The 119,162-nt window shown below is 53.7% G+C and overlaps 12 protein-coding genes across 36 annotated transcripts in view; 3 read left to right on the top strand and 9 right to left on the bottom strand.

The window, feature by feature from the left end:
* Window positions 1-2,964: 2,964 nt before the first annotated feature.
* P4HTM (prolyl 4-hydroxylase, transmembrane) lies at window positions 2,965-17,036 on the top strand. The gene is made up of 9 exons (XM_087824568.1): window positions 2,965-3,321; window positions 3,502-3,583; window positions 11,826-12,016; window positions 12,625-12,721; window positions 14,071-14,233; window positions 14,795-14,980; window positions 15,713-15,803; window positions 15,997-16,120; window positions 16,630-17,036. The coding sequence occupies exons 1-9, from the start codon at window positions 2,980-2,982 to the stop codon at window positions 16,848-16,850; spliced, it is 1,497 nt and encodes a 498-aa protein (XP_087680694.1). The 5' UTR covers window positions 2,965-2,979; the 3' UTR covers window positions 16,851-17,036.
* Window positions 7,522-9,546, bottom strand: LOC148091386 (uncharacterized). Its single transcript, XM_087824671.1, is given in 5 exon segments — window positions 7,522-7,832; window positions 8,325-8,414; window positions 8,781-8,833; window positions 9,274-9,354; window positions 9,356-9,546. Coding segments are annotated over 5 exon segments (726 nt in total).
* A 256-nt stretch (window positions 17,037-17,292) lies between the features above and the next one.
* WDR6 (WD repeat domain 6) lies at window positions 17,293-24,183 on the top strand. 2 transcript variants are annotated; one of them, XR_001602459.2, is made up of 7 exons: window positions 17,293-17,481; window positions 19,901-22,377; window positions 22,454-22,537; window positions 22,632-22,748; window positions 22,843-22,961; window positions 23,061-23,667; window positions 23,788-24,183. XR_001602459.2 is itself a non-coding variant. In XM_087824758.1 (6 exons), the coding sequence occupies exons 1-6, from the start codon at window positions 17,377-17,379 to the stop codon at window positions 23,519-23,521; spliced, it is 3,363 nt and encodes a 1,120-aa protein (XP_087680884.1). In that variant the 5' UTR covers window positions 17,293-17,376; the 3' UTR covers window positions 23,522-24,183. The 2 variants fall into 2 exon arrangements, 1 of the variants encoding a protein (XP_087680884.1); XM_087824758.1 differs by having other exon boundaries at window positions 23,061-24,183.
* DALRD3 (DALR anticodon binding domain containing 3) lies at window positions 23,637-26,742 on the bottom strand. 4 transcript variants are annotated; one of them, XM_087824759.1, is made up of 12 exons: window positions 26,563-26,742; window positions 26,183-26,478; window positions 25,800-26,056; window positions 25,635-25,714; window positions 25,422-25,550; window positions 25,010-25,080; window positions 24,861-24,922; window positions 24,672-24,754; window positions 24,400-24,579; window positions 24,207-24,326; window positions 24,036-24,104; window positions 23,637-23,952 (listed from the first exon to the last, which is right to left on the bottom strand). In XM_087824759.1, exons 1-12 carry the CDS (start codon window positions 26,725-26,727, stop codon window positions 23,833-23,835), a joined length of 1,632 nt encoding a protein of 543 aa, XP_087680885.1. In that variant the 5' UTR covers window positions 26,728-26,742; the 3' UTR covers window positions 23,637-23,832. The 4 variants fall into 4 exon arrangements, with proteins under 4 accessions (XP_087680885.1, XP_087680886.1, XP_087680888.1 ...); XM_087824760.1 differs by having other exon boundaries at window positions 23,865-23,952; window positions 24,207-24,300; XM_087824762.1 differs by lacking the exons at window positions 23,637-23,952; window positions 24,036-24,104 and having other exon boundaries at window positions 24,238-24,283.
* A 2,810-nt stretch (window positions 26,743-29,552) lies between these two features.
* Window positions 29,553-30,678, top strand: NDUFAF3 (NADH:ubiquinone oxidoreductase complex assembly factor 3). Its single transcript, XM_016202844.2, is given in 6 exon segments — window positions 29,553-29,635; window positions 29,723-29,915; window positions 30,069-30,135; window positions 30,234-30,334; window positions 30,414-30,524; window positions 30,527-30,678. Coding segments are annotated over 6 exon segments (573 nt in total). The 5' UTR covers window positions 29,553-29,558; the 3' UTR covers window positions 30,551-30,678.
* A 565-nt stretch (window positions 30,679-31,243) lies between these two features.
* IMPDH2 (inosine monophosphate dehydrogenase 2) lies at window positions 31,244-36,124 on the bottom strand. Of its 2 annotated transcripts, XM_016202841.2 has the most exons (15): window positions 35,938-36,124; window positions 35,452-35,500; window positions 35,137-35,238; window positions 34,950-35,024; window positions 34,414-34,620; window positions 33,790-33,877; window positions 33,517-33,716; window positions 33,349-33,439; window positions 33,158-33,253; window positions 32,845-32,916; window positions 32,059-32,202; window positions 31,829-31,973; window positions 31,591-31,734; window positions 31,427-31,510; window positions 31,244-31,332 (listed from the first exon to the last, which is right to left on the bottom strand). In XM_016202841.2, exons 1-15 carry the CDS (start codon window positions 36,033-36,035, stop codon window positions 31,311-31,313), a joined length of 1,617 nt encoding a protein of 538 aa, XP_016058327.1. In that variant the 5' UTR covers window positions 36,036-36,124; the 3' UTR covers window positions 31,244-31,310. The 2 variants fall into 2 exon arrangements, with proteins under 2 accessions (XP_016058327.1, XP_016058329.1); XM_016202843.2 differs by lacking the exon at window positions 32,845-32,916 and having other exon boundaries at window positions 35,938-36,122.
* A 296-nt stretch (window positions 36,125-36,420) lies between these two features.
* Window positions 36,421-67,213, bottom strand: QRICH1 (glutamine rich 1). Of its 6 annotated transcripts, none has more exons than XM_087824756.1 (12): window positions 67,139-67,165; window positions 65,648-65,707; window positions 63,311-63,432; window positions 57,481-57,810; window positions 53,772-54,809; window positions 47,075-47,252; window positions 46,320-46,474; window positions 44,677-44,791; window positions 39,550-39,658; window positions 39,040-39,191; window positions 38,638-38,728; window positions 36,421-37,296 (listed from the first exon to the last, which is right to left on the bottom strand). In XM_087824756.1, exons 4-12 carry the CDS (start codon window positions 57,787-57,789, stop codon window positions 37,104-37,106), a joined length of 2,340 nt encoding a protein of 779 aa, XP_087680882.1. In that variant the 5' UTR covers window positions 57,790-57,810; window positions 63,311-63,432; window positions 65,648-65,707; window positions 67,139-67,165; the 3' UTR covers window positions 36,421-37,103. The 6 variants fall into 6 exon arrangements, with proteins under 6 accessions (XP_087680882.1, XP_087680880.1, XP_087680881.1 ...); XM_087824754.1 differs by lacking the exon at window positions 67,139-67,165 and adding an exon at window positions 65,458-65,544 and having other exon boundaries at window positions 65,648-66,260; XM_087824755.1 differs by lacking the exon at window positions 63,311-63,432 and having other exon boundaries at window positions 67,139-67,174.
* Window positions 67,214-68,438: 1,225 nt separating this feature from the next.
* QARS1 (glutaminyl-tRNA synthetase 1) lies at window positions 68,439-75,121 on the bottom strand. 2 transcript variants are annotated; one of them, XM_016202860.2, is made up of 24 exons: window positions 74,956-75,121; window positions 74,678-74,825; window positions 74,210-74,319; window positions 73,995-74,070; window positions 73,710-73,774; window positions 73,070-73,123; window positions 72,869-72,929; window positions 72,467-72,538; window positions 72,260-72,345; window positions 71,997-72,083; window positions 71,485-71,584; window positions 71,304-71,382; window positions 71,114-71,222; window positions 70,885-71,015; window positions 70,706-70,798; window positions 70,463-70,600; window positions 70,294-70,381; window positions 70,063-70,206; window positions 69,834-69,938; window positions 69,572-69,664; window positions 69,326-69,453; window positions 69,168-69,234; window positions 68,971-69,093; window positions 68,439-68,572 (listed from the first exon to the last, which is right to left on the bottom strand). In XM_016202860.2, the coding sequence occupies exons 1-24, from the start codon at window positions 75,070-75,072 to the stop codon at window positions 68,522-68,524; spliced, it is 2,325 nt and encodes a 774-aa protein (XP_016058346.2). In that variant the 5' UTR covers window positions 75,073-75,121; the 3' UTR covers window positions 68,439-68,521. The 2 variants fall into 2 exon arrangements, with proteins under 2 accessions (XP_016058346.2, XP_016058348.2); XM_016202862.2 differs by having other exon boundaries at window positions 74,678-74,816.
* Window positions 75,122-78,058: 2,937 nt separating this feature from the next.
* Window positions 78,059-89,385, bottom strand: USP19 (ubiquitin specific peptidase 19). 13 transcript variants are annotated; one of them, XM_016202851.2, is made up of 27 exons: window positions 89,304-89,385; window positions 87,623-87,876; window positions 87,060-87,098; window positions 86,821-86,949; window positions 86,602-86,735; window positions 86,227-86,529; window positions 85,890-86,106; window positions 85,603-85,759; window positions 85,441-85,512; window positions 85,211-85,326; window positions 84,888-85,108; window positions 84,608-84,803; window positions 84,392-84,525; window positions 84,126-84,284; window positions 83,931-84,041; window positions 83,457-83,567; window positions 83,270-83,371; window positions 82,378-82,518; window positions 82,165-82,283; window positions 81,812-81,949; window positions 81,403-81,713; window positions 81,206-81,316; window positions 80,909-81,125; window positions 80,673-80,825; window positions 80,419-80,579; window positions 80,159-80,337; window positions 78,680-79,183 (listed from the first exon to the last, which is right to left on the bottom strand). In XM_016202851.2, exons 2-27 carry the CDS (start codon window positions 87,738-87,740, stop codon window positions 78,956-78,958), a joined length of 4,077 nt encoding a protein of 1,358 aa, XP_016058337.1. In that variant the 5' UTR covers window positions 87,741-87,876; window positions 89,304-89,385; the 3' UTR covers window positions 78,680-78,955. The 13 variants fall into 13 exon arrangements, 12 of the variants coding, with proteins under 12 accessions (XP_016058340.1, XP_016058342.1, XP_016058341.1 ...); XM_016202854.2 differs by lacking the exons at window positions 78,680-79,183; window positions 89,304-89,385 and adding an exon at window positions 78,059-78,535 and having other exon boundaries at window positions 87,623-87,830; XM_016202856.2 differs by lacking the exons at window positions 78,680-79,183; window positions 89,304-89,385 and adding an exon at window positions 78,059-78,535 and having other exon boundaries at window positions 84,888-85,102; window positions 87,623-87,830.
* Window positions 89,386-89,632: 247 nt separating this feature from the next.
* LOC107529446 (laminin subunit beta-2) lies at window positions 89,633-101,624 on the bottom strand. 2 transcript variants are annotated; one of them, XM_016202863.2, is made up of 33 exons: window positions 101,547-101,624; window positions 101,386-101,471; window positions 101,096-101,268; window positions 100,869-101,004; window positions 100,715-100,788; window positions 100,165-100,353; window positions 100,006-100,069; window positions 99,569-99,771; window positions 99,353-99,473; window positions 98,833-99,021; window positions 98,448-98,627; window positions 98,216-98,328; window positions 97,881-97,960; window positions 97,661-97,793; window positions 97,321-97,479; window positions 97,116-97,243; window positions 94,789-94,921; window positions 94,448-94,640; window positions 94,199-94,342; window positions 93,765-93,996; window positions 93,518-93,681; window positions 93,212-93,436; window positions 92,907-93,124; window positions 92,699-92,795; window positions 92,236-92,608; window positions 91,956-92,140; window positions 91,641-91,882; window positions 91,213-91,561; window positions 90,686-90,893; window positions 90,467-90,608; window positions 90,208-90,384; window positions 89,957-90,116; window positions 89,633-89,878 (listed from the first exon to the last, which is right to left on the bottom strand). In XM_016202863.2, the coding sequence occupies exons 2-33, from the start codon at window positions 101,468-101,470 to the stop codon at window positions 89,742-89,744; spliced, it is 5,406 nt and encodes a 1,801-aa protein (XP_016058349.2). In that variant the 5' UTR covers window position 101,471; window positions 101,547-101,624; the 3' UTR covers window positions 89,633-89,741. The 2 variants fall into 2 exon arrangements, with proteins under 2 accessions (XP_016058349.2, XP_087680871.1); XM_087824745.1 differs by having other exon boundaries at window positions 90,208-90,378; window positions 101,386-101,576.
* A 166-nt stretch (window positions 101,625-101,790) lies between these two features.
* On the bottom strand, window positions 101,791-117,445 carry LOC107529447 (laminin subunit beta-2-like). Its single transcript, XM_087824744.1, has 35 exons — window positions 116,332-117,445; window positions 116,154-116,248; window positions 115,845-116,026; window positions 115,558-115,672; window positions 115,409-115,482; window positions 115,117-115,305; window positions 114,969-115,032; window positions 113,427-113,626; window positions 113,217-113,337; window positions 112,946-113,134; window positions 112,676-112,855; window positions 112,438-112,550; window positions 111,787-111,866; window positions 111,546-111,702; window positions 111,113-111,280; window positions 110,806-110,964; window positions 110,601-110,722; window positions 110,191-110,311; window positions 109,623-109,815; window positions 109,387-109,530; window positions 109,064-109,295; window positions 108,822-108,985; window positions 108,281-108,520; window positions 107,969-108,189; window positions 107,034-107,130; window positions 106,136-106,517; window positions 105,792-105,955; window positions 105,369-105,625; window positions 105,071-105,235; window positions 104,822-104,960; window positions 104,239-104,428; window positions 104,017-104,158; window positions 103,655-103,828; window positions 103,305-103,461; window positions 101,791-103,034 (listed from the first exon to the last, which is right to left on the bottom strand). The coding sequence occupies exons 1-35, from the start codon at window positions 116,502-116,504 to the stop codon at window positions 102,901-102,903; spliced, it is 5,697 nt and encodes a 1,898-aa protein (XP_087680870.1). The 5' UTR covers window positions 116,505-117,445; the 3' UTR covers window positions 101,791-102,900.
* A 93-nt stretch (window positions 117,446-117,538) lies between these two features.
* The window catches only part of CCDC71 (coiled-coil domain containing 71), a 3,315-nt gene continuing 1,691 nt past the window's right edge, over window positions 117,539-119,162 (bottom strand). Inside the window, exon 1 of the mRNA XM_016202866.2 lies at window positions 117,539-119,162. This exon is cut by the window's right edge and continues 1,691 nt beyond it. Coding sequence (XP_016058352.2) covers window positions 117,804-119,162 — 1,359 coding nt within the window. The 3' untranslated portion in view covers window positions 117,539-117,803.

Below are 119,162 nucleotides of genomic sequence, written 5' to 3'. Positions count from 1 at the left end.
CACCACAGATGGATCCCTGGGTCCCTCCAGAATGGATGTGGGAGCACAGGGCTGTGATATTGGGTGGGGGGAGGGTTAGACGGGGTCCCTGGGTTATGGAGAGAAGACTCTAGATAGAAACTAGAAATGTTTGGAGTTTAATACCAAAGGTTGAGGACAGGAAATACGGAGTATGGGTTCCCATTGAAGATCTATTCGCAGTGTCAGGAGCGGCAGCAACTTCAGTGATAGCTCGGGGTGAAGGCTCCAGAGTTGTGGGCAGTGAAAGCCAGAGAGGCTGCAGACTCTGCCAATCTGAACCCAATTGCTCCTCTTTGGGCCTCAGGTGTACAAGCGATACACAGGCTCTACCCTCTAGGTGCCTCCAGAACATAGGGGACACGGAATTGGTCACTAGTGAGTGTTTTCCGTGAGGGAGCAAGCTCAGGGGCCACTCCTGTAGATCAGTGGACAGAGTAACGGCCTTGGTACCATCCCCTCAGTCTTAAAAAAGAACCAGAGGATAGCACGTTCTACCAAAGTCTAGAGGAAGGACTTTTCCACATGGCCCGGGGTTCATGCAACAATCAGCATTGCCTATGGACTGGGCTCTATTTTGGGCTCTGAAGACACAGCCATTGACCTTGGTTGATAAACCAATTCCTGTCCCCACAACAATTACACTAGTGGTGCACTGAGGACACACCTAGTTAGTCCTCACAGCAGCCCTGTGGGTAGGCAGATGCTGTCACAGTCACATTACACAGCTGTTCAAAATGAGTATCTGCCCAAGGTCACCACAACAAGGAAAATGGCACAACATCATGTTCAAACTTAGAAACTGGAAAGACCAATTTTTGTAATACAGATTAGAGCACAGCTCAGCACAGGCCCAGATCTGACTGCCTGTCAGTGATTGAAGTTGGGACTGCCACCCCGTGAGGTGAGCCAGCCTGACTGACAGGCATCAAAAGGTCGTAGGTTTAAAAGGCCAAGAAACTAGTTTATGATATGATTGTGAAAGTCCCACAGCCAACAGCAGGTAGAGCAGAAACGGGGTGAGGCAGCGCCCCCCCCTTGCCCTCTGTTGTCTGGTGCTGAGTTAGCAGGGAAGGAGCTGTGCATGGCAATAGGCGTTCAGGAGAATGGAGTTTGGAGAAGTAGTTTAAGGAATGTGAGGATTTCCTGGTGATCTAATTGTAGATTTTAAAAGGCTTAAGTAGAAATGGTCTCAACGTTCATGAGCATCAGAAAACCATGACATCCTTGGTAAAATTGCGGCTCTATTGGTTGGTATTTCATATTTAAGAAGTTAGGCAATTCATATGACTTTGGAAAATTTTGTTTCTATTGTATTGTGCTTGGAAATGGAGACTTCATGAAAAATAAAAATTAAAAAAGTTGAGAGATTTCTGCCTAACTAGAGTGGATTAAACATAAGCTGCAGGATATTTGAATGCTCCTAAATTGGTAATAGAATTTTCATCAATTTGAATCACAAACACTTGAGACCATCCCATTTCTTTTGGAATTCATTTCAAGTAGGCCAGATCCTCACTGCCTCTGTCTTTGCGTCCATGGAGGGGGGTCCAGGCTTGCCTGGTTGCCTGTGGAACTGCCTATCTGAAGTGGAATGCTGGGTGACTGGTGTTTGGTCAGCATCCCAGCTCTGGCTGAGTCACACAGCTCCCATTGCCACCTGTACTCCCCACCCCTTGGAAACATCCAGAGCCTCCTTTGGACAGTGTTTCTCTGTAGTAGTATAAAGAGATTGACGAGATGGCCCCGGAGGGTGGCTGGATGAGTGGATGCACCCATGTGCTCGGGCATTGGTGAAACCTGCCACTGTGTGTAAATCTCCAAGAGAGGGTGGGCCTACCCTTGGAGTCCCTGGCCTGTCCAGCTGAGGAGACCAGAAAATGCAGACTCCACTTTTATAGGAGGAAGCGGGAGGGAAAGGAGAAACCACCAGTGGGACCTGCCTCAATGGTGTTGCCCTGGGGCACGAGCATCTCTGCCTAAGGATAACCCAGCCGTAGAAGAGCAGGGAGCTTGAAAATGCCCAGGCTTTTTGGCTTGACCACTGGTATGTCCCTCCACCTCCAGATCTGGCAATAGGCTGAGTTAAATTTTCCTCAGAGGCGATGGTGTCTCAGTTATGGAAAAGCCCGTCTCTCCACCCTCCCAGGTGCCAGCTTTGAGGCACCGAATGTTTCTGTGCACCTGAGCACCTGCTGCGTTCCTGTATGTTACCATTTGGGATCTGACCTTCCTAGTGCCAGGGCTCCTCCAGGAAGCCCTCTCTGACCACACCAGGCTGGGTCGCACCGTCTATACGATCCCGCACATCCGGTAGCTTCTTCCTAAGGCCTGACCCCTGCAGTCCTTCCCGGGAGGTCCAGACCGGCCACAGAGCGAACCTCTAAGGCGCATTTGTTTGTTGTTGTTTTTTCTTTCCAAGGCGTTCTTGACCTCCTACACAGGCGAATGTCAGTGCCAAAAGCCATGGGTCCCATGCACAGTCATTGGCCTCCGCGGCACCCACAAACCGACGCAGTATTGAGTCATCTTTTGGCACTGCCCCCTCCTTGCTGCCACCCCACTCCTGGGAGCTAGAAAATGCAGACCATACTTTTCCGGGAGGAGAGAAGTGCGTCTTAAGCAACGGAGAGGCTCCCACTGGGGTTTCCTTGAATGGTGCTACTCTTGTTTGTATCTACATGGGGGGGGGGGGCAGGGCCGGCTTCTGCCCTGGAGGCTTGTGCACCCCCGCCTCGCGATTACCCAGCTCGGGGAGAGAAACTCCAATGCGGGCCCTGGGCCGCGGCGCAGAGAGGCTGAGCCCCGCGCGGGCGGCTCCAGCCGAGCGGGCGCAGCATCCCCAGGCGCCGTCTCCTAGTGACCGCGGCGCGCGCGGGCTCGGCGGCGGTCGTCCCGGCGACGGCGCGGCGCGGGCATCCCCGCGGCCCCTCCCCTGGGCGCGCGCGCGACCTGGGCGCCATGGCGGCGGCGGCGGGCCCGAGGCCTGAGGCCGCGAGTACGCAGTGGGCGCAGCCCGAGCACGACCCGGCGGGGCCGGCCGCGGGGCCGGCCGCGGGGCCGGGCGACTGCGAGGACGCGCCGGTGCGGCCGCTGTGCAAGCCCCGCGGCATCTGCTCGCGCGCCTATTTCCTGGTGCTGATGGTGTTCGTGCACCTGTACCTGGGCAACGTGCTGGCGCTGCTGCTCTTCGTGCACTACAGCAACGGCGACGAGAGCAGCGACCCCGGGCCCCAGCGCCCCGCCCCGGGCCCGGAGCCCGCGCCCACGCTGGCGCCGCTCCCCCGGCTCGAGGGCATCAAGGTGAGGCCCGCAACCTCGCCGTCTCCGCGCCGGGCGCCGAGCCCGGGCCTCCGCGCTTCTGCCCGCGCCGCTCCCCGCCTGCCCCGCGCGCACCCCTCTCGCGCCCGGGCCGGGGCACTTTTTCCCAGGGGCGACCTGGCCTGCGGCGCCCGCACTGCCCTCACTGCCCCTCTCCCGTAGGTGGGGCACGAGCAGAAGGTCCAGCTGGTCGCCGACCGGGATCACTTCATTCGAACCCTCAGCCTCAAGCCGCTGCTCTTTGGTAAGTCCGCTGGGCGCTCCCGGGAAGGGCCCGGGGCAGCGGTGCGGCGGCTGCCTTGACTCATTTTGACCACGTGATTTCTGTTTTGAAAATGGCTGTTTCCAGGTAGCCCCCCCCCCCCTTTTTCTTCCAGCTAGAGGTTTCCCAAAGTGCAGTACCCGCCCCCACCTCCGTAATAGGGTTACAGGGTGACCTTCCCACACTCCCCTCTCTGACCCCTATTCTCTGAAGCTGATCCTTCCATCACAGGGCTGGGCAATGTGACCCTGACGCTAGTGTCTAAACATTTCATTGAAACTGTCATGGGACACTCCTTGTCACCATAAATTCTGTCACATTTTATAATGGGGGAAGGGTGAGAAAGACTGATAAGCGGCCCCAGCTGATCTCAGGCCCTGTGGTCTGATGAGAAACAGGCTGTCCAACTGTGGAGAGACTGATGACCCCAAACGGGCCCCACCGAGGCATAAGCCTTTACTACCAGCGCTCAGATTCTTCTTAGGATGGAGTCTTGTGTTCAGCCATAGGAGGCAAATCCTTGCAAGGTGACCTCATTTGGAACCAGCATCTTAGTTCATTTTCTGAGCTCTTGTTATGTGCTAGGCTTGCTGTGACCATTTCAGTTAATTCTTACAACCCGTCTGTGACGTGGGTGTAGATACCCCCTTCTCAGGCTAGTGGGTGAGAAAGTGGGGCACAGAGAGCTGCAGTTGCTTGGCCAGGCTCACACAGCTAGTTCAGTGGTGAAACTAGGATTAGAATGCAGCAGCGTGCTACTAAAGCCAATGGGCTGGCTGTGAAGACTCTGAGGTCCTTCGAAGACCACCAGTCACCAAGGTGGGGGCCCCCAGACCCATGCCCTTGCCCAGGATGGGTTTGCCCAGCCCAGCACTGGGTACCCAGCCTCAGTGACCCATTCAGGTGCAGACCCGGGCTGTTCCTGGCTACTGCAGGATGGAATCAGTAGGAAAATTTGAGGGGACTGGGGACCAAAGCAGAACATCTGAGCAGAGGGCCCTGGTTGGGGATTATGCCCTGACCCATGAGAATGATTTCATTTGCATGCTGTTTGAGGGGAAATAGGTTATTGATGTCAGTCCTATGAGAGGGGCCCTAAAAGGTCGTTGTTATTATTATTATTACTATTGCATAATGTTAAAGTCTGTGCCAAGCACTATTTTAGGTACTGGGAACACAGCATTGAACAAAATAGGAAACAATCAAACAAAAACACCTGAAGCTGACATTCAGATGAGGAGACAGACAATAAATAAACTGATAAATACACATGGCGTGTCAGATGGTGATAAGCGATCAGACAGGTAAGGCAGAATTTCAAGTGGGGTTGAAACACTTAATAGGATGGACAGAGTGGGCCTCCCTGAGAAAGGTACTTGAGCAAAGACCTGTAGGAGCTGTGGGATAAAGCCAGGTGGCTGTCGGGAAAGGGTGACCCAGGCCAAGCAAACAACGCTCACCCCATTACCTCGACACTGCCATGACAAGACACATCTGAGGGAGTCGCGCTCCTTCTCCTCAGCCTTCTTGGGACCGGTGTATACTCAGTTCCGCTGTATGTTAGGTTAAGTGAGCATGAGGACTTAATTCCTAACCCTAACTCCAGCTTGCAGCTTGTTGCATCCAAGTCCTACAAAGCAAAGAATGAGAAACCCAGACCTGGAGTCACCAAGCGTAAGTTACAGGAAGCAGAAGAGATGTGACAAGAGGTAAACTGCTTCCGCAGATTACAAAGGGCACGATTAGAAGTGGGCAGCTGCAGGAAGAACTTCCTGCTTGTGCCAATCTCCAGGCTCTTACATTGCCTTTGAGTCTGTTGGTGGAAGATGTCCCAGGTTTCACCCAGAAAGCCCTGGGGCTTGCTGCTTGGTGGGATGAGGTGAGACTAATGAAGATGAGGTCAGTGGCTACAAGATGTCCAGTTGTGAGGGAAACCGCAGGGGGGGGAGTGTCCAGGGAGGGGCAGCTCCTGAAACCTGTGATGTTGGATGAACCCACAGAAGGAAGCCTGACCCAAGAAGGAGCAGTGTTCATCTGTCCTGTATGCCTGCCTGTCCATCCATCCACTGTCGCCCTAAAGAGGCAGGGAGGGCCCAAGGACAGTGGGCCTGCTGTGTGGGCTCTGCCTTGCTCCTCTTGGTTCCAAACCTGTGACCCACCAGCCTTGAGGGCCCAAGGTGCCAGGGCCCAAGGCGAGGGTGTTCGGAATATAAGCTGGGGTAAGGGGGCTCAGTTCTACCCAGGAAGGGAACCCCATCACGTCATAGGGAGGACCCCATGAAACCTCCCTTTGGGGAACATTTCCTGTTTCCCACCCTTGTTACTAGAGACATTTGGCAAGTGGGACCTGGGCCACAAAAGGTCCCACCCCAAGTTCCTGGAAAATACTGCTTGATTGGTAGGTGTTTCTGAAGGATTTGGACCTTTCAAATTCTGTTCAGTTCAGAAGGGAGATGCTGCAGTTCTAAGTCCTTGTCATCTCTCTGGGAACATTGCTTTCTTTCACGTGGCTCACTTCTGCCTCCATCCACTCTACACTCATTTTGTATCTAAATAGCAGATCATGCCTCATCACTTGCTTCCTTAAAAGCCTCCAAGATTTCTCATTTCACTTCTAAGTCTCATTTGGTACCCCAGGCCCTCTTACCTCTCAGACCTCATCTCCTCCTGCCACCCCAACTTACTCCCAGCTGATTCTTGGACACCAAGATCATTGCTGCCTTGGGGCCTTTGTACGTGCTGTTCCCTCCACCAGGCCTCTGCTCACATATCCTCCCCTCAGAGTACTCTCTGATCCTTAAACTGGTCTTAAGGGGTTCTAGTCACTTGAGAGGTTGCATCAGACTGCTTGGTTTTCTCTCAGCACTTAGCATCATTGGAAACTATCCTGTATGTATTTGTGTCATTTGTGCCTCTGACCCTAAAGATGAGCTGCATGTGTGGAAAGCCTGATTTGTTCTGGTTGTGTGTCCATCAGACTGAGTCCTGCCTAATACTAGTCATTATTGACTAGTTGGAGGGGTTTTCTGGGCACTCACTTAACCCAGCACCTGCCCACTTGCTCAGGGTGGCCTCCACCACCACTCTGGGCAGGTGCCTCCAGATTCGGCACCCTCTTCAAGAGCAGCAGGGGGCACTTCCAGTGGCCAGCAAGAGTTTTAATCCATTTTTTCTTACCATTTAAGATGAATGAGTGATTGGCACCAGTACACAAAACAGTTTATTTTAAAACCATGACTACTTTATCATAGGATTTCCAAATTTATTCTTTTTCCACATAAGAACACAATTGGGCAGCTACTTAAGACCACTGTGCTCTTAATAAATGTCAGAAGTGGGGAAAGAATTTTAGTGTGCATATTATATTACTTCAGGTCTGTAAGCAGCTTAAAGCAGTTTTCTGGATGGACCTCCCCACCACCACCACCTGGTGTTCCACAGGCCTGCTGCTTGGCAGAATTAGATCAGCGATCAGGCAGGTACAACTGAGTCTGCCTGAGGCTTGACCAGCATCAGGCGCAGGGTGGGCATAGCCCAAGGCTTTGCACCTGCCCAAAGGCTCAACTTGGGGTGCTGGGGCTTGTGGGCAGCGCAGGTCATTAGCCAGGTTGTTATCCCAGGCTTAGGAAGGCCAAAAAGGTGGCCCTGCCTGCCCAGCACACACAGCTGACAGGGGGCAGGTCTGCCTTTTGTTTGGGCAGAGCATTACCAGCTTAGAAAGAGACCCCGAGCTCTGACAACAGAAATGGGCTTCTGCTCTGCTTGAGCCATTTGTGGGTGAGCCTTGGAGCTTTTCTGGACTCTGGCCTGCAAATATCCTTGGGGTATCAGAAAGGGGTTTGTGTCCAGGAGAGCACACAGCCACAGTTTGCAGAGGCTGTGGTTACAAAGTCCCAGGCTCTCCGTGCCTGTGTTAGCCCCTATTCTGGACACTGATGATGGTGCCACTTGCATACGGCCAGCTGCAGATTCTGATGACCCCAGCTCCAAGCATAGGCCCTGGTTACCAGCATCCGGTGGCCCTGCACCTCCCCACTCAGCACATAGGTCCCAGCATGTCTTCCACGTAGGAGGTTGTGGATGCAAGTAGCATCCATCTGCCGCCAGTGTTGCAGAGTGGGCGCCAGCTCCACGGGGGGCAGTGGGCCTGCCTTCAGCACCTCTAGCCGGGACCCCAGGTCTAAGTCTGTGGGGCCAGAGGGCCAGAGGATGACCCGCAGCGGTGAATGGGCTGGGAGGGGTGGGGTGATGAACAGGGCTGAGTCTGGGCGTATCCCCTTCCCATCCCTTCCACCTGGTGAACCCTCTCCTCTGAGGCTCTGCTCTTGGAATCTTGGTCCTAAGAGAAGGGCTGTCCTGGATGCCACCCTCCTTAGCAGATTTGTTTGTTTTGTTTCAGCAATGTCCCAAGCATATTAAAGGGGTTTACGTTTTTAGCTCTAACCAGGCATAGCATTTGGCTAGCCCTTCTTTCATGTGTCTTGGCCCAAGCCAGGAGCTAGAGGGTGTAAGGTGTGTTTAAGGTCTGCTGGACGCGAGGGGCGTGTCCGAGGCCTCCCTGGAAGACCGCGCTTCCTGCGACTCAGTCCCCGCAGCTGGCCCGCGGCGCTGGGGGGAGGGGCGTCAGCACTGCCCCCTCCCGCGTCCCCTCCTCCTTTACCCTGCATGAGACCGAAGGCTGCCGTGGGCGGGCCCTTTTCTTTCCCACGGGAGACGGGTTTACCTGAGTCCCGCGGGGAGCGATTAGAAAGGGTGGGGTCCTGGGCCCGGGGAGCGGGTAGCCGCAGCCGGCGGTGATGGGCGGGCAGCTGACCTGGGGAGACGGCCCCCCGGGAAGGAGGAAGGGGGTAGGGGGACGGGGGGCGCTCAGCACAGGTTTCCTGGACTGCAGGTTGGGCTGAGGCCAGTAATTCCGCCGTTGCTGGGCAACGAAACCTGGTCACCTAGCAACAGCCCTGCGCCCGGCTTTTCTGCTCCCGGGAAAGTCAGCCCTGGGCCCTGCACCACCCCTCCCGCTCTTTGTCCTCTGAGCCCCACGCCTCCTCCCGTGGCCCGGGCGGCTGTTCTCTTTCCAGAGCCCCCCCTGCAGCTCTGGTGGGCGTCTGGTGTCTGGGAGGGGCCTCCCTCCTGTCCTGCAGACAGTGCAGGGCCTCCGCCCTGGGGTTCCGAAAGAGCCCACCCAGGTTTGCTGCTGCGGGCACGGTCCCCGAGGCTCTGGGAAGGGCCCTCGCTCTGCAAAGGGGCCGAGGGAGCTGTTGCTCATGGGATAGGTTGGCCTGGGGAGGAAGAAGCAGCCCTGCCATCTGTGGGAGGAAGGCCACCCAGTGAGCCAAGCTCCCTCTCCTGCGGGGATCCCTTGGGCAGAGAGTTTCCACACCTCACTGGGGAGGGGCTCCTAGCCCCCCAGCCTAAAGCAGCCTGCCCACTTGCCTTACCTTGACATTTAAGAGCCCTTGATGATTTGTGGGTCCGGACAAGGGTGCTCACCATGGGTGGTCCCATGGACACCCTCTCCCCTCCTCCAGGAACACCCTGACAAAAAATCATCTTCCTCCCTGCCCCTGTCAGCAGCTGGCACTGATGGGCGCTCAGCAGCGATTAACGGAAGAGCTGCCCGTACAGGCCTTGGCTGAGGAGAGGCCCCCACCCTCACCTGGGAGCCCCCACCCTACCTTTCGAGGCACAGCGGGGCAAAGAGGGAGCAGAAGAGGAGGCGGGCATCACAATGGCACTCCTTGGCCAGCAGGCACAGCCTGCTGGATGGCCTCGGCCCCCATGTCATGGCCCAGCAAGTTGAACGGCCACATCTCTGTGTAGCCAATGTCGTGGCACAGCACCAAGGCTCGCGGGATGGGCATGCACCATGTGGGGCCCCAGGGAACCCCTGCCCTGCTGTTACCCCAAAGCACCACCAGTACCACCAGAAGCCACAGCCCTCCAGCCATCACCTGCTTTCTTTGCCTTGACCTTAATGGGCTGAGGTTGAGGACTTTAAAGGGCTGTACCCACAGCCCAGGAGCCAATGGTTGCCCAGCTCCCAGGTGCTTGGGCCCGCCTGGTTAGGCTCCAGCCTGCTGGCTTGGGCCATTTGCATTTGATTAACACACAGCTGGGGACTGTAGAGACTGGTGGCATCTCCTTTGGGCCTGCGGATTACAGCACCTAATAAACTGAAGAAACCTGGGCCTGTGCTCGTTTCTTTTTCTGGCTTTTCCAGTTTCTTTATTTTTTAGGCTAACAGGAGGCAACTCCGTTCATTAGCAATTTGCTCTAAGTCATTGTGCTGCAGTGCTCCCCTCCCCCCCCCCCAGTGGCTGCCTCACACCTTTTCTGGGTTTGCTGGGGTGGCGGTCTTTGTCCTGTACCCAGTGTCATCACTTCTGAGTCACCTATCATGGAAGCTGAATATAGTCATGAGCATGGCGTCTGGAGTACGACAGCCTGGTGGCCCTTTTGACCTCATCGGGGTGATATCTCTGTGCTTGGGGTTCCTCGTGGTTAAGAAGGGCAAAGTAATGAGGCTTTCAAGGATAACTACAGACTAAGGTCTTGATGAACTACCTAGAACTGGACAGAGTCTGCTACCTGAGTGTGATCTGCTGTGATTACTATTAAAAACCACTCAAGCCCTAGCCAGTTTTGCTCATTGGTTAGAGAGTCAGCCTGTGGACTGAAGGGTCATAGGTTTAATTCTGGCCAAGGATATGTACCTCGGTTGCGGGCTCCATTCCTGGCCCCTGGTCGGAGCACGTGCAGGAGGCAACCTATCAATGTGTCTCTCACATTGAGGTTCTCTCTCTCCACCCCCTTCCACTGTCTCTGAAGAGCAATGGAGCCCGGCCAGCGTGGCTCAGCAGTTGAGCGTGGACCTGTGATGCAGGAGATTGAGGTTCAATTCCCCGTCAGGGCACATGACGGAGTTGTGGGCTCCATCCCCAGCAGGGGGCGTGTAGGAGGCAGCTGATCAATGACTCATCATTGATGTTTCTCTCTCTCCCTCTCCCTTCCTCTCTCTGAAATCAATAAAAATATTTTGTAAAAAATTGAAAAGCAATGGAAAAAATATACTCTATCCTCAGGTGAGGATTACAAAAACAAAAACAACTAAACAAAAAAAACCCACTCGAGCCCGGCTGATGTGGCTTGGTTGGGTGAGCGTCCTCCCATGCACCAAGAGGTCGCTGGTTCGATTCCCAGTTGGGGCTTGTGCCTGGGGGGTGGGCTTGATCCCCATGGGGGAGTTGCGGGAGGCAGCCAATTGATGTTTCTCTCCCACTGATGTTTCTAGCTCTCTCTCCCTCTCCCCCCCTCTCTAAAAAAAATCAATAAAAATATTAAAAAACAAAAGAACACTCAAATCCTGGCTGAGTGGCCGTTTCCCTTCCTCTTGGCAATGACTGGAACTTCATCCTGGGAGTATAGCCCAGAGAAGTAGAAGGGCTTCTGAGGGGTTCTGAGGGGTCCCGGTGGTGGCGGAGGTAGTCCTTCCTCCAATCAGTTCCCTTTGTGGGCTTCTTGTCCTTTGACTCAGGAAGTCCTCTCTCCCAGAATCAAGGGAATGAGACAGGGCCCAAGCTCCTGTTCTGGAAGTGCCTGGGGTCACTGAGAGGGGGGCTCCCCAGCTGGGAAGCCCATGTTCCAGCTCCAGCAAGCTGCTTGTGGGGCCGGCGTGAGGCCGTGCAGCCACTGGGGCCAAGCCCCAGCCTGCCCTCTCAGCACTGGGCAGCTCTGCCCCGGCCAGATGGTCAGCACCCACTTGTGCAGCAGAATGGAGGGCAAGGATGAGCCTAGAGTGCTGAATGTCTTGCTCTTTGTTTTTATTTGAATAATGCTGAAAAGTAAAAATGAAAGCAAAAACCAGCCACCATCCCTCCATTTAAAAAATATATACCAAGTAAGAAGTGGAGGTGAACCGTCTGCCCTTCAGGTTCACTCTCTGGCCTTTAACCCCTGCCCAGCTTAGCTCCAGCTTGCGTCCCGGGACTCCCCTGGAAAACGTGTGCTCTCAGCGTCAAAGAGAGAGGCCCCACGTTCCAATGCTGGCCACCCTGGCAGGCCAACCTGACCTTGGGGTCAGAGTCCAAAGCGGATGTAAAGGTGTGTGTGAAGTTCTCCTGACCTGGCGACCACCAGGGAGTACCCCAGGAACCCTGTAAAGAGGAAGGTGCCAGGTTCCCCTGCGCCCTGCCTAGACCTCAGCCTCACCCACCTCCTCTTCTGGCAGAAACCCCTGGCTTCCTGAGTGACGAGGAGTGTCGGCTCATTGTCCACCTGGCACAGATGAAGGGGCTACAGCGCAGCCAGATCCTGCCCACTGAGGAGTACGAGGAGGCAATGGGCACACTGCAGGTCAGCCAGCTGGACCTCTTCCAGCTGCTGGACCAGAACCGAGATGGTCGCCTGCAGCTCCGCGAGGTTGGGACTGGAGTAGGCATGGGGGGGGGGGTACAGAGTTGTTTTTCTGGTGGCCAGATCACTCGTCCAGCTCAGCCCTGACCCCGAGTCAGATGCCACCTCATATCAGAATGCCCAGGCCCAGGGTGCCCCTTCTTCCCTGGAGAGTTCCTTGCTGCCCCGGGAATCCCAGAAGATTGCAGGAGAATCTACCTGGGGGTGATGGCATTTGTTGCCACCTGTGATCCGGATTCCTGGCTGCCATGGCTGGGAGCCCCACAGAATTCATGGTGCATAGAGTGGCAATTCTGAGGTGGCCAGGAGTCTGCATCCCTCTTAATGCCCCTCACCCAGGCTTCTGAGAGAGGTCTTGGCGAGTTGTGGGGTCCCTTGCCTTTACAGAATGTCCCTGGCCCTCAGGGCTCTTGACTATCTTCCTGGCCTTCCTAGATGCCACTGAACCTCTCTACCTACCATCATGGCAAAGGGACTTTAGGCTTGTCCTGTGTCCTTGCCCATGCCCTGTCACCTGAACCCTTAGTCCTATAGCAATAACTGGGTGGCTTTCTGTGCTCTAGTGGCTCTCCATCATTGGGGCCACCCCATCAAGGGACCATCTTGTGCTTCAGGTCCTGGCCCAGACTCGCCTGGGAAATGGACGGTGGATGACTCCAGAGAACATTCAGGAAATGTACTCTGCGATCAAGGCTGATCCCGATGGTGATGGTGAGCTCATACCTTGCCACAGTTCTGTCCCTGGGAACCTCCTGTTCCCACAGCTAGGTTGCCTCCATACCCAGCTTCTAGAGTAGCCAGAGGCAAGGAAGTGGTCCTGCCTTGCCCTCACCCCTGGGACAGTCTAGAGAGCAGTCCCATACCCCTTGGGGACAGTCTAGACGGCAGTTCTTAGAGACCCTTTCCACCTCATCACTCAGAGTTTGAGGTCCAGGAGGTGGGGTTACTGGCTGGCAGAGGGCAGAGTGTGTAGAGCGAGAGCAGAGAGGGTGCGGCCAACTTGAGCTTGGCTGCTCACCCTGCTCCATCTGCGTCTCTCCAGCCAGGCACAAGGTCTGTCCTCCTTAGCCTGACCAAGGTCTCCCTTGCCTGCCTTGCCCACCTGGAATCATTCAAACTTCTAGGGGCAGGTGTGGGCAGGGCAGATGTCATAGCAATAACCCTCAGGAGGTTTCCGAAGCATAATCATCACTCTCATGCCCAAGTTCATGACCAAGTGAGGAAGATACAACAGTCAAATAGGACTTGGAAGGATGGCTTGTGGCTGGTGAACGGAGTGAAGAATCCGTCCGGAACCTGAGGCCTGAGCGGCATCATGCTGCTACTGCCCCTGTGTACAGAGCTGGCGACAGGTTCAGAGCCCTTGAGTGTCCCCCATTCTCGGAGAAGTCTGGACCAAAGGGTGGAAAGTGTCTCCCTTGGGTCAATCAGGATAATATGGAGCAAAGACAGCAGCTACTGTCCCAGAACCCCCGAGGGTGCAGCCCCTGCTTTGTGGACTGGGCAGGAATGGGGGAGCACTCTCATTGGGAGCGTGCTCCGGCTTTCTATGCTGAGGTAAGCTGGTAACCCAGCAGGCAGGACTGACCAGGTATATTCCACTCTGGATGGGACCTGAGATCATAAAGAAACGTCTGGGACCCAGCCTCAGCTTACATCCGATAGTGTGGCAGGCCCTGGACAAAAGCCAGCACTGGCTGCTCTCTTTCTTCACCCTTTACAGGACCAAGGGTGGCCACCACACTCTGTAGAGCCAGGCTGGAGGGCCAAGGACAGTCTGCGCCCTAGGATCCTGGCTATGTAGTTCAACCTTCCTTTGGAGACCCTGCTCTGGCCAGTCTAGGGGGGTGGGCTTCTTCCTTTTGGGGGCCAAATCAGGGCTTGCACAGAGGAAAGGAACTTCTTTAGGTCTTCCTGTGACAGAAACCAGGTTCATCTGACCCAGGAGTCCAGGGTGGGGGACAAGTGCACATGGACCCCCAGGGCAGATAGGAAGGTGTAGCCTGCCACTGCAGCCTCCCCACGTGGGCTTAGTAGGCCTTGATGGGTGCCCTATGCAGGAGTGCTGAGCCTACAGGAGTTCTCTAACATGGACCTTCGGGATTTCCACAAGTACATGAGGAGACACAAGGCGGAGTCCAGTGAGCTGGTACGGAACAGCCACCACACGTGGCTCTACCAGGGGGAAGGTGCCCACCACGTCATGCGCGCCATCCGCCAGAGGTGAGCACCTGGGGCTGTACTCCCTGGTGCTGGGGCGGAAGGCAGTGCAGGGCCCCCACAAAAGTCCCTGGCTGGGGTGGAGGGGATGGAATTGATAAGCCAACTCAGGATTAAGTTGCGCTTGTTAGACCAGGTTTGGGACCCATCGAAAGGCAAATTAGCCCTACCTGTGGGCAAACAATGTACATTTGGGATTAGAAATAGATTTAATGTTTGTTTTCTGCTAATCAGAGAAATGACCTCTTATCTCTGTCCACAGAACCCCCTGCTCCTGAGCAGCCAGGGGTTTTAGATAACCTTCTTCCTGGAGGGAGTGTCCCCCACAAATTTAGTAGAAATCTCACCTTCCCACCCAGTGGGTGTCTCTGGCATCCAGGGAGAATGGCTCATCATGAGTAACCTCTTCCTGTTCCTTCAGGGCCAGCCTGGGGTGGCATAAGGGGCTTCCAGGGGAGGTGGGCAGGGGCAGAGCCTGTGGCAGGCCCAGGGTCCCCATTGGCCAGCTCCTTCAGGGTGCCACCTTGCATGAGGCTGCCAAGTTGAATGCCTGCTGCCCACCAGGGTGCTGCGCCTCACCCGCCTGTCACCTGAGATCGTGGAGCTCAGCGAGCCCATGCAGGTTGTGCGATATGGAGAGGGAGGCCACTACCATGCCCATGTGGACAGTGGGCCTGTGTACCCAGAGACCATCTGCTCCCATACCAAGCTGGTAGCCAACGAGTCTGTACCCTTCGAGACCTCCTGCCGGCAAGTACCTCCCACCTGGTGGCTGCCTCCAACTCCCAGACCAGACATACCCATAACATAAGCACAGCCCTGCTCTGTGGACATGCCCTTGGCATGGGGCCAGGAGAGCACTGTGCCATACTGGTCAAGGATACTCCTACCTCTGCCCCCCAGGTTGTTTACCAAATGTCAGGAAAAGGGTGGCCATCTTGTCTCAGTGGCATATCCGAGGTACCCACAGTCACTGAAACTTGTCCCTGGGGCTCTGAGGCAAGGGGCCGGGCAAGGCTAGAACCCCAGCTTTCTCCCCGCTCCCTGGGTGTTGATTCCTGCCTCCACTGCTGGAGGCCTCCGCTTCTCCCTTTAAAGCTGTGTCCCCCTCCTCTGCCAAGGCATGGAAGCAGGTCTCTCCTCATGTGGCTGCTCTGGCTCAGCCCCTTCTAGTCACAACCAGGATTTCTGCATGATCTTGCTGCTTCTGCTACCTATCTTTCCCAGCTGGCCCTTGGTCAGGGCCATGTAATTTAAGTGCACCTGTGACCTTGGCCGCAAAAACCTTTGTGACACACAGGAAGAGACTAGGTTTGTGGGAAGAATGGGCTAGGGACATCTTGGTACTGACCTGTCCTGTTGTCAATGATCCCAGCCTACCCCTCTTGCCCTTGGGAACCTGGGCAGCTTATCCTGCCCACAGGTAAGCCCCTGGGAGCATCCACAGCTGAGGATATGCTCAATGGCCCCTCTGCCTTACAGCTACATGACAGTGCTGTTTTATTTGAACAATGTCACCGGTGGGGGAGAGACTGTCTTCCCTGTAGCAGACAACAGAACCTACGATGAAATGGTAAGAGCCAACCAGGCTGTTACTTGGGTGGGTTGGCAGGGCCTTGGGCAAGCATGGTCCATTCCCCTCCAGACCTGGGATGAGAGCCCAAGTGGTCCCCTGGGAACACCTGATTTCCCTCTGGCTACCTGGCCTTGGCGCCTGGCCACACAGTGGGGGCAGCTTGAAAACCTCACTACCCTGCTGCCCACAGAGCCTGATTCAGGATGATGTTGACCTCCGTGACACTCGGAGGCACTGTGACAAGGGGAATCTTCGTGTCAAACCCCAGCAGGGCACAGCAGTGTTCTGGTACAACTATCTACCTGATGGACAAGGTGAGGGCCTTTGGCCAAGTTAGCGGTGCCTCCTGAGGGAAGCTTGCCTTTACCCAGCCCCAACTGCCACCCTGGTGGGCTGTTTCTGGCCATCCTACAAATGGTTTTCTGCCCCTAGTGCCTCCCCCAAACCATCTGCAGTGGCTTCGGTGGCCTGCACCTGTGCAGCCTCCTGGGTTTTCTCCACCTTTGTGATTCCCTGATGCCCTAGCCTTCCAGCTCTCTGAGATTGGAGACACATCCCTGACCAACCAAGGCTGGGAAGGGCTCTGGACAGGCTTGGCAACAAGAGCTGGTGTCAGAGGGCCAGTGGTGTTGGCCAACCATTAGTTGGTGAGAGATGCTGAGCCCCCAAGGTGGCCTTGGGGCCAGATGTTTGCCACCGAAGGTGTGCACAGCTGGGCCCGCCCTTGCTGTGTCCTTGGGCTACGTATGAGGCCAGGCTTTGGTCAGCCCAGCCTAGTTTCCCTCTGCGCCCCTCCCTTGCTCACACCATTCTCCTCTCCTAGGTTGGGTGGGCGACGTGGACGACTACTCGCTGCACGGGGGCTGCCTGGTCACTCGTGGCACTAAGTGGATCGCCAACAACTGGATCAATGTGGACCCCAGCAGAGCGCGGCAGGCGCTGTTCCAGCAGGAGATGGCGCGCCTGGCCCGCGAAGGTGGCGCCGACTCGCAGCCAGAGTGGGCCCTGGACCGGGCCTACCGCGACGCGCACGTGGAGCTCTGAGGGAGTGCCATTCCCGGCCGCCAGCCGCGGGGCGCCCGCCGCCCAAGGTTGGGGGCCCTGCAGTCCCCCTGTCCAGCTTCAAGCCAAAGGTCCGGCCGATGTCTTGCCCCATCCCTGCCTCCAGCCGCGATTAGGGCACAGCACCTATATTCTTGTTATTTATTGTATACAGACCCACGCCGCCCGGTCAAATAAAACCACAGGCTTTGAGCCACTGGGCGGAGGAGCTCAGGTCGGCTGGAGGTACAGAGGGGAGGGGGAGCCGGCGGCAGCCCGGCAGGGGGCGTGGGGGGGGGCGCTCGGCGAGCGTCACATGACGGGGAGGGGCGAGGGCGGCCCCGCCAATCGCGAGCTGGTTTGCTGGGGTCGGAGGGTCGTCATTGGACATTGGCAGCTGGCGAGCCCGCCTCGGCTACCTGTTGCTAAGGGCGCTGTAGACCTGCAGCGTCCCGCGCGGGGAAGGCTCGTCTCGCGAGAGCTCAGCTCCCTGCTTGGTCGTAGCTGCGGCGGCTGCTGGAGGACCGATATGGACGCTCTTGAGGACTACGTTTGGCCGCGGGCAACCTCGGAGCTCATACTCCTCCCGGTCACGGGTCTGGAGTGCGTGGGGGAACGGCTGCTGGCGGGTGAGGTTTTGTTTGAGGCGCGGTCTGGCGGAGAAGCCGAGCGCTCGCCTGGCCGGTGCCACAGAACAAAGGGATGCCCCGAGGAGGAGGACCGGCAGCGGGGGGCGGCTGGCCTGGGGTGGGCGGGAGCCCGGGAGATGGCGGGAATGTGGCCTGGCCGGAGGGGCCCAGAAGACAAAAAAACCGATGTGGCTTCCGAGGCCCTTCATAAACTGCAGCTAACGTGGAAAGGGCGGGCGGGACCGCGGGAGGATGCGGGGGAGAGGGGGAGAGAGGTGTGCGGCCCTCTCGAGAAGTTGGGCGGGGGGTTGTCCTCTCCGGAGGAGGTGGGGCGGGGAGGTTGGGGACGAGGCCCCCGCTTGAGGTGGGCGGCTCCGCGGTGCGCCCTCGGAGGAGGGCGGGGCCGGGGAGGCGGGGGTGTGGCCTCGAGAGCAGATGAGGCTCTCCCTGGAAGGTGGGGATGAAGAGCCCTCGGAGGAGCATGGCGTCTCGGGAAACGGGGATGAGACCTTTCTCAGTAGGCCAGCGCTCGGGGAGGCGGAGGCTGAGGCTCCTGAGATGGTTGGGGTCCGGGAAATCCGATATCCGTGCTCCTCCGGGGAGGGCCAGGTTGGGAAGCACAGGCCAGCAAAGGCCTGTGACCTGAGACCTGAAACTGCAGAGCCCTCTCAGGCTTAATGCCTCTGCCAAGAAAGGTTCACACCCCCACCCCCTACTCCCACATGCTTTTCCTTTGGCTAACCACTGCTCATCTCTGATTCCTCAGCCTAAATGTTATGTCCTCAAGGTGGTCTCCCAGACACTCAGTCTGGTTAGATTAGACCAGAGTTTCTCAATCTCATCATTGTTCACATTTTGGATCAAGATCGTTCTTTGTGTGAGGGGTTGTCTGTGCATTGTAGGATGTTTAGCAGCATTCCTGGCCTCCACTCCTGGATGCCAGTAACACAGCTCACAGTTGTGACAATCAAAAATGTCCTCAGCCTGGCTCAGTAGTTGAGCATTGACCTAGGATCCAGGGGATTGCGGTTGGATTCCTGGTCAGGGCACATGCCTGGGTTGCTGGCTCCATCTCCAATGGGGGTCGTGTGGGAGGCAGCTGATCAATGTTGACTCTCTCATCATTGATGTTTCGCTCTCTCTCTCTTTCTCTTCCTTCCTCTCTCTGAAATCAATAAAGATATATTTTAAAAAAAAATGTGTCCACACACTGCCAAATGTCTCTTGGAGGGAAAATTGCCCTCCTCCGCCATTGAGAACCACTGGAGTAGAGTAAATAATTAAATTCTTTATTAAAAAAATATGATTTTCTTGATTTCAGAGAGGAAGGGAGAGGGAGAGAGAAATAGAAACATCAGTGATGAGAGAGAATCATTAATCGGCTGCCTCCTGCACGGCACCTACTGGGGATTGAGCCCGAAGCCCAGGATTGGTACAGAGATCTCCTGGTTCGTGGGTCAAGGCTCAACCACCCAGCCAGTCTGACCGGGCCCATTTTGAATTCTTAAAGCAATCTATATAGTTCTTTCCTGGAACTTACCAAAATTATAATGACATAGTTACTCCAGCATACAGTTGATTGTTTGGTTTGTAATTGATGCCCAATAAATGTTTATTAAATTGCAGACTAGGAATGGCATGAGGGACTGTTACAGTCATCTCCAGTTAAGAGGTGATGTTCTGGACCAAAGTCATTATGGTGGGGTTTGCAAACTGTTTAGGTAATGAAATAAATACACAGAACTTGAAGACACAGAAGATGTGAGCAGTTAAGAGGACTAAGCTGTGGGCTGCCTGGTTTGTGGCTGGGGATGGGCAGAGGGTGGTAATGGTTACTGGGATGAGGAGCATTCAGAGAACCTGAGGTGAGCTAGTAGAGTGGGAAGTCCCTGCAGTGCAGACAGGCTTCTGAGGCCCCTGCTGCCAAACTATAGGCTACTTCTCCTACTTCCCACTGATACTGAGTAAGCTCACATCTGAGATACAGGGAAGAAGCTCCTGGAAGTCAGGAGGGTTCTGCTGTGGCCTCCTGGGGAAAAGATTGTCTTAGTGGGAAAACCTCTCCCCTGGGTTTGGGAGCATCGGAAAGAATTCATGTACAGGTAAGTGAGGCTAAGGATTTGGGGGCTAAAGCTGAGAGGGTTCCTGTCAAAGCAAGATAAGTTAGGTGGAGTGAGGAGGAGGCTGTGAGTTTGAGGAATTTGTGGTTGGACTAAATGTCAGGAGTGACTGACAGGATCAGAATGTCAGCACTAAAAGTCCAGCTCTAGCTGAGAACAAGGTTTGTCCAAGCCTGTAGGATTGTTTGTCCTAACACATTCGTAGGCCACATGTGGAGAATTTCCCCTGCTCCTGTTTCTTCTTGTGGCTCATCAGAGTTAGGTGAGGCGTTCTGATGTGGCTCTTTGCTTCTGTCTAGGTGAGGGGCCGGATGCCCTGGTGTACAGCTTGGATTTTGGTGGGCATCTGCGGATGGTGAAGCGAGTGCAGAACCTGCTTGGCCACTATCTTATCCATGGGTTCCGGGTGCGACCAGAACCCAAAGGAGACCTTGACTCAGAGGCCATGGTAGCTGTGTTTGGGAGCAAGGGACTCCGAATTGTGAAAATTAGCTGGGGACAGGGCCGCTTCCGGGAGCTCTGGCGCTCTGGCCTGTGGAACATGTCTGACTGGATCTGGGATGCACGTTGGCTTGAGGGGAACATGGCCTTGGCCCTCGGCCACAACTCAGTGGTGTTATATGACCCCATAATAGGGTGCCTCTTGCAGGATGTTCCCTGCACAGACAGGTGCACCCTCTCCTCAGCCTGTTTGATTGGAGACACCTGGAAGGAGCTGACCATAGTGGCAGGTGCCATTTCCAACCAGCTCCTGGTCTGGTACCCAGCAGCTGCTTTAATAGACAATAAGCCTGTGGCCCCTGACCGACGGGTCAGTGGGCATGTGGGTGTCATCTTCAGCATGTCGTACCTGGAAAGCAAGGGCTTGTTGGCTACAGCTTCAGAAGACCGAAGTGTTCGCATCTGGAAGGTGGGCGACCTGCGGGTGCCTGGGGGTCGGGTGCAGAATATTGGGCACTGCTTTGGGCACAGCGCCCGTGTCTGGCAGGTCAAGCTGCTAGAGAATTACCTGATCAGTGCAGGAGAGGACTGTGTCTGCTTGGTATGGAGCCACGAAGGTGAGATTCTCCATGCATTTCGGGGCCACCAGGGCCGTGGGATCCGGGCCATAGCTGCCCATGAGAGGCAGGCCTGGGTGATCACCGGGGGTGATGACTCAGGCATCCGGCTATGGCACCTGGTAGGGCGTGAGCACCCAGGTTCGGGGGTCTCAGCTCTCTGCTTCAAGTCCCCTAGCAGGCCAGGTGCCCTCAAGGCTGTGACGCTGGCTGGCTCATGGCGAGTACTGGCAGTGACTGATACAGGGGCCCTGTACCTCTATGACCTCGAGGTCAAGTGCTGGGAGCAACTGCTGGAGGACAAGCGTTTCCAGTCCTACTGTCTTCTGGAGGCAGCCCCTGGTCCTGAGGGCTTCGGACTGTGTGCCATGGCCAATGGGGAGGGTTGTGTCAAGGTTGTCCTCATTAATACTCCAACCGCAGCCGTGGACCTGACCCTGTTCCAGGGCAAGGTGCACAGCGTGAGCTGGGCCCTGCGTGGCTATGAGGAGCTCCTGTTGCTGGCATCGGGCCCTGGCGGTGTGGTGGCTTGCCTAGAAATCACAGCTGCACCTTCTGGCAAAGCCATCTTTGTCAAGGAACGTTGCCGGTACCTGCTGCCTCCAAGCAAGCATAGATGGCACACATGCAGTGCCTTCCTGCCCCCGGGTGACTTCCTGGTGTGTGGAGACCGGCGGGGCTCTGTATTGCTTTTCCCCTCCAGACCAGCTTTGCTCGATGATCTTGGGATTGCAGGCAAGGCTGGGGCCAGTACTGGAGCACCTGGAGTGGATAGTGACAGTGGTGGGGGTGAGCCCGCCTTGGCTGAGTGGGGCCCTGTATCCATCCTCCCTTCTCTGCATGGGAAGCAGGGTGTGACCTCCGTCTCCTGTCATGGCGGCTATGTGTATACCACAGGGCGTGATGGTGCCTACTACCAGCTCTTTGTGCGAGGCGGCCAACTCATTCCAGTCTTAAGGCAGAAGTCCTGTCGAGGCATGAACTGGGTGGCTGGGCTCCGCATGGTTGCTGATGGGAACATGGTCATCCTGGGTTTCCATGCCAATGAGTTTGTGGTGTGGAGCCCCCGGTCACACGAGAAGCTGCATGTCGTCACCTGTGGTGGAGGGCATCGCTCCTGGGCCTTCTCTGATACCGAGGCAGCTATGGCCTTTGCCTACCTCAAGGATGGGGATGTCATGTTGTACCGGGCTTTGGGTGGCTGCACCCGGCCACATGTGATTCTCCGGGAGAGCCTGCATGGCCGTGAGATCACGTGTGTAAAGCGTGTGGGCACCATCACCCTGGGGCCTGAATTTGAGCTGCCCAGCTTCATGCAGCCTGACCACCTGGAGCCTGGCAGCGAGGGGCCCAGCCTGATTGATATTGTGATCACATGCAGTGAGGATACGACCATCTGTGTCCTGGCACTCCCCACAGCTACGGGCTCAGCCCATGCACTTACAGCTGTTTGTAACCATATCTCCTCGGTGCGTGCAGTGGCTGTGTGGGGCGTTAGCACCCCAGGTGGCTCTGAGGATTCTCCACCAGGCCTGACTGCCCATGTGGTGTCTGCGGGGGGCCGGGCTGAGATGCACTGCTTCAACATCATGGTCACCCTGGACCCCAGTGCCCCAAGCCGCCTCGCCTGCCACGTTATGCACCTTTCATCTCACCGGCTAGATGAGTACTGGGACCGTCAGCGCAATCGGCACCGAATGGTCAAGGTGGACCCAGAGACCAGGTGATGGGCCCTGCCTGGCAGAAGCATAGGGTGGGATCATGCAGGGCTTTGCTTGACAGCTGTCTTCTCTCTGCAGGTACATGTGCCTAGCTGTGTGTGAGCTTGACCCACCTGGCCTTGGCCCCCTTGTGGCTGCAGCCTGTAGTGATGGGGCAGTGAGGTAAGAGCATAGGGCTCAGATAGAGCAAGAAGGGAGATAGAGTGAAGGGTTGTCCAGAATGGGTTCTGAGCTGGGCACCCCCTGCCTCTCCCAGGCTCTTTCTTTTGCAGGACTCTGGGCGGCGGCTGCAGCTCCTGGCTGAAACCTTCTACCACAAGCGGTGTGTCCTCAAGGTCCATTCCTTCACCCACGAGGCACCCAACCAACAGCGGTAAGAGGCTGCATGATGGTTCTGCATGGGTCCGGGGGGCCCTTGTTGCTTTCCACCTCCCTGACTGACCCAGCTGCCTTTTCCTGGCTCCCAGGAGACTGTATCTGTGCAGTGCAGCCACCGATGGCAGCTTGGCCTTCTGGGATCTCACCACTGTGCTGGACCATGGCTCCATTGCCCTGGAGCCCCCAGCAGACCCTGGGCTTCCCTATGGTGAGTAGCCAGTGTGCAGCTATGGCTGTCCCTCCCTACCTCCCACTTTGCCTTCACACATGTGGCATGCTGGGCCTGACAACCATCTTCTTCCTCCAGAGCTGGGAACCCCCTGCCTGACCGTCCAGGCCCACAGCTGTGGTGTCAATAGCCTGCATACCTTGCCCACACGTGAGGGCCATCTCATAGCAAGTGGCAGTGAGGATGGCTCCCTCCATGTCTTTGTGCTTGCTGTGGAGCTGCCAGAGCTGGAAGAGGCTGTGGGGGGTGCTGAGCCGGTGCCCCAGCTGCATGTGCTAGAGGAATACTCTGTCCCCTGTGCACATGCTGCCCACGTGACAGGCCTCCAGATTCTAAGCCCCAGCCTTATGGTCTCAGCCTCCATCGATCAGCGGCTAACCTTCTGGCGTCTAGGACATGGTGAACCCACCTTCATAAACAGTACCGTGTACCACGTACCAGACGTGGCAGACATGGACTGCTGGCCTGTGAGCCCCGAGTTTGGTCACCGCTGTGCTCTTGGGGGCCAGGGACTCGAGGTTTTCAACTGGTATGACTGAGGTGTCCCACGGTGGCCAGCATGCGGGGTATGGGGCCTGCTCACAGACAGAGATGAGCAGGAGTGACTGACTGTGCCCATGCCCAGTGTGCCTTGAGGGGAGGAAGAGGCATCCGTGGGTTCCTGACTTCAGAGCAGGCGTTGGAGGTGAGTAGAGTGCTCCTGGGTAGACCAAGGATATGCCCCCACTTCTCACAACAGAACAAAGCTTTGTAACAATTTATTTTGGCTTCAGGCCTCTAACAAAATCTGTGGTTTTTTGTTCAGTTGATGACTTTGTGAACATTCCCAGATACTGGAACCTCTGTGGCCTTAGATGTAGCTCAGTGGAGGGAGACCCAGCATGGCCAGGCCAGTGTGGAGCACTTCACGCACAGCCCGTAGAAGCTGCAGACGGGCAAACATTTGACCAAACAGATGTGGTCGAGGCTCCTGGAGGAGAGAAGGGGCCTGCTGGTTTTGTCCTTTGCTTCCTTCCCCTGCACCTCCCACATACCCCCTTTTGCTGTGCTTACCCCTAGGATGTGTACCCGATTATAGTAGGAGCTGAAATCCATGCTGAGCTGTACCAGGAACTTGCACACCTAGACAGAGATAGAGGCAGAGTCACTGGCCTGTCTCTTTGCTCTTGTATCCCAGACCAGAATAAAGTGTGTGAGTGTCTGCCCTGGTCTTCTTTGCCTCACCATTTCCGTACGTGCGGTGATGTGGAGCCCCGGGGCTGTGCGGTCCTGGTCCAGGGCTGCTGTCTGGCTCAGTAGGTCTGGGAAGGGGAGGACGCTGTTGAAGAGCAGCAACCACTCACCCTGTGGGGAGAAGGCTGCTGGGAGGGCAAGTCTGAGTCTCCTGCAGGAGCCAGCTGCTGAGAGGGGCACTCACCTCTTCACGGAGCAATGAGAAATCCAGACTGCTCACAGGTGGAAAAGTGGGGTACAGACCTTGTTCCATGCTGCGCTTGTAACTCTCAAAGAGTGTGGCAAGACGGGCACAGTTATACATAACAAAAGTGCCACTCTTGGTCCCCTTTGTGGAAATGCTGTCGGCCAGGTCCAGGAGGAGCTGAGGAACGGCACAGCTGCAGAGAGGGAGGGCAGCCACCACATAGCCTGTCCCCCCCCAGTCCTGGTCCTGTAGGGCACACTCAGGCTCACCTGACTCTGTGGGGCCTTGCTGAGCATCTCAAACTTGATGGCCGCTACAGAGAGAACCCTGAAGGTTTCTGTCCAGGCTGGGTCTGAGGGAGTACAGGGCAGTCAGTCAGTCTCTGCAGGGAAGGAATCGGGCAGGGGTGCAAATGACCTGCCCCTGCCCCAAGTCCAGCCAGAGTCTCCCCAGCGCACCTTGTGCCAGATCCCTGCTGTGCTTCAGTGCTGAAGCCTTGCACACCTGGGTGTGTCGGAGCCTGCATTTTGAAGAGTGAGAGGAGGTCCGGCGGGCAGTCCCCACCTCAACTACCCTGGCTTGGTGGCTGCCTTCCCACCTCACTCACTCATAATACTCTTTGGCAGTCAGGGTGCCAGGTACGCCAGCTACTTTCACTGGGCCACACACCAGGTGTTTCTGTCAAGAAGATAACGGGTCAGCTAGCGACACCCTCCAGCAACAAAACCCTCAAAGAACTGAAATCTGGTGCCCAGACTCCCCCAGCCTTTTACCACCAGGTTTAGTGCCTCCCTCTCAAGCCCAGCCCCTCAGGACGCCTATTCTTTAGTGTTCTCCAGGATGTGCCTGCAGATGCCACCTTCTCCCAGGACCACCTGCTGCATGTTCCCATTCACCAAGCCTAGCGTCTCCTCCAAGGTGAAGTGGCCTCTTCTTAAACCAGTCAGCTGCAGGCCCCTTGATGGGTTTTCAGGGGCCCTCTGAGGTCGGTGAGGGGAGCTCCACCATCACTAACCTACCTGTCTGCGGGGAGCCTGGTCATCCAACTTCCACCAAAGCAGGTCCAACTTTTGTTGCTGGAACTCCTCCTCGTAACTCACCACGTGTACCACCATGCAGCTGTCTGTACCAGCATCTGGGGCCGCAGCCTGTACGGAAGGAGGACAGTCACAGCAGGGACACAGGACACCTCCTTTCCCAGAGGCCTCCAGGGTGGAAAGTCAGTTACTAACCAGGCCTAGGGAGCAGTCCTCAAGCCAGTGCTGCACAGCTGCCTGCAGCTCAGCCAGCACGGAGAGCAGATCCTCAGTCACTGCGTTGGGAACACAGGCAGTGGGGCTAGCTGGGCTACAGGGCTCCCCCTCCTTTTCCCAGCCCTGCTAGGCTCCAGGTCCTACCCAGACATTTGTCCAGCTTGGGATCATAGCCAGCTGTGCGTCCCAGTCCTTCCACCAGCTCCTTCAGGCACACACTGCCCAGGACGCCACGGGGCAGGGCTCCCCTGTCACCCGCAGAGGTAAGCTCTGCAAGTGCACGGCTCCTCAAGGCTTCCACTGAAGCTCGCTCCGAGGCAGCGGGCCAGTCCACCCGCAGTTGCTGCAGGAAAGTCGACATGTGCGGGTCCCGCACGGCGGGCACTAGGCGCACACTCACCCTGCAAAGCGAGGGCGGCTGCTTCAGCCTGGGCACCTGGCCCGGTTGGCCCCTACTCCCCGCCCCCCACAGCGGCCAGTCCCCAAGGGCCTCGCCTTCTCCTCTCTGGCCCCGAGCTCCCGCTCACCCATGAACGTGCAGAGCTCGCGCCAGGTGATCGGCCACTAGCACGGCCCGCAGCTGGCTCAAGAGGAGTGCGCCGGGGGCTGCGCGCAGCGACGGGCAGTGCAGGAGCACGCGCGGGTTCCGCGCGGCCGGCGCGGCGGGCGCGGCATAGGCGGCCACGGCGCCAAGCACGCGCTCAAAGACGGCGGACCGTTGCAGCTGGAGCGCCAGGCCCGCGGGGGTTGGCTCGCAGCGCAGCACCGGGGCCACGCCGGGGCCCTGCAGGTCGACCACAGCATGGACCACGCACTCAGGCACCTGCGGGGAAACGGGGGGAGAGCGGACGGCGGCGCTCCCAACCACCCGGGCCGCAGCGCCCCGCCCCGCCCCGCCAGCGCCCACCTGCCCGTCCCCGAAGCGCGCCTGTAGCGCGCGCCGCGGCGCCAGGAAGTCTCGGGCTCGCAGGTGGCGGGCGCGCGTCTCCTTGAACCACACTGGACCGCCGGGTCCCAGCGCCGCGTTGAGGGCCCCCAGAGTCTCCTCCACCCCGAGGCGCCCCGTCGCCATGGGGACCGGAAGGCGCTGGCGGAACCGGAAGCAACATGTTGGGAGGCCGAACCTCGGGGAGGAGCGACTGAGGGGCGGGGATCCGGGACGCGAGCGGGCAGGTGCACCGGCGCGGAACTGTGGCGGCCGCTTGCGATCGACGGCCGCACCGGGGCCCACCTGCCCTGCTTGGTCCTGGGTCCGAAATCTCAGGGTTGCCCTGGGCCTAGGGTTCTTTCGCCAGTCACCCCCGTTAACAACCAGGAAAAGGATCCTCGCGACCGGTGGCAGTTCCTTCCCCATCGAAGTCTCACATCTCTATTTGTGATAACGTTTTATTTCTCATTTTACGCAGGAACAAAACGTGAAAAGCTACAAACGAATTGTCACTGGGACAGGGCAGCTTACATTGTCACCACGACCTACTAAAGATAATCTCCTTTTTAAAAGAATGTGTGTTCTGCGGTTTCAGGTTATTTGCATTTCCTCCTTTGAGATGTGGGTCCTCTTTACTCCCCATGAATGCCCGCTGATAGAATGACCGATTTTCTCCTCTTGATTCTGGAGGAATTAGAACCATGTGACGGTTTCCAGAGCTGCCGGGTGCGAACGCGTCCCCTCTAACCTGGTGCACTTTGCCAGGGATCCTCCGGCTTCCCGGAGCAGGCTCAGCGGGGGCACCCGCCTCCTCGGCCCAAGAGAAAGTTCTTTCCTATCCCATGATGGCACCCGAATGTTTTCATTTCAACACAACTTAAATCCCCTTTTCCTCTTCAGTGAAATTGAAACTGACGCAGCACAGAGCGCTGGGAAAACCTTGATCTCTGCCCTGGAGCAGTGAGTGCCCAGAACTCAGGAGGGGACCCTGGGGACAGAAAAAGCCTGGCAAAGCCCCTCTCTCAGCCAGGGCTTCAAGGCCCTTCTGGGAGGAGCCGAAAGAGCACTGGGCGGACACGACATTCCCGATGGCTTCTTGGGTGCCCACTCAACGGGAGTGATCGTGTCATTCCAAAGCACTTTCCTTGTCGCCGGCGTGAGCCTCCGGGACAGCTGCTCTCAGGGCTGGGGCTGGAGACCCAGCTGGGGATTTCACACACTCTCGGTGCACGGAGACGGTTGGGGTGGTTTTCCCCCAGGAAGTGAAGGGCTATCTTTAGCGAGTTGCGGGCTGGGGCGGCCCTGTGGGACTCACCGCCAGTGCAGCCCTATCGGGAGGCCCCGGGTCTGCCCTCCCTGCCTCCCCAATGCTCCCCCGGGTTCCCGAGATGGCCACCGCCCAGGCTACCCGACGTCTACCCCCGTGACTTCCAACCTGAGGGGGCACCTGAGAAACGGACGGAGACCAGAACGACCCAATGAAGTGTGTCTGGGGTGAAGGGCTCGCCCACCCCTCTGGACCAGGCCGCTGCTCAGGCAGGAGAGCAGGGAACGAAATCCAAGCGCAGCTGGAATGCTCTGGAGACAACAGCTGCTTTTGGGATTCCGTTGCCCGCTGTCCAGCCGTGGGAGGGGTCCCTTGCCCTGGGGCCAGAATAGAGCCCCCCTATTTCCAGTCCCAGGAGGCGGACCTAGGAGTAAGCGGTGAAATCGGGTCTAGTGGGAATGAGGAGCTCACCTGGGCCCCAAAACAATAGGAGGGGCGGTGGGGGCCTCCCCTGGGAACGAGTCCCGAACCGGATCACACTCGCGGGGTAGGGTGAGTCCTGCTGGTCCCATGCAGCCAGGACCACCGGCGAGGTGGAAGTGTCGGGGCGGGCTTCGGAACCAGCCGAGAAGGAAGCGCTCCCGTGGGCCGGGGAGGAAGTAAACCCGCGCGCCGGCCTTGGGGACACCCCCGCAGCTGGGGCCCTTTGTCCGGAGACGCTACCAGCACCCGGAGCTCTAGGGGCCCCGTGGGCTCGCAGGGCGGCGACAAGACCCCCAGGAATCCATTGAGGCCGTCCCCGTCTGTACCGAGCCTGCCTCCCGCCCGCCGGGCCCCGCGGAGAGCAGACGCAGCAACATTCCCCCGAGGCCACGGCACGGTGGCGGAGATGCCCGAACCCCGCGCGGGCGCCGGCGACTCGCGCCAGGAGGCCCTCGGCTTCGGCTCGGCGGGGGCGGGGGTCGCGGGGCGCGAACAGTGAGCGCTGCTCCGGCCGCTGTCTACTGGAATGTCCGGTCCCGCTCGGCCCGGTCGCTGCCACCTGAACTGCAACCACTGCCCTACCACGGCGTCCCCTTCCGCTTGCTCTGGCAGCGGACTGGAGCCATTTTAAGTAGAAACCACCCGGCCACGCCCCCTCGCGCTCCCAAGAAGCCAATCCACGCGCGGCCACGCCCCGCGCGACGCGCGGCGACGACGCCAACGGTCGCGCAAGTGACGGTTGGGAAGGGGCGTGATTCCGAGGAAAGCGGGGAAACCTGAGCCGCCCACCCCGCCCTTGCAACCTGACGCCCCGAAGCCGGGATTAGAGGCGCGGAGGCTGGCTCCACGCCCTGGCCAGGTGTGCGGGACTCGGCCAGGTGCGCGGCCGCCCCGCCCCTGGCCCGGGAGCCCTGCGTGCTGGCTGAGAGGCGGGGGCCATGCCAAGGCTGGGACCCAGGCAGTGCCCTGAGGTCGGTTCCGCCGCCAGGTGTCTGGCTCCCTCAGGACTCTCTGCGGGGGCCCAGGGTGGGGCGGGCGGCAGGTGCGGACACCCGACCCGCGCTGGGGGCCGCGGCCTCCTGGGACAGGTGGCACGGGCGCGCCCTCTAGCTCTCTAGCGCTGGGCCGGCCGAGCTGCGCGGCGCCCTCCGGGACGCAGGGGGCGCTGTGTTCGCGCCGGGCTGGGCTCCGCCACGACCTCGCTGACCCCGCGCGCTGGTTCCCCATGGCCGCCGCGTTTGTGCTTCGCGGTCTGTACCGAGCAGGACCTGCACTCCGCCGTCCGCCAGCGGAGCTGCTGCGGTGAGTCCGGTCCCCGCGTCCCTCACCACTCCACCCCTGCGGCTCCGCACCTGCTGTCTCCTAGACCCTAACCGTGCCCCTCCGCAGGGCCCCACGGCGTGGGCACCGGCTCACGCCGGCCGACGATGAACTGTATCAGCGGACGAGCATCTCGCTGCTGCAACGCGAGGCCCCGCACGCCATGTACATCGACAGCTACAGCAGCCGCGGCTTCGTGGTCAACGGAAATCGCGTGTTTGGGCCGTGCGCGCTGCTCCCGCACTCAGTGCTGCAGTGGAACGTGAGCCCTTCCCTGCAGGGAGGAAGCTGAGGGCCAGAGCCCCAGCCTAACCCGATCCTGTCCCGGGAACCTTGGCTTTTCCGTGGCCCTGGTGTGGTCTATGGGGAAAGTTGCGTGGATTTGGCGTCTTTAACCTGCCTCCTCCCCATACAGGTAGGATCCCACCAGGACATCACGGAAGAAAGCTTCTCTCTTTTTTGGATGCTGGAGCCCCGAATAGGTATTGGGGGAGGGAAGGGCAGAGGGGTTTCCAGCCCCCGGAAGTCCCCCCCCATCCGCAGACCTGGTTGTAGACGGGCCGTGCCCATCCTTCCCTAGAGATTGTTGTGGTGGGCACTGGAGACCGGACTGAGCGGCTGCAGCCCCAGGTGCTGCGAGCCATGAGGCAGCGGGGAATCGCTGTGGAAGTGCAGGACACGGTCAGTCCTGGGACTGGGGAGCGCTGAGGGGAGCCCAGGCCTAGCCCAGGCTCAGCTGATGCTGGCTTTCTCTTTGCAGCCCAATGCTTGTGCCACTTTCAACTTCCTGTGTCATGAAGGCCGGGTGACAGGAGCTGCTCTCATCCCCCCACCTGGAGGGACTGCAGTCACACCTCTGACTCAAGCTGCAGAGTGAAGCACCAGGAACTGACCTGACCTTTCCAGTAGGGCCCTGACACCTTCTGCAGAGTGCAGGGGTTCCCAATGCTTTCACGAGCCCCTCCCCCGTGGCACTGTAACACTTGTTTTGCTTACCAGCAAATTAATAATTTAATCTACTTCTACCATTTTGTACTAGGTGCATTGCTGGCCAGGGGCTGCTCGCTCTGGCTTCTTGGTGAGGGTTATGAAGAAACCAAGGAGTCATCTTTTTATCTAGACTGTATAGCCCATCAGAGGCCAGGAGGCAGTATATACACTCATTCCAAACTGCAGATGTCTGCTTGCTCACATGCACATACAGGGCGGTCTCAATTCTTTTTCCACAAGGTTCTTTAGAGATTCAAGTTAGAGATCATTTATGAGGGTCTCCACCTGGTCCCATGTGGCCAAGCTTTGGGCTAGCAGGAGGCCCTGTGGACGTTAGTCCAAAGCCCCATGGACTGTACCCCTCCTAAGCAGCCAGTCAGAATCTGTTATCCAACCCTTGACCCTTGGGAGCCCTAGCTGGTCAGGGCTGGCTTGTGAGCTGCCTCAGGAGGGATTTTTTGAATATGGAACTACTACCCCCTTAACAGGTCCATGGAGCACCCTTACCTCAGGGCCTGAGGCTTTCCCTGGAAATGAGGGTGTTGTGTTTGTGTGCATGCGTGATGTGGCAGCTGCAGAGTCCCACCTGCCTGTTGACCTCAAAGATCAGGCATCACTTTTTTCAAACTTTTATTGAAAAACCAAGGGGTTATGCTGTAATCCCTTTTCAGAAAAGCCGCTTCTCATACCTGTAGGCGGAAGGACCAGCTGTGAGGTAAGGGCAGCAGGCATGGCAGAGACCTCCACACCAAGGATAGGAGTAGGAAAGGGTTGGTCACTTACGAATGCAGGCTGTGGACGCCACCTTCCACCTGAGCTGAGGACGTTCTCTTCTCAAACTTGAGCTCCCCAGAATACATCATGGCTCTGAAAAGGGGCAGATGTCAGATGTGGGTAGCTGGCCTTGGATGAGCCTCTCTACCCATGTCCAAGCTTCCCACGCTTACCTGACTTGGGTCAAACTCTTGGCACCAATGTCCTGGCAGGAGTGTTGGATGCCGGCGATCAGGTAGGGGACAAATTTGTGGATGGACCCTTTATCCTGCACAGCCCCAGATACCCCCTGGGCCACCTTGATTTTGTCAGCTTCACTGCAGGGAGAGGCAAGAGACATGGACAAGGTCAAAGCACAGACGAAGTGGTCAGCGCAGGGCTGGCATAAGGTAACTGATCTTTCTGTCCCACCTGAAATATCGGTTCTGGCTGCTGAGATGCTTGTCCATGGCATCGAGAGAGCCCATACCACGGTATTTCTTTAGCCGGATTCCATCGGAGAAGAAGTACTCACCAGGGGCCTCAGTGGTAGCAGCCAGGAGGGAGCCCATCATGACTATGGACAGATGTAATGCTGGGGGCAGACCCTGAATGGCAATGGGGAAGGAGTCCCACCAGGCTCCCTAGGTGCTGGGCCTCACCTGTGGAGGCCCCAAGGGCCAAGGCTTTGGCGATATGGCCCACATTTTGGATTCCTCCATCAGCGATGACAGGAACACCAAAGCGCCGTGCATATTCTGATACCTTGTACACTGCTGTTGCTTGGGGCCGCCCACAGGCCAGCACTGTTAAAAGATGGAGGAATAGATGGGTGGGTGGAGGCAAGGGGCCCTGTGGCCACAGCTCTGCACCCAGGAGCTTTCAGCTACATCTGCACCGGGACTGTAGCCTGGCTGAGGACAAGTCATGTCTGGGACAGCTGCCCCATCTGCTTTGAACAGTACAAACAGCTGTGATGGCCACCACTCACCCGTGTGTTCACGTGCATGTGTGCATGGCCCAGGGCAGCCTCAGGCACATGCAGTCAGCAGCCGGGAAAGCCCCACCCAACTGGTATCAGGTGGGGTAGGGTCACTGTGGTTAGTACCCAGAGGCCCACCCCTTCCTACATGGTGGGCAGCTCAGGCAAGATCAGGGTAGTGGTTGTGTGGAAGGAAAAGTGTGCTCCAGAGTTGGTCCCTGAGCTGTGCCCTACTGCAGGAGATGTGGACAGAGCAGGGCCCATCTGAGGAAGGAGGTCCTGCCCAGTAAGCACCCCAGGAATAAGAGGGAGCTGTGTTTTCAAGCAGCCCCCAAAACCATGGTCTGTCATTCAGTCTGCCCTGCCCACCCATCAGCACCACAAACCCCGGGAGCTACAGCTACAGTCAACCAAGCAGCCGGGCAGTGGGCAGCTGGGCCGGGCCAGTGGGCCGGGCCGGACTTACTATAGCAGCCCGTGACAGTAGAAGGGCATTTGGGGCTGTGGGACTTTATGTCTGGAGGGATCTTGGGAGCTGCTAAATAAAACAAACAGACCAGAGTTTAGAGAGGGCGCAGAGCAGGAGCAAGGAGGCCAGGCTAGGCAGGGGGGAGTGGCAAGTGAGGAAAGACGAGAGCTCGTCTTGCTTCCAGCATGTCACCCATCCAAGGGGCCTGTTTGGCCCTGGGGCTGCCCCTACTGGAGGACTCATTGTAGTTCCCATGAGAGCACTTAGCTCCAGGGCATGTGGAGCTAAGGGTCCTGCCAAAGCATCTTACCTTCCTGGGTGATGCAGATGGAGCCACTGCCCATGCCCACCCGCAGGGCATCTACACCAGCATCAATGAGATTCTTGGCCTGAGCAGCTGTTACCACTGCAATGAACAGAGGAAGACTCAAGTGAAGGTCTAGGTGGAAGCCTAGCTTCCCTACTCTGGCCCCACATCCTCAGTGCCCATTTAGGCCTCACCATTGCCTCCGATGACTTGGAGACTGGGGTATTTATCTTTGATGTACTTGATCATGTTAATCTGGAAGATGGAGTTTCCCTGAGAAGAGTCCTGGAACAGAGGAAGTCCCAGTGAGCTGGGTATGGCAGCAGCTGCCACTGCCCCACCCTGCCTGAACAGCAGCTCACCAAAACAACTGCATCCACACCGGCCTGGGCTAGCAAGTCCAGCCGATACTTGTCATCTTCATGAGTGCCGATGGCTGCTCCACACAGCAGCTGCTTCTTGGCATCTTTGGAGGCTAGTGGGTAATCCCGGTTCTTCTTCAGGTCTGTCCGGGCGATGATGGCCACCAGTTCATCATCTTCATTTACAATGGGCAACTTTCCTGAGGGCAGAGCAGGACATGAATCAGGACTCTGGTGTTTGGTTACAGAACCCTTCCTACCTCTAGGACTCACCCTTCTTGCTGCGCTGCAGAATTTCATTTGCTTCCTTCAATGTGATGCCTGCAGGGGCTACCACCAAATCATCTCTCTTGGTCATGATCTAAAAGGGGGGGTAGCTGTGAGGAAGAGCCAATCAGAAGCCAGACCTCCCAACAGGCCCTTCCCTTAACTCAGGAGTGAGGTTCCAAATATCACCATGTTCACACACCACCCAAACCACACTCCTCTCAAGTAAACCCAATAGTCTATGTAGTAATCTAGTGACAAACATGAGAATTGGTAGAAAGGACAATGTGGTATTTGTTGTAGCCTGTTACACTGTTAGGGAAAGAAGGGCCATACCAGATCAATGACGAGAGAATTAGAAGAGGCGGCTGAAACTGGTCCTTAAGCACTGACTCCACCCTGGGGGTGGCAAAGAATACAGCGTGTATGCTGGCAAACATCTGGGCAGATTGAGTGCCTCTGGTGCATGTATTGGGGGCGGGGGGGGCAGAACTCTATGAAAGGATCAGAAACTTGGCTAGGCACTCATCTTTCCTGGACAGCAGAGACCATCAGAAATGCCACTGAGGCAACAGAAGGCTCCCTGTCTGTAGTCTGGTTGCCAGAACTTGGCTTTGCAAGTGCATTTACCTCTTCCAAAAACCGGTCATGTTCCTCCTCCTTGAGAAAATCAATGTCCCTCGAGGAGATGATGCCCACCAGGCGGCTCCCCATCCGGCCGGTGTCGGTGATGGGGATACCGCAGAAGCCATGCCGGGCCTTGGCTTCAAACACGTCCCGTACTCGATCCTTAGGGCTGAGGACCACAGGGTCCGTAATGAAGCCCTGCTCATATTTCTGGAAGGGGTGATGAGAATGGGCGTTTCTGAGCGACTTTCACTGGGCTCCTGGTCTGAAAACTGGGCTTGTACCAACTCCCCCTTTGGCAGTGCCACAGGGCCAAATTGCACCAACACTTGAAACCCAGGTATAGGAGACATGGGTGGGCGGCAGGCACTGTTCACCTGGCCCTCTTCTGAGACCCAGGATCTCAGGCTCTTCCACTCAGGAACTCAACTCCACAATGGGGAAAAAGGATCCATAATTTGAAGCAAAATAAACCCCACTCCCACCCCACCCCAGTGCAATTCCCAGGAACTCTTGACCATGATCCTTGCCCTTCTGACCTTCACTTTCCGAACTTCGTTGGCCTGGAATTCAGGTGTACAGTTGTGGTGGATGAAGCCAATACCACCTGTAAGCTGCAGAGTAAACAAAAGACAGAAAAAGTAACAAGAATTAGAGAGGCATGACTGTATGCCTTTGGGGAAGAGAGATCAGGCTGCTGCTGCCCTTAAGCCCCATGGTGCTCACCGCCATTGCTATGGCCATCCCAGCCTCTGTGACTGTGTCCATGGGTGAGGAAACCAGTGGGGTTTTCAGAGTGATCTTTTTGGTCAGAGCAGAGGTCAAGTCCTGAGGATATTAAGCCAGCTAATGTGAGGAAACACTTCATACAACTCATGATGGCTCCAAGTGCCCCACAAAACAGGTGACCTGTATGACCTGCATGCTAGTAAAACCATCCCATAGAATCCACCCCAAAGCCCAATCTGGTGAGGCAGACCAGGGCACAGCCGCCCCTTACCCAACCGTAATGCTCAGGACCCAATTCCTGGCCATACTCACCACCTGGTCTGCAGTGAAGTCGATGTACCCGGGGAGAATGAGAAAGTCACTACGGGGGGAGAGGAGCAAACGGGGGGTGAGGCTCAGGCTCAGTGCAACCGGAGACTCCATCTCCACAGAGCATCTCTTAAGGCATTTGGGCAGAGAGGGCACTGACCTAGCCCATGTGTCACACGCAAGGCAGAGCACAAGGTGGAGACAGTGACGGGACCTTTCCTGCCTGCCACCTCGCTGTCAGCGCCCCTGGCACCCTGACAACTCCATGTGCCCAAAGGATGGAGTTTCCAGTCTGAAATCCCAAGCACTGGCAAAATTCCGCCTCCATCCCGCCCCGCTGTGTCTGTCAAAGTGAGCCCCAGAGCTGGGTGGGGAATTTCCGAAACCGGCCCCTCAAGCACGAGCCCAAGCGGGCTCAATGGAAGCCCAACCCGGCCTTCCTGCCCAGCACGCCGCCCCTCCTCGCCCGTGAGCCCCTCAGGCCCGCACTTGTAGGTGAGGCCATCCCCGCAGTTGAACAGCTGCTGTGCCGTAAGCCCGTCGTCCGGCACGTAGGACGTGCCCCCGCTAATCAGGTAGTCGGCCATGGCCAGCGCGCGGACAGCCGCGAGTCTCCGACGACCACGCCGCAGAGGCCTCTGGCGTCGGGGACGCGCCAATATACACACGCTACCGTCAGCGCGCCTTGCGCGTCGCTGACGTCAAGACGCAGCACGCGTAGGCGGAGCCGGCGCGCCCACGGGGCGGGGTTGGCGGGAGGCGCATGCGCACAGCGTGCACAAGCCCGGTAACCAGGGGGTTGGGCTGTTCGCGTCGCTGCCCCCTCCCGCAGAACCTCGGCCTGTTCAGCTAACAGGCAAGGTTTTGCTTCCACTGTTCCTCCGGTTTCCTCCCAAATAAAGAGGCGTTGTTCACTAGCAGGTTGAAAAGACGTGCTTGTCATTCTTAATAAACAACTAGATTAAGAATACATAAGAGAAACAGAGTGGTATCTTTATATGATACACAAGTGTATGTTACAAGAATTCCATCAGGCACAGGAGCCTCAGGTTTAAGGCCTCAATGTTAGGCCAAAAAAAAAAAGGCATGGTAAAGTTTTTACTTTAACATCTAAAATGTCACTTGTCATAAAGGAGAGTGTAATAGAAATTGTCTTTAATAAATCATAATTGAAGTTCCCCTCATTTTCCTTCCATTAAGATGCTAAGTTTACGTCTGAGCATGAAAGAAAAGACCGTTTCCCTGGGGTCAGCGAAGTCGGCCAGTCTGAGTGGAAGCCAGCTGGGGAGATTCCCTGGAGGGTCCATCCATCATTAATTCCAGCTTTCTGGAGGAAGGGAAGGGGCCACATTTCTCCAAACAGTCCAAGCCCTTTCCCAGGCCCCAGACAAAAAAAGAAAAAGTCAGCCAGCAACTTTATAGGACACCTGGCTCTCAGGAAACGTAGGGCCCCCACGGGCTGAGGAGTCTGCCACAGCAGGTTTATGAAGATGCACAGGGGGCAGTTTCCTTTTACATTTTAAACAGAAGCAGTCTGAAAGACTTCATAACTACACCAATAAAAAAAGAAAAGAAAAAATGGAGGCCTCTTCTTTAGTGTGAAAGTCTGTCTGTGTTTTCCTGGGCGCTCTCCTTAGCACCATGGCTAAGGGATCTCAGTGCATGGTGCTTGCGTTGGCCACTGCAATGGCCTCCTGAATTTCTCGTATCACCAGGATCCGAGTCAGCATTTGTCCCATCTGCTCTCTGCTGATAGGCTGGACCGAGTACCAGATTGGACTGTTGGGGGCCACCACTGGCTCGGGCGTCAGGTAAAAGGTGTCATTCCGGCCTTTCACACTCTGGGGACTGAAGAATATGTCAGTAAAAGTTGGTTAAAACCAATCTCAACCCTCCCACCTGAACCTCCCAGACAGATAATTGCAAAAGCTGGGAAGGCAGTAGCTCTGGAAGGTATGGTGGCACAGCTACTGAATTGCATGCATCCAACACATACTACCTCAAATGCCACCAATAGGCTGCCTTTACTCCTCCCCCACACACTGCCAGCTGTGATTCCTCTGACTAACCAGCTGCAGAGGGCTCCCAGGCCTCATCTACTTGAGTCCAGTCATATCCCACTTGGAACCAACATCACTTCCCAGAAGGTCTGTCCAAGTCTTTGCTCAAGTTGTTTCCTTTACCCAATCCATTGATAATCCCTCAATTCTACTGAGGAACTAGGGCCCTTACCTGGCCCCACCCTCCGTACTGCTGTGTTGTACCTCTCTAAAGTACTTAGTACATGCCATCCTCTTAGCTATTCATTCACCCACTCAAGATTTACCAAAGAGCAACTGTGTGCCAATTCTGCATTAGGTGATGTTAAAGAAATGAGTAAAACCCAACAGTGCCTACCTCCTAGAGCTTACAGATAAGGGGAGAGGAAGAGAGTAGTTAAACACTTACACAAATACACACAAAATGACAAACAGTGTAACAGATGGAATAGCCTGAGGGAATAGGTAGAGTCTGAAAACGCTTCCCTGATGGATAGGAGCTACTGCCAAATGAGTAGGGGTGAAGTGGTGTGGGGGTTGCCCAACAGAGAAAAATTATGTGCTGAGGCCTTGAGAAAGGGAATGCATCATGCCCGTAAGTGGAGAGAAGCCAGTGTAGCTAGAAAGCCAAGAGCTACATGAACATGAGATTAGCAAGGGGGAGTGAATGAAAGGTCTCGTTGGCCATATTAGGATAATTCTTTGTAGAGCAAAAGAAACCACTAAAGGTTTTAAGTAACATAAACCTACAATGTAGAAAGGTCATTCTGGCATTGCTATGAAGATGACAGCCAAACTTTAGGTACAAGAAAGAACAAAAGCCAAGGAAAGGAGTACCCTCTAGATTGATGGTGATGATGACAAAACATCAAGCCCAAGATGTTGTTAAACATAGAATAGAGGTAGCCTCTCTGTACCTTCCTCCCTCTACCTTCACCTCCTCTCCAGGAAAGGGGACCATTAGGGCGCAGGGACCCCTTTTATAATCAGGGTGCTAAGCATATCACATGCTTTGTAAAAAGCAGTAAGGTTGCTTCTGTATGTAGTTTTTTAGAAGTGTGTTTTTACTCTCCGTTGGGTACTAGAGAATAACTGCACACAGGTACGCACGCACACAGTCAGTTACCCACTTAGAATAAAACCGCCTCACCATTTAAAGAGGTAGAAATCATAGAGCTTGATGGGACATCTCAGTGGATTCTCTGGATTTTCCGTTTGTTCTGCATACATGTCATCTGTAACTATAAAACACATCCTCACAATCACAGACATGGCTTCAGACTGCTTTAGCTGAGGCCCAGATGAGGAACTTTAGACTTCCAGCCATCCCAACTAGGACATATTGGAAGGGAAAGGGTGAGGCATGGGAGGTGATTATGAAAGGAAAAGGCAGCTATCTTTTCTGGGGCATCTCTGCTTCTTCAAGAGTTTGAAGTCTCTGGCTGAGGAGAAAGGAATGGAGAATTCATACCCAGCAAATCCCAACCCCACACTCATCACTAGCCCCTCAGGCACAAGGGCACCTAGCACTGTTTCTGCAGTCCCTGCCTACCTTTCTGGCCAGTCTGGTGTATCCCCAGTGCCTTCAGGTACCGAATACTCGTGCTTTTATCTTTAGGATTGGAGGGGTTCTTCTTTGTCTGTCGCAAGACCTTGGAGAAGGCCAGCTTCATGTGCTGGTCCACTGTCTTCAACAGGAAGTACCTGCACCGCAAGTGAAAGCAAGGCAAAGGGAAGGGTGCCAGGAGGAGACCATGACTTACCCTCTGCCATCAGTGCTTTGGAGGAGCCACTGCCTACACTCCCAGGATATGGGCAGGCCCACACCCACACACACTGTCTAGTGGAGAAGCCACATCAAGACTGATGGTGGGGGTCTGGCAAGGCTGTCTGCTTCACTAGTCACCACACAAAATGCAGCCAAGTGGGACTGAGGGCTTTCAGTAGCCCAAAGGCTCTCAAATATGTGTCAAAAGAATTCAAAGTCTGCCTGGATAGTTTCCACCCTCTTCACTGGGCAGATGCCAGCAGTGGCTAAGCATGGAGCCTCTAGAACACTTACTTGGTATTAAAGAACATGAGGGTGGTCAGCAGGGTGGAAGGGGAGTGAGCCCCGAGCTGCTTGCACTCCCACAGCATCTCCTCAGTCACGTGGCTGGGCAGGACATAGCCTAGGAGGAATAGAGTACTGCTACAACAAGAGGATGGCAGGCGTTCCCTCAAAGGTGCAAGATGGGAAGTGTGAGGGACAACCAGGACCACACAGGACTACAAGTTTAACCAGAGAAGACTTCCTGGTATGGCAGAATCACCTGGGAAGCTTGTTAAAACGCAAATGGCTGGGTCTCAGCACAAATTTCTGGGGTGGGACATGATAATATGCATTTCTAACAATTTCCTAAGACCACATTTTGAGAACCACTGCCCTAAACATGAATGCTCTTACCGGATGTTAATTCTTCTTTTAATCCAAGGTTAACATGGGACAAAAGGATAGGCTTCAGGGAAAGTGAAACACCCAAAAAACTATAACCCAAACTCTGCATAAATGCATACTACTCTGGAAAGCGGGCATAGAACTTCCATATTTTCGAAGGTGTCCAGGGCCCAGAGAACTGGCATGCATGCCTGTTTGCCCTTGCTAGACCTTATTGTGGCTTCCATCTCTAGAAAGCAAGCCCATTCTCATCCCCTCTCTAGTAAAGGGGACTGCCATTCTGAACTATTACAGGTGTTCCCCACAGGGCAGATTTTATTGTTAAAAGCCTGCTACATAAGCAAATTGAGAACTGGGCAGGGACAAAGGTCAGTATGATCACCAAGCCCCCTTCATGTGTTCATTCAACAGTCAATGTGCAAGTGTGTGTGTGCCCTGTAGGCAGAGGGCCTGGTGAAACAGCAGCAGCAGACACCAGCTTTCTCCAGGCATACAGTGACAGTGCCACTTCTTAGAAGCAGGGAAAGAAATATTCTGTCCAACACATTCCTCTCCTCTGTTCTTACCAAAGCTGGCCTTTTGACTCCATTAGTGCATTTCCATCTCTTTAGGGCAGCTTTGCCTCTACTCTTGTATTTGGTGGTCCAGAGACAATGAGATAAGCTTCCCTGCTCTTAGACATGTCCGGGGCAGGATGAGTGGCAGAAAACAGCTGTCCTCAGGGAAGGCCAGCCCTAGGAGTGGTCCCAGGCATACTTTGGCCTGCCCTATTTTCTCTGGGTTCACTGTGCCCCTGGAGTCACCTTCCCTGGCTTTAACTGCTTCTTAACAACACAAATTAGAGTGAACTTTCATGCATGACGACCAGGACAGCTGACATGGGAGAAGGGTGATACAAATAGACACATCATATAAAAGCCTCATAGTTCTAATTCTAAACTACAAGTATCAAAATGGTCTATTTTGTTTTTGTATTTTTGGTTTGTCCACTTTAAGGCCTAGAAACAATGACCAACTCAGGAGCAACAAGCACACATAGCCTCCAGGCTTTGGTTTGGTACTGAAATACCATTTACCACTTAAAAAACCAGGCACCATGGAGAACAGACTGATTCCACATCCGGACAGGAAATGTTCAAGATGAGCCTGAGACATTTTAGGAAACCAGAAATCAAGGAAGAAGGGTTGTGTCAAAAGAACTTAAGAGCTAATTTAAAGAAGCTCCAAATGACCAAAGATGGGACAATCTGCATATCAGTAAAGATAATTTTTAAAAAAGGTAACTGCAATACACTGAATCATATTAAATATTTAAATTCACTAGTTCATGATGATTCTTAAAAAACAAAAAACCACCCAGTTACTTGGTTATCACCGAGGGAAGCTGGTAAACCAACTCATTCCTGTGAAAACTGCTAAACAAAGGAGAAGAAGCAGCCCATATCCTCCTTCTGTACAATTTATACGGCCTTGAATTCAAAAGGTTGACAAGGAAAAGTTTCTTTTGTTTTTCAGCTAATAATGAAGAAGTAGTAACATTAGAATACCACCTTTTGCAACTAATAAATTAATGGATCCAGACATTATGGGCATCAGATGAAAATAAATAACCCATCTATGATCTAACCTTGCCGAAATGAACACACACACACAAAAAAATAAAACCTGATCAATTAAGTCTTTATATGCGACTACCAATTAGCTGTAAATACAGGGGACAGAAGAGTATATAAAACTACGCCACAGGGATGTAATCAGTAAAAAGTAGACTGCGTGACAATTTAAAAGGCTAATTTCTTCCATAAATAAATTGCAAGAAAAAACTCAGGGGGGAATTAAAGATTAAAGCTAAGCATAAAAAGGTATACCCAGCAATTTCAATGTGTGGAATCACACCTTGACCCCGATAAGCAAAATTATGACATTTATGAGACAATTAGAAATTCAAAACAGAGGGTAGAGATTTTGATGACATTTTAGAATTTTTTAAAAAATCTATGAAAACGGCATTGTGGTATGTCAATAATACATATTAAAATACTTATGAATAAAGTGTCTGGGATTTACTTCAAAATAATATGGGAGGGGGAATAAAGTGGTGTATATATGAGAGAAGATTTGCCATGAATAAACAGTAGGTACATGGGAGGGTCATTAATCTATTTTATTTTTATATGTGCTTGAAATTCCACAAATTTTAAAAAGCAAACTCTGCACAGCTACACTTGGCTTAAAAATTTGCAGATCATGTAGCGTGAGTCACTGATGCACTTACTCAGGTCTCGGTTCTAACAGCAGCCCTTAGAGAGGCCTCCCTCCTAATGCCCTTAACACTTTCTATTCCCTTGTGCTTTCTTCTTCAAAGCACTCAGTCACAAATTAATCTCATTATTTACTGTCTCCCCGTTAGACTGTAAGGTCCATTTTGTTCAGTACGATATTATTATCTACATACCTGGAATACTGCCTGGCACACAGTAGGCACTCAAAAATATTTAACCAATACATTTTTTTAAGGTTAATTAAGCATATAACAAACTATGGGTGGTGATCGATGTAACTAGACTGTTTTCAACACAAATACCAAGGACCTAGATTGCTGGATCATAAGATAACATGATGTTTACTTTTGTAGAAAATGCCAAATTGTCTTCCAAAAGCGGCTGTACCACTCTGCATTCCCACCAGCAATGAATGAGGGTTATTGTTGCACCCTATCCAGCATTTGGTGCTGCCAGTGTTTGGGATTTTAGCCATTCTAACAGTTATATAGTGGTATCTCATTATTTTAAGTTAAAATTTAATGATGACATATAATAAGCATTGTTCTTATTATATGTCTTATTATATTCTTGTGTGTCTTCCTTATGAAGCATCTGTTCAGATTTTTGGTCCATCTGTTAATCAGGTTGTTTGTTTTCTTGCTGGTGAGTGTTAAAGAGTTCTCTGTACATTTTGGATACCAGTCTTTCATCGGATATATTTTGCAAAGATTTTCTCCCAGTTTGTGGCTCATTTTTTCACTCTCTTAACAGTGTTTCACAAAGCAGTCGTTTTTAATTTTAATGGAGTTCAACTTACCAATTTTTTCTTTCATGGATCACAGTGCTTTTGGTGCTGTATATAAAAAATCATCACCAAACCTAAGGTCACCTAGATTTTCTCCTATTTATCTTTAGGAAGAGTTTTGCAATTCTGCATTTTACATTTAGGTCTGTGATCTGTCTAGAGTTAGTTTTGTGAAGTGTATAAGGTATGTGTCTAGATTCATTCTTTGCATGTGCATGTCCAGTTGTTCCAGAGACATTTGTTGATCGATTATCCTTTCTTCATTGAATTCCCTTTGTTCCTTTGCCAAAGGTAAGTTGGTTATATTTTTGTGGCTATATTTCTGGGCTCTCTATTCTGTTCCATTGATCTACCTGCCTATTCTTTCACCAAAAACCTGCACAAAATGTTTATAGCAGCTTTATTCATAATTGCCAAAACTTGAAAGTTCTTCAATAGGTGAATGGATAAACAAACTGTGGTACATCCATACAATGGAATATTATCAGCAATAAAAAGAAATGAGCTATCAAGCCACAAAAAGACACATAGGAACATTAATGCATATTGCTAAGTGGGAAAAAAAAGAAAAAAAAAAATCCAAAAGGCCACAAAATAAATTATTCCAACTATATGACATTCTGGAAAAGGCAAAAACTATGGAGACAGTAAAAAGACCAATGGTTGCCAGAGATTTGGGGGAGGCATGGAGGGATGACTTGGTGGAATACAGGGAATTTTAGGGTAGTGAAACTTCTGTATAGTACAGTAACTGTAGATACATGTCATTATACATTTGTCAAAACCCATGGAATGTACAACACAAGGAGTGAACCCTAATGTGAACTACAGGCTTTTAATTAATAATGTATCAATACTGATTCATCAACTGTAACAAGTATACTACACTAATACAAAATAATTGGGGAAACACTGTGTGAGGAGGTATATGGGAATTCTCTGTATCTCCTGCTCCATTTTTCTGTAAACCTGAAACTGCTCTAAAAAATAAAGTTTATTAAAAAAAATAAACACCGACTGGCCGGGTGTGGCTCAGTGATTGAGCATCCATCTATGATCCAGGAGATCTCGGTTGGATTCCTGATCAGGGCACATGCCTGGGTTGCAGACTTGATCCCCAGTCAGGGGCATGCAGGAAGCAGCTGATCAATGACGACTCTCATCATTGATGTTTCTCTCTCTCTCCCTTCCTCTCTCTGAAATCAATAAAGACATATTTAAAAAAAGAAGGAAAAAAAAAGAAAAAAAAACACCTCAGACATCTACTATAAAACTCATGTTCCTTTCCAACATAACATACTGCCCAGGAAGTTACCTATAGGTAAAGCAAAAATTATGCTCTATATAGGGTGGGGCAAAAGTAGGTTTATAGTTGTGAGTACAGGAACACAGTTTAATCTTGTATGCAATGATTTTAATTTTAATCAATAAATTTTAATAGGAAAAAAAGAGTAACTACCCTACGCTCTGCATGCCCCACGTTCTTGCTACACTAGGACCAGCTGGGTCGTGTCTGATGAGCAGTGCCCCTTCCATATCAGGGCAAGCAGCACAGATGTTGATGCTGGTGTCTAGGATTTACAGCATTCTCACCCACATGCTGTATCACAGCCAGCCACATAAGCAGCCGATTCTTTTTAAACCCAGGTGAGAAAGACATCCAAGGACTAGGAAGACTCTTACCAAGTGGAGTGACTCGGGGCTGAACGTCCTTCAGAACTTCATGTAGCCACTCCGTGAATCGAACGTAGTAAAGATCAGAGAAGATGTCATCAACTCGTCCATTTTCAAAAAGATACTGAAAGAAAAACAATCAACAAAAGTTGTTGGTAGTCTCTCAAGTACAAGTTTCAGGGGAAATAAACATTTTTCTACTGGTACCATCACCTCTGCCTACCCATTCCCCGCTTAATAAACCTACATACCAGGTCAAAATCATCCAGCATGTGACACTTCCACCATACTTCAGATCATGTGAACCAACTCTCACAACCCTCTCAAGAGTTGTGTCAACAGGGTAGATTTTGTGAATGCTATTTCACCCAGGCAAGGAAATGTCTCATGGTAGCAAAAAACATGGTGCAGGCTCTGGGGACAGCTTCCTATTAGCTATGGTGCAAGTTAAATAACTCAAGGAAGTCTTTTAACTTTGGGGCTCAGATTTCTTGTCTGTAAATGGAGATGACTGTGCCTATCTTCCAGGACTGGGGAGAACATGGAATGAGACACCATGTAAAGCAATTCACCTAGTACCTTGAGTGACTGGGAAGGAAGAGGAACAAACTGGGAGGCAGACTTTGCTCAGGCCTAGGCAGCAGGGTGAGTGCTAACCAGCATGTGCTTTTGCCCATCTTACTGTGGGATTTTCCACAAGAGCATTCAAACACTAAGAAATCCTCCTCAGCTCTCCTAAAGTCTAAAATGAACTTTTGTTATGCTTCACCTTAGATGTCGGAAAACCCAACTACAGTTGTATATTCTAATTCAACTACCTCAAATAATTATTTTATACTAATTAATGCAGGAAAGAATAAGATACGCTGTTTGTTAGCACCAAACTTTATTTTGGATAAATTACTTTTACGCAAACCATGCTTACTTTAACAAAAATAATAGTGCTGGAGCGCTGTCCTGTACACCAAAAGGTTGAGGGTTCGATCCCTAGTCGAGGCATGTATGGGAGGCAACCAACTGAAGTTTCTTTTTCACACTGATGTTTCTCTCTCTCACTCAAAATATCAATGAAATAAAATTTTTTAAATCCTTGGGTGAAGATTAAAAAAAATGTTTCATTATTTTTCTAAAACAGCTCTTGGGTAATATACCAAATTTTTTTTTTTTGCTTGTATTTTTCTTTTTAATATACAAAATGTTTTAAAAGAAGTTTCTCTAGATGGCAGACAGGATTATAAATGATGTTTATTTATTTATTTCTAAAGTGAACATGTAGGTTTTCTGCAATGAAAAAAACACACTTAAAAACTCATTATAGCCTAACCAGCATGGCTCAGTGGTTGAGCGTTGACCCACAAACTAGAAGGTCACAGTTAAATTCCCAGCCAGGACACATGTACAGGTTACAGGCTCGATCCCCAGTAGAGGGCATGCAGGAGGCAGCCGATCAGTGACTCTCATCATTGATGTTTCTATCTCTCCCTCCCTTTCCCTTCCTCTCTCTGAAATCAATTTAAAAAAACAAAAAAACCTCATTATACAGTTGAAAGTCCAAATTATAACCACTTGCTTGTCATTTTACTAATCTGAATATCCAGTAAATACCCGATGAGAACACAGCTCAAACATGTTCCTGTGAAGCTGTTTCCTACCTTCTGAATGCACAGGAAAATATAGTAGAGTACATCTGGATCATAGGGTTCACCTTCTCCATTTCGAGCTTCCCGTGTCATTAGACAGAGCCCATAATTCAACTCGGCCACAGCAGAAGAGATGAGATCTTCCTGGAATCGCAGAAGCTGGCGTCCTACAACACAAACCCCAAAGGTGAATGGAGGTCCTGGCAATAGTCATCTCTTTATCGGTCACTCATATCCTTGAAGTCGGCTCAGAGCAAATATTGCCCCATCAGGGGTGAGATGGAAATGGTCACTTGTATCTGACCTACTAAGGCAATAATCCTGTATGCTCTATTACACCAAGGGTTTCCTTTCCACAATCCTGCCCACCTTACATATCCTGAAAATTTGTATTAGGGCCACGACATGAAAGAAAGAAAAAAATCCACCCCCTGTAATGTTAGGAAGCATAAAAGCATAATGCTAAGGAAGAAGGGGCTTGAGCGCACTCACTGGTTTCTATCTTCTCCCAAAAGTCGCTCTGCACAGATCTAGGTCAACTCCAGAAATCCATGTATACAAAAATGCCTGGTCTTGCACAAATCCTGTTCATTTGCAACTGGTCAGTCCCGCTTGTTGCCTGTCTTAAATTCAGCCTACTATTTCAGATGGAGCTCCCTAGACCCCAGAGCCAAGGGACACCACTTTCCTGCCATTCCCCCCTCCTGCTGCTTCAGTGCCACTGCATTTTAGACAGAGTCCACCCCCCATCCCTCCCAAACACTCACTCCCAATGGGCGCCAGTCTGTTCTGAGCATCCTTCTCTAGCTCAGCGTTCTTGGTCTGAGCCCAGTTTTTCCATACTTCAAGCCCTTCTTCTGGCTTCAGAGAATTTGGAAGCAGAAGTTCTGGGGAAGGCTGTGGCTGTGACTGTGGTTCAACTTCAGCAACTTGGACAGTTTGAGCCTATGAGACAGAAACCATCAAAATGTTTCATTACTCTTTCACATCAGGCCCTTTACTTGGTAAAACTGCCCCAAAAAATGTTACTTGTAGTTCTTTTAATAAAAAATATATTTTCTCCTTGCTGTCTTGTTTTCAAGAATCTTTGAAATTCTACTCCTTATTCCAGGGATAGCAAAGCCTAGTACAGGGATTATCAGCCCTGGCTATACTTTTTAAAAAATATATGTTTTTATTGATTTAGAGAGAGAGGGAGAGAAAGAAACATCAGTGTGAGAGAGAAACATTGATCGGTTGCCTCCTGCATGCACCCCGACCAGGAATAGAACCTGCAACCTGGGCATGTGTCCTGACTGGGAACCAAACCAGTGACCTTGTCGGTGCATGGGATGACACTCAATCAACTGAGCCAAACCGGACGGGGCCTGGCTATAGTTTTGAATCTGATTTAAAAACCAATACCTGCCCGGCTGGGCGTGGCTCAGCGGTTGAGCATTGACCTAGGATCCAGGCGATCGGGGTTCGATTCCCGGTCAGGACACATGCCCCGGCTGCGGGCTCGATCAATGACTCTCTCATCATTGATGTTTCTATCTCTCTCTCTCCCTCTCCTTTCCTCTCTCTGAAATCAATAAAGATATATTTAAAAAATAAAATTAAAATTAAAAAAATAAAATAAAAACCAATACCTGCCCTGGCTGGCCTGGCTCAGCGGTTAGAGCATTGGCCAGAGGACTGAAGGGACCCAGGTTCGATTCTGGCCAAGGGCCCGTACCTAGGTTGCAGGCTTGTCCCCAGCCCTAGTCAGTGTTCTTGTAGGATTGTAGGAGGCAACCAATAGATGTGTCTCTCTCACATCAATGTTTCTCCTTCCCTCCCTCTCTCCTCCCTTCCCCACGCTCTAAAAAGCAACGGAAAAAATACCCTCTGGTGAGGATTAAAATCAAACCAACCAATACCTGTGCTCTGCCCAGAATCTCTTTTTAAAGAGGGATCAGTGTTTTTAAAACCTTCTCATATAAAAAGGCAACTCTAATTCTAATTCTAATGTTCAGTCACTACTGGTCCAAAGTACTGCTCGTCCAACTACAATGAGCCAACAAATCACTTGGGGATTTTATTAAAGAGCAGACTTTGATTCAAAAGGTCTCAGGTGGGACCTGAGATTCTGCATTTATTTTTATTTTTATCCATCTCAGAGGAAGGGAGGGGGAGAGAGAGAGAAAGAAACATCGATGTGAGAGAAACATCAACTGGTTGCCTCCCACACAGCCCCAACCAGGGATCGAACCCACAACCTGGGTATGTGCCCTGACTGGGAATTGGACCCGCCACCTTTTGGTTTATAGAACAACACTCCGACCAACTGAGCAACACTGGCCAGGGCTGCATTTCTCATAAGGTTCCAAGTGCAGGAGCTGGTCTGCTGACCACAGTTTGAGTACCAGGTGTCAAGAGCAGTAACTCACATGCCCAAGCCTTAATCCTCAGGAAAAAAATTTTTTTTTTGAATTATGTTTTTATTGATTTCATAGACTGAAAGGGAAAGGGAGAAGAGATAGAAACATTAATCAGCTGCCTCCTACACGAGCCCTACTGGGGATCGAGACTGCAACCCAGGCATGTACCCTGGCCAGGAATTGAACCAGCGACCTCCTGGTGCATGGGCTGGTGCTCAGCTAACTGAGCCACACCAGCTGGGCCAGAGATTCTCAATTTAATTTGTCTAAGGTGAGGGCCTGCTGCTATCAGTATTTTCAAAAGTTCCCCAGATGATTCTAATGTCCAATCATGGTTGAGAATCATTTAGAGAAAGAAAAGTATAACAAATAAGCCGTGTCCCTCTCCTTGCCATTGTAAGATAACAGGATAAGACTTGATGATCTGTATGGCTTCTCTAGTTATACATAAGGTTCTATTTTTTTCATGTTCTGTCTCAATAATACCATGCTGACTTGTAAGGACAATTTCTTTAGACAGGAGGCACTGCTCTAGCTTCCTGCCTCCAAAGGGAATGTTCCCATCCTCAATGGCCCGACAGCTAAGCCATGCAGACACAGGAACAGAGAATATCTGTGAGTCTGAATCACAATCCCCATTAGGCAGGACAGATACCAACACAGATTCTTGGGGCTTACACACCTGTCCACATTCTAAACCAATTTCCTTGAGCAATTTTCCCTTCCAGGGCTTCTTGAGAAACGTCAAATTATTCAAATCGAAAGCAAATTTATTTATCCATGATGAGTAAATTTGCTATCAACAAATAAAAAAAAACATACTAGCTTTGGTATTATACACTATTAAACAAGGAGACAGAGCAGTACCAGTGCCAGGCCCTTAAACGTTCGGCAGCCCTGGAGCTCCACTGTAGGCACACATCTCACTTTCCTTGTTGAGTCTCACCCACATGCCCAAATGGAGATGCCCAGATGGAGTTCCCCATCTGTGGGAATGATTGCGAACTTTGCATCTCCAACTATGCTAACCATAAGCAGACCTCCCCTGAATCTACCCAGTGGGTACTGTGTATCTCCAACTGGACATCTCATAGCGACCTCAGACTAATACCTGTTGAGAGAACTCATCCCCTTCTCCATCCAGGACTATTCTCCTCAGAGCTCCTTCCCTCCCTTGTTCAATGGTGACACTATCTACTCAAGCTGGAAATCTAGGAATCTGACTGGGGAAGTAGGTGGGGAAGTGCTTCTCTACTGGCTTTTTAGCCAGGCTCCCTTCACTGTGTGCCTCTACCCACTAAATGTAACACTCCCAAAATTCTTCCACATGTGTCCAAATGTCTATCAGTGGGTAGGGGTAGTAAAGATCCCACCCAGGTTGAAAACTACTGATGTAAGCAGGGCATTGCACACTGTGGTATAGAGGATGTTTTCCTTTTTATAATGGGGCGCTTGGAGAGTTTTAAGCTGGGAAGTGACAATCTTACATTTAAAAAAAATTATTTTTGCCCTGGACAGTGTGTATCAGTTGGTTGGAACATCTTCCCATATACCAAAAGGCTGTGGGTTCAATTCCTGGTCAGGGCACATACTTAGGTTGTGGGTTTGATCCCTGATTGGGGGACGTATGGAAGGCAACTAACTGATGTTCTCTCCGATCAATATTTCTCTCTCCCTCTCTCTTCCCTCCTCTCTAAAATCAATGAGCATATCCTTGAGTGAGGATTAAAAAATAATAATTAAATAAAACTTGGTGAGCTATGGAGAATGGAATGAAAGCAAAAGTGGAAGCAAGTGCTGGTTGCCTGGACTCAGATAGTGGCAGTGGAGATGACTTAAGAGTCTGAGAAGTTTGGTGGTAGACCAGTGTGGCTTGTTGATGAACTTGCTGTGAGGAGTAAGGGAAAGTACACTCAAGGATGACTCCTGGGTTTCTGGCTTAAATAAATGGGTGGCTGGTTAATGCTACTACTTTCTAAGATGGTGAAGTTTTCCATAGTGGCAGAGTGAATACTAATGAAGAGCTGAGAGATCTTCTTAAATCCAAGCAAATAAGTAGCTGCTGAATGTGTGGGAAGGTGTTCTAAGGGGAAAGGCATGGTCTAGAGATACTAAGATATATGTGTCAGTGCAGCACAAGGGTTAAGATGGGTTGCAGAGCCTGCCTGTCCAGGGTTGAATTCCAACTCTGCTACTTACTAATGGTGGCTTTGGCCTTGTTGTTTAATCTCTCTGTGCCTCAGTTTCTCCATTTGTAAAATGGAGACAGTAATATATACCTCATAAGGTTGGTGAGGGAATTAAATGAGTTAAAACATGTACCATGGAAAACAATGCTGACAGTCAGTGAATATTTTTAGCAGCAGTACCATCTAGAGGATATGAAAAACATACTAAAGGACAGAAATCCCTGAGGGAGGAAAGAGGGCCAGTACTTCGCAGAGGAACACAAACATGTGACTCGGGTAGAGAAGGCACCAGCAGTCTCCTGAGAAGGGAAAAGAATCAGTGGCATAGGAAGAAAACTAGAGTGTGTAACATGAAAATCCGTAAGTTTCAAGAAGGCTGTTGCTGTTGTGTGTTGCTAAGATTAAAAACAGATGTGCCTATTGGATCTGGCCACTGCTGACTTTGCCTGACAAGAACAGACTATCATGTGTTGAAAACTGGTTAGCAAGTGGAGTCAGCTTGAACACATAACCCTTGGGAGAGAAGTTTTGCCATAAATCTGGTTTTAAAGACAGGTGATAAGAGAGCTTTCATAAAGGGTATGCCAAGTGAAGGAGCACAACACTGTCCTCAGCTCTCCTTACCGTTCAACTCATACCACAACACAATTATCTTCCCCGCAGGCTGTGAGTGCTCCAAGGGCAGAGATTGTCTTATTCACCTCTCTTCCCTAGAGCAGAGCCTGACAAGGAGAGCAAGGGAATGTGTGTGGTGCAAAAGGAAAAACTCATCTTTCCTCCATGAGGAGTATTCTTAACCAATTTCCTTTTATGGCAATAATGATTGATATAAGCCCCTATAAGACTTTCACAAATGAGACACAGTACTGAATAACATGGGCCCACTAAAATGAACTCCCGAAAAGATCTCCTTCCTGCTGAAGGGCCTGAATGTACAAATTAGTAAGAGACTAATGAGCACCAAGAGCCCTAACCTGCAAATTGGACCGCCAGGACCAAGAGAGCTGAAAAGAGGCTTGCTGAGCTCCATGCCTGTGAGCAAAAGCTGAGCACAAAGCCCTGTTACAAGTCTCCTGGCTGGTCTCTCCTGCATGCACTGAGTTCTACACCCTGCACTTGATTCTTACCACACTCAGGATTTTGGAAAAACTGCCCACCACAGATCAGCAGATCAAGCTCAATTATTCACTTTGGGAAGGTAACTCCTTTGCCCGCATACTATCTTATCTCCCATAGCCCCCCCCTCATGTTGCCCTAGGCCATGTCCCTTCTTTCCATTCCTGACTTTATTTGTGCTGCTCCATTCTTCTGTCAATGTAAGCTATCAACTACAGAGCATATACCTCTTTTCCCACAAAGATGCATCTGCTGACTTATTAACCTAGAATGATTTCTGAAGACCCAGTTTTTCTTTGTGTGTGTGGCACACAATGTCACACTTGATTATGCTGCCTTATAAATAATTCAAAGAAACAGAAATTATACATTCTTACTCCTACAACTGACTATAACCTACCTGAAACAATGAATCTGTCCTGTTCTACTTCTAGGCCTGACAGCTGGATACTTAATAGTTCCTTAACAAAGTCATCTAAGATAAGGTACTTCTGCCTTTATGAAACCACTTGGTCAGCTTTGGCCTAATCAAAATTATTCATTGCATGAGTTTCTGAGTGTGGTCCCAAATCTGCCAGTGCTTTGTTTGTGCCAGCTCCCTCACATGCATTCCCAGGAGACCCTGCCCTCTGAGGGCACACTGTCTTCAGCAGATCCATAAGACTAGAGGCCCTATATCCATTCTATAGATCTGCTAGACAAGGGACCAGAAAGTTTACTAATAGTCTTAAAAGATGATAGCGTTAAGAAGATTAGCCCGGCTGGGCATGGCTCAGTAGTTGAGCGTCAGTCAACCTAGGATCCAGGTGATTGGGGTTCAGTTCCCAGTCAGGGCACATGCCCGGGTAGAGGGCTCGATCCCCAGCTGGGGGCGTGCAGGAGGCAGCCGATCAATGACTTTCTCATCATTGATGTTTCTATCTCTCTCTCTCTCTCTCTCTCTCTCTCTCTCTCTCTCTCTCTCCCCCCTTTCCTCTCTCTGAAATCAATAAAGATATATTAAAAAAAAAAAGATTAACAATTAGAAAAGATCAGAGTTAAACAATTTTAAAGTTAAAATTTCAACAGAGTTATATTTTTGAAACTTTTCTGTAATCTAAATGATTTCAAAATAAAAAGCTTTAAAAAAAATTTCAACATAGCTGTCATGACAGAAAACTCAAGTAACTGAGGTTTATCTTTACTACTTTTAAGGAACCTTTGGGAAATCCCACTGCATAAATGACTTGTTCAAGGCTCCCAAAGGTGATAAGCCAACCAGGAGGTATTTGAGATCTTCTAAGTCACCTACACTATGCCCACAGATGACAACAGAAGGAGCAATTTCACGTCCCCTTCCCTGAGCTGAGTTTAGAGTTTGTGTGTTAAACTACTAGGGTTCCACTAGATCCTTTCATTGGTGACACAGAAAGTAGCTCCTGGGAAGAGGACAACACTCAGGGTGTCCCATGAATCTCTACCTAGAACGTGATTCCTCTTAAAAATAGATTAACAATGAAGCACCCAAGGTCACCTTCAAAGCAGTTACTACTAGTTATTTCATTTACCTCTAGGTACCAGGACAGAACTGCCCGTTTCATAGCTTCACCTGCTGCTTCTGTCCCCACTCCCCCACCTCAACCAAAATATTAAACACTATACTACTGCAAGACTAACAGCATGGCATAAACAAGCAGAGGTGCCAGAGGTTGCTAGGCAAGTTCTGCGCTGCAGTGGGTCCTGAGGGAGCAGGATGCCCCACAGTAAGTCTCACTTACTGAACAAGTAACCTGGAGCTGCTGCTGCTGCTGCTGCTGCGGTGGCGGCGGCGGCGTCTGTTCCTGGGGCGTCTGTTGTTGTGGCTGCTGCTGAGGGTCCCATATGTGGACAGTCTGAGCTGTATTCTGGTATGTGCCTGCCACAGCCTGCACAGCCACTGGAATGTGGATGTTGCCATTCATGAACTGTGCTGGAAAGAGAGAGTTTGCCAGGGTCTGCACTACCTCTTCGTGGGAGTTTTTCACTACGGATGTGCCCACCATCTTCTCCTTGTCATCCTCCAGCTTTACCGCAGCCAGGGCCGTGGGTGAGCCACTGACATGAACTGCATTGTAGGCTTCCTGGGGAATGGCAATGTGGGTGATGCTCTGCTGCTGAGGGTCCCCCCGGGGCTGGGCAGAGTAAACAGGGATGGTCCAGGTTTCTCCTGTAGGGCTAGTAATGGTCCCAGTGGCACTGTACAGATGGGCACTGTCCACTGTCAGTAAGTCTGGCCTCAAAGATACATAACTCTGCTGCTGGCCCTGTGGAATGGCCAGCACGGTGGCCACCGGCTGCCCTGAGATGGCATAGGACACAGTGATGGGCATGTCCACTTTGCGCTTCTTCACGGGCTGGAGAACACTGGCTGTTCCAACCCGTCGCTCCCCTTCCCGCGGTGAGCCCTGCTGAGACGGTGGTGGGGAAAGGGCACCCACGGTCTGGATTTGGATCTGCTGACCCCCAGCAAGAGACTGGCCAGCCACCAACTGAGCCTGGATCTGCTGATGTGGGATGTGCTCCTCTGGGATCTCTGCAGCTTGGATCTGCTGGGCTGCCTGCACGTGCTGCACCTGAATCTGGGCTGCCTGTAGCTGTGAAGGACTGGGGCTCTGCAAAGATGGGGTCTGGATGGAAGGGGCTGCCGGCTGTGGTGCTTGGCCTTGGATCTGCACCTGGACCTGGAAGGGCTGCTCAGCAGGCTGGTGAACGGTGAGCTGTGGGGAGAGCTGCTGGGCTGAAACCTGCTGCGGAGACTGCTGTACCTGGACCTGTACCTGAAGCAACAAGATTCACCAGTGAGTAAATCAGGCAACACTGAGAATCCAGCTCTATAGGGAAGAAAAGATCTCAGGCAGAGGGCCCTGGGTAACGTGAGTAGGAAGAGCTGCTATACCCAAGGCTTCTGAGGAGTCCACAATCCCCAAAACCATATGCAAAACTCTCCAGCATCACATTGCATTAAGAGCAACATATATCCACCTGAGAGCAACAAGACTATTATCAACTGGGGCCTACAAAGGAAATATCAGAACTTCTGCTCATTTTTCACTTTTCCTTTAAAATGTGACCCCCTTTGGTTTTGCTTATTGATATAGTAGTACAAGTATGTAATTTATAAATACATATTTACTTGCATGTTCAAAATATAGTTTATCCATGGAGTGATGAAAAATGTGGGGATCACTGTTCTAAAAGGACAGGAAGTCAAGTACACTCCTTCCACAGGCACTCAATTCCCAACCTCAGGATCAAAACTACTCCCACCACAGACAACTAGTGGAAAACACAGTAGAGAGAAAACTTTTGAAATGTCTTTTGGAAATATCTTCAGGTCTGCTGCTAAAATGCAGGCACTGTTTAATGATTCCTTTAGAGTGCCTTTAAAAAAACTGAAGTAAAATTGATATATAATAGTATACAAGTTTCAGGTGAATAACATTGTAACTCGACATCTGTATACACTACAAAGTGACCACTACCCAAAGTCTAGTTACCATCTCTGACCATACAATTAATTGACCCCTTCACTCACTTCCCCCTTTCCCCTCTGGAACACCAAGCTGTGCTCTGTACACACCAGTTTGTGTTTGTTTTGTCAGAGTGCTCATTTAAGACATGCTTGTCTCAACAGAGAAGCCGTTAAAAACCTCACAAGACTACTAACAACTTAATTTGAGGAAGGTTAGTATATCCTGGATCACACATTTCTGATAATGCAACTCATCTTATTGCTGTTATTTCAGTATACAAAGCAGTATGAAAAGATGCTATGCATAGTACGTAATTTTAAAAACGGAAAGATTTGGGGTGCAATTGAGTCCTTGCTTTTTGGCACATGTCATCAGTTTGGCTCAAATAAACATAAAAATGCAAAAAAAAAGAAAAAAAAGGGAAAGATTTTTTTACCATCAGACACTCATGTCTAAATCACTTTAAACACAGGTAGGAATTAGGAAAGAAAAAACAACTTCCAAACCATGGGTCTGAGGCTGCCCCAGGGGACCCTTCTGGCTCTTTCTATTCACTTCTAGGCTCTGGGCACCCTGAGGACTACTCCACCTTCCCTAAAAGGTCTATCCTACATGAATCCCTCTGTCACCCAATTCTGTCTGCTTCCCCTCTTTTAGCAATTTCTCAAAATTTTTCTCAGACTTAGATTTTTTTTATAGCATCTGTTTATTTCAGCCCTGCTAGAAATTTTTAAAAAGTCACATAGAATGAGGAAAATATGTTACGAGTCCATCATACTGAACCTATCTCATGGATTTAGTCTTTCACTTACAAGGGGTTTGTGAAAGATGATGTTAATAGGCGATCTCAATCAGCCATCTTGAATATAAAGTCTCAAACAATCCTTTAAACTCAAATTCCAAACCATTAACCTTATGAACAAGGAGGTGCAAGCTGTAAATAACAGCAGAATAACTTCTTGAACCAAAAAGTCAGCCTTCTCTTATCTACCTTCCCTGTACCCTTCCTTACAAAACCTAGAATAAACCACTGCCTCCCTCCATGTACCAGATGCCTTGTCTATGATCTCATTCAGCCTCACTAAATCGTATTATCCCTCTTTGACAGATGAAAAAACTAGGGCTAAAAAGATTAAGATCATGTCAACAAATAAGAGGGCAAGTCAAATTTAAATCCAGAGCCACTCCTTCCCATATACCCACTGGCATTCCCAAGAGGCAAAGAGGCTACCTTCTATTTCATCAGACATACCTCACCACACTCTTATCTCTTCATCAAGTTCTACTCCCTTTTCTATTTTCTTGGTGGAAAAAAGCATCAAAAAATGCAACCACAATACAGGAGCAAGAAAGTAGCATTTTTAACTGGAGATTATTGGTTTCACATAAGAACCTCTAAAGAAGAAAACTTTTACCATCTCAGCAAATGAATGTTTCTCCTCTTTTAGTAAGCTCATTATCAACTAGCATTATTTCTTGAGGCTTATAAATAGCAAATGCAGACCAAGAAATCTGCAGGTGACCTGAGCCATGGAACCATACAACTAGATGAAGAACACTAAAATATATCAGTCTTTCCATTTTAAAACAAGTTCCAAATGTCATGCTTTTAGTATTGAGCCGAGACTAACCCTCCTACATTCTTGATCTGCTCAGAGTGACAGACAGAAGGAAAGCTTCAGTCATAGTCAGCTGTGTCACATCCAAATCCAGTCCCAGAAGACCTCTAATTTCTATACTACTTTCCAGAGTAAACGGCAAGTATCCGTGGTCTTTTCAGTTTACAGTGGTTGCCAAAATTTTTAGTCTGCATTAACTATGAAACTTTGTGTTAAAGAAAATGTTTCAAAAAGTCAGAGTATTCCCCCTACTGAAAATAACCCAACACGTATACAGAGGTGATGTTCCTTGTAACCAAAACAATGATGGCAAATTAAGTCTATTAAATAGGATGCACCTCAACATCGCTCTTTACCTGAACCTGCTGTGGCTGTTGAACCTGGATCTGCTGTTCTTGCTGGGTTTGTGGCTGAACACTGGTGGTAACTGGACAGGCAAGTTCAAGCAAAGACCCGGCCACTTCGGTGCTGTCTGTGTAAATGCAGTTCCCACCCTGTTGGTATACCATGGTAGTGGTAGCCGTCTGCTGGAACTCCTGAAGGGCTTCTGGCCCCTTAGAGGCTAGTGAGTCCAGAAATTCTTTCATCCTGTGTTGTGGGACAGACCGCGCCTTCACTCGGATATACTCTTCAAAGGAGATGGTGTTCTCCAGAGAATTATTCATATTGTAGAGTCCTTAGGGTTCCTATTAATAAAAATAAATGGCCATAAGTCAAAACTATGCTATTGTTTTTATATCCTGAAGTGCACAGGCCAATCACGTGTGTATCAGAGTGGAATAGTCCGCACAGCTGTATACATCTGGAATCCAAAGTAAAGTTTTATTATACCACCTTATTTTTTTCAGTTAATGATATCTGAAAATTGTTTCCACAAACATTTCTTAATCAAACTATCACACTGAAGACAAAAACAAAAGCATGCGCCACAGTACTGGATGAAACAGGCCAAAACCACACTCTCCACCCAGCGGTAGGCCAATCCCATCTTTTCTGCAGAGCCAAACACCAGACAATAAGTCACATGCAAAACTGCTCTGTGACCATCAGAGAGACTACTGGGGAAGCTAGGAGCAGGGATTTCTACTGACATGGTCTATTTCCACTGCCAACTAATGTCCTACAGTGAGGGGACAGTATACCACCTAGCTATGGCAAGACCCAAGAGATAGGGGATGTGTTCTTTACCTCTCACCTCTCATTAGAAGTACCCAAAATTCCATTTTGCCATATACTGCTCATATTCTTTTGTAACACAGCTTACTGATTAAAAGCATGAATTCTGGAGCCAGACTGCCTACATTCAAATCCTACCTCGATCTCTCCTTAACTACATAATCCTGGACAAGTCAGTTACCTGTTTTCTTATCTATAAAATGGGGGTAAAATAGTATTTACCTAAAAAGTTGACATGAGGATTAAATATATATAAAGCACTCAGAAAAGTATCTGACACAGAGAGGGCTACATAAGTATTAACTATTAAAATAAGTGGGGGAAGGAAGTGAATAATAGAAACCAATTCTACAAGTTTCCATCAGGGTATTTACCTTGAGAGTGAATCTGCAGGGATGGGTATTAACTCTCAATGGCCTGAAAGACAACCATGCAATCTTTCTGGAAAATTGCGTGCCCTGCTGCTGCTTTCACACTGTGCTTTCTTGATCAGTACCACCTCCAGAACAAAAGCAGCAGCAGGATATGAGAATAACACAAACCAAGTAAACCTTTTTGCCAAAAGGACTCTCAATCTCAAGTGTCTGGAAAAATGATTTGTTTCCTTGAGCCATCAGGCTAGAAATATCAGTCTCTCTTTCACTGCCCACGTTTTGCCTTATGTTATACATATATGGTATATATCTCATCTCTTCCAACTGGCAGACAAGACTGTGTCCTAGTTCTCTCTGAATGGCTGACACATGGTAGGTGCTTTGTTACATTTGGAATTCAATATGGAACAAGGATTATGACTCTTTGCTCCTGTAATATCTATAACTTACAACCATAAGTTATGCTTTTCCCTAGTAAATGGTTAGTATATACCTTGGGGGAAAAACCCATGGGAAGAGTGAGACTGAAGAAAAAAAATGACTCTTACTGCTATTAACTGACTGACACTAGCAGTATTTCTGTGGAGTGCTGTGTAAGTACAGCATACAAATTATATTTAGGTGCTTTCAAACAGAACAGATTCAGCAATAAATCTTTTATAATGATGCACATAATACATTGTAATGTATTTTTCCACAAATAAAAAACAACACATACCTTATCCTGTCTAAATCAAAATTCCTAGGAAACCCCAAGCACAACAGAGTGCAGAAAACATCAAGTGCAGGTCAAGAAAGTGTAAGGTGAAGCTGCTGCTGATGTCCTCTTGTCTTCTCAAATTTAATTCTTGTTTGTCCCTTTGTCACCTCTATTCTGACCATCTCCCTTGCCTAGCTCTTCCTTCTCTGCTTCAGGGGCTTTCAGTTATCTTCTATGAAACTTCAAAATTGAGCTGTCAATGATGTCCATATGAGTAAGATCATCATCAAGACCAAGCACCCCATCCTTCCGTTACATATTCAGAGCAGGCCACTCTAGTGTAGGTGACCCACAAACTCACCACATCAGCACAGTGTGTGTCAAAGCTTCCCTTTGATAAGAACATCACAACTGGAATTTCCTTCTTAAGAAGGCACCTCTCATAATACACTTGACAAAGTTCACAACAGGTGACTCTAATACCTTATTACATATACTCTTCTGCTCAAAAGGGGACAGAGGAGGATGATATAAACAGCAATTAACTGGTTCTCAACCATGCTGGGGCATATTTCAGGACTTTTAACTTCCACTATAAAAGAACAGCGGAGGTCAACTGAAATTTACATTTCCCCAAATTTATTTTCTTCAAAAATTAGTTGCATTCCTATAAAATACTGAGACAGTACTGGAATTTTAAAGACTGCCTGTGCTAGAATCAGTTACTGTGTCAAAGCAATTAAAAAAAAGTATAATCAGGCAGCAAAAACTTTGCCTCAAATCTAAGAGAAGACTTCATACAAATACTGCTTGGTAAAGAAAGGCAGTCCCTAGAATCTTTCTAGTGACCTTATTTCCTCTCGCTTTTTAAAGTTTCAGTACTTCCAGAGGCTTAGCCTCATCTGAAGTCTGATATTAAGTATAAAGGAGAAATGCACCAACTTTTCTTCCTAGAAATAAGTTTTCTTCAGTTTTCAGTGTAGAATTCCACTTTTTTCTTCTGTGTGGTTTTTTTTTGGGGGGGGGGATAAAAGTAATACACCCATTTTCTAAGAAAAAATGTTCAAATACTATAGGAAGGTATAAAATGAAAAGTAAAAACAGCTAAGAATACTCTGACCTCTGGTTCTTGGTCTACCAATTTTATTTTTTATTGATTTTAGAGAGAGAAAGGAAGGGAGGAAAGGAAGGAGGAAGGGAAACCTTGATTTGTTGTTCCACTTATTTATTCATTCACTATTCTTTTTTTTTAATCCTCACCTGAGGATGGATATATACATATATACATATACATGTGTGTATATATATATTAAACTTGATTTTCGAGAGAAGAAAGGAGGCAGGGAGGAGGGAAGGAAAGAGAGAGAAACATCAATTAGTTGTTTCCCTTACCTCACCAGGCTGGGGATTGAACCCACAACCTAGGCATGTGTCCTGACTGGGAATGGGACCTGCAACCTTTTGGTGCACAGGATGATGCTCCAACCAACTGAATCACCTGGCCAGGACCATTGGTTGATTCTCGTATGTGCCTTGACTGGGGATCAAACCTGCAACCTTGGCTTATCGGGACAACACTCTAACCAAATAAACTACCTGGCCAGGGCCCCTCGACCTACAATTTTAAATAAACACTGTTCTGTCCTTCAGAAATAGTGAGATTAGGGCATTTAAATCACTTTCTTCTCACCAACTTCTGCCAGTCACATTTCTTAAAAAAAATAAAAAATCTTCATTGATTTCAGAGAGAGGAAGGGAGAGAAAGAAACATCAATGATGAGAGAGTCATCTGATCTGCTGCCTCCTGCACGCCCCCAACTGGGAATGGGCCTGCAACCTGGGCCTGTGCCCTGACCAGGAATCAAACCGCTATCTCCTGGATCCCAGGTGGATGCTCAACCACTGAGCCACGCCCGGTTGGGCTGCCAATTACATTTTAATTTTTGTCTCGATCACTTTCATAGCTTTAAACCTCTATTTGTGTACTCATTAGAGTATCTCTAGACTTCCCACTATGTAACATAAGGAAATTAAAGTTCCTTGCCCTCTATTGTTGACAGAAATTTAGCTAAGTGAGTATAATTTCTGTTTAATTAACTTTTAGTTTTAGAACATAGCATTTCATACCAAATCAAACTTAGAACTTTTTTGTAAATGAAGGTTTCAAAGATGATAAAAACTATTCTGCTCCAAACAAACCCTACCTGTCAGTACATCTAGAATGCGACCTTCAAAAATGTTACTACAAGAAACTCTAAGTATAAATTTATTCCCTGAGCAGAAGGGCAAATAAGATGGATAGTCATCTCTCAAAAAAGCTCGGAAAAAAGTATCTGCTATGAAGTCTCAAAGGTCATTCTTTAAGCTTTCATCAAAAAAGGGAAAAGACTAATAGCATGAAGTAGAAAAAAAAATCTATAAACACCTTTTGGTTAGTAGCTAGCCATGTGTTTTGAGTAGTTTAGACTCCAAAGTATAAAACCATCTGCAGTGCTGCAAGCTTAGATCCTACGGTTGGTGGAGCTTCAAGGAGAAGCCATTGCTTCCAGGTGTTTTTTCTTTCACTAAGCCCCCAGGAGTTCTTCACCAACTCTGTACAAGTCCACAAAATCATTTGAGGATCACAGAATCAGAGCAAGCTAAAAAATATGAATAATGTATTCAGTGGAAAACTTAAAAAAATTAATGAAAAAGTCCAATTTAAAAAACATTCCAACCTGTCCATTTATACAGACTAAAACACAGACGGCTTCATTTCTTGTCCTTTCAACCGGCTCACTTGGCAGTATCTACCAGACTGACACATCCCAATAATGAAAGTACACTATATCAGCACTTAATCTGACACAAAGGAGCTGCTTAAGGGGGGAAAAAAAGGCTTTAGAAATATACTGAAATATTCTACACTAGTCAGTAAAACAAAAACAGAAAAATTAAACAAATTCTCAAAGTGGTGATGGATTCTTCCTTTGTTTTTATGTTCAGAAATAGTCCTCCCTACCATAAGAGTTGGCCATTTTTCCATCTACAATTTTTCAAATTTACAGTGTATTGTTTATACAATGCTTTGATCCATTTAAAATTAATTTTGCACAGTATAGAGTAAATGTCTTAATGTTTTTTCCGAAGACTAAACAACTTGTCCCTTTATCACTTAATGAACTATTGAAATTCCTTTACCCACTGACTTAAAGTGCTATTGTCATTATATACCAAATTCATATAAAGGAGGTCTGGTTTCTAGGCTTTTAGTGTGTAGTTCCATAGATCTTTCTATAACACAGTAGCTTTTAAAAAGCATGTTAGTACCTGGAAGAATCTTGTCAACCCCCAACCCAAAATTGGTTTACATATATATGTATGTATATATACACACATATGTATGTAAATATAAGTAAATATATATATAATGACACAGAAACAAGCTATGTGTGAAAAGGGTGCAAACACAATTTTATTTCTATATTCTAGTATCCTTTAATTATATACATAAGAAAAAGAGCTGGCAAAAATGCATCTAAATGTTAACAGTACTTTTGCCAGAGTGGTGGAATCACAGAGAATTTAAATTTCTTCTTGTTTTGTACTCTCCTCTATTTTCCATAAGTTGTATTAAAACAAAAAAACTAAAAAGTAAATTTTTTTGCACAGTGGTTATATAGCAACAACAGACAAACAAACAATTCTGGTTGATCATAGTATGATTTTTCCCCCTTAAAATCTCAAACTGAAAGACAAAACCATCAAGCACCAGAAGCTTGCATAATAACAAAGATTGTTAAGTACTTCAAGATGCTGTTCACAAGACACAAGGCTGAGCCTTGATAATAGAGAAACTCAATGAATCTACTCTCTATAAACCCCAAAGAAACAAGATTCTTAATTAGCTCCAAGTCAAAGACTTAGCGAGGAGCAGTAATTAATGAAAATACTTACAAAAAGCCCTGGCTGGGTGGCTTGGTTGGAGCATCGTCCAGTACACCAAAAGGTTGTGGGTTCGATTCCGGTCAGGGCACATGGCTAGGCTGCAGGTTCAATCCTCGATCCTCTAGTCGGGGCTTGTGTATGGGAGGCAACTGATTTTACAAAGGTGTTTCTCTCTCTCAAATCAATAAACATATCCTCAGAGTGAGGATTAAAAAACCCCCAAAATAACCCACTAAAAAAAACTTACCACTCTGGGGCTCAAAGGAGTGGGGGGAGTCTGTAAACAATCATTTGCTTCTGAATACTTTAAGAATAGCTGCTTTGCAAAACAATAAACAGACAAACCAGTCCAACAACAGACCCAAGAAATTTGCTCTTGTATGCATACCTTGATCACCAGTATTTCCCCAGTACTTCCTTCTATTGGAGTTTACCATGGTGCCTGACACAGCAGGCCCTCATATATGAATGTTATCATTATTTTATTACTTTATCACTAGAACACAAGATGGTACCATGGACAAAGGTTACTCCAAAGCAGCAATATGTTACATTTCTATTGGTCTGTTTGCCAATTTCTTTCTTTTTTCTATTTAAATACTAAAGGAAGACCTAAGTACTCACCAGAATCATCCTTTCTTGGGTCCCATCAAATATGATAAGAGGTATCATCAAATATGATACCTCTTCCTGATTCCTCACTGGGCTATTCATCTGCCCCATGCTTTTACCAGAGGAGTCCCTGATTTAGGGGCATTTTCACTGTGGTTCTATTTTTGGACAACACACTTTCTCAACCAGGAACTTAAGTTACATTCCTACCAAAGATTGATGGGCTGTAAATTAGCACAACCATTTGCAATATCTAGTAAAGTTGAAAATATCCATCCCATATGACCCAGCAATTCTATAGCCCCAAACTGGAAGGAATCTAGATGTCTATCAATAGTAGAATGGATAAATAATGAATACAGCTGCACACAATGTGAATGAATTTCACAAACACAATGCTAAAGCAAACAAAACTCTGCTGTCCAGGAATATAACGTGGCAAAAGTAAAATTAAAAGGAAAACAAAGAACATGATTATCACATAAGTGAGAAAAGTAACTGTCTCTAGGGGTTGGGAAGCTGTGATCAGGAAGGCACACATGAAAGGTTTAGTTCAGGGGTGCTGAGATTGCTCTTTTTCTTGAAGAGGTGGTAGTTATACAGTGGTCCACTTTATAATTTTTCACTAAAATGTATCAGACCATCTGAATTTATATAGAGATATTTCACGAATTTTTAGAAAGAAAAAAGCTTTCTGACACAGCCCACCAGCTCTACCTATGGTTTTGCCCTTGCCTAAAGTGTGAACTCAAAAGACAATTCTTTCCCCCTTTCAGCAAAGCAAGAGGTTGGTTAATCTATCATGTCTTCATGCAGCCACAATCAGAAATCACAATCCAGTATGACACTTAAGAAAAAAATAAATGAAATATTTAAGTGAAAGCTGGAGAGGACTTAAGACATTTGGAACAAATGTGGGGCAACTAAATACAAAGTAACAGAAAAGAACAGGTGTGTTCATGGACACCTCAATCTGTGGCTGAGTAATAAAAAAACCTTTGCAGATAAAGGGTGACCATTTAAAAAGTAGACAAGCAAGAAGCACGGCACATCAAGGACAACTCACAACTGATTAAGTTAAAAGAAGGCATGCAGGCTTGAAAGAAGACATCCCGGATTCTGAAGCTGTCATATGGAGGACAGCCACACAGAGCCACTGACTTTGGTTACCTTTTTGGAGTAACTCAAATTTACAAGAAACTTCAACCACTATTTGATCTTTTGTTTGAAATGACAACATAAGCTGAAAGGGGATGTGGAAAAGCAGAGGTTCATGGAGAGGTACACAAATTACTCAGAGGACTGGAAGCAGGACATCTTAAGTTAATGAGCTTACAAAAAAACATTATCTACAAACACCAATTTAAAAGGTTTATCTCAATAGCTAAAAGGCAAAGATATTTCAGAACAAGCAGGTATGAAAGATATATTAAAAATTTGAGTGTATCCTAGGTAAACTTGACTGATTTAGTATGAACCATTTAGGTCCTTAGGAAAGCTGAAGCCTCATCATGTTAACAGCCTAAAAGGTTGCACTGACTTACATTTTAAGAGGAGAAAAGCAGCAAACTGTGGCTGGATTCAAAGATGCAGTTCTCCCACAGCTTCAATTTTCCAGTACCTAGTAAGTTCTGGCAGACAGCACCCAGAATGATTGGCAGGACTTGTAATGTTTCAGTATTACCAGGAAAAAACTGCACACATATTCCCAGCATATGAACGATTTTAACTCACCAGTCACCATGTTGCATGTATTTCTGCTGCTTGTCCTGAGTTCTTAAGACTTGTAACATTCTGAAGAAGATAGAACAAAGAAGTTCCTTCCATCCCCAGCCTCTTTTGAAATTTTAACTTTGTTCTTAAGTTAATACAGTATATTAGAAAGAACTACCCCCACCACTACCAAATTTGATTTCTAATTTTTTCTTAGCTTCTTTTTCCTTAAACTTAGTGAAGCAAGACTGTAAAACATAAACTAGAGGATGTTTTGTCTCCCCTGGTACCAGAACACAGTACCAGGGTCTTAAAAAAAAAGGGCTGAAAAGGATTGAAATCTGTATCAAAAGTGACTCTTGCAATGATGCATGGAGAGGTTTGAGGAATTTCTTCTGCCGGGAATTTCTCAACTACAAAAAAAGGGAAAGCACTGATTCTCAGGTGGTTCAATTTTGTCCTGGGCAACTTTTTGACTGTGCTATGGTGGACCTGCAGCCTAACAGAGCACCAGTCCCTCCAATTCACAAAGGAGGCTGCATTTAAGAATTTAATTAAAGTGGCATTATAGAGCTTGGGTAGTTTCACTTTATGCACACAAGAGGATCCCCTTCCGGAGCGCACAGAGGTGACGTGTATGAATTGCGCTTATGGAGGAATTACTTTCTGATGACATGAAAGCAGGTACCGCTGAAGGGAGGGCCTTCCAGGATTAACCTTCCCTCCGCTGCACAAAGGAGCAGAGCAAGGACAGGAAACTCGAGGGGGCTCGCAGCACTCACAGACCAACAAGACTAAGTTTCAGAAGCAGGGTAGCACTCTTTCCAAGCACCGACCCCGCACAGGGGCCTCGGGTCACCGCATTCTTCGAGAACAAGCAACCTCGCCCGCCTCGCAGAGAAGTGGGGCCGCTAGTCGGACCGCAAAGACAGTTCGTTTCTCCCGAGCGGTCCGAGGACGTCACCAGAGCAGGAAGGGCCCAACCCGCAACCTTCCTCACACTGCCAGCCTCCCGCCCGCCACCTCCCCGCGCAGCAGGGGTGTCCTGCGCGCCCTCGCGGAGGCGCCTCCACCCAACAGCAGGGCGCGCGCCCCAAAGCCCGGGTTCGCGGGCGAGCACGCGCCCCAGGAAGCCACTCCTGCCCACCGGCCGCAGCTCCAGGAACCGAGATATCCGGGACGAGAACGCGCACGTCGGCGGCCACGCGCACCTGGAGAGCCGCACAGCGCGCGCGCTCCCGCGCATATAAACAGGCCCAGCTGCGCGCGAGCACCAGCGCGCGTTCGCGCGCCGCGCCCACCCGAACCCCCACCCTCTCCTCCCCCACCCTAGGGGCGGGGGCGCGCGAGCCCAGGGACATTCTCCGCTCCGGAACCGCCCCAAGGTCTCCTGGGCCCAGTGGCAGCGGCCCTGCCGCCCCCGCCCGCCTGCCTGCCTGCCGTTGTGTGGGGTGGGCCCGCTGTCTCGGGCCCGCAGCCTCGCCGCATCCCTGCCCCGAATGGAGCCCTCACCCGGCGACGTCGCCGCCGCCGCCACCGCCACCGCCGCCGCCGCTCTACCCGCCAGCCCCGCCGCACTGCTCGGGGGCCCGGTTCTGCCGTCACCGCTCCAAGACCGACAGGATTTTCCCCTCACAGCTCCCTGGGCGCCATCTTACATTCAACCCTCACAGCCAATGGGCGCCGAATGCCTCTCTCGCGATAATCCGGGCGGCGAATCCCGCGAGAGTTGAGGCTGCCTCCTGGCCAGACTTAAAGGGAACGCTCTGCCTAGGAGGTAGGCCGGGCCTCTGGCTGCAGTAGCGGCGAAAAGAGGGGTATAGGGCGGAGCGCCCCACCCCCCACGCCCCCTCCTGCGGGGCGGAGCCACTGCCGGAGGTCGGCCAAGCCTTGGAGTCTGGGCAGGCTGGGGGCTCAAAGCTTGCTCCCTATGCTCATCTTGTGCCTCCTGCCCTGGCCACCTTCGGTAGCACAGCAGCCCCAATCGGTGTCGGCCTCGCTTAAGGTGGCCCCCACAGCTACTGACTTAGGCCTGGGGCTCCAGCCGCGTCCCACCAGGGATGCCCGCGGGATGCTGTCCTTTCCGTATCCCTAGTATCTGGGACCCTCCTTCCCCCGCCCTTTTCCGCCTTTCTGATTCAGCCTTCCGCAGCCCAGTCCACCTTAAAGTGGGCCTCTGGTAGCCTGGTGTTTGTATACAGGGAAAATGTGGAGGCTGTTAAAGCTGCAGGCACACGCAGGCCTCACCAGTAGCCCACACTGCCCTAGGGGCAGTCAGCTTGCCATACTCTTAAAAAAAGGCCGCTGGGCCTTTGCAAATGTTCCTCCTGCCCTGGCAAACTACCTAGTCCTTTAGGGTTCGGCTCAGGAGTCACTTCTTCAGTAGTCTTCTGAAGCCCAGGCTGGGCCAGGAACCTCCTACAGGCCACAGGGAGACCTCTCCTGCACAGTGTCTGGTCATTGTCTTCCTCTTCTGCAGCTGGCACATAGTAAGCACTCAATCATTTGCTCAATAATAGGATAAGGGAGTCTGGCCTCTCTTCATGTACGTAGGTAGGCATGCAGGCAGACACAAACTTTCCAGAACCCCTGGCACAGAGCTCCCAACAGTGAAGCTGCACCCCAGGGCCCACTGCCATTCCCTCAGACCAGATGCAGAGGTTATCAGCTCAGGCCCAGACCCCTGCCCTTGAATACCAAGAAGTGCACCAGTGGCTGTGTGCAGTGCCTCGTCCCCCCCCACCCCACCCCCCGGCATGTCTGGAAGGTCCTCAGGTGCTGGGAGGGCAGACAGGTAACACAGACTCCAGGGGATATTTAGCTGTTCTTTATTGACATGGAGTCTGGGTACCCCTAGCCTCCAGAAGGATGAGGTAAGTTGATGGGGCTTCCAGCTCACACCTTTCCTGGGTCCTCCTTCAGTGTGACAGTCCGGTTGAAGACAAGCTGGAGGGCAAAGGAGGAAGAATGACCACCAAACCAAAACTGGGCTAGGAGGCCCTTGCTGGATCTCACTACAGAACCCCACACATACCCACACCTCATTCATCCCAGAAATGCTGAGGGTCAGGGTTCTCAGTAACTTTATGACTTTAGGTAAGGGACTAGATGGCTCTGGGCCTCCATTTTCTAAAGATTAAAACAACCCCTACACCTGCCCCCTACCTTGAGGAGTAAAAAAAGCAGGGTCTAGACTTAACCTCTGAGCCCGTTTCCTCATCAGTAGAACGTGAACCCTACCTCAGGTGGTGGGGTAACTAAAGGAATGTAGGCAGAGTGCTTGGCACAGTGAATGGAAGCCACCACTATCACTGTGGAAAGGCCAGGCAGGTAAATTCAGGCACCTGTCCCTGGTGGCTGTCTGGATCCACGGAGAAGTAGCCAAGCCGCTCAAACTGGAACTTGTCAAAGGGCTTTGCCAGGGCCACAGAACAATCCACTAACGCCTCCACCACTTGCAGTGATACCTGCAGGCAGGAAACTCAGATGGCCATCCAGTCAGGGAAGCCCACCATCCTCACCCTATACTCTATGAGCCTACCGGGTTCAGGTCACTTAAGAATCCACCAGGCACCTCAGCAGGATCCTCAGGGTTCTTGTGCTGAAATCTGAGGCCAGAGTGAAGGTCAGACCAGCTGGGCAGCCACAGCAGGCAATGCCCATCTTCTACTTGTTCCCACCCCTACTCTGTTCACTCACAGTCGCTCGTAGAGGCGAATCTCACACGTCAGGGGCTGTGAAACCCAGTGAATAAAGGCCTTGGGCTTTTCTCCAGCATCTGCCCTTCTGCAGGTCACCTCCAGGCTTTCTACACAGCCACTGGGGCCCTTTTAGTCAAGGGAGAGAGCCTGCAATCAGACCCTGGGACCACTACCAGGACTGCAGGCTGCACCCAGATCCTCACCCCAGTAGACACTCAGCAGGAAGGCTGCAGCTGGCTCTCACCTTTACGACTCGCTGCAGCTCGATGACGTAGCCTGTATGCCTCAGGCCCACAGACTGGCCCCATGCCAGGCGCTTATAACCGGGTTCTGGTTCCTAGAGGTAGGAAGGAGGGTGGCCACAAGAGGCTGCAAGGGTCGGAAAGGTAAAAGAGGCTTCTCCCCCACCCCTATGTTGGGCAGGGGTTGGTTCATCTAAAGCAGGAAGGAGATGGACTCCAGGACTGGGCTCAGCAGCAAACAGTACCCTCCACCCTCCCATTCACCTCCTTGAAGTCAGTCCTCTCGATGAAGACAATGGATCCAAAGGGAACCTGATGGAAGCCCTTGGTCTCATCAGCTGGGAAGTTGGGCACCTGGATGTCCAAGGTCTATAACAAGAAATGCGTGTCTGAGTCACACTAGGCACTGAAGCACCCCCATACACCAACACCAACACACACACACACACACACACACACACACACACACACACACGCACAGAGGTGGACCTACCTTGGCAGCAGGAAAGTTGGTGATGATGACCTGTAATGGTTCCAGCACAGCCATGGCCCGTGGGGCTGTGTCATTCAATACATCACGCACACAGGCTTCTAGCAGATGTGGCTCCATTGTCGTCTGTGCAACTGTCACCCCCACCTAAGAGGAAAAGGCAGCATCAGACACAGCCACATCAGACTGCTGTGCTTGGCCCCCCACCTGCCCACCCAGCCCACTGGGCCATACCCGAGCACAGAAGTTGTTGATTGCCTCAGGTGGGAAGCCCCGCCGTCGTAGGGCTGTGAGTGTGAAGAGCCGTGGGTCATCCCAGTCCCTGTGAGCAAGAAGGTTGTGAGACCTTTGGCAGCATATGCCACTGGTACCACCAAACTTGGAAGAGCCAAACGACACCTACCGCACAGCACCGGCTGCCACAAGCTGGAGAATCTTCCTCTTAGAGACAACTGCATAGTGCAGGTTGAGGCGGCCATACTCCCACTGCACAGGACAATAAACATCCAGCGCATTGCACAGCCAGAAATAGGAAGAGCGTCTGGGGTAGGAGGGTACAGTAAGGAACTCAGACCAAGGACAGACCACAGGAAGGGCTGCTGGACTTCCACTGGCCCTACCCACCCGACGGGCCCAGCTCCCTCACCGGGCCTGGAATTCCTTGGTGCAGAGTGAGTGGGTGATGTGCTCGATGGAGTCACAGAGGCAGTGTGTGTAGTCATAGGTGGGGTAGATGCACCTGTGGGGCATAGGTAGTGGGCCCCACCATCCAGCCCCATTCTGCCCTACCCATGGCCCACCAACCCACCCCATGCTCCTACCCACCAGGTATCTCCTGTGCGGTGGTGTGGTGTATACTTGACTCGATAGGCCACAGGGTCCATCTTGCCATCCTCCATCACCAGCTTCATCCGCAGTGTGGCCTCACCCTCCGCAAACTTGCCCTTACGCATTGCCTGAGGGGAGCGAGGGCTCAGGCTGCCTCTCAGCACAGGAGCATCTCATCCTTGACATTCTGGCCCACCCAGACCCACATGCCCCTCAGGAACCCCACCTCGAAGAGCAGCAGTGACTCCTCTACGGGACGATCTCTCCAGGGAGAGGGCAGAGGGTTGTGGCCTTTGAGCTCCTCTCCTCGCTGGTGGCACACATAGGCCTGGCCCCTGTGGGGAAGAGGTGTGAGTGCCCAACATGGCTGTGTCCTAGTCAGCCTGCCTGGCTCCACATCATGGCCCTAGCCTCACCTGTGGATGAGCTCGATAGCCCAGGCATACAGCTGGTCAAAATAGTCAGAGGCATATGTCACCTTGTAAGGTGTGTAACCTGGGCAGAATGAGACACAGTCAGGGACACCTAATGGCAGGTTATGGCCCAAGGAGAGGTCCACTGACCACCAGCTCTTCCCAGGCCTCACTCAGCCCATACCCAGCCAGGCCACCATGTCACAAATGGCAGTGAAGAACTTTGCTTCCTCCTTCTCAGGGTTGGTGTCGTCAAAGCGCAGAAAACAAATCCCATTGTTGGCCTAGGAGAGTCAGTGTCTGTGAGCTCCACATCATTGGCTCCCAGAGTCAAGCTCATCAAACTGGAACATTTTCAGAATTCTCCCATGTCGGAATGAGAAACGTCTTCGAGAGTTTCACTGAATCTTCCTGTATTTAAATGCCATAAACGAGGAACCTCTATACCGACTTGGTATGAGAGAGGTTGCACTGGGAATTCCCTCAAATTTGAACTCACTGCCTCACCTCAAAGCTTTTTCCCAATGAGCCCAATGGATTCCGAGGTATCTGACACACACATGGTTCCTCATCATGGCCTCTGTCTGCTCTGGGCACATTATAGGAGAGCAGGAAAGGCAGAACACTTCTCTGTTATCTAGTCATGGGAGCAGCAAGTGGTTACCCTGCTTACCAAGTTTCCAGACACACACTCACCTTGGCATAGCCAAAGTTGAAATTGATGGCTTTGGCATGTCCAATATGCAGGATTCCATTGGGCTCTGGCGGGAACCGGGTACGTACCTGAGGTAAGAGGAATGGGAGCAGAGGAATTACGTCAGAGCTCAGACCACCCAAAGGAACAGATGCTCCTTCTCAGGGAGGCCATGGTGATAGGTGAGATGGGGCAATATGGAGGTAGCTCAGGCCCCCAGGCAAATGCTGATGGCACTAGCTTGCCTGGCCATACTCCTACACACCTGTCCCCCAGTGATCTCCAAGTGCTGCTTCAGTAGATCCATTGTATGTGGAGTGGTCACATAGCCTGGGGTCTTGTAGTTCTCACCTGCCAGGACCAGAACGAGCTTGAGGACCAGGCTGCAGGCCAAGGCTTCCCACCCTATGGGCCTGGCTGCAATAGTTGCTATCAAGATCCAGCCCTCCTCAGTGTTGCCCTGCCTGCTTACCAGGCTTGTGGAACTTAAGCGCCTCCCCTCGGAGCTGCTCCATCAGAGACAGGGTCTGGCCAGCAACCTCACCTGCAGAGACCAAGGAAAACTTATCCTCTGGACACAATTACTACATCCAGCTCAAGGCAGCACTTGTCGGTACTACTCATATCCTGCAACCAGAACAGAACCTAGCAGGTTCCTCTTCCCCTAACCCCACACACTAGAGATAGAACCAGACTTCTCACGCCTCCTCAGGTCAGTCTCTGGGTGAAAGGAACAAAGGAAACAATAGGACTTCCAGTCTTACAGCAGAAAGCAGGGTGTTGTACAAAACCTGGCCTGAGGGGACAAAGCCCCATCAGACAGACAGCCCAGAAGATAGGAAGTTGAATGCAACAGGAGTCTCAAGCCTCTTACCATTCTCCACCACATCCTTGGCTGTCCTCCGGTCTATTTCTTCCAGCCGAGCCTTTGCTACCTAAGAAAAGTCCAGAAGTTGGGTCAGGGTCTCTCTTGGGTAGGAACTTGGGATCAACGGGGTCAGCCACTCCCTTCGCCAGCCTGAGATCTGACCCTACACCACCTCAATCCCAGGGACCCAGGACCATGCTCAGCTACCTTAGGCTTCTTCTCCAGATCAGTCTCCGTCTTGGGACCCAGAAGGTGGAGGACCTGAGCAGAGACCAGAGTTAGGCCTGGGACAGGAGTGTTTTCTTTCCAGAAGCCCCTGATTGACCCTGCCCACCCACCTAAGGACTTCCTGGCCTCTCTACCGGTACCACTTTGAAAAACCTACCTAGCCTATCCCACCTCTGCTCCTCACATAGTACTGCTTGCCTCAAATGCTCTTTGCCTCCTGAGGGTCCATACTGGTTTCAGGTAACAAAAACTGCCATTTAGAGAGAAACTCTGGGCTCAGCATCAAGATAAACAATCTATCTCAGCCATCACCCTTTTGTGATTCTATGCCAGTATTCTAAATAAAGATGCTCATCTTCAATGAGATGAAAGCCACCCCTACTTACAAGGCAAGGAAACTGAGGTTCAGAGTAAAGGGACTCACCCCAAATTAGGCTCAACCCAGAAGCCCAAGTCTTTCACTGCCCACCCAGGTGCTGCCTCCTCCACACCAGGCTCCACTATGTATCAGCAGAATAGGGACAGAGTCTCCTCCCTCGGCTTCCGTTTATTCCTCAGTGGGCTCTAGACCCTGTCCATGGCAAGGTCTTCGCCGTCTTCAGCTCAAGAAGGTGCCCACCTGCATGTCCACTTCATGCTTGATCATTTTGCCATCTGCCCACTTGAGCACGGCCCGAGCCTCTCCTAGAAACATGGGCACAAGGAGCTGCAGAAAGGTAAAGAAAGGCACTTCCCACCCTCTTTCCCAAGAAAAGGTCCAGGCTGACCTCAGGAACCAGAGCCGGAGCCCAGCCAGACCACTTTTTGAGGCGCTCCTACTCCTCCCCCACCTCCCTCTCATCACTCCCAGAAGAGAAGTGAGACCAGAGAGAACCACCTAGTCCCCTCCCCAGGCCCTGCTCACCCATCAGCAGTCCCATGTTGAAATGGTAACGCTCCACTAAGAGCTGGGGCCGGTGGCGATTTATGGCAACCTCTACCTGTAGAAAGTCAAACCATATGATTCAGGAAAGTGTCCTTCAGAACCACACCCTCACCCTGGATCTCCCTGAGAAGCTGAGCCACTCCTTTCTAGGGCCAGAACTACAGAGGCAGCCAGATGCCTGGGGAAGGACTTACAGCCTCCTCAATCTGCTCCGGAGTCACCGTGATGCCCACACCACATTCCTGCTCAAACTCCACGGTGTCGATGGGGTCCAAGGGATGACTTTTCACATACTCAAGGGCAGCTAAGAAAGGAAAGCCAATGAGTTTGTGACATCTCAGCTCCAAGAAGTAAGTAGACAGAAATCCCATGAAATCCCAATTACAGCTTGGCCTTCTGGGAGGTTCAGCCTTGTACCGCCCTAGAGCGGCGCTGGGGCCACAGGACAGAAGCGTGTGTTCTGAGAGAGGCTCTCCCCCAGACCTACACAGTTCCCCAGACAGTCGCACAGGGGGCGGAGCTCTCCATCCCTCAGTGCCAGACCTGACAGAGAGGAGTGCGGAACTAAGCATCCAGAGAAATATTGGGGGGCTTGGCAGAAAGGGGCCTTGGAATAGGGCTGGGGTTGGAGGTGGAAGTGGCAGGTCAGGCGGGGGTCTCACCGCTCAGCTGCGACTCCGTGTGGATCTTCTTATTGGCTATGTAGCTCACGAGGAAAGAGAGACGCCGGGGGTCCCTGAGCCGGGAGGCCAAGCCATAGAGCAGGGTCCCGGTAGCCTTGTCGATGGTGGAGCCCAGAGTCTGCTGTGCCTGGAGGGAAGCCCCACCGCCAGTGAGAAAGGCATACGCGAGACAAGGTGGGTAGACGGGGCTCGGGACCAGCCCGGCGCTGCGTGGGGGCACAGTCGGCACCCCGGAACAAGGGCAGAGGGGCTCGCACCTGAGTCGCAGCCTCGCGCAGCTGCGCGCTCAGAGCTGCGTTCTTGAGCGTCTCGCGAGCCTTGTGCTCGCTCAGGCCGAGGCCGGTGAAGAGCGACAGAGAGTCCACAGCCGCCATGGCGGAGGCACCGGAAACCGGAAGAAAACTTTGGTTTCCGGCCTGCACGCTGACGTTTGCCCACTGACCAATAGGAGAGCGAAGGCGCCAGGGCGAGCCAATGATGTCCTTGCTCGGCGGGAGGGGCCGCGGCTCGCCAGGATCGTCGGCGCCATTTAAATGACCGGGTGCGCCCCAACCAGCCTTTTCCGGCGCTTCATATCCGTCTCCGCGCTCCCGGTCGTGTGAGGGGTAGGAGGCGGCCGAACTTGAAGCGGGAGGCAGGCCTTTGGCACGGGCCTTTGCTCTTCTGCTTTTCTCCTTGCACCCTGGAAACCTTGGGACCATCCTAGTCTGTTCTCGGGAACAAATGTGAGTCCCTATCGCGTTTCTTGCCTCAGCTTTGGAGTTATCATGGAAATAATTGAGCTAAATGGAGCCCTGGAAATCCGGTTGAGACTCCACAGCAGAGACCGTGTTGAACGGCTGATCAGGGGGCCCCTTTAAGACTGGCACTTTTCGGGCACTCAACCTGGACACACCTGGCCAGGAGATGGAGACGTTTGGGCCAGGAGGGACCTCGCAGTAGTACTGTGATTTAGTTTAAAATCTCTCGGCACACTTATCTTCCCATGCCAAAGCATGCAAATGTGAAAACCACAAGCAAATGAGATCTTCAAACCTACCTACTGGAATTTGACAGGACATTTTATTTAAGTTGGGATACTGTGGGGCAGAAGAGATAGTATCTTCATGATGATGGCTGTTGTGCTTGGTCTCCCCACAGTCTCTCAGTTTTCTGCGTGGAACTGGAGCTGCTGGTGGTGGGATGGTGAGGATATCTCCAGATTTGGAATCGGAACCCAGGTTTTTGGAGGCCTTGATGATGCTAATACTCCTGGACCTTTGAGGACTGGGCAGGATCCAGGCTAATCTGTATCCATATTCTGCACCCTGCTTCATGGCCATATCCCACTAATGACCGAGTTCCATTTCTGGGCCTACATCTGGGTCCCACATGATGACCAAATGCCAGGTTCTGCCCAGGGCCACACACTGCATCAGTGTCCAGGTTGTCTTGTGTCTTGGGGCCTCCCACCTCCCCATGGCCCCTTGGCCCCAGCCTGATGGCCAGCCAAAGCCAGGTGCAAGCACTGAACAGGGGATACAGTGCAGTGGTGCCACAGATAGGCACCAAGAAGCAGAGCCACAGCCACTCCAGCCCTGTGCTGAGTTCACAGCAGCAGGTGCTTAACCCACCACAAAGGTGCCTATGGTGAGCATAGTGACTGGCTGCCACTGTCTCCTCTGTACCTGATACCACCGAAGGATTTACTATAGCACCATCATTGAATCCTGTAGGTCTGGTAATGTCCCCCTCAGTGGGGTTAGGTCCTGTACTTGTGTCCTGGCCTCGGTACCTACCCTGTGGACCCTGTGACTCCATGTCACACAAGGAGGCAGTAGCCCCACCAACTCTACCAAGAATGCCACAATGCCAGGCCAGCCAGTCTTGTGGAGCCCTATGACTTGCACAGAGCAGACCATGAAAATGTATGGGTCCAGCCCAGGGGGTTGGGGATGGCTGGCTTGCTTGTGTGAGCCCCTGGCATTATATCCAGGAAAATCAATTAAAAGAGGGTCAAGGAGAAAAGCCAGGCAGCAGCTGTGGCGTGGAGAGGCAGGGTCCAGCGCCCAGGCCTATGGACAGGTCCCTGCGGTGTAGGATAACAATGAACGTAAAGGCAGCAGAGGCCACAGCAGCCTTCTACAGATGCCACAGAAGGGTAATGTGGCAGGCTTAGCAGCAGCAGGACTATGATCAGGAGCAGACAGAGCCCTTAATCAGTGAATCCAGCACATGGAGACCACTGGTGACCACTTGGGGCTGCACACAGTGTAGGGCCAGCACAGTCCTGTTGCAGACCATGCCCAGTAGGCCCTCCAGCAGTATGCCAGCACCAGCCCCCAGCTTGGCAATTCTACCATTTCTGCACGGTCTCACACTCAGCTCTCCAGGTCCCTCTCCAAGGCCATTAACCCCACATGGTTCTTGTGTTGTCCCCACAGGAAAAATCCAACATTGGTTACAGGCTAGCTTTCTCCAGGACCTCCCTCTGTTCAACACCACCCTTAACTCCAGCTGAGGCAGAGGGGTACTAGCAGGGCCCACGAGCTGCTTGTGGGTTGGGCTTGGGGGTGGGGATGGACCAACAGCACTGCCAGGACCCTGTACCACTTCTGCCTGCCTTACACTTTCTGGCATTTATGAACACCTGCCTCACAAGTACCTTTGCTCCCCATCTCCCTCCAACTAGAGACGCCCACCGTACCCCCAAGAATTGGAGAAAGGAGGGGACAGCATTAACCACGAAGTGAGGCAAGGCAGCTTCTGACAAGATTTGCCCATGTTCTGTGTGTACAAGGTCACAAAGGCTCCGAGGCTGGGACAAGCCTGCACACCTACTGTGGGTGAACAGCCTGGGGCAGGGGCCAGGAGCCAAGGTCTCAGGACTCAAGGGAAGAAATGCCTCCTTCCTCATACAGAAAGTCAACCAGAATTAGCTTTGACCTATTCTGCCTGTCCTTTTGAAGCAAGGTCTCCTTCCCCACAGATTTTTCCTGCTGTGTTCTCCCTTGAGGGATCCAGATGGTACTCAAACTAGCAAAAAAAGACCTGAGAATGGGAAAGGAAGAAGATTCCCCCCAGTACCTCCTCCAAGTCCCCCTGACCCATCTGTCAGCTTCTGGAGCCTCATGGGGGTCTCCTCCACCCCTTGGGTGTGAGGTATTGACAATGATGCGAACCACAGCCACCTCCACATGAGACTCAATCAGGCAGGCCCCCGAGAGCTGATGGAAAAGTGAGCTTCGTGATCCACAGGGCCCGAGGTGGAGACCTACCAGCTCTCCGCAGACCAGAGCGCTTTCAGATTCTTCAACACATGGACATGCACACACATCAGATGGGAAAGGGAGGTGGCCACAGCACCTGGTGCATCAGTCACTAAGTCTGCTTATTTATCATTTATTTTTAAAATATATTTAAACAGCAGCAATCACTTCCGAAATGAAAAAAAATTACAATTTTTAGAATAAAATTAAACGTTTATAATGCGAGTCAGAAAGAACTGAAGGTACAACCAAGAATCACACCGCGCGGGACTGAGGGCGGCTGCGGAGGCCAAGGCCTGCTGGCTTGGGGTTTGAGCAGACAAGAGGCCCCAACCTGTGAGGCTCCCACCCTCGTCACACCCCCACTCCCCACTGAGGAAGCCAGTGTCCTCTGGGTTAAAGAAGGAGAAGCGGCAGAGCTGGCCCTCTGGGGGGGATCCCCAAACCCAGCCCCCCCCCAGCCAGGGACCTGCTAATCGACCTCCTCCATGTTGCTGTAGGTGGGGGCTGGGCGGTCCACAGGGGGGGCGAAGCGTTCAGGGGCTGTCCGCGTGGGGGCCACCTCGGGGGCCTGGCCAGGGCCTAGTCCCTGCAACAGAATATGAGGACAGGGGTTGGGGGCTGCCCAGTATGCTGCCTGGCGTCCCAGGGGTGCTGGCTCAGAGCTCCGGCACCCTAGGGAGGGCCCCAAGGCAGGCGCAGACAGCAGCGGCATTGAGACAGAGACAAGATCAGGCCTGAACAGTCTCACTTTATTAACACTTTAAATACAGGAAGCTGCTTGCGCAGGGCTAAGCCCCAGGCCAAGGGTCAGAGCAGCAGGATGGATGGACAGACAGCTGGATGAATACCCACCCTAGTTTGCTCTGCCCCTGTAGGAACCACAGTCCCCACCTTCTCCCTCCAGGTGCACACACTGAGGCCCAAGCCCAGACTTGGTCCCCCACAGGCAGGCATGCCTGATGGGCAGGCAGGTGGGCCAGCTCATAGCAGCTGCCTGCAGGCGAGCTCATCTCCAGCGACTCTGGGATACCAGAGGATAGAACACGTTGAGCACGAGGGCCACCAAAGCTGCTACGGTACCCAGAACAAAGTATCGGAGGCAGCCCTCATCTGGTGTGGTAGGGCCACGTGGCGGGGGGCCCACCCAGTCTTGGGGCCCCCAGGGACCCAGGGGTGCAGGCCCCTCGGGTACCAGCTCCTCCTCGGCCTCCAGCTCCTGCCAAATCCGGGAAGCCTACAGTGTGCGGAAACGGCTATCAGCACCCAGAGCAGGGGATGGAAGTGGGGGGTGACCCAGTATCCCTGAGACCCCCGGCCATGACACTCCTACCCAAGGTGACTGGCGCTAAGCCCCTACATCCTAGGTTAAGCAGCAGGGAGGTGAGCAGGCAGAAGCCAAGTAGACCATTCGCAGGATTGTCTAGACTGAGCATCAGGATAGGTGAATCTTGACAGCATTTTGGCCTCCAGAAGACTTCCAATCAACACGCAACTTCACATGGCAGGCTGGGGCTAGCTAGTCAGTTTTTTAGCCCAGGCCTCCCACAGACGGGACTGGATCATGGAGGATAGAGCTGCAACCTGAGTAATCTTCTGGCTCCTCCCATCCACGTCCAGATCCTGACCACTGTCTTCTGGAAGGATTTCTCTGAGTCTCAGTGTAGGGGGCTCAAGGCAGGAGAGGACAGCAAGGGGGAGACTAGTATAGAAGAGAGATGTGGCTTTGCCCACCAACCAGGCCTATGGCACCCCATGGAAGAGAAGACCCCAAAGGCTCAGCAGAAATAGATGCTCACCTCAGAGAGGGCGACAGCCGCCCCAGGCCATGGCTAGCCTGGAGAGGCCTTGTCTTGAGTGTGCATCAGAATACAGGGACAATCACAAGTGAGGGTTTATGGGCTGGCATGTGCATAGGGAAGCTGGAGGCTGTCAAGGACAGTTTGTTCATGCACCATACCCAGTGAGGTTCAGAGCAGCTAGTGGGTGCCTATGTGCATGCCAATGGCAGTTTATTGGTGTGTGTGCACCTAAAGGGCCCCTATAGCACGGTGATCATTCTGGCTAAGGCTTCATGGAAGGGACCCTTGTCTTTGATTCACAAATCCCAAGGCTGCAGGGGCCTATGGCTGGAGGAGAGGAAGCTATGCCCCACCCCCTCCCATCTATGAGTCAGGCCCCACTAGCCTTCGAAACTTCCCCCAGGCCTCACCTGGCTGGCAGCAGCCTCAGCTGCAGGGCCTAGGTCTGGGTGGCGCTCAGAGTGACCTGCCCGGGGGGGCCTCTCCACAGGAGAGTTCCGCCGGCGGTAGAAGAGTACATAGGCATAGCGTGTCACGACCTGGCTCTCGTCTACTGTGGTCACCGTGCTGTCATCAAACAAGCGCCAGCCTATAGCAAGGTAGGAAGAGGGTGAGCATAACCTGCACCACCACCCCTGCCACCTATCCTGCTGGCTGCATGTGCCCTCACCCACGTCGCTGCGCTGGCTGCTGCGGTCATTGGGTAGACGTGCACAAGCAGTGTAGTGGCCGCCAATCATGCCTCCATAGTGGTTGATGACAGCATACAGGTCGTAGCTGGGCAGCTGCTCCTCTTTCTGACCGATGCAGAACTTGCTCAGGTCCAGGTTGCTGTGATTCCAACCACAGAGGTGAGATAGTCAACGGTGCCCAGGATGCTTGGCCCCCATGCCCTGCCTACAGTCACCAGGGCCCCTCACTCACCGAACAGGGAACTCCACCAAGTCATTGATCTTGTCACGCCAGATGAAACTGCGGAAGGAGAAGCGCTTGAGCTGCACAATGAGCACGTTTGGCAGGCGCCACAGCAACAGCTGCTTAGAGGCTTCGCGGTGTTGTTTGCACTGCGGGCAATACCTGATAGGGAGCAGAGATGAGGTCAAGACCAGCAGATCTCCACTCCCCCCTGCCCCAGCACCTGCCTGCTGCCCGGCCCTCACCAAGCCTCCTCTGGAGCCAGCACTTCAGGCCGCGTGAAGAGGTTGAGGCACTGGTCCAGAGTGAAGTGGCCAGCGCGGGCAGCCTCACCAGCAGAGCCGGGATCCTCGGCACATTCCAGCTCCTTGGAAGCGACCAACACAAACTCCTGCAGGCGCTCGTTGTTCCGCCAGACAAGAGCCAGGCTGCAGTCATCTCCCAGTTCCAGTGGGGTATCTCCTGGAGAAGGGCAGGAGAGGGGTCAGCTGTGGAGAGCAGCCAGCCCACCCCACCCACAGCTCCCACCACACCCCAGACACCTTTATCCTCTAGCCGCTGCTCTCGGTTGGATGCGTCGATTTTATAGATTAAGAACTGGGGTGTGTGGGAATTCATGGCTTCACTCGGGTGTTGGTACCCAGGCACAGCCGCTGTGAGCGAACACAATAATCAGAGCCTAACAAGCTTCCCCCAACCTCCCCTCCCCTAGCTGCAGAGCCTTTCACCAGACTCTTACCTTCCGGCCGGGATGCCCTCTCACCAACAGGTAAGGAGCCAACTTCAATGGGCCCACTGGCCAGCATCTCGGAAGAAATGCCACTAGTGCTGGGCACAGGACCCCGATCAGGGACTGCCCATGCCCGGGGGACCGTGTCCCCCTCAGCCACTGGGGTCACCATCTGGAGTTCAGGCGGCTGAATGGGATCCCTCTCACTGTCCCCAGCCTCCAGAGAGCTACTGGAGTGCAAAGTAGTGCAGCCAGGGCCCTGGGACTCCAAGGCCATGCGGCCAGGCTGGAAGGGTGGCTGGAATACACTCACAGAATACCTGGCAACAGGCAGCAAAACAAGTAAGAATCCTGACCAATACATCTGGCACCTTTACCCCCCACCCACCCTACCCTAATTCAACCACTGGGCACTTACCGGGCATAGCCCTCTAGCAACTGAGCGAGACGTGCATAAGTGAGGCGTGAGGCAGGCACACTGACCAGGAAGGGGTAGCCAATGTTCTCAGGGCGGCAGAGGCCCTTGTGGTCAGGCCAATGGGTTTTCTGGCAGAGCCTGGAGGGAAGGGGGAGGGAAGAATAGGGTCTTAGCCCCATGGGCCTCCTATGACTATACTGGGGGATAGTCTCTGGCCCTGGAAAATAGGGATGCTGGCCCTGCCTCCCCCTGGTAGGGCCTGGTAGAGTGGGGTGGTAGATGGAGGGCTTAAATCGTATGTGGAAGGGAGGCAGGTGGGGAGGAGGGAAGGGGTAGACCGCGGGGGTCCTCACTGGTTGCAGTAGCCCACGCGGTAGCACCGAGTACAGCGTTTCAGCTTCTCATCCTCGGACTGCTGCTTCCGCTGGCAGGCTGCACACTTGGAGATGGGGATGCTGGGCACCTGGGGGCGCTAGGGTGGGTCATCTGGCTCAGCAAGGCCAGGCCAGGTGGGAATGCCCCCCCCACCACCAGGGCCCTGTGCCATCAGGTCGGCCTCCACTCACCTGCTGCACCTCTAGCACCACCACCCGCTCCTTAGCCAACTCTGGAGACAACAGCTCAAAGCACAGGAGCACATCTGATGGGGACACAGTGTCCAGTGAGTGGGAGGGCAGGAACACACGGTGGAAACGGTTCTTAATCACCTGAGACAGAGAACACACAGATCCTATGTGAGGACAAGCCCTTCCCCCAACCCTGCCCAGAATACAGGGAGGCGGCCTGGCTCTGATTTGGGGTCTATGGGTGGAGGGGTAGGGATTGTGGCCCCAAAGCAGTATAGGCCTCTGCTGGCACCAGCCTTAGTGCCTAATGGAAGGAGCCTGGTGCTTCAGGACCTGAAAGACCAGGACTGGGTCAGGTACCAACCACAAGCTCTCCACACCGAGGGCCTCTACCCTGCTCTCAATTAGTGGGGACCTGCTGAGACCGCAACATGGTTATCATGGGGGGGGGGCTACATTCGAGGAGGCTCCTCCCCACCTCTAACCCTCTGAGGATAAGAGCACTGCCAGGATGGAAGCTCAGGACCTTTGGGGAAGACCAGCGCACAGATCTGGGATAACATGAAGGAGCAGCAGACGGAGAGAGAACCATAGCTGGTGGAAGGACAGTCCTGCAGCTCACGCTCCTTGTTTGAAAAGGGAAAAGCAATTGGAAGCTGCCACCAAAAGGGGGAGTAAACCCTGACGATGTCTGGGAACTGAGGACACCTCTTTTGCTCAGCCCAAATGCCTGCTTTCAACCATGTCTCAACCAGTAACACACCATCTGTTTTCATGCAGTCACGTGCACAACCATGTGTCCATGGCAGGTGCCAGTGACTGTTCACAAGTGTCTGTGTGCTGTGAGTACACAGACCCACATGCTTAAGAGCCTGGGGAAGGACAGACATACCTCGGCCAGACGCAGGTTCTCAGGCTTCACATGGACACTCTGAGAGAGGGAGTCCAACACTTCACTTGCACTGGAGTTCTCTTTGCTGATGCTCACCAGGAACTGTGATGAAAAGAGCAGACAGAGTCCATGGGGAAGGTGGGCCAGGGTCTCTGGGACAGCCCCGAAGTAGGAGCGTATGCCTCACCTTGATGGGCTTGCTGTGGGGCTCCCGGGCAAAATAGAAGACAGGGAGGACCTTTTGCTTCTGAGGTAAGGGCACCGGCAGGTAGAGGAACGGGTCAAAGGTGATGGAGACCTGCAGATGCACAAAACAATCCCTCTTTCTGGCACTTGAGGTCCTGCCCAGCCTAGTCAGTTTATCAATGTGCGCCTCTTGCTCCCCATGCAATGGTAAATGGAGTTGTTTTATTTCTCTTTCAGTCTTACCTATACCTCTGCCCCTCCTTACAGCTATCTGTGGGCGCAATCACTTTGACCTCAGCCAAGAAGCCTACTCCGCCAACCTCTGCAGCCCACACAGGAGCTTAAGGCCTCCAGTCAGCTTCCTTGCCCAAACCTGGCCCCACCAACACCTAAAGATTCACATGCCTCTGACCTCAATTTGACCAGGCTAGCTAGGCCAAGCAAGGGGGTCTCTCTCTAGGGGAGCATATCACACCTTGGCACACACGGGGCACACCAGCTTCGACTTGTACTGGCCCTGAAACAGGTCCACGATGAAAGAGTCATTCCTCATCTTGTGTCTCTGCCATGCTTCCTCAGCCACCACCTGAGGGACAGAGTGGTGAGGACCGAGGAGACCTGGGCACTGAGAAGTGCATGAGACATGCCCACCTCTACTCCCAACCCTGACCTCGTCAGGCCGCCCATCGGAGTCCACTGTCTCCGTGTAGGGCTTGTTCTGAATGCGGTTCAGGTCCTCGTGAAGCCCATCCAGCAGGAAAGCCATGAACTCCTGGGCATCGTGCTGTGCATAGCCTGTGAACTGGCTGGCCTTGCTTGCCACAATAGCCTGAATGCAGATGTAAAGTGTGAGCATAGAGCCCAGCTCTACCGTACACCCAGCTGGCTGGCCCTCCCCACCCTCTCCAGCAAACGGAGGAAGTAGCCACAACTCACCTTCAATTTGGAAGGCTGGAAGGCATGGTGGGTGCCCTTCCACAGTGCCCGGAGCAGCACAGCAAAACCGATGGCTAGACGCCCACCTGTCCCCAGTGGGTTGTTGTAGTTGATTTCGGTCTCAAAGGAGCGATCTAGGGACAGCAGCCAAACAGAAGTGTGAATGGGGAAGGCATCCTCCATGCCCACAGGCCAGGGTGTTGGCACTGCTCTCACCATGGAAGAAGTCCCGGAGCTCCCGAGTGTTGGACAGAGACTGGATGACGCTGTTCATGAAGCACGTGTTGCCCAGGTTGACCAGGCCCGTGAAGCCTGGCAGACACACCTTCTTTTCCTCCTCCTCTTCCTCCTCCACGCTATCTCCACTCACGGGGCTGTGGGGCATTGGAGGCACCATACACGTGGGCTTGGGCTGTGGGAGTGAGGGGGAGTGAGACAGCAGCCCTAGAGGCTCTCCGGCTTCCATCCTTGGCCCTCCCCACCCCAGGATTCTCACCGAGGCCAACTGTGGCTCTGGCTTTGGGGCTCCATGCTCCACGGGGGTTCGGGCTGCCACACCATCCAGCCCTGTGTCCTCAGATCGAGCCTTGGGTTTCTCCTTCTCCACAGCCCGGGCTTCCTCTTGGCCTGTCAGGGGGTGCGGAGCACCTCCTGGTGGGGTTGAATCCAGAGGGGTTGGACCTGTCGGCACGGCAACCTTTGCACCACCCACTGCACCTTAAAAAGGGGGAACGAGGGGGCTGGTGGTTAGCAGCACGTGGCAGAGGGTGGGGGTCCCGGTCGTGCGGGGTGGGCAATGAAGGGAGCTCGTGTGCAGACCTCGTGCAGCTGGGGCCTCCAGACCCCCCCAGCGCTGACTCTGCCGCTTCCGGAGGCAGATGTCGATGCGAGAGGCCGTGAAGCAGAAGGTGCACTGCTCTGGCTCAATCAGATTCCTGCGAGGAAAGGCTGAACTCAGAAACAAGTGGAGTACATGTCTGGCCAGATGGGCCAGGGAGATGGAGCCCAGGGTGGGACAAGCAAACAGTGTGGGGCCGGGCACCACCCACCTGAGCTTCACCTGCCAACGGAAGACAGTGTGGGGCCCGCAGCCCGGGTGCAGCCTCAGGAAGTTTCCGTCCCTGGAGAGGCACAACAGGGCAGGAGGAAGAGCATCAGACACAGTCCTGCCTGCAGCGCACCATCTATCCAATCTCCCACCACCCACCCACCTGGTCTGGAAGATAAGCGTGAAGTCCTGCTCGCGGAAAAGCACTCGAGAGGTGTCCCTGCAGATTTCCTTCACGTACACGTGCACCACCACTGAGTCAGGCCCCTTCTCATACGAGTCATTCTTGACAAATGCCAGGTTCACCATGGATTCCGGCTCTACATTGAGACCACAGCTCAGCACCACCCAGCACAGGTTCCCACCGGTTACTATTCTACTCCCTACCTGCCCACCAACCTCGCAGCACAACCTAGGGCTCTGCCTGCCCACCCCCGGCCCCACCTTTACCATCCACCAAGGATGCAGCATCTGCTGCCACTGCCATCTCCTCTTTGGACCGGTCACCTTTCTCAGGGTCTCTGTTCCGGGTCATAGCTGGAGAGACTGGGTCATTCCTGGGGGACACTGCCTTCTCTCCTGCCAAAAGTGCTAGATTCTCCTCTGAGCTCAGGAGGCAGGTCTGGTGCTTCAGCGGTGGTACCCGGAGCTGTTCCTCAGCCTCAGCCTATGCGTGGCAAGTTTGTGGACAAGATCAGCCCTGGGCCAGCCAGGCAGGTGTCCCTACACATTGCAGTCCGCACCCTTCCTCCACCTCCCAACTCCCACATAGGCACTCCACACTCACCTGGGTGGCTGGCTCAGCCAGAAAAGGGGGGGCATCGCCCTGGGGTCCAGGGCCATCTCTGGACCCTTCCCCCTCTTGCCCTCTTCGGAGATGCACAGCCCTCTTGGCACTGGGCCCTGCCTGGGCCCCGGGGCCAGCCCCTGCCCCTACCTCACCACGACCCTGGGCCCGCTTCTGGTTCCGGGCCTCCTGCTTTGCCCGGCGGGGCTCAGGGGCTGGCTCCAGGGCAATGGGAGATGACTCCTGCCCATTCTCCTGGGACTGAAGCCCTGGCACCAACTCCTGGGTCCCTAGGGGTTTCTTCTGTCAAAGATACAACAGTTAGGCCCTGTCAACTACATGGGTATCCCTCCCCTCCCTGGCTCTGGAACTTACCAGGAGAGAGGGCCATGTGAGCAGAGGCACCTTCTTGGGCAGTGCCAGCTGCAGGAGGCCACCTTTGCGAGCCTGCACTTTAGTGCAAGAACTTTCTATCTCAGCATAGAAAACACCACCCCACTGCCGACCACCTGGAGATAGAGTGGAGCAGTGAGCTGGGGTGGCGCACATCAGAGGATTCAAATATACTGCTGGGCTCAGATGAGATGGACGCACCTGGAAGCCGCACCATACAGTCTGTGTCTGTGAAAGCAGCATCCACCTCCTCCAGCCGCAGGGGAACCACTCCCACACGCAGCTTGACAATCACCTCATCTGCACTCTGCTTCCAATCAAGCAACAACTCTGTGGAAAGAGTGCCAATAAGACCATGAGGGTCTCCAGATGGGGGCTGTACCCCTGTACCCATCTTTTCCCCTAGCACTTTAGCACCCAAAGGCCTACTCATTACTCACCCTCTTTGGTCTGCTCCTCCCGAGGAGTGGACACTGACCCTGACAACAAAGCAAAAAATAGGGAAACGATGAGGAGGAGGCAGCCCTTCCATAACCCCACCACCCCACCAAGCACCATTTATAAGATCTCAGCCAAATACTCAGACTTCAAAGCTGAGGCTCGCCCTTGCCGGTTTGGTTCAGTGGTTAGAGCACTGGACTGCGGACTGAAGTGTCCCAGTTCAATTCCGGCCAAGGGCCCATGCCTTGGTTGCAGGTTTGATTCCCAGCCCTGGTCAGGGCGTGTGCGGGAGACAACCAACCGATGTGTCTCCTTCACATCGATGTTTCTCTCTCTCTCTGTCTCTCCCTTTCACTCTCTCTGAAAAAGCAGTGGGAAAAAGTATCCTTGACTGAGGATTAAACAAACCAAAAAAAAAGCTGAGGCTCTACCCAGCTTGCCATGTCCTCCTCTCAGCATCGGAGCAGGACAGAAGGAACAGCAAAAGTCATTTCCCAACCCCCAATCTGTAGGCTCAACAGGAAGGAGGAGGAGGCCACAAGCACTCTGGGAATGCCATTACCACCTCTCCTAGGATCTCCATCCTTGCTCTCCTGGTTTGCTCGATCCTTCTGCTTCTTCTTACTAGTGGCCTCCTCCAGTCCTGGGGGCCCTCTCCTGGCACTGGACCCACCAGACATCTTTAGCCGCTTGGTTGACAGCCAGAGTGCCCCGGGGTCGGCAACGGCGTCTGGGTCAGGGCTACGGCGCTTTCTTCCTGGCCCAGCTATCTTGGCAACTCTTTGTGGCCAAATTCTCCAGCAAGGAAGTGACAGCCTAATGAGGAGGGACCAGGAATCACTACCAAGGCCCAACAATTTGCTCCTTGGTTACAGCCAGGGCTCAGCAACCACAGGTTCCTAACCCTACAGAGCAATATCTCTTTACCACCTGATGTAGCCGTGGATACACTCAGACTATTCTGAAGGGGAAATAAATAATGCAAGTAGCAGCAACCATTTCTGGCTGAGCCCCATAGATGCCTGCTACACAGATCTGCAAACACGGAAGCCTCAATGAGGAGACACCAGGTCAAAGCAGCCACAGTCTGGGGCCAGGCTCCTCTACCAATCTGGAGAGGAGCCAAGGCTCCAGCCCACAGGGTGCTCACTTTTCCTTCGCTCTCACTGGCTGCTTAGTCACCACCCGAGAAGTAGGAGGTGGAGGAGGAAGGCAGGACAGAAAGACACAATCAAGCAGCAGGAAGACCAGGCTCTGTGGCTGAAAATAGGCCCAGCCCAGGTGCTACCACTGCCCAGGCAAGGTCTTGTGGCTAAGATGCCCCACCTGCCTGCCAGCTCCTGCCCTCCTCTGAACCTGCTCCCATGCACTGCTTGGATTTTTCCCTACATCCCAAGACAGATTCCTCTCTCCAGCTGGTGTTCAAAGCAGAGGGGCCTGAAAAAGCTGAGGTGAAGCGGGTATCCAGATGTCACATTACCCTTTCAGCAGCAAGCCTGCCCCAGAGCCAGGCAGGGCGGGCACCCAGTTTGAGACTGAAATAGATATCATCCCCTTCCTTCTCAGGTCCATTCACTCATCAGCTGAGCCAGAGACCTTCTACCCAGTTTCTCACAGACCCACCAGTGAATTCTGGGCCGTCTCTCCAACCAAAATAAAGTTCTCAAAACTGAGAAAAAAGTAGGGATGAACTATGCATCCAGGATCCCTGGCTGCCTTAAGTCTGGCCTGAGACAGTAGCAGGACAGAGGCTAGCTCTGCTCCCCAGGGCGAATGTGGGGGCAGATATCCTTCCATGGGTCAGATGTGTGACTGGTGGGCTGGATCTTTAATGACCACAGGTCCAGAGGCAGGAAGCGGACACTCTCCGCCTCCCTGCACCTAGGCCCCAGCCGAAGGTCGTGTCCCTCCCCATGCCGGCCTAAGAGGCCGTGCGGGGTTACTGACCGCAGACCAGCGCCCCCCGGCCGGGCTGCAACCCAGATCCTGCCTCCGAACCCTGCGCCCGCCACCGCCACCGCCTCCTCCAGGAAGTCGCCCTCGCTCGCCGCCAGCCCTTTCTGAGGCAGGAGGCCAGCCACCGGCGTAGCGTAACCGCCCCGCCAGCATCGGCGGGCCCGGCCCTCCTAGGGCTCGAGGGGCGGGGGCTGGCACAGCCCGTGACCTTGAACAGGCCGCCCGGGGCCAGCGTCGCGTCCTCCCCGCTCCGGCCAAACAGGCCAGTAGCGGCCCGTCCGACTCACCGAGCGAGGCCGCCGCCGCCAGCCCTCTTCGGGCCCTGGCAACCCGCTCTCGGTTCCGGTTCCGGCGTCAGGTCGGTTCCGGTTCCGGCGCGCTCCTCCCCCGTCCCGGCTCCCCCGCCACCGCCTCAGCCGCTTGTTTTGTTTCTACTTCTAGTTACGGCCCCGGGTGGCTGAGCGCGGAGCTGGTGACGCACTTCCGGCGGGAGCGGGCACGCGGCGATAGGCAGCTCCGGGCAGCCCAGCGGAGGGGGCGGGGCTCCGGTGTCTTGGCCCCGCCCGGCCCCGCCCAGAGGCCCCGCCCTCCCCAAATCACAGTCCAGACCACGCAGTAGGAGTCACACCGGTTTATTGGGGGCTTCGCCAGGCTGGGGAGTGTTCCTTGTATAGACAGTAACTCGTGCGGGACGGGGCTGGGGACTGGGGTAGGCTGGGCGGGGGTCACTGGCAGGTGTTGTAGATCTGGACCTGCAGGTTGATATCTTGAAGTACGCTGCGCATCCTGGCCTCCAGCCCATCCAGCTGGGCCGCTTTGCCCTCCAGCGCCCGCTCGTTCTCCTCATAGGTGCCCTCCAGCTCTAAGGGGGGCAGGTCTCAGCTACAGGGTTTACTCCCACAGCCCCACATCTCTGGTGCCCACCCACCCTGATCCTCACCTTGCAGCCGCTGCAGCTTGTCCTGAGCAGCTTGCAACAAGCCTCGAGCCTCATCCCGAAGTTGCTCTGCCCGCGTCTGTGCAGCCAGCACACCTTGGGCCTTGCGCTCAGCCAGGGCTTTCACTGTCTCGTATTGGTCGCCTAGTGGACCCTGCAGCAGCTGGGAGTGTAGAGGGCAGGGTCACTGTGGTGGCCCAGTGGAGGCCCAGCCTCTACCCTCATCCCCTCTAGCTGGCTCTGCCTCAACCTACCTGCTCAGCCTCCCTGGCACGACCCTGGGCACTATTTGCTGTTTCTTCCGCACTGGAGGCTGCCAGGCTATTCCCTGCTCGTTTCAATTTCAGAGCCTCCAGGAGACCATTCAGTTGCTGAGCCCGCTCACCTGCAGAGCTCAGTGCCTGCTCTGCACCTGCCATCCTCTCCTGCACCTGCCATGGGTGGGCCAGGGTTACACAGGTCTATGAGGCATGCCCATAACCTTGCCCCACTGATGTCCCAGCAAGACCACACCTGCTGCAGGGTCTGTTCTGTGTCTTGTGTGTCAACCACTGCCCCCTGGATAGCACCCTGAGCAGCACCCTGTGCCCGCAGGGCCTCCTCCAGTGCAGCCTGTACTGTCTCTGCCTTCTGTTTCTCACCTTCAGCCCGGCTCCTGGGGAAGAAAGGGAATCAGGGCCTGCAAGTATCAGGACCAGGTGCCAAGGATGGGGGTCAGGGTTGGGGTCAGACCGTGCCCGCTGTGCATCCTGTAGTAGCTGTTCTGCCCGATGCACATCTCCCACAGTACGTGCTAGGATTGTGTCCACATCTGCCAGGCTCCGGACACGCTCTGCAATCTCGCCAGCCAGGTGCTGGATCTGCTCAGGTGATGCTGGTATGGAGAGCTCTAGCACCCGTGTGGCCACCATCTCAATGCTATCGGGATCCGCCCCCTCCTCTATAGGGACACAGTCAAGGACTTAGGGACACATTCCTCAGCATGGGTATGGGGACACAATGCTAGGGTATAGACTCATGGGATATGGGTTTGCTAATAGGCATAAGGATGTAACCACAAGGACAGGGACTGTGTATGGGGCACAGACTCAGGGTCATGGACTTGAGGACCACAAATGGGTAAGGGCTCAGGGTCCAGACATGGGGTCATGAACAGAAATCCAGTATAGGCCCTGACCCAAGTACGACTGCAGGGACACACATATGAACACAGACACAGGGGTAACAACCACATGGCCTGGGCCACATGGGAGGCTCACGGCTCAGGAAGTCCTTCACACTCTGGATAAGTTCCCGCAGTTCTTGGTTGGCCTGCTCCACCTGTCCCCTGGAAGCATTAGCCTTGTCCAGGGCCGCCTGGGCCCGCTGCTGTGCCTCGCCGGCCTGTCGACGGGTCTCTGCCACCTGGCTGAGTATGCCACCACCTTCTGCCAGTGCTCGCTGCAGTTCTGTCTGTGTGTGCCGGGCCCGACCCAGCGCCAGGTCCGCCATGGCTACTGCCCCGTTGCAACCGAGGCCCCCACAGCGGGGCTGCCCATCCTCATCCCGACAGCCGGCACCCCCACAAGGGCTCGTAGCACAGGGAGCATCCCCTGGGGCCCCGCACACCTGTCAGGCATAGAACAAATTAGGGCCCTGTGAAAGGAGCAGCCACCCCCACATGTCCCACCTTATGTTTGTGCCTCACCAGTTCATTTATGCCTGTCAGGCTCAGGCTGTGGGCACGGGCAGAGAGCTCCCCTAGTGCCTGCTGGTTGGCCATGTGCTTTTGGTTGAAGCCCTCCCTCTGGGTAGCCATCAGCCCCTCTGTCCGGTGCCGGGTGCCTGCTGAGTCGCTCACAGGGCTGGGCACTGTCAGGGCCGATGTGTTGGCACGGTGTTCTGCCTCTGCAGATAGGCTGTGGGCACGGCGGATACTGTCATAGGCACCTAAGGTGGGCAAAGGCAGTTAGTCAGTTGAAGATCAACTCCAGCCCACCTGCAGAGTTGGCCTAACACTCACCCAGGAAGTTTGAATGCTTCAGCAGGTCCAAATGCTGGTCAAGCTGCCGCAGTGTGAGATTAAGGGCAAGACTGTCTCGCTCCAGGCTGCTCAGTGCATTGTTGGCATTGAAGTTCTCATCCTGCACATCTGTCAGCTCTGTCTCCAGCTGGGTCAGATGCTCAGTGGCCTCCCCAATTTGACGCCTGCGCCAGAGAGGAGGGAGGCATTTGTAGAGGCTTCAGCCCAGGTCCACTGGGCCTCTGCTCCTTCCCACCACATATCTCAGGCCCATCCGCACCGCAGCTCCTCTGTGGCCTCCACAAGCCGCGCAGTGGCGGCAGCTGAGGCGTTGCGGGCCTGCACAATCCCCTGCACAATGCCCAGCTTCTCCTGTATGTGCCGGAAGTTGCTCTCAAAGGCACCCAGCACACCCGTCTGCTGCAGCTCCCGCGCCCTCTGCTCCAGGCGCCGCGTACGGGCAGCCAAGTCCTGCACCACTCGGTCCCAGTCCCCGAAGCATGCATGGCAGGGGTGGCAGGCAGGAAAGACACCCGAGAAGCCACGGGCACACTGGTCACAGCGCACACCAGATACACCTGGGCGGCAGCTGCAGTGGCCTGTGGAGCGATGACACTGAGGTGTGTCTATTCCACGAGGGTCACAATCACAGGCTGCAGGAAAGGGCAGACCACAGAGTTATTAGGTGCCAGTGAGGCATCCTGGGAAGTCCCACAGCCCCCCGACCCTGCTGGCTCCCTCACCACGGCACTGCAACCCAGGGTCTCCCCAGTGAAGCTCCTGGCACTCAGAACAGGTTCTCCCACCGAAGCCGGCACGGCAGTGACACTGCCCTGTGAACTAGGGTGGGAACAGGGCAGAAGTCACAGCCTCCATTAGAGGCTGAGCCCTCGAGACTTGAGGCAGATAGCTGGTCCCATTTACCCAGGGATCCACAGGAGGGTCCCATACCTCGTTGCAGGTGGGGGCTGTGGCTCGACTTGGGTGGCAGGCACAAGGTTGGCAGCCATGGCCACTGGTAAGATTCCAGAAGGTGGGGGCACAGCGGTCACAGCTAGGACCCTGGACATTGGGGAGGCATGGGCACTGCCCACTGCTTGGGTCACAGTTGCACCGGTCAGCGGATGGGCACTGCCGGGGATCTGTGCCCACTGGGTTGCAGATGCAACCTGTGCCAACCAAGACGAACACAGTAATCAAGGGAAGCCCAAGCATTAGACCCTCACCCTGTTCACCCTCTCCCATCCCACACTCACGGTGACAGCTCTGTTGGGCAGCCTGCCCATGGAAGCCAGGCTTGCAGTGGGCACAGCGTGGCCCCTCTGTGTGGTGTAAGCAGCGCAGGCATTGCCCCGTGTGGGGATCACAGGCATCAGGGTCCGTGGGGTCAATGTTCCCACTGCACTCACAAGGTTGGCACCGGCCACCTGGCCTTGATGGGTCCCCAAAGTGCCCAGGGGCACAAGCTTCGCATCGCAGCCCTGCCCACAGTTAGGGGAAAGGCGTGAGTGTTCAGCCCAGCTGCCTCACCCTGATCCCACGCCTGTGCCTTACCCACTCACCCGTGTAGCCTGCCCTGCAGTGGCACATGATCTGCTGGGAGTGCCCATCCCGATGGCAGGAAGTAGCAAAGTGCCGCCGGCTCCCAGGGACTTCAGGGCAGGGGCAGGGCCGGCACTGGCCCCCATATGGCAGCCGAGGGTCCCCATAGAAGCCAGCAATGCACCTGCATGGAGGGGCAGGAAGATATGCGTCATCTCTGAGCAGGCTGCCCATCCACCAACCCACTTGGAGCTGCTCCAGGCTCACCTGTCACAGTGCTCACCCCCGGTGTGGTCTCGGCAGCTCAGGCAAGCGCCTGTGTAGGTGTCGCATTCATCTGCATGCCCATTGCAGACACATGGCCGGCAGCTAGGGAATCCCCACTGGCCACGCTGGCAGCGGTCACAGCGAAGCCCAAAGGCACCGGCTCGGCAGGGGCACTGCCCACTGGTTCCTTCACATAGGCCACTGAGCGACCCCTCAGGGCTGCACTGGCAGGCTAGAGGCAAGGCAGAGGCTGAGCCAGGGAGTGGGTTTAGGGAATCTGGGTGGGGTCAGGGAGGGGAGGTCAGGGAATGGCAGAGAACTTCGAGGGACCCAGGGCTGAGAGTTTGGGTTCGGATGCAGAGTTAGAGGAAGGAAGAAGGCAAGGCAGAAAAAAGAGGCAGTCATGGGAAGGGGGGAGAAAGGAAGGGAAGTACCTTGACAGCCTGTGGGGCCAAAGCCATAGTAGCCAGGGGCGCAAAGGTCACAGCGGCGCCCAACCACTGCAGGTTTGCACAGGCACTGACCGCCGTGAGGGTTGCACTCAGAACTCAGAGAGCCCTGGGGGTCGCACTGACAGGCTGTGGGGAGTGGGCGTCGGGCCAAGTCAGGCTGGACCCGACCCCCAAACCTGTGCCCCACCAACCCAAACCTGTGCCCCACCAACCCACATCACAAACACTCACGCAGGGCGCCATTGTAGATCAGGGCAGACAGGCTGATGAGGAGGGGTGCGCAGGCCTCAGAGGGAAGGGTCTTGCTGGGCACCAGACCCTCCTCATGGCAGCGGTAGCGTTCAAAGGTGGAACGGCGCTCCAGGGCAGCCGCATCACCCCCGCTAAACATCTCCAGCACCAGGACACGAGGCAGCAGCACCAGCTGAAGAGATGAGCAAGGAAGAGTGGGGTTCAGACCTGGAGCCATACTGGTACTGCCAGATTACTCAGCTTAGCACTGGATAGGAGGAGCAGGTCCCATCCCACAGGCCTTGCCATCTCGGCTGGCGTGGGGAGAGGGGAATGTTCACCGAGTCAATGAGCAGGCTGGGTCCAGAGTAGGGGGCCTCAGGCTGGGCACTTCCCCCCGTTCTCAACAGCTTCAGATGCAGCTTGTAAGAGACACCAGGCTCAAGGCAGACAGGTCTGGGAAACACCATGTACCTGGGGGAGGGGAGGATAGGCATAGGAGTCACCCAGCGCCCCCGCACCCATCATTCTGGGCCTCTTCCACACCGCACATAGGAACCAAACCACTGTCCAGGCCAACAGACAGCTGGACAGCCCCACAGAGAATCTGTACAGAGGAGTCCTGTGTGCCTTCCTCACTGGGCTCACACGCCTGTACAGACCCGTCTCGCTGAAAGCACTCCATATAAGCTTGCTACCCCACAGCACTTCTCTGGCACAAACACTTGCCAAATTTTCCTCAGGAACTCTTCACACTTCCTCTGATCTTGACCTCCAGCCACCAAGCTCCGCTGCTCTTCACCAAGGCTGCATCACCTCCCCTCCCTCCCCTGTCTCCTAGGTCATTCCCATCAAGTTGCAAACCATGCTAGGGTTCTTTTATACCCCCTGAAAAAACCTTCCCTCACCTAGCTGATGTGGTTCAGTGGTTGGGCATTGACCCATGATCCAGTAGGTCACGGTTCGATTCCCGGTCAGGGCACATGCCCTGATTGTGGGCTCGATCCCCAGCAGGGGACATGCAGGAGGCGTCTGATCAATGATTCTCTCTCATTATTGATGTTTCTATCTCTCTGTCCCTCTCCCTTCCTCTCTCTGAAATCAATAAAGATATATTAAAAAAACCCACAAACTTCCCTCAATCCCTTGTGCTTCCCCCTAGCTGATGCACGTCTTTGCTCTTCTGCCTAACAAATTCCTAAAATTTTACTGTAGTCACTGCCTCCACTCTCTAGCCTCCCACTCCAGTGGGGCTTTTGCCCCAACATGCCCCGGAGACAGCCTGTGGCAAAGTGACCAATGACCTCCATGCACTCAAATCCAGCGGCCACTTCTATTTTTTTTTTTTTAATCTTCACCTGAGGATATTTTTTCCATTGTTTTTCAGAGAGAGCGGAAGGGAGAGAGAGAGAGAGAAAAACATCCATGTGAGAGACACACATTGATTGGTTGTCTCCCGCATGAGACCCAACCAGGGCCAGGGATGGAGCCTGCAACTGAGGTACGTGCTCTTGTCCAAAATTGAACCCGGGACCCTTCAGTCCTCGGGCCAATGCTCTCACCACTGAGCCAAACCCACGAGGGCTGGTGGCCAATTCTCTGTCTTATCTGCTCCAGCATTCAGCAGCAGGAAGATCAGTGCACCTTCCCTCCTGAGACACTTCTCTTCGGGACCCTGCCCACACTCCTGATTTTCCCCCTTCTCCCCAGCCCCTCCTTCTGTACTGGCCTAACACTAGCGTACCCCAAAGCCTGGTTCTGCTCTTCCCTCCTTCCTCTGGTTGTTTCATCTAAACTCACCTCTTTAGTGACAAGTCCCAAATTTATATTTCAAGCTTGAGCTCTCCCAGTAATTCCGGACACAGAACTCCGATCACCCACTGGTCTCCTCCGCATGTCTGAGCATCTCAGAACTGCTCCTCCCTGTGTCTCCACCTCAGTAAAGAGCCCCATCCCCATCCAGACACCTAGTCACCTTTTCCACTTTCTCTCCCTTTCCTACATGTTTAAGCCATCAGCTCTGCCACTCAAACCCTCTGGAACCTTCCTCTTCTTGCCACCTCTACTGCTACACCTCTGCCCAACTCACTGTCACTCAGTCAACCCAATAGCCTCCAGGTGACCTTCCAGCTTTCACCTCGGCCCCTTTAAGCTTACTCTCCGCTCAGCAACTAGAGACATCTTTGTTAAACACAATCACAGTTGAATAAACGTCTGTGATGGGTACACCTAGGTTCCTTATGCTCTTCCCTCTGCTTCTGCGTATGTTTGAATTTTTAAAAGAATTGATGAAAAAAGATACATGAAACAAACACTATCCAAAATGTAATAAAACAGTAATCAGATCAGTCCCATGGCTGCTCAGAGTGCTCAGATGCCCTCCCTTCCCATCGCGGGCGGGCGTTCCCTATAGTGATGAATGGTTTCCCATTAATTCCCGCCTGGGGCTCTGGAACGTAGGTCCCTCAGCGAGCAGACCTCATTCTGCCTATTTCCTTCCTCTGACCAGTGTCACACCCAATAGCACCTGGCAAACAATACTCAGGAGGAGGCACTTGAAGGAAGGAGCAAATAAATGAGAGGTGAGGGTCTTTTAAGTATGCTTCAGGGAGCTTAGGGCCTACCTACAACCCCCCGCCATTGTAGGTGCTACCATGAGTGCCCTCACCTAGTGTCTGGTTGCAGAGTCCCTGAGATGTGGTCGTCCTTGGGCAACACATGCCCACAGGGGCTGCGGGCAGACACAGGCCCTGGGCGCTGCACGGTCAGCTCTATCTCTGCCCATTGCTCAGGAACCTGGAGGCATAAGATAATGAAGGAGATGCTCCCACATCCAGAGGTTCAGCTCTGGGTTAAGTGTCACAGGGTCTGACCTGGGGCTCCAAGCGCAGCAGCAGGTCATAGTCCATGGCTCTTGGCACAGAGGTCACCAGGAACTCCAATGCCTGGCCTTCCCGCAGCCTAATGAAGCCCAGGCCTGTCCAGGATGGGGTTCCCCCGGGGCTGGCCAGGCGTTCCACCACATCAAGCTCCTGGGAGGAGATGTGGCTGTGGGTCAGGGCTCAGGCAAGGCTCCACCTCTTCTGCCACAGCGGGTCCTCAAACCCCAGCTCTCAAGCTGGGGCCCTGCCCAAGGCCCAACACCCTCCCCACAAAGGGCAGAGCCCATAATCCCGCCTCCCCATGCCCTGCCCTCCAACACTGGCCCCCTACCTGGCCTCGGGTGTCCTCAGCTTCCCATGTCATGTGATCAAGGAAGGGCCGGAAGTAGCCAGACTGCACTTGATCACAGCGTCGCCCCACCATGTGCTGGCGGCAGTGGCACTGACCCGTGGCTTCGTTGCACCTATGGAGTGCAGTTATTAAAGAAAGACCCCCTATCCTGCCCAGGATCTTTCCCCATCCCTCCTGGATCCCCTTAAAGAGCACTCACTGAGGATCCAAGGCACCACCCACGTCGCAGTCACACAGACGGCAGCCCAGCAGGTCATGGCTCAGGCCCCAGTGGCCAGGCTGGGGGAGAGGAGGTTGCTGGGGGCCAGAAACAGACTCCCCCGCCACCCAGCAGGGAATCCAATGATGGCTCTCAGCCTCTACCACCCCTTGATGAAAACTGGCTCCCACCCTTGGCCTCCCAGACCTGCCTCCTAGCCAGGACTGGACCTTAAGCCCTTAGCACCCACCCAGTGGGACATGGACACCATCCCTTCACCCTGTGCTTTGAGGATAAGTGCTGGACCCCAGAACCCCGGCCTCCTCCAGTCGCACCAGGCAGCGGTTGCAGCTGTGTCCAGTCACTAGACGCTTGCAGAAACAGGTTCCACTCTTGGGGTCACAAGAGGTGCCCCCGGGCACTGTTCCCCGGGCATCACAGTGACACCCTGCAGGGGAAGGAGACCCATCAGCACTTTGGGGAGCTGTGGAGTGCTCACGTTCAGTGGGGTCAAAGGTGAGAGGTCAAGGATTAAGGTTAGCACGAGTTAGGGCAGGAAGCACTTACGCTGGCAGCCTGCAGGGTCACTGGCACTGAGTCCAAAGTAGCCATCACGGCACTGCTGGCAGCGAGAGCCCACGACATGTGCTTTGCAGCGACACTGGCCTGAGACCAGCCCCAGTGCAGGATCGTCATGGGGATCACAACGACCCCCGTCTTGGGAACCCATGGGGTCACAATCACAGGCTGAGGGCAAAGAGGTGCAGGGTTACCCTATCCCAACTAGTCCAGCACCAGTCATCTTCCAAGCCTCCCCTCTGCCCCCAGATTCCCAGTCTGGCTTCACCCTATGTCCCCCTCCCCAAATCCCTGCCACCTGGACAGCAGTCTAGCTCCCCAGCTCCTACCCCAGGCTCAGCCTTTCCTCTCCCACGCTCAAGCCCAGCCTCACCGCGGCACACAGCTGGGTCCCTCAGGTCCTTGGTTGGGTCACGGTAGAAAAAAGGTCGGCAGAGCTCACAGTGGTGCCCAACTGTGTTATGCTGACATCCATCACACACACCTCCACTCACATTGCCAGATGCCAGGTATGCGGCCATGTCAAAGTGGCAGCTGTGGGTGTGCCCATGGCACTCACACTCTTGGGGAAGGAAAGGAAGGGCAGGGCAAAGGCCTCTTGAGGGGCCATATCCCAGGATTAAGGGGCATAAGAAGCCCTAGTGCCACCTTAGGTCCCACCACAGGCCAGAATTTGTGAGTGGGGGCTCAGGAACTTTAATTCAGCACCATACTGGGTCCCTATCCAGAGCAGATTGTCAAGGAGGGTTGAGGGAGTCCTCAGGGGCATCAAGGTCTGGATAACCTTTGGACACAGCCTGGGTGTTCAGGGCTCAACCATCCAGTTCTGGGTTCTACCCCAGGCTCAGCCAGGCCACAGAGTTCCAGGGCTATGGGGCCAGGGTTTCACTCACTCTTGCAGGCATGACTGTGTCCATCCTCGGCTGGATGCCAGGGCAGATCATGGTAGAAATCCTGACACTGCTCACAGTTGAGGCCACGAGTATTGTGTTTGCACATGCAGGCCCCATGAACCTAGGAGGGCGGGCAGGCATGTGGTCAGCACTGTCCAGTCACTCTTGCACCTGCCCCTGCCCCCAGCCCCACTCCAGCCAGCCGAAGCCCCTCACCATGCCCTCAGTGTGGGCTTGTGCCCCTGGGGCGGGTGCACACTGTGAGGCATGTCCATAGCAGAAGCAGTTGCCACGCACAACCAGCTCGTAGAGGGCATAATAGTACTTCTCTCGGATCTCCCGCCGTGGATCAAGCAGGTTGTCCCCCAGTGTGTGTAGCCGTGTCAAGTTCACCCGTAGGTTGGTGATCTTCAGCAGGTCTAAGGTGTGGGGAGAGGGCTGGGGCCAGCTGGCAAGGCAGGCTTTTGCTGCCTCAGGCTCACCCAGGGGTTGCAGCTGCCAAGGTCACCTTGGGAGACCTCCTGTCTATTACTCTATGAGCTAAATTGGACTTGGCACCTGCCCTAGGAAGCACCCAGAATAGCTACCGAGGCCCCAAATAGTCACCAGCCAGACGCTGGGATTGAGCCAAGCCTAAAGGGTGGAACACTCACTCTGAATCCGTGGGCTATAAGGGTCTGGGATCGGGATGGCAGGGTCCAGCACACGATAGATGACCTGGAGGGGCATGGAGCCATTAGAGACGCTGGACCACCCTGCCCTCAGGCCCATCATCCCCTCTTCCTAAACCAAGCCCCCATCCCAGGCCGCACCTCGCCTTCAGTGGATGGCTCAATCTCTGAGTAGCGTGACTCACAGACTACGTCATCCCAGTGCCGTGGAGGGGCCAGTGGGACTCCTGGGAAGTCAGCCCCACAGTCATAGGAGAAATATCGGTACACATGCCAGGTACGTCCAAAGTCTGCTGAGCGCTCCACCAGCATGGCGGCAGGGCGAAATGTCTGGGTGGGAGGCATGGCTGATCAGCGGGCACCAGGCCAAGCCCATCAAGAGCTCTGCCCAGCTGAGGCCTGCCCTCAAGCAGCTCACAGATAGGTGGGGGTGACCAGTGGAAGCCAAGCAACGATCAGGGAGAGCAACCACCTCTAGGGGGTCAGCTCAGGGGCCCAGGGAGGCAGCTCCAGACCCAGCCGGGGATTAGGGCAGCATGGAGGCGGAAGGGAATGGAAGGTATGGGAGAGGAAGGAGCCTCCCACACAGCATAGGAGCTCAGGGGGGCTGGGCTGAGGAGCTGGGACTCTGCTCAGGGGCAATGGGGAGCCCAGCAAGGGGATTCAAGCAGGCTCCCAGACATGCCGGCACCTTGAAGGTCATAATGAGGTGCGTGAAATGGAACTCAGCCTCCAAGTCCAGCTGGATGGTGACAGCAGGGACACCTGGGGCAGGAGTCGGAGGTCAGGGACTGAGGCTGTTGATGGGCAGCCATGCTCACCCCGTGCCCCACCCATGGCCTCACCATTCTCTGACTGCCACCAGGCTGCCCGGCGCTGTGGTGCAAAGCTGGTCACTACATTCTGGATGCGATGGCTGTTGGGGTTGTCTCTAGCAGAGTAGGGGTGCCGGGAGTCACACAGGAAGCACTTTTTCTCATCCTGGGTCAGGTCAGGGTCAGGGTCAGTGTCAGGGCCTCAGCCAGTGCCAGCCCCACACTGACTCAGGCCCCCATCCCAACCCCAGCAGGACCTGCAGGTGACTGACGATGCAGTAGGGCTGGGGGCCATGCAAGCCACAGGTGGATGAGGCAGTCAGTCTGTCAGCTCGGCCCACCAGCAGGTCTCCTGTGGCTGGGTAGCAGCTTCCCCGAGAACAGCCTGGCACATCCGGGACTGGGGCCTGGGCCAGGGAGGTGGCCAGCACTGGGAACAGTGGGTCAGCTGGTTCCACTGTGCTCCCCACCCGGCAGCTCCAGAGCTGGCTACCCCAGGACCCACCATCACATCCCGAAACCCCCAGGCCTTCACAAGCCCTCTCACCACTCAGCAGCAGGCCCACACGGAGCTCCCAGGGCCCAGGCTGTCCCCGTGGGTCCCTCCCTCGGTTCCCGGCGGCCCACTCCATCCTAAGGAGGAGGGGAACAGGGATGAGAGGACTGAGGGACGTGCCGCCTGTACCCCCCTTGAGGTCCCGTGCTGACCCTGCCCGTGTGGGGCCTCGGCTGAGCCTCCACTCAGTCCTCAGTCCGGCGGTCCCTCAACTTGGCTGGGAGTCTGCAGACTTACAGCAAAGTTGGGAACCATGTCAGGAAGAAAACATGGAGTGGATCACGGGCAGGAGCACAACACAGTGCAGAGGTCCCCCTCCCCTCTGAAAAAGACGCTCACTCTAGAAACCAGACCCGAGTCAGCTCACTTGCAAATTTTTATTGTGCCCCAATGCCCAGACCTCTGCAGAGCAAGGGGAGGGGAGGGGGTTTGGGGCTTTAGGCCACCGCAGTTAGGGAGTACATCAAGTGGGGGCCACGGCATGAGCAAAGGCTAGGGGTTCTGATCTTTGAGACTTCAAATGGCCCGTGGAACCTAGCCTTTGTCCACAGGGTCATGGGTGCTGTGGAAGGCACCGCAACTAGGTGCTCAGATCCAGGGCTCCAGCATCAGTCAGCGGTGGGAGGACACACATGGGGGTGTCAACCTCCTCTATTCAGGAATGTAGAAAGTTTCAGGACACCTGGCCAGGGGACAGGACAAGATGAGTGTAGGGGGAGAGACGGAGAAAGGCCACTTGCAGCCTGAGGCACGGTTCTAGGGGTCTCCGTCTCCCCTAGTCACTAAAGCAAGTAGGGGAGTACAGACTCTGTTTCCTGGTATGAAAATGGGTGCTGGGTGGCCGACTACAGACCAGCCAGAGAAGCAGTGAGCAGATCCAGATCTTGTGTCTATTTATCCGCTCCGGACCTTCCGGCTTGCCGGGAGTGCTGGAGTCCCGGCTGGAAGGCTGGAATGCGCGCTGCCTGCGAGCCTGTGCCCCACCCAGGCTCGGGGGACCTAGGCTGGGACCTCGACTCTGCCGGTCTGTAGGGCCAAGTCGGGCTTACTCTGAGGGGCCCTGCGGAGAGTACCTGGAGCTGTGGGCCCAGAGAAGAAAGCTGGGTTCTTCAGGGGAATCACTAGGCTTCCCAAAGCGATTCTGGGCCGGGGAGGTACATTGATCTGCTGGACTTCGCTCCAATTATCTGGAGTAGGGATCTCCAGTCACCCTGGGGGTCTCATAGTCAACCTGGGGGGCTCAGGGATACTAAAGGTGACTCCAAATTTTACATCACTCAGAGATAAGGATCTATCAGGGTCAGGGGCACTAGATGGCCTCAGGGAATTTTACATGATATCTCTGGTTTCTCAAGGTCAGAGGGCCACTGGAGGACACATGAGGGTCATTCAGGGTCAGCAGGCACAAAGCAGTGTCTGTGGTCTCTTGAGGTCAGGAGATTCCTGGGATCACTCTGAGTCACCCAGGCAGTCCAAGTCCCTCTTTTCGGTATCCACAGGCAGCAATCAGCAGGTGGCATAGGCACTGGCCCACAGCTGCAGGTGCTGAAGCAGCTCTGCTGCATGCTTCTCCAGGGCCCACAGGGTGGCCACCTTCTTCCCTAGTGTCTGCTCACTCTGCACCAGGCGGCGCTCCAGCCCTGAGGACAAATCTTCTGAGCCCGGCTCTGACCTCTGGCCCTCATCTCTGTTAGGACCCTGACTCTTGACCCCATCCTTAAATAAGCTCTAACCCTAATCTACATTTGACCTCCTATTCTGAACTTTGACCCCAGCCCTGAGCCCTAGATGAATCTAAACCTGACCTGGACCCAGCCCTGACCCTCCCACACCTGTTCTGACTGTGACTCTGACCCTCCCATTTGACCAACTCCATGCTGTACCCGCCCCACTGTGGCCCAGACACGTACCCTCCAGGCGGCTCCAGCTGTCCTGCACCCACTTCAGCAGCTCTTGGGCCTCGGCTCGAGTCCGCTGTACCCTCTCTCCTGCGTCCTGCACTGTGGCCATCAGGCTATATGTGCCCTCCTGCAACTCTGCCACACCTAACCGGGCCACCTGCAACTCCTGGAGCAGGACTGGACCTGAAACCCCACCCCACCTAGACCAAAACTCATTGCTGCCCAAGGTTCCTGGGGGACAAGGGGTTTTAGAACTGAGACCCTACCTCAGCCCAGCATAGCCCAGTCCAGCCTAAACCCCACTTCACACTGTCCCAGAGGGGTCCCTGACACCCCAATGTCCACTGCTCCCATCTCACCTTTCCCAGGCCCTCAGCCAAGCCCATCGCATGTGCTGCCCGCTCTTCTGCCTCCTGGGCCTGCCTCTGACTCAGGGCCAAGCGGGTCCTGAGAGCCACAGCTGCACTGGACAGAAGCCCCAGGTCCGGGGTCACGTCCACTGCCAGTGTCACCTGGGTCAGGCGCCCTGCCACCTGGGGCAAAGGTCAGGGGATCATAGGGAGGCCACAGCAGGGCAGCAACTAAGTAGAGTGTTCACATGGTCAGGGTATTTAGTAGCATCATGGTATCACAGTGGGTCAAGGACCTCAGGAGGACAATGGGACCACAGCAGCCACTGAACAAGAGGTGCAGGGAGCTGAGGGGTACATGGAGTTATCACCTCCTGTACACTGGCCTCCAGGCCTCCAAGTGTCTGTTTTGCTGCCTGCAGCCCTTGCTCTGCTGCCCTTGTGTGAGTTCCCGCCTCAGCCAGCACCCCCTGAACATCCAGTGCTTGGTCCTGGGCCCTGGCTGTCCCTTCCCTGAAAGGTGCAGATGATCAGAAGGGTATCCCTTTCCTCCCCATCCTCTGACCTCTACCTCCGGCCTCCTGGCCCTTCACCTGGTCTGCTGTGCCCGATGGAGGACACCTTCAGCTTTGGGCAGCTTCTGGACTCCAGTGTCTGGTGCAGGGAGGGCACTCTGGATCTGATCCAGGAGGAGAGCAATGCCTGCTGCGCCACCCTGGGGGAGGGGCACTGCCAGCCCACGCCATGCCACCAGCTCCACACTCATAGCATCTGCACCTTCATCTGTGGGGATGGGTACAGGGAATTTGGATGTGAACTCTGATCCATGACCCCACGAACCCTGACCCTAACATCTCACTGACTCTGCCTCTAATATGGCTGCATGGTATGCTGGAGGCTTAAAAGAGACAAGTATTACATTTTCAGGACTTTTGTGAATCAGTTGTTAAATGGTAGGTAGACTGCAGTCAGCCATGGTAGGATTACTAACACCATGAAAACTGACAAACATTATAATCAGTTCCCCAGATCCGCAGCCAGCACACTAATGCTCCCACCTGACCCCTGGTCAGCCCTTCTGGGTATTCCTCATTCTGGAAGGAGTGTCACAGCAGTGACCTGAGTGCCAGCCTGCCTTGTCCACAGCTGTGAATAGACACACAAACAGACAAGTACCCAAGAGGAAACGCTGGATCATATGCACAGTAGCTTGCACAGGGGCCATGGTGGCTGCACCCCAGGGCCCCCTTGCACGATGCCATGTCTCCCGGGCCTGGATCCCCGTGGAGCTTGCTGTAGCCTGGATTTGCTGCAGCTGGTAGGGATGGGTCAGATGTGAAATGTGTCTCCTGTAACTCAATGGCCAAACTGTGATCCCCTAAGTCTCCCCCATGGCTCCCATCCATGGCTCCTATAGCTTTGTACCAGTTGCTGGTGCTGCTCCAAGGCCGTGATTGCTATGTCCAGGCTATAGGAGGTATTGCGGGAGACAACCAGAGCCCAGTGGGCAGTAGGCAGAGTCCCAGGGCAAGGGGAAACATCACAGAGTACAGGAACACAGGCCAGCCCAGGGCCCTGACCCCTGCATTCCTGCAAACAAGATAGGAAATCCAGAAAGCACATCCCAGATCCCCTACTGATCTATACGCAGGTTACCCCTAAGGGACAGTCCTCACCTTGGCAACCAACCCCCCCCCCCCCAGTGATCCATATCTCCACCCACCACTCCAGCTCTGACTAGGAGTCTCAGAAGCTGTGGATGCAGCATCTGGACCCTGTTGACCAGCCCCTTCAGTTTCAGCTCCCACACAGCTGTCCCTGTAGGCTGGCCTGTCTCCCATAGAAGCTGCTCTGTCCATCGCTGGGCCTCTCGGGCCTGTCCCAGGATGCTGTTTGGTCCTCCAAGTGTGGCCACGATCTGGGCCCCAAGCATGGCCTCCTGGGAAAGTAGGGCAGCTGAGGAGACCTGGGCCTCAGCATCTGCAGAAGATGGGAAGGATAGACAGAGGGTGGCTTAGGGCCCCACTGGCTGGGGCAGCCTCTAGGTTCCCTAGATACATAAGCAATGGTACCTGGTCCTCTCCTCCTGACCCAACCTAGCCCCTGCCCTCACCTGCTGTCCACCCACTTGCCCATCTGGCCTCACCTTGGACTCTTGTGGTCCTCTTGGACCAGACCAAGCCCTTGACACAGTCTAGCTCCCGGGATAATTCTTCCAGGCGTTCACACTGCCTCCTAACCCGTGGCTCACTTTCTGCCACAACCTGTCCTGGGGTCCACAGTGTCTGGGCCAGTGCAGCCATTTCCATTCTGCGGGAAAACGGAGCATCAATGTGGCTGAAGATGTCCTCTCCTCCATGATTCCTCACTCAAGAAAACCCACCTGACTCCCAGACCCAGGACTCATACAGGCCACCCTGTGGCACTCTGAATCCCTGACCCCGGGAAACTAGCTAGAGACCTCTTCCCTACTGACCACAGGCCCCTTGCCTGAGTCCAGCTGTCCACTCTGTAAGTTGCTGAAGGGTCCCCACAGTGGGTGAAGGAGATTCCAAGAGCATCTGTGCCTTCTGGAGTACCCCCTCCAGGGCCTGCTGGTGTCTACCCTTGCCCTTAGAACACCAGCCAGGCATCCCCTGACGTAGGGCAGCCACCTCCTGGGCCACAGCTTCCAGCTGCAGCTGGAGCACAGCCAGGCGTTGGTCCCAGGAGGTGAAACAGGTAGGGCAGGACATGCAGTGTGGGAAGCCACCTCTGGAGCCACGGGCACATGCCTGGCACCTCGGCCCTGAGATACCCTCTCTGCAGAGGCAGGCACCGGTGTGTGGATCACAGCTGGGCGAGATGGAGCCCTGTGGGTCACAGGCACACGCTGTAGGGGAAAAAAGGGGTCAGGGCAGGTTGCAGGTTGCAGGCAGCACTCAGCTTTGCCTCGCCTCGCCTTGCCTCCAAGAAGCAGCCCGTGGGAGGATGGCCCTGTGAGAGTGCAGGTGCACACCAGCCCTCACCCGAGCCACTGCTCAGAACTGTCTGACATTGCCATCTACCCAGAGAAGCCATCTGCATGGCAGCCTTTGGGCAGGAAAACAGCACAGGGACGCAGGGGCTCTACACCCAGTCAGAAGTCCACTAGGGCCAAGCCTGCCAGGCAGGGTCAGGAAAGAGCCACTTGAGGTGTCCACTTTGCAGGTCTGCCCCACCTGGTTTTGCCAACACTGTTTCCCTATAGCTGTCTTCACAAGTATTTCCTGAAGTTTGGGAGCAAACAGCAATAAGCATACTGTGGTCTCCCTCAGGAAAAACCCACTGTCCCCTGCTACTCCATGCTGAGTGGCTTCTTCAGGGCAGCCTCGGCCCTGGGGATAGAGCACATGAGTGCCCCTCTCACCTCTGCACTCTTGCTCTGGATCACCCCAGTACCCATCCTGACACCGGGAGCATGTGCGGCCCCCAAATCCTGCCCGGCAGGGACATTGACCAGTGACCTGAGGGAAGAGAGTGTAGACCTGTCGGCAGGAGCCTCCTCAGGGACACACAGAGGACACACATACTCAGAGGCAGTATCTGCACACCCAGCACACCTGAGGACACCCCAGCACACCCCAACACCCTGCCTTCCTGTCAGCCCTGCTTCTGTTGCAGGCAGCACCCACACTTGCCTTAGCCAAGGGTTTCTCCCTTCCTGCCCCTTTGGCCAGCCCCTACCTTCCCACATTGCCAGCCTCAACTTCCACAGACCCTCTGGGTTCTCAATTCTTGACCTGCTGCCCCTTGCTACTCCGTGTCCTGAGTCAAATATCCCACTGTCTCTGTACCCTCACCCCCATGCCTCCTTCACCTGACTGCCACCATCTCCTCCCCAAGGACACAGGACACACCTCAGGCCTCACCTCCTCAGTGGCTGCCCACTCTCTTCCTAGAAACGCACACTTCCCATGACCAGCTCTGTCTGCAGCACCAGCTCCCAATCCTCACCCTCTGCCTATGTCTCCTCAGCCTCCTTCCCAGCCCCCACTTCCCCCACCACATTCATTCTACTTGCTATGACCCGCTCACAGTGGCTCACCCACATGCTAAGGCAGGGCTGCACACAGGGTCAGGCACATGCACGCTTGTGTCTGCTCTCCCCAGGCGTGGCCACTAGCTCATAGTTAATATCCCACAAGAGCATAGATTCACACAGCTGCTTGTGGCCACAGGTATCCCGGTGCTGGTGGTCACATGAACACTCACACCAGCCATGTTACACCCTGTCATAGGCGCACACACATTCACTCACACCTGGTCACTGCCACATATTATATGCAACATAGACTCACTCACTGGATGGCACACTGGCTGCAAAGCGTGCTGGGCATGGCAGCTGCAGGGCTCGCAGCCCCGAGGCCCCCCCAGGTTCCAGAAGAGGGGGGCACAACGGCTACAGTCCCGCCCCAGTGTGTGGGGGCGGCAGGGGCACTGCCCGCTGACCTGGTTGCAGAAGCAGGCTTCAGCCCCAGGTGGGCACCTCACAGGGATAGTGCCCCGGGAGTCACAGCTGCAGCCTGGGGAGAGGAAGGGCTTGGCATGGGTGGAGGAAAGAGAACCCACCCACCCACCTTGGGATGGCCTCATCCACTCCACCCACACACTCACGCCTGCAGCCCCCTGGGCGCAGGGCACTGCCATGGAAGCCAGGCCTGCAGTGGGCACAGCCAGGGCCGTGGCTGTAGTGCAGACAACGCTGGCAGTGCCCACTGTGGGGGTCGCAGGCAGCAGGATCACGGGGATCAATATTGTTGTTGCATTGGCAGGGCCGGCAGGAACTCCTCCTGGGGTCTTCTCCTGGCCAAGGGCGCCCAAAGTAGCCAGAGGAACAGCGGTCACAGCGGGGCCCTGGAGAGATTGAGGGGGTGTAGATCATCTTCAGGCGTCTTCCTGTACCCTTGGGGACGATGGTCCCTCATACCCAGCCAGAAAGTCCAAGGTGTGCCAAGACAGCAGAAGACATTAACAAGTTCCATGCCTGTAATTCCTCCCATTTGACCCTCCCTCCCCTCTATGGGAACCCCTTAAGGAGAGATGCCTGGCCTGCGACTTAACAGGGGTGGCATCTGGCATCAGCAAAGGTTTGCCTCATGGGCCTGATGGGATTATGAACAAGTGAGCAGGGCCATGGGTTTGCCACATGCCTCACCTGCATAGCCAGGTGCGCACAGGCACAGGACACGTCCACTCGCGCTGTCCACATGGCAGGAAGTCCCATGATAGAAGCCAGAGCCAGGGTGCCCAGGACAGAGGCAGGGCCGGCACTGCTGGCCTGAGCCCAGGGTGGGGTCTCCATAGTAGCCGTCCATGCACCTGGGGGCAGTAGCGCATGGCATGGGCCTGGCGCCCTCATCCTTACTCTTACCCAACCCTTCCAGGGGCAGCACTCACTTCTCACAGTGCCGGCCTGCCGTGGCTCCGTTGCAGGCCTGGCAGACGCCTGTAAGTGGGTGGCACAACTCAGCATGCCCATTGCAGGCACAGGGCTGGCAGTGTGGAAAGCCCCACCGGCCAGGGAGGCAGTGGTCACAGCGGCGGCCAGCAAGGCCTGCCCGGCACATGCACTGCCCGCTCATAGGGTTACAGACCGCACTGGTGGCACCCTCGGAGTGGCAGCGGCACTCTGTGGGGAATGACAGGGCAATCAAGCCATGCAGAGAAAGAAGGTGCTGGTCCCATACCCCACACCCACACCTACTGGCCCTGAGGCTCACCACTGCAGCCAGTGGGACCGAAGCCATATGTTCCAGGCACACAGCGGTCACAGGTACGGCCAATGATGTTAGGACGGCAGGGGCACTGCCCACCCAGCAGGGCACACTCAGTACTCAGTGAACCCTGGGGGTGGCACTCACATGCTGGCAGGAGAAAAGGCAAGATCAGATGAACCTCACAGCGCCTCCTGTAACCCCTGTCCTGCAGCCCCCTCGAGCTAGGAGCACACACTCACGGAGGCCACCCCCATGGAGCAGGGCCGAGATGCTGCAGGCGAGGCGGGCACAGGCCTCAGGCATGGTGCTGGGGAGGCCTGTCCTTGCAGCCTCCATGCAGCCCGCTTTGTGCAGCTCCTGTAAGCGCCCTGTGGCCCCGGGGTCCACCGATCTTAGCCCAGGCAACTCCTTCACCCGTGGCAGAAGCACAATCTGGTAGGAGGGTGGAGGGTGGCAGGCAGGGGACAATGAACCCAGCCCCGGTCCCTAACATCTACTACCCACTACCCTTCCTTGCACTGGCCCTCACAACACCTTCTCGCCCCTTTGCCACTCCTCTGAGTCTGTTTCCCCTCCCTCTCACTCAGAATCATTGTAGCAGCCTCCCCCCAACAACCCATCCTCCCCCCATCTCTTCTCTGCTGAGTTCCTCCCATGGCTCCCACTATCCCGGGATAAAGGTTAAGCCCCTCTCCTGGTGCCTGCCTTTGAAACTCTGGGCCTCCGTGACTCCCGTTGCCTCAGCCCGTATTGTCTGCTGTAACCTGTGTCTCCTCCCGATGTGGGGAGGAGCCCCTAGGATCTCACCGAATCCAGAAGGATGATGCCTCCCTCAGGCCTCCGCACCCCTTTGGTCCGCCACAGCCGCAGGGTCACAGAGTAGCGTGTTCCTGGTTCAAAGCAGAAAGGTCTGGATAGGACCACAGCTCTGCGGAGAGGTGGGAGAGGAGTAAGGCTGGTACACGGAGGTCATGACCCAGTGGTCCAGGGGTACCCCATTTCCATCGTGCAGTGATTGGGTCCAACATTTCATCATACGGCCAATGGCAAAGGGCCAGCTTCTTAAACCCTGCTCTGCTAGATGAAGTCTTGGTTTCGACCTTCTATGGCATGGCGATGTTCCATAGTGGGAATTTCCCACTTTGTCCACGTGTTGCTTCAAATGTGTTGGCAGCATAATAGGGTCTTGGTTTTGGGGGTCAAAAGGTCCTGCCTACCTGTGTGCGTGGGTCAAGGCGGCCTGGAACAGCTGCTCTGAGGGCAGGGGGTGGGCACAGCGAGTGCTGCTGGGCAGAGATTGGGCACGGACACTGACCAATGCCTGCCAGTCTTCAGGTGCCTAGGGTCAGGGGTCAGTAGTCATAGAACTGCCCCTACCCACCACCCAGCACCACCCACCCGCCTGGCACCCATGCCGCTGACCTGGGTCTCATAGTGCAGGACAATGTCATACTCCAGGGCACGAGGCACGGTGGGAGCCAGCAGAGAGAGGCCCGCCCCATCGAGCACACGTGCAAAGTCCAGGCCAGTCCCCAGTGGGGAGCCAGTTCCCAGGTGCAGGGCGTCGGGCACCTCTGGGACCTGGATATGAGATGGACTCCCAGGCCCAAGCCGCTCCAGGACCTAGAACCCTCAAGACTAGGGTGCACTTCCCCCAAGACCTCAGAGACCCATAACCCCAGGGCTTGGGCCCCATCCCTACTAAGACCCTAGTGGCCAGTGACTTTACCCTGCTCCTCAGATTCCTAGCTTTGGGCAGCTGGAGGCTGTAGCCGGCTCGCCTGGCAGGGTGGAGGGCACATCGAGGGTCACGCTGTCTCCGAAGTCGGGGCCGGAGCCAACGAGGGGAGGTGCCTGGGGCTTGTGTACAGTGGGGAGGAACAGGCCTGGGGTCTCCCTGGGGGCAAGTGGGATATCAGTGTCCCCCAACATTCTGGCCCGGTCCTTTCCCACACTGTCCTGGGAATACGGGCTCTGTCCAAGACACTGAGCCTCTGAGCATGCTGACACCCCCACCTGGACCTGGACTCCTCACCTTCTTGACCTTGCCAGCCTCTTCTTCCAACCAGATCTCTCTGGATATTCCCTCCACCCCCCAACCCCCTGAGCCCCAAGGTCTGAGTCCTAATTTCTTCCTGCCTCTGCCCCTCCTGGATACTCACAGGCAGCCGAGGGTCAGCTGGCTCGAGGCTCTGGCCAAGCTCGGCTTCAGCAGTGGCCTGGTTGAGGGCAGCGCAGAAGTACCCAGATTGGAGTTCGTGGCAGCGACGGCCACGGATATGGGGACGGCACAGACAGCGGCCCTCCCCTGAAGAACACCTGAGCAAGCACAGGGGCGGGGAGGGGACAGAATCAACATCCGATTCTTGCCACTTGACCCCACTCCTAGGCTCCAACTTGTACCTGTTGCTGTAGGCACCCCCAAAGTCGCAGTCACAGGGCCGGCAACCTAGAGAGTCACTGCTCAGACCCCAGAACTCGGGCTGTAAGAGAGAGGGGGTGGTGGAGGAAGGACAGGAAGATCTGAACGGGGTTGGGGTTGGGTTTGGGGGCCCGCAAGGTCATGGATGAAACTGCCTGTTGCAGGAGGAAGGAGGCTGAGTGTGGGACTTGACCCCCTCTGCCTGTGGCTGAGGGGAAGCGGAGACTCTGGTGTCCTGCAGGCTCAGGGAGGGGAGGTAAGGGGAAAGAGCACATGGCCAGGGTTCAAGCCAAAGTTAAAGGGTTTGTATTGTTCAAGGAGAGGCAAGAAGGGACAGAGTTGTTCCTTGGACTGAATCTTCCTTCAAGCATGTTTGCTGTGAAATATCTTTCAACACCATGTATTTCCTGCTATAGCTCATTTAATTGCCTTTTCCCCTCTTTCCCAAGTTTCTGCCTGAGGGCATGTGCTGCTTCAGCTAGCCAAGGTGACGCTGACCCTGGTGACCAGGTCAGGAGGGCATCACCCATGTGCAAGGCTCAGTCCACAGTCACACTGAGTATAGCCTTATATTGGTCAGCTTCTGGAAGCACAGTGCCCAAGGCCAAATCAGAAGGTTGGTCAAGACTCACCAGACAACGACTGCAGTCCCGCCCAGAGACAAAGCGTTTGCAGTGACAGGCACCACTAGAGGGATCACAGGCATGAGTGCCAGGGACTCGGCCCCGGGGGTCACACCTGCAGGCTAAGGCACAGGTTTCTCAGGGTGCTAATGGGACTACTGCGGGGGTAGGTGGGTGCATGAGCTATCAGGGCAATGATTGGGGACAGAGCAAGGACATGAAGGGGTCCACTCTTAGGGTCACTCACGCTGGCAGCCCTCTGACTGGGTAAGGCTCAGGCCATAGTGACCGGGCCGGCAGGAGTCACAGCGCTTGCCCCAGACGTTTACTTTGCAGCGACACTGCCCAGAGAGGAGGCCATGGGTCTCATCTGTGTGGGCATCACACAAACCCCCTTCCAGGGCACCCACAGGGTCACAGTCACAGGCTGGATCGGGAATCAGAGGACAGAGTTAGGTCAGAAATCACCATGGGGTGGAAGGATTGGTGGGGGTAGAGTCAGGATTGGAGGGCTCACGTTTGCAGGAGCGAAGGGAACGGAGATCTTCTTGGGGATCTCGATGGAAGAAAGGCTGGCAGAGCTCACAGTGGCGCCCAGCTGTGTTGTGCTGACACGCGTCACACACACCTCCACTCATATTGCCGGATGCCAAATACAGGGCCATGTCAAAGTGACAACTGCGGGCATGCCCATGGCACTTGCATTCTAGGGCAGAACAAGGAAGGTGGATATGGAGTGGGCTGACTCATGGCCAGAAAGGCCAGGTGGAATAGGTTGTGGCACCTACCCTGGCAGGCATGGGGGTGCCCAGGCTCTGCTGCATGCCATGGGTGGTCCTGGTACAGGTCCTGGCAGCGCTCACAGTGGGTACCAGCTGTGTGATGGCGGCAGACACAAAGGCCATGCACCTGGCAGGAATGAGGGCAAGACGAGTCTGCCCCAGCCCCCCAGCTTGCCTACCCTGCCAACCCCGGGACGCCCCTCCTGTGGTGCTCACCATGCCTTCCACGTTGGCTGGAGCCCCAGGTGCAGGCCTGCACTCAGAGGCATGGCCATGGCACAGGCAGCTGCCTCTGGCCACGAGCTCATAGAGGGCATAGTAGTAGAAAGGGTGTCCCTTGAGGTCCCCCGGGGGCCTGTCACCCAGTGTGTGCAGTTTGGAGAAGTTCACACGCAGGTTAGTCACATGCAGGAGCTCTGGAGACAAGATTGTGAGATGTCAGGTGTGCTGCTCATCTTTCCTCTCTGGCTGGGATTGAGGCAAAGGAATGGGGGGCCCCTCCCCTCTCTGGATCACTGCAACCACCTCCTCCAGCACCCCCAGCACCCCTGCTGTGGGGCTTTCCCACCCCTGCTCCTCTGGGTACACCATTTTAGGGTGGCCATGGCCTAATGGTGCTAATTCTATCTCTGCACTGCTCCAGCCCTGACATCACTCCTGAGCTGAGACCTATACATCCCACTGCTTCCTGGACACCCCATTCTGGCATCTCCAGATACTTGAAACCTGCTTCCCCAGTGCAATAAAGGATTCCATTCCCCAGCTTGTCATCCAAACCACATGAGGCATTAGTTTGCTTATTTATCAATGGTCTGTCTCACTTTTATGTCAGTTTCCAGAAGACAGCAACCTTGTCTGTCTGCTCCCCACTGAGCCCTGCCCGGAAGATACCTTACACACAGCGGGGCGCTTGTTAAATGCGCACATGGATGGTCCATGGCTCCTCTTTCTGCTCCACTGCTACGTCAGTTACCTGGCCTAGGCTACCTCCTGTATCTCTCTCTCCTTTGCCACATTTCCCTTTTCTCCTGATCAAAGGAACGGGCAACAGCTGCTCAAGGACCTAATGTGGGGGTTCAGGGTGAGTAGCTGGTAATAATCACAGTCAAGGTGGGCAGAGAGAGTAGAGGAAAAGCTAGTTTGGGGCTTGTCCTCCTGCTGTGATACTTGCCTGGCCTGGCTCTGGGCCACCCTGTTGGATTATGATTGTTTCTCTTGCCCTTCAGCAAGATTTCTGCTTTACAAGGTCACCCCCAGAGACACCCTGGCATCATCTAGAGGCAGCTGCAGGGTGATAGGGCACCAACTAAGGCTAGGATGATGAACCAAGGGGGAGGGCAATGAGAGGGGGGCCATGCTAGGGGCAGTAATGGAGGCTCACAAAGAGGAGTGTTGAGGTACGGTGATAGGAGCAGAGACATGAGGGCCAGTTTTGCGGACTGGCATGGAGAGCAGTGTTAAGGACCACAATGAGTTCAGTGATGGCACAGAGATGGAAACTGCTACCTATGCCAGTCCCTATGCAGTGGGCGCAGGTATGGGGAACGGTGAAGGGACAGGAATGGGGGCCACAACAGGGAACACAAGATAGGTCCCTGATGGGGCAGAGCTGGGGACCAACGCTGGGGGTCTGAGCTGGCTTGCCTACCATACCACCCTGCCTCACCGGTGCACACACCCAGGCAGGACCTCCCCTCCCCCCAGCATCTGGCTGTCCTCACATGCAGGGAGTACAGGAATGGCTCCAAAATGAATTACCCTGAGTCTTGGGGTTGTGTGGGTTCTCCACCAGAATGGCTGGGTCCAGAACTTTGAAAATTACCTGAGGAAGAAGCAATCTGAGCCTCTGGCTTCACCCCAGGGCCCACCCCCACCCCCACCGCCACCCCCCACCCCCGAGCCTGACCTTGCCCTCAGTGGGAGGCTCAATGTCTGAGTAACGCTGATCACAGACGAGGTCACTGACACTGTGGCCTGGGGCCGGAGGGATCCCAGGAAAGACGCCTGAGCAGTTGTGGGCAAAGTATCGGTACACGTGCCAGGACTGGCCATGGTCCACTGAACGCTCAAGGATCAGAGCCGCTGGGCGAAAAGTCTGGGGACAGGAAGGGGTCCTTCGGTTACCAGGGGCAAGCATCACCTGTGGCCATCGGAACATAAGGCACATAACAAGCCTTCAGGCTGGGGCACTGGGGCACCTTGAAAGTCATGATGAGGTGGGTAAAGTAGAATGCACCCTCAAGGTCTAGCTGGATGGTGACGTTCTCAACACCTGTAAACACAAGGGCTGGTCAGTGACCAGACCCTGACCCTAGACCCCCACACTCAGGTACACCAGCACCCTCACCACTTGCAGCTTGCCACCAGGTCTTGTTGCCTTTGGGATCACTCCGGGAGATCACATTCTCAATACCATGGCCACCCCGGTCCCGAGAGTCACAAAAGAAGCAATTTTCAGAGTCCTGGGGGAGTGTCCAAGGAGATGGACTAGGCAGGAGATGCATGATCGGTCTCCCCAACTCCAAAGCACAGGCCTCTCCCTCTAGCCCCCAGCAATGACCTGAATTCCCACAGGTCAAACCTCCCAGGAACACCCAAAGGTATCACATCCAGGGGTCTCACCCTCCTCCCAACCTGCAGGTGGCTGACAATGCAGTAGGGCTCAGGGCCATTGAGTCCACAGGTTGATGAGGTATGAAGGCTCTGGCCACGACCAACAATCAGGTTGCCAGTGGGTGGATAGCAGCTGCCGCTTGAGCACCCAGGTGGACTAAGTGTATCTGGCACCTCCTGGGCAATTGTTCTGGGAGCCTGGACTGGGAGGGGTAGGGTTTGAGTAGAGCCTAGGGGCACCCCCCTCCAACCCCACCCGACCCCACCAGGAGGCCTGAAGACTTCTCCACCCCCTCTGGGTGGCTCCTGGGGACAGAGCCAACTTCTCACCCACTGGTGGTAGTAACAGCAGCAGCAGCAGCAAAACTGAAAGGAGGGGGCCTAGCCCAGCTGGGGGTCCTGGGAGATGGGAACTGGAATCAGGCCTGAGAGAGAGGATGCAGAGTGGGCCCCAAGGTAGGCACCCTTGGGGAGCTGAGCGTACCCTCAGGTCATTCCCCATACTCACATGGTGGATGAACGCAGAGCTGTCAGGGGCAAGATGCAGTGCTGTGGGGCCACCATGCAGCTGGTAACAAGGGTGTTCCGAGCCAGGGAAACCAAGGGAGTCCGCACCCAAGGGAGGGTTATTAGGAAAGGCCACCCTATGCAGAAAGGTGGGGAGGGGGCAGCAAGAAGCATGCAGAGCTTCTCTGCAGGTCCGCCATCCACCACAGCCAGGGCTAGTGGAGCCGGTGTTCAGACCAACCCACAGAGACAGAAAAGACCTGATTCTCATTCTAATGAGGTTCCCACCCCTAGCCCTGAAAGGCTGTATGTCTCTAGGAGCCTCTGGGGAATGTGTCCCCCTCCCTGACAGCCCTAGTCACTGCCTTTCAGGCTGGGCAGCCAGCAAAAGACTAGCAGATGGGCAGGGAGCTAGTTTTGTTCACTGCTCAAAGCCCAGCCCCCACTCCAAAGCAGGAAAGCTGATAACGTCTGGAACATACAGGCCCATTGGGAGGCATGAGGCTGAACTCAGGAATAGACAGAAAGCATGGAACCCAGGCAGAAAACACTGCTCATGGAGCAAGTCTGGAGATGGAGTATCCCACCCACCCAAGGAGAAAACTCCTTGGTCAGTGAGGGCAGATTCTGTGGCCCTACAACCCAGAACATTGATCTCTGACTCAATCCCAACTCCTTGTTCATTGGGGAAGTCAAGGCTGGCTACTCTCTTCTGGACGGAGCAAGGGGAGCAGATGCAGAGGTGTGTCAGCCACTTTAGGCCAGACAAGCCCAGGCAAAGCCCAAGGTTTCAACCAAAGCAGGCTGGGAGACAAAGCCAGCCTGTCTGCATGGCCCCTGGGGAGCAGTACCACAAAACCCCTTTCCCTGGCCGAAAAACCTGCAAGGTGCAAGGTTTCCCACACAGTCACCTATTTTCCTCCTGCATGGGGTTCTATCTGGATAACGAACCAGGGCTGCCAACTTGACTGGCTCTGCCTCTGCCCTCAGGAGCTACCTTATACATCCACAGAGGGCAGGATATCCAGAGGGGCCTGGAAGCTACCCCTTCCCACACTATCCCATCACTCACATTGACGACCTGCCCTTGGCTACCAGGACCCTCACTGGCAGCTGTTCCGGGGACTTCTTTTCCTATATGCTCAAGCTGGCTCACCGCAGCCATACACACACACAAAGACCATGAACAGCACGCAGGGAGACTGGAAGGTGGAAAGGTATAAAACTTAATAGATGGAACAGCGGACATACAGCTTGAAGAGTAGTAAGTCACAGTGCACTGCGCCATGAAAACACCCCTCCTGCCCACCCACGCCAATCCCACACCCTCCAGTCTGAAAGGCTGGTGGCTGCCAGGGCCCTGGAGAGGCGCCTGGAGTCCTCAAGGTTTTAGAGTCCATGGGCATTGCACATTGTGCCACTGACAACACAGACAGTGGGCTCAGTTTCCCCAAACATTGCTATGTGAAGAAATCAGGGTACTGAGTATGGCAGTAATGGCTGGAGCCGTATTACAGGGGATAGGTTCACACGGAGGATACTTTGAGCCTGCTGCAGCACTTCATCATTGGAGGACTGCTTGCCCACCTTGATGGCCCGGAATTTCAGTAGCTTTGTCGTTCCAAGACCTAGATATGTCTTAGGGGATCGAGGCTCAAGCCGTGTTCGCTTCTGGGGAAGACGATCTTTTGCCTCCTCAGCCCTTTTCCTTTTCTGCCCCACAGTCTTAGGGTGGCTTTTCTGGCCTTTCCTTGTGGTCCTGGCCTGAGCAGACCCTTTCGGCCTGCCCCTGCCCCTGGGCTGGGTCCGAGCAACCTTGGCCTTGGCCCTGGCCTGCACTGCCTTGACCTTGGCCTTGGCCCTGGCCTGCACTGCTTTGGACTGTGCCTTGGCCCTGGCCCTCACTGCTTTGGCCTTGGCCCTGGCCCGTGCTTCCTTGGCCTTGATCCGTGCTGCCTTGGCCTTGGCCTTGTCACGTGCTGCCTTGGCCTTGGCCTTGTCACATGCTGCCTTGGCTTTGATCTGTGCTGCCTTAGGTTTTGCCCGGGCCTTGACAGCTTTAGCCTGTGTTTGAGCCACCTTGACCTGGGCACAGACAGCATTGGCTAGTGTTTGAGCTGCCTTGGCTTGGGCTGTTTTGGTACTCAGGGTAGAGACACCTTTCATTTGTGGGTCACTGAGGGATCCAGTGGCTTTGCAGGTCTTGCTCTTATGCCCAGTGCTTTGTTGGGGTCCGGCCCTGGGTCCTCTGCGAATCACACACTTAGGGCCCTTGCTTGTGGCTTTTCTGGGAACTTTGGGCCGGGGGTTCCCCAGCCCCTTTGCTGGACCTTTCCGCAGTTTCAGGGGAGAGTCTGCAAGTGAGAGCTGTAGTGACTGTGTCTTGTGCTTGGCACCCAAGCAGCGCATGGGAGTCTTGAGTGGAACCAGGGCCTCAAGGACAACAGAGAGCCGCATGGCAGGGTAGACACCTGGATAGAGGTGGGCAGGGAAGCCCATTGCTCTACCCCGGGCATGGTTGGCATTTGACTGCTTCAGGGAGCTCAGCAGCAGGTTGGTGGTAGCATGCTTGGTGAGGGCTGGTGTGGATGCTTTGGCCAGCCTACCAGACAGTGGCATGGGAAGCAGCGTGGCCCGGCCTGCAGGCAGCCGCATAGCAGTTCGGGGAGCACTGGCTGGAGGTGATGTGGTGGCTGGGGTGGGGGCACGAGCCTGCAGCTTCGTCTGGCTTGGGGGTTTGGCTGTACATGAACTATAGCCATAGACATCACCACTGCGCAGGATGGTAGGCTGGAAGCCATCGTCCCGTAGGCCCTGCAGGAAGGCCACAAG

Source organism: Miniopterus natalensis, chromosome 15, assembly GCF_054644295.1.
Source record: "Miniopterus natalensis isolate mMinNat1 chromosome 15, mMinNat1.hap1, whole genome shotgun sequence".
Classification (NCBI taxonomy): Eukaryota; Metazoa; Chordata; class Mammalia; order Chiroptera; family Miniopteridae; genus Miniopterus; species Miniopterus natalensis.
This window is presented reverse-complemented; position numbering and strand designations above follow the sequence as displayed.

Excerpts from the sequence above, each read along its gene's own strand:
- P4HTM (XM_087824568.1), top strand. The coding sequence starts at position 2,980 with ATGGCGGCGGCGGCGGGCCCGAGGCCTGAGGCCGCGAGTACGCAGTGG. Across the intron at positions 3,584-11,825 it reads CCTCAAGCCGCTGCTCTTTG|AAACCCCTGGCTTCCTGAGT; the intron begins GTAAGTCCGCTG and ends CTCTTCTGGCAG. Across the intron at positions 14,981-15,712 it reads CCCTTCGAGACCTCCTGCCG|CTACATGACAGTGCTGTTTT; the intron begins GCAAGTACCTCC and ends TCTGCCTTACAG.
- WDR6 (XM_087824758.1), top strand. The coding sequence starts at position 17,377 with ATGGACGCTCTTGAGGACTACGTTTGGCCGCGGGCAACCTCGGAGCTC. Across the intron at positions 17,482-19,900 it reads AACGGCTGCTGGCGGGTGAG|GGGCCGGATGCCCTGGTGTA; the intron begins GTTTTGTTTGAG and ends TGTCTAGGTGAG. Across the intron at positions 22,749-22,842 it reads GAGGCACCCAACCAACAGCG|GAGACTGTATCTGTGCAGTG; the intron begins GTAAGAGGCTGC and ends CCTGGCTCCCAG.
- DALRD3 (XM_087824759.1), bottom strand. The coding sequence starts at position 26,727 with ATGGCGACGGGGCGCCTCGGGGTGGAGGAGACTCTGGGGGCCCTCAAC. Across the intron at positions 24,755-24,860 it reads CAGCAGGGATCTGGCACAAG|ACCCAGCCTGGACAGAAACC; the intron begins GTGCGCTGGGGA and ends GTACTCCCTCAG. Across the intron at positions 24,580-24,671 it reads GCAAGGCCCCACAGAGTCAG|CTCCTCCTGGACCTGGCCGA; the intron begins GTGAGCCTGAGT and ends GCCGTTCCTCAG.
- IMPDH2 (XM_016202841.2), bottom strand. The coding sequence starts at position 36,035 with ATGGCCGACTACCTGATTAGCGGGGGCACGTCCTACGTGCCGGACGAC. Across the intron at positions 31,735-31,828 it reads AGCCAGAACCGATATTTCAG|TGAAGCTGACAAAATCAAGG; the intron begins GTGGGACAGAAA and ends CTCTCCCTGCAG. Across the intron at positions 31,511-31,590 it reads AAGAGTTTGACCCAAGTCAG|AGCCATGATGTATTCTGGGG; the intron begins GTAAGCGTGGGA and ends GCCCCTTTTCAG.
- QRICH1 (XM_087824753.1), bottom strand. The coding sequence starts at position 57,789 with ATGAATAATTCTCTGGAGAACACCATCTCCTTTGAAGAGTATATCCGA. Across the intron at positions 46,475-47,074 it reads CAGACTGGCGCCCATTGGGA|GACGCCAGCTTCTGCGATTC; the intron begins GTGAGTGTTTGG and ends TTTGTGTTGTAG. Across the intron at positions 38,729-39,039 it reads ACACCAGACTGGCCAGAAAG|TTACAGATGACATGTATGCA; the intron begins GTAGGCAGGGAC and ends TGTGTTTTATAG.
- QARS1 (XM_016202860.2), bottom strand. The coding sequence starts at position 75,072 with ATGGCGGCTGTGGACTCTCTGTCGCTCTTCACCGGCCTCGGCCTGAGC. Across the intron at positions 74,826-74,955 it reads TGCGCGAGGCTGCGACTCAG|GCACAGCAGACTCTGGGCTC; the intron begins GTGCGAGCCCCT and ends GCTTCCCTCCAG. Across the intron at positions 73,775-73,994 it reads CAACATGGGACTGCTGATGG|GAGAGGCTCGGGCCGTGCTC; the intron begins GTGAGCAGGGCC and ends CCATGTTTCTAG.
- USP19 (XM_016202851.2), bottom strand. The coding sequence starts at position 87,740 with ATGTCTGGTGGGTCCAGTGCCAGGAGAGGGCCCCCAGGACTGGAGGAG. Across the intron at positions 84,804-84,887 it reads CAGAGCCACAGTTGGCCTCG|CCCAAGCCCACGTGTATGGT; the intron begins GTGAGAATCCTG and ends TCACTCCCACAG. Across the intron at positions 84,285-84,391 it reads TCCAGCCTTCCAAATTGAAG|GCTATTGTGGCAAGCAAGGC; the intron begins GTGAGTTGTGGC and ends ATCTGCATTCAG.
- LOC107529446 (XM_016202863.2), bottom strand. The coding sequence starts at position 101,470 with ATGGAGTGGGCCGCCGGGAACCGAGGGAGGGACCCACGGGGACAGCCT. Across the intron at positions 101,005-101,095 it reads GCATCGTCAGTCACCTGCAG|GATGAGAAAAAGTGCTTCCT; the intron begins GTCCTGCTGGGG and ends GACCTGACCCAG. Across the intron at positions 90,609-90,685 it reads CAGGATGCACAGCGGGCACG|GAGCCGGGCTGAAGGTGAGA; the intron begins GTCTGACCCCAA and ends TTTCTTCCCCAG.
- LOC107529447 (XM_087824744.1), bottom strand. The coding sequence starts at position 116,504 with ATGCTTCTTGCTGCCCCCTCCCCACCTTTCTGCATAGGGTGGCCTTTC. Across the intron at positions 108,190-108,280 it reads GCGCCCAGGGGGCTGCAGGC|GCTGCAGCTGTGACTCCCGG; the intron begins GTGAGTGTGTGG and ends TCCTCTCCCCAG. Across the intron at positions 104,429-104,821 it reads GATCCAGCGTTTCCTCTTGG|ATGAAGGTGCAGATGCTATG; the intron begins GTACTTGTCTGT and ends CCATCCCCACAG.